Raw genomic sequence first — 130,111 nt, 5'->3', positions numbered from 1 at the left:
TTGTTTTTCCATACAAAGTTGACACTTTGTTTTTACTGTGTATTATATACAGTAACTGTTTTGAAAACTTGGCAAAAAAAAAAGTTTCCCTCCTTTCTTAACTTGGATGGTGCTTAGACAAATAGTGTTTGGATGTGGGTGTTTTTTAGCCTGGCACAGGACAAAATGCATTTGCCACATATCATTTTGGTCGCTATCGGTATCAAACAATTAAGCAACTTGCTTCTCTGTTGCATCATTGTTGTTTACACTTCATGGTTTACGTTCCTCCGAGTCACTGTGTCCCTGTTGAGTTCCTTATAAGTCTTCAAGCTCTCAATCAGTGAACCACAGGTGGCTTAATGAGCACTATATTCGTGCCCAGCACAAGTCGAACGCAAAGCGTGGCGTAACTTTGCGCATGGGTGGAGTACTTCATTACTTCCCTGATACAATTTAGAACTCAACCCCAAATCTTTGTCACAGAAAGCTTATGAGGTTTATGTGAAATGTCTGCAAATCCTAATGAGATCTCAATTCAGTTCAGCAAGTATCAAAGGATTATTCTTTGACCTGTTGTGGCTTTTTTTTGGTACGATTCCTCCATCCATCCATCCATTTTTGGAACCACTTTATCCTCACAAGGGTCGCGGGGCGTGCTGGAGCCTATCCCAGCTGTCTTCGGGCAGTCGGCGGGGGACACCCTGAACCGGTTGCCGGACAATCGCAGGGCACACAGAGACGAACAACCATCCACGCTCACGCTCACACTCACACTCACACTCACACCTAGGGACAATTTAGAGTGCTCAATCAGCCTACCATGCATGTTTTTGCGATGTGGGAGTACCCGGAGAAAACCCACGCAGGCATGGGGAGAACACGACCTCGACACTGTGAGGTCGACGCGCTAACCAGTCGACCACCGGTCGCCCTTTTTTTGAACTACATAGTCCAAAATAAAAAACAGTGCCAATAAGGGATGTTAAGAGAATAGCATTCACCCTAAATTATGTAAAGTAAGCAAAATCATATTTAACGTATATAGAACAAAGTCTAGCTGTCTCCCAATAGCTTTGTCAAGCATGACAACACGTCTCACCACTTATCCAAATTCAGGTTTTGTTACTCATTTACATGTTGCCGGCTTCCTGTACATTTCAACCATGTTTTGATGATGCCTATTTACATGTTCTCTCCACACTGCAACATGTTTTAGTTTTAATCAGTATCCTATAGTGTGCTGAATTGTGGAATTGGATGATCTTCTCAGTGCACAAGAAGAATGACTTCAGGGCGCACTAGACCTTCCAGGTCGGTGTACGCTATTGCCGCACGTCGCACTTTTAAAAGTTCTTTTGACTTCTGGGATGAACTTGCCAACTTGTGGGTTCTGCCGACAAAGCAAAAAGCTCTCCAATTCCACAGCAATTGGCTTATGAATCATGCGGCATCTTAAAGAATTGAAAACTACTTAGGGGATTATATCGTTTATTAAGAGAGAGGAAATTAATTAAAAGTAAAAGGTGTTAAGGGTACCCTGCAGGGAGGGCGGCCCGGTAGTCCAGTGGTTAGCACGTCGACTTCAAAGTGCAGAGGTACCGCGTTCAATTCCAACTGCGGCCTCCCTGTGTTGAGTTTGCATGTTCTCCCCGGGCCTGCGTGGGTTTTCTCTCCGGGTACTCCGGTTTCCTCCCACATTCCAAAAACATGCATGGCAGGCTGATTGAACTCTCTAAAATTGTCCCTAGGTGTGAATGTGAGCGTGGATGGTTGTTTGTCTCTGTGTGCCCTGCGATTGGCTGGCAACCGATTCAGGGTGTCCCCCGCCTACTGCCCGAAGACGGCTGGGATAGGCTCCAGCACCCCCCGCGACCCTAGTGAGGATCAAGCGGTTCGGAAAAGGGATGGATGGATGGTACCCTGCAGGGGATTCAGATGCACATACACTCGAGAAAAGAATCTCTCGGTGCCCCATTAAGATTACATGGGTGTGTCACAGCGCTTGCTTTGCCTACTTGAGCACACATTTACATTATATTCACTATTCACTATTGGTATTTATTTGCCACACTGAGCTCAACATCATTCAAAGTGCATTAAATACTCAAACAAAAGTTCAGTGTATTTGGATTCTATTTGAATACATCCTCACCTATAAACATTATCAGAACCGTGGAGAAGGAATTCCATTGTGGATACTTTTTCCCTGACGAGGCTGCATGGCCTCTGGGCCTTGTCTAGGAATTCCTTAAACACACTAAAACACTTTCATACACACTACTGAAACGCTATCCCACACGCTAATGAAACACTCATGCAGACGACTGAGACAGACAGACTTTCGTGAGATGAACTACTTTGAAGAGACACGTTTTAGTTTGCTAAACCGAAAAAGGCTGAAAGGCTTCTTAGACTCACATGTGAAATCCTTACGTATACACACAAGTGAAGCTCTCTTCCGCGCACTGCTGAAATAATTTTCACTCATGACAGCCCCCTCACAGGCTATGATGAATATCGTACAGCATATTTTAATTGCCCTTATGGTCCGGATCATCACGGCGTTGGAGACTGTGAAACTACAATTGCAGTCCCCTGGCTCCGCCCCTAGTCGTCAACATTGCAGCAATCCATACTCTCCATTGACCCAGCAGTATATTGGGGCAGAAATAACAGTTCCAAACATCCACGGCAGGGACACCACCTCAAAACGGCCTCATTAATAGACAAACAATAGGGTGTATAAAGAGTATTTTCATTTTATTTTTGACAGAGAATGTGAAGGACCTTTGAATAGGACACAAATGAACTGTTTTAAATTTAAGGAAAAAAAATGCACGACATGCATCTTTTGAAAGACTTCAATGCTTTTGCCTTTCCCCGTCTGTCTGTTACTACTACGGGTCTCATTTTTTTGTTTCCCGAGATTTCTGAGCCTCTTCAACGTTCTCTTCTTTGGATTGATGTCAGACGAGGAGGAATTAGTTCTGGCTGTGCCGAACGTGACCGCTGTTTTTCTCTGTTGCAGCACATCACAAATGCGTAACAATTTAAAGGAGGAAGCATCACCAATTATCTTGGTGAGATCGTGGCTGTCCACAATTCCACTAACTTGACGATGTACACATGGACAATCTAAAACTCTAATAGGAAAAGTTGGAAATCTCTACCTGCCTATACTATTTACTAATGAGAGATGTTTCTAATATATTTGTCCCAAAAGCCATTAAAGAAGGGTCTTTAATGTCATGATCCGTATTCGGCAGCAGGTGGCACGCGTTCACTTCTGTCGCCTGCACACCTGCTGCCTATTTGCCAGAGATTGCACCTGCTATATCTAGGCGCTCCGACAGTCAAATCACTGCCGGAGTATTACATGCCGTGCCACTGCTGTTGCCCATGTTTCACAAATTATTCGATACCATTCGCGGTTAGTTACATTTTCGTCGTCCCAAGGGAATTCTTATAGTATCGTGCTTGATCTAGTATTTGTATGAACATACGTTCCTTGCCGGTTTTTTGCAAGCGTTTTCTGTTGTCGTGTTTTCTTATTTTCCTGGTTCTCGTTTTTTACCAGCGTTTTCTGTTGTCGCGTTTTTCCTTTCCTGGCTATCGTCCTTTGACCAGCGTTTTCTGTTGTTTATTAGGCGGGATTTTTGTTTGTAATAAATATTATTGTTTTTACAAAGTCCTTGTCGGAGCCTGCTATTTCGGGGATCCGCTTGTTTTCGTTTTCTCCGTTACGTACGAAGCAGTTCCCTTTTCCTGCTTCGTACGGAACGTGACAGAATACTCCGGCCACCATGGATCCCGCGGACATCGATAAGGTTTTGTCGGCTCTGTCCCGCCAAGAGCAACTTAGGAGTCAGCAGAACCAAACCATTTCCGAGCTCCGCGGCGCGGTCAACATGTTGGCTCACAGGCTCGAGGATTACGAACCTCGCGTAAATTTTTTAGAAGGACGGAGAGCGTTTACCCCGGAGGTACCCGTCCCGTCTCCTACCTTTTGTAGGGAACCGAGGCTTCCACATCCTCCACGCTATGGAGGCGAGCATGGTCAGTGCGGGCATTTCCTCCACCAGTGCTCGCTCATCTTTGACCAGCAGCCTTCCATTTATGTCAGCGATGACGCGAAGGTTGCCTACGTCATGAGCTTATTGACTGGTCGGGCGGCGTCATGGGCAATTGCAGTGCGCGAAGCAAAACCGAACCTTCGGTCTTCCTTCCCCGACTTTGTGGCGGCGTTTCGTCGGGTGTTCCATCATCCCGTGCGGGGAAGAGAGGCTGAGGGTCGACTCCTGGAGCTCCGCCAAGGAAGACAATCCGTGGCGGACTACTCGATCAAGTTTCGCATTTTGGCCACCCAGAGTGGCTATGGCGACCGGGCGCTGTGTGGCTTGTTTCGTCGCGGGCTTGGCCACCCGCGAACTGGCCACCCGCGACAACAGTACAGACCTGGAGGAGTTGATTGATCTTTCTCTGCTCTTGGACAATCGCCTGAGAGAGAGAAGCCGGGAGCGCGGAGGTGGATGGTTCCCGTTCCGGCACACAGCGGACCACGGTGCATCCCCCGAGACAACTCGGACAGCTGGGTCCGGGGAGCACCCCAGCGACCGGAGGGCTGCCGCCAGGGAGGAGTCGATGCAGCTGGGGGGCGGCAATTCCCGACCGGAGGAGAGACGGCGCCAGTTTGAGGACCAGGCTGGTTCAAACCGCGACCTACCGAGACATCGGGCTGCTCCCTGCCCATCGGGACCTCAACCACCTACGACCGTCGAGTACTGTGAGTCACGACCCCGCGCTGAATCTCGAGAACCTCGGAGAGTCGACTCTCGACCGGGACGCACCAGGAGACTGGAACTCGAGGGTGAGATCTATGGGGCGTCTCGTGCGCGTCAGATCTGGGCCCTGATAGACTCCGGTTCCGATGACTGTTTCCTGGACACCGACATTGCCTCGGAGATAGGCTGTTCGAGTGAGGAACTAGCCGAAAAGAAACGTGTTCACGACCTCGACGGACGCCTTCTAGCGGTGGTAACACGGATCACCGAACCGCTTAAACTCGGGTTGTCAGGGAATCACGTAGAACACAGACGGTTTTATTTGATGCATACCCGAGCCGTTCCGGTTATTCTCGGTTTACCCTGGCTCAAGACTCACAACCCAAGCATTTCCTGGAACCGCCCGGCCATAGAACTATGGAGCCCGTTCTGTCACGAGCATTGTTTGCGGTCTGCCGTAGGGGGGCACACGCGTGTCGGTAACGATGCCCCTGAAGACATCTGCCTTGACGGGGTGCCTAGTTACTATCACGATTTGAAACAGGTTTTTAGTAAGGATCGCGCCCGATCTCTACCTCCGCACCGTCCGTACGACTGTGCCATAGACCTGCAGGTGGGCGCCCCGCTGCCGAGCTCTCGATTATATCAAGTGTCTCGACCTGAACAAGAGGCCTTGAGGGACTACATTAATAGCTCGCTCGCTGCAGGTCTCATCAGACCATCACGATCACCGTTAGGTGCCGGGTTCTTCTTCGTTGAGAAGAAGGACAAGTCGTTACGGCCGTGTGTGGATTATCGGGGGCTCAACGACATTACGATCAAAAATAAATACCCTCTGCCGTTGTTAGATTCCGCTTTCGCTCCATTACAATCGGCCACCATTTTCTCAAAATTAGACTTGCGTAGTGCGTACCATCTGGTTCGTGTGCGAGAAGGGGATGAGTGGAAGACGGCTTTTAAGACCCCATTAGGCCATTTCGAATACTTAGTCATGCCTTTCGGTCTGACTAATGCCCCCGCTGTGTTCCAGAGTCTGGTTAACGACGTGTTGAGGGACATGCTGAACGTTTTTTGTTTCGTCTATCTCGATGATATTTTAATTTTCTCCCGGTCGTTACAGGAGCACAAACAGCACGTCAGGCTCGTTTTACAACGGTTATTAGAGAACAGGCTCTTCGTCAAGGCAGAGAAGTGTGAGTTCCACGTACAAGCCATCTCGTTCCTGGGATTTATCATCGAGCAGGGTAAACTGAGAGCCGACCCCGTAAAGACCAAGGCGGTGGTGGAGTGGCCTACACCCACCAGCCGCAAGGAACTGCAACGCTTCTTGGGGTTTGCCAACTTCTACAGACGATTCATTCGTAATTATAGCCAACAGGCTCTACCGTTAACCCGGTTGACTTCCGTTAAGCTCCCGTTTACATGGGACTCGGACGCAGACACAGCGTTCACAAACTTGAAAAGAGCCTTCACCAACCCACCAGTACTGCAGCATCCTGATCCTGACCACCCTTTTGTAGTAGAGGTGGACGCCTCGGATTCAGGAGTGGGGGCAGTTTTGTCTCAACGCTCTCCGGTTGACCAGAAGCTGCACCCCTGCGCCTTTTTCTCTCGTCGTCTCAGTGCCGCCGAGGCGAACTACGACGTGGGAAACCGTGAACTACTAGCTGTGGTGGCGGCACTACAGGAGTGGAGACACTGGCTCGAGGGGACTAAAGAGCCCTTCACAGTTTTCACGGACCATAAGAACCTGGAATACATTCGGTCCGCGAAAAGACTGAATTCGCGACAGGCCCGGTGGGCGCTTCTATTGACACGATTTAATTTCACCTTGACCTATTGTCCCGGATCCAAGAACACCAAGCCTGATGCCCTCTCCCGCCTCCACGATCCTGCGGAAAGGGACCCCACACCAGGAGCCATCCTTCCGGATCATCGCATCCTGGGGGCGTTGAGGTGGGAGATCGAGCGGAGGGTTCAGGGGGTCCAAGATGGGGTCCAAGTCCCGGCTGATTGTCCCGCAGGGAAGCTGTTTGTGCCTCCACCACTGCGCTCGGAGGTGTTGCAGTGGGGGCATGCGTCCAAGGTGGCTTGCCATCCCGGGGTGAACCGGACTTTGCACCTCATCTCCCAGAGGTTCTGGTGGCCGGCGCAACGGAAGGATGTCATGGAGTTCGTCAGCGCCTGCTCCACCTGCGCCTGCGGCAAGGCCTCGCATCGGCCTCCGGCGGGATTGCTCCAACCACTCCCCATACCTCCTCGACCTTGGTCCCACATCTCCCTGGACTTTGTCACGGGTCTTCCCCCCTCCCGTGGGTGGTCCGTCATTCTCACCATCGTGGACCGTTTCTCTAAATCGGCCCACTTCATCCCTCTGTCCAAATTGCCGTCGGCGTTGGAGACCGCCGACCTCCTCGTCAGGCATGTCTTCCGCCTCCATGGCATCCCTCAGGACATTGTATCCGACCGGGGGCCCCAGTTCATGTCCAAGGTGTGGAAGCGTTTCTGCCGGTCCCTGGGGGCCACGGCGAGTTTGACGTCGGGATACCACCCGCAGTCCAATGGGCAGGCGGAGCGCGCTAACCAGGATCTGGGGGCGGCCCTCCGTTGCGTGTGTCTCCACCGTCCCTCGTCCTGGGCTGACCACTTACCTTGGGTGGAGTATGCGCACAACACCCTCGTCTCTTCAGCTACTGGGCGGTCCCCTTTCATGACGGCCTACGGATACCAACCACCGCTGTTCCCGTCCCAGGAGGGTCAGGTGGAGGTTCCGTCGGTGCAGTTCCACCTCAAACGGGCTCATCGCGTGTGGAAGGAGGCCAGGGCCGCATTGTCCCGCACCGCGTCCAGGAACCGGCAGATCGCGGACCGTCGGCGACGCCCGGCGCCGACCTATGTGGTGGGGCAGAAAGTGTGGCTGGCTACGAGGGACCTGCGCCTGGCCGGCACGTCTGCCAAGTTGGGGCCACGGTTCACCGGACCGTTTGTGGTGGACTCCGTCGTCGGCCCCGTCACGGTCAAGCTCCGGTTGCCGGCCTCAATGAAGGTTCACCCCGTGTTCCACGTCTCGCTGATCAAGCCGGTGGCGACCAGTCCCTTGGCTCCGTCTCCCACCCCGCCTCCTCCTCCGCGGGTTGTCGACGGTGACCCCGTGTACACTGTGCGGGCCATCCTGGACTCTCGGCGCAGGGGTAAGGGGTTCCAGTATCTGGTCGACTGGGAGGGCTATGGGCCAGAGGATCGGCAATGGGTCCCCCGCTCCTGGATCCTAGATCCATCCCTGATTCATGACTTCCACGCTTCTCACCCGTCCAAACCGGGTGGGCCGCCGGGAGGCGTCCGTTGAGGGGGGGGTACTGTCATGATCCGTATTCGGCAGCAGGTGGCACGCGTTCACTTCTGTCGCCTGCACACCTGCTGCCTATTTGCCAGAGATTGCACCTGCTATATCTAGGCGCTCCGACAGTCAAATCACTGCCGGAGTATTACATGCCGTGCCACTGCTGTTGCCCATGTTTCACAAATTATTCGATACCATTCGCGGTTAGTTACATTTTCGTCGTCCCAAGGGAATTCTTATAGTATCGTGCTTGATCTAGTATTTGTATGAACATACGTTCCTTGCCGGTTTTTTGCAAGCGTTTTCTGTTGTCGTGTTTTCTTATTTTCCTGGTTCTCGTTTTTTACCAGCGTTTTCTGTTGTCGCGTTTTTCCTTTCCTGGCTATCGTCCTTTGACCAGCGTTTTCTGTTGTTTATTAGGCGGGATTTTTGTTTGTAATAAATATTATTGTTTTTACAAAGTCCTTGTCGGAGCCTGCTATTTCGGGGATCCGCTTGTTTTCGTTTTCTCCGTTACGTACGAAGCAGTTCCCTTTTCCTGCTTCGTACGGAACGTGACATTTAAAACATTTGATTTTCCGTCTGGATTTTCCAACAGTGGCATTTTGAGAGTGCTAGCGACATTTTTTTTTTCACAATAACTCCAGCAGAGCCAGATTTAGAGGCACAGTATGCAGTATCTCTCCACTTTGAAAAAATACCATGCATACAAACAGAAATGGATTCTGATGCACAAATGTTTGGGGGATGTGGCTTGGGCTTGTTTTGATATTCATATTCAGCAGTGAATGCTTGCGGTTTATAAGTGACCCAAATTCCAGCAAAGCTACCAAAGTATTCTATTTGAAGGAAACAGCAGCAGGGAGTCGCATCATTCTTTCATGCACTCACCGGACACTTGATAGGTACTTTTGAAAATCCGACGGGAGGCAAGGGCTTCATATACTGTATATAAAGTCTGCGTCAACAAAAATAATTACATAGTCAAAATATGAGAAAAATCCCCGCAGTTTTCTCTGAATAGATTATACCCTCCTTCAAAAATAGTTGAATGAACACCTTTTTGGTAGAACCTATTCGTATGACATTTAAGTTATTAGTAAGTCTTGTAAAAATCCTTCAAAGACAAACTCATTCAAAGATGTCTGGATGAACTTTGTGTTGTGCACTGGTGAGTTGGAAAAGAACATGGCTTCCCCCAAATTGCTCACAAAGCATCAAATTTACGAAAAAAAATTGTTCCCACCTCTTTTGACCTTAACTTATATATTATACATTTTGTTTCTGCTCACACAATTGTCTTTTTCCTGACAGTTTTACCCACTGAGACTAATTGAAGGGAAAATCATGTCTTACAGTTTTTCTCAGTCACTTTGGTACATATCTCGAAACGTTCTTGACAGTTGCAAAACAATAACTCCATTTCTCACAACAATTTATGCAGATAGCAAACTATCATTGATCATGAACTGATGCCAAGATGTGGGCTGTGAGACAAAACAACAGAAACCGATTACAAACAGAAACAACTTTTTTTTTTCTGGATAAGTGATTGTTTTTATCACATTTATGATGCGCTAAGATCTGCAGGAGTTATACAGCACTTTCATGTAGAGTGCAACTTTCCTCTTCCAGAACACTCCTCACCTCTTGAGCTGCATTTAATGTGTTAAAAGATGCTTCAGTGTGCTAAGGGGGAACATTTTTAGGGGGTGGTGAGCTAAATAAGAGATGGCACAAGGACTGCGATACGAGGAGAAAGTGCCATCAGACTAGTCATGGTTGGACGTTCGAATGCATTGACTGAGATTTTGTTAACTTGCAAGCATTGATTGAATATAGTTGATAAACTCATTCAAATGTGGGGACGTATTACAGTCATCGTCAGACAGGTTCTTCTGGCATGTTATGAAATAGCATGAAATGTTTTTGGGGTTTTTTTGACCGATGAATTGATTGATTCTCAATCGTTAGATAGCTTCGGTTGTGTGTATATTATGGTGGATCAGGCAGGAGTCATATACACCCTCCTATTTTGGGTCAGCACTTAAACCATACAAAATCCCTGAATTCCCCATCATCAAGAAACAGAACAGCACACCCACGCAGAAAACTGAAGATAAAAGTAAACACAGATGCTGGCGGATCTGGCATCAAAAATGTCTGTGTGTCACAGGGAGAGTTCTCGGAATTCACTGGAGCAGAACCAAATGGTGGGCAAGGGGGGTGACCTCGTCGAGGGGGTTGGGCCAGCTAAACCGGGACCCCAAAAGCCACATGAGCAGGCTTCGGCTATAGCCACTCGCTTCGGCTTGCCCCGAACATCAACAACAAAGTTCTTAGCTGCAGCCTCCAGTATACGAAAATGTCCACTGTAGGTGGGGGTGGAAGGATGTTTGATTAAATACATAGTCATAGATAAAAAAAAAAAATAGTTGGCTGACAGCAGGTCCTTGGAGTTTTAGAAATTGTGGAGGCAATGATGTGGCATCTGAATGGGAAGGAAATCACTCATAATATCCCAGAACACAGTTGTTTGAGAAGCCACAATGGTGGAAGAAACTCCCCAGAGACACAGGCAGTCTGGCCGAACACCAGCTCAGCGGATGAAGCCTAAGCGGTCCTCCTTGGGGCAGAAACAAGGTAGAGCATGACCCATGACCAGTGGTCACGCCAGTCGCTGCCCATGAGACGAGCCCTCAGAGCAGCCTTCAGTTCCCACTTTCAGAGTCCAATGCCCAGTGGGTTTAATGTCATAGTGTGATGATTCATCGCTCCCAGGAGCTCAGCAACTGTGATCCAAAGCGCTGGTGTGAATAGACCTCGGTCAGAGGGTGTGCCTGAACGAGCCACTCATCCGGAGCAGTCTCCAGCATCACCATCACTCTGGCCGTCGTTGAGGCATCCAGTCTCCATCTCTCATGTTGTCACGCAACAACATCCTGTGGACCTCGTCTCAATTGGTGCTGCGCTTTGAAGCGGGTCTGGGTTGTATTGTTGTCTTGGCAAGCTGTAGATCGCACTGACATTCACCACTTTGTTCATGTTGAACGGCGCAGGCACTGTCAGGTTGTTGATACTGTTGTCATCGAAGTCACCAATGTGACCTTCTCAACCCTCTTGGCACAGCTCCTTGGTGAATACCTCAATTATGTATTTGAAATCTTGCCCAAAGTCAGCCGAGATAAGCTCCAGCTCACTTGCGACCCTAATGAGGGGAGCATTGTAAAAAATTGATGGGTGCAGATTTTATGATGAAAAATGTTTCTGACCATTCATCCTCTCCGCACTTGACATGTCTCACCCTATACTTTTAGGAGATTGCTGTCATTTTATTTAAAATTCTTGGATGTGAATTTAGGTATATAACTTAATTTTAAAGTAATTATTTTAAGTGTTTTTTTCAAGATCTAATTCTTGAAATGATTTAGCCGGATTTCATAGATTTTGGTGTCCTCACTCTCATTTAAAACTGATTTCAACTTTCAGCCTCAATCTCAACTAGAAAGTTACTTTTATGCTTTTCTCTTCTTAGTTTGTTGTGTGAACCCTCCACGGTTAGGTTCATGTTGGTGTGTGTGAGAGTGATTCCTGTTGACAAGTTCCGCTTATATATGGTGCCATTCTCAGTGGTCCATAACTGTGCTTGGGATGATCAGCGTGCTGCTTGAGTAGCCACGTGCAGCAAGAAGAGGATGATTTCCAATTGTTGAGCCTTGGTGGGCTGCTCGAGGGCTTGTTCCATCTGTGCTATAACGCGAGGGGACTTTCCCCTGCAGGATGCGTGTATCTGTATCTCACAATGCAAGTATGGTGCTTGAAATTCTTCCGACGCTAGCTTCATGCACCGTGCTTGTATGAATTTGCAAAGGCGATTCCGCAGGAATGTGTTTGTGTCGTGACATATTTTGCAGAAATTGAATGAATCGATGAAATAAGAGATGACGTGCACTGGTCAGAGGGATTAAAGATGTCATCAAATTATCTGGTCACTTTCGGAGCTAAGTCTAACTCGGGCCGAAAGGAGGACTACACCCTGAACTGGTCGCCAGCCAATCTTAATTTAAGGCAATGTTGTTGTGTAGAGAGGAAGATTCAGACTCACAATCACACCATCACTGAGTGGGAACTGAACCCATGCTGCCTATAGAGATTCATTCATGATTTTAATCACGCACTTTGCAATATTGAAATAGTGAGGCTAGATGAAACTTTTATCCCAATTAAAACATTCAAAGGCAAAATATGAATATTCAAATGTTACAGCTTTCATCTCGAAACGGGTCAGTGATGCAATTTTTATTAACTTAAAGAAAATCCGAACAAAATTCAGCCCGCTTGCCCTGCTTTGTATTCATGAAGTTGAATGTTTGTATATTAACAAGTGGGCCACGCTCAGCTGCTCTTTTGAGTTCATTGCCTTTAGTGCCTTGTTTTGTCTTAGCTGCATATGCCAATTTAAGGGATCAAATTGGTGAGCCGCTTTCCAAAAGCTTGCTTTTCTCACAACTGGGTCACTTCTACCCGAACCGATAAGGGATTTCAAGCTCTCCTCTACAGAGTAAATGCCAATCCCATGGGTTTATATGTCTGGTTTAAACATGATGGTGAGTGATAACTTCTCAGTGATCCCCCCCAAAGGGCGTGACTCAGATTGGCTGTCTGAGCAGCAGGGCACCTGAGGAGGAATCGTCTTTGAGAAACTCAACTGTTGGAAATTCCCATGAAGAAAGCTGTGATATCAACCTGATCTAATAATCCCTGCAGATGACCATGTCAATGTGACACTTTCAACCATGCCTATTTTTTAAATCAATTTACCTGTTGAAATGTAAATTCTGGCTGGTGTAATATTATCTAATTATATGCTGAGTTTTGATTCACACAACAGCAAGTGCACACGCCATGACATTTGAATATACATCTTGGGCCAATTCCAACCACAATAATAAACATTGTTTCATTAATACGTTGACACTTTCAATCAAAGGTTAGTCTTATTATGTTTAGAAAATCACACATTTCAAGACGGCTTTTGATTTGGATTTCATTCAAAGCAGTTGTCAAAGTTCTTTCGACGGTCATCCTTTTGTGGTGATATTTGCTCATGCCGAAAAATACTTGCAGTAGCCAGCAATTATCTTGCCGAGCACATTTGGAAGGGCGATTTGATGACATGATGACAACTTTAAATCGCTAATATTAAGAAAGGGGCACATGGTCCGATGATGGTACTGTACGTATGTTTGGCAATGACAATGACAATTTTTGTCATTTTGCTTTTGTGGGTTTGAAATTTAAATGAATGTGTTATTCAAAGGTTTTCTCACTCATTCATTGTACAATAGCTCCAATGACTCAGACAGCATGCGATGAAATGGTCTCTCCTGTCGGCTTCGAAAACCCCATGGGGCATAAATGAAAATAAAAGTCTTGTGGAACCCAATATGCAATACGTCAAGTCTGCTTTATTGAAACATTTTTTCATATAATCCTTTCTTTTGTTTAACGGCATCCCGCAGTGTGCCTACTTTACCATCCATCCATCCATTTTCTAATGCGCTTTACCCTTACAAGGGTCGCGGGCGCGCTGGAGCCTATCCCAGCGGTTTCGGGCAGTAGACGGCGCACACTATGAACGGGTTGCCAGCCAATCGCAGAACACACATAGAAAAACAACCAATCATGCTCACACTCACACCTCGGGACAATTTAGAGGGCAGGTTAATGGAATGTGGGAGAAAACCGGAGTACCCCGAGAAAGCCCACACAGGCACGGGGAGAACATGCAAACTCCACACAGGAAGGCCAGAGTGGGAATCGAACCCTGCACCTCTGCACTGTGAGGCAGATGAGCCAACCGGTCGATCACCGTGCCGCCTTTTTTTTTTCTCCAAATATGGAAACTAATTTGAACATCCACATTCAAGATACATGCAGCTCACACTCAACATTTAAATGTCGAGGTTACAGTATGTAGCTTTTGAGTGGTCCTCGTCATCCCACAAACCAATTTCGTGTCACATTCTATGATTCATCATTCTTCTCGGAAATGCACTGGCATATTACCTGATTAAGGATTTTTCCTTGAACTGTCCACTTGAACAAGACACTGTGACGGGATTACGTGATGCGTTATTGGAAGTTGTCAAAGTTCTATGGATGCCCATTAAATTTTCATACTGATTGCTCCAGAAGGACTCTGTAGAGTCTCAAATGCACTCTTGATGCATTTGGGGAGGACGTCCGCCACACAGGTTAACAAGTTCTTGTTATCCTGGCGTTTAGGTTTAGGTTTTCTCAAAACACTCCGACGTCCTTCTCCATTCCAAAAACATGACATGTCCGTGCATGTTAGGTTAATTGAAGAAATCGTTAATAGGTGTGTCTGAATGCGAGTGTGAATATTTTTCCTGCGACCATTTAGGGTTGTACCTTGCCTCTTGGTCAAAGTCAGCTCTGTTAGGCAACAGCCTAAAAACCTGAACAGGATAAAGAAATTGACAACAGATGGATGGGGAAACAGTAGACAATGTATTGTATTTACAGGAAACAAAGTCAGCGTCCTAATCTACTTTCTCTTTCTTGAAAGTGAAATGTGACAAAATGGGCCAACCGTCCAACAAAGATTAGCGAGCGAAATGAAGGGAGGTGCCACAGGAAGCTGCGGGGTGGAAGGTGGAAGACACTGAGAATGAAACGTAACAATGGTAAGGGAGGAGGAAGTCTAGGAGTATGACCCGTGGAAGCTGAGAAAGAATCTGTCAAGATAAATTTGTAAAAGTAACATGCCCTTATAAACTCAAACAGTGGCCTCAGGAGGTCCTAGGACTCCTTGATGGGGTGCCATGGGGTCCTCTCTATACAGTATACAGTATATGGGGCGGTCAGTGTTTGCTTCCAAGTGACAGGGAGAAAGTACCACTGCTAGCCACAATGCCACAAATATTTAGTTTTTGTTACTCCAGGGTATTTGTTTTATGGGGTGATAGTACACTCACCTGATTTTGATACGGGCACCGTGGCTCTAATTCCCACTCAGTGACAGTGTGAATGTACGTGTGAAAACTTGTCCATCTTTATATGTGCCCCGTGATTGAATGGTGACCAGTCCAGGGTGTAGTCAGCCTTGAAAATAACCGGGACATTCCTGTGGACTGGAATTTTTTATGCAACTATAACAAATTGCTAAAATTTGGCCAATAATACATTGGTACATAAACACCATCAGCTGTGTCCTGGTTTGTTTGTCTTGGCATGATGCAAAACCAATTAATGCCAGTCATTAAGTCATGCTGAGCAATTGTGTGTCCAATGAGCCTTACTTAATGATTATTACAGTATGATAAATATACCTGAGCTACAACTAGAAGATAAAAAAATTATATACATGTATATAAGATAACCTTTATTTGTCCAGCTGTTGGCAGTTTGGCAGGTGTTAACCTGGGGGGGGGGGGGGGGGGAACCCCCCAAAGTATTTCATTGCACAAAATCAATGTTTCAGAAAGAACTGTACACAGTTCAATAAATATATATTCAATATATGGAGGGGTGAATGTTTCTCTGACCTCTGTTGAAAAGTTGTGAGAAAGTCTGTCTGTATTTGTGTCGCTGATCCACTTGGGTGTGAAGACGAAGTTTGTTTACGTTCATGCTGCTCTGCTGATATGCCCCATGAAGCCAATAAAAGAGCAGTTATTAGCAGGATTGGATAAACCTTTACACGAGCTTGCAAATACACGCAAAGATAAACACACACATACACACACACACAATCAAAGTGCAACTTAAACTTCTTCAAAATCTCATTCTCCTCAAAGTTGTTTCCTCCCATCCATCTTTCAGCCTCGATTCTGACACAGCTTATCATTAAGAAACAGACTGTGGATCTGTGACGGTGTCTCAGTGTCCCGTTGATGAGCACCCTTATTTAATATACTTTTTTTTCCTAAAAAAGAATGACAGAGTAATTAATCTTTGCGAGAGTTAGGTCTGGGAGACTTTATGCAATTTCTCCAAGTCGTGGCGCCCCACATTAAGTTCTCTCTAAGGCCTGTCTGTCAATCCTCACTTTAATGACACTTTTCTCTCTCTGGTCTCATTTCAACAATATGACAATCCACACATCTACTCAGAAACTGCTGTTATAGCTATGAGGAGACCAACTTTATTCGTAATAGTATTATTTATTGTCCTGTATTTTCATTCCCGCAATTCAGGTTGATGAAACACTGAAATATGACACGCAGTGATGCCAATTACAAATTCAAAATTATTATGATACCAACAGTTGAAGAAAATATGCATTGGGTTATCTGTGATTGCATGCTGCAAGTGCTGACCGCATTTGCCTCACAGTCAAGAGGATCCGCATCTCAATAATTTCAATATCTCAATACTTTGACTTTCTCACACATTGTCACCATTTTGTTTGCGTCATCAATCCAGTTCAACTTTGACCGTGTGTATTTTAGCAGTGTGCACACTTTGGTAGAATGAACACGAATCAGCTAGGTTGAGTCATAGCTGTGTATCTGTTCTTGTGAGCACTAATTGGTGTTAGATAGTGTTATCTACTTGCTTGTAAAATACTGGAAGAACGGCAGTAAAACAGCCTAATTGCCCTTGTTGCTGGACAGAAGAAAAGAGTGCTATTATCACAAAAAAACAACAAACAAAAAGATGGAATTAGGAAAACGATGAATGGAGCTGGGCGGCCCGGTAGTACAGTGGTTAGCACGTCGGCTTCACAGTGCAGAGGTACCGGGTTCAATTCCAGCTCTGGCCTCCCTGTGTGGAGTTTGCATGTTCTCCCCGGGCCTGCGTGGGTTTTCTCCGGGTGCTCCGGTTTCCTCCCACATTCCAAAAGCATGCGTGGCAGGCTGATTGGACGCTCTAAATTGTCCCTAGGTGTGAGTGTGGGCGTGGATGGTTGTTCGTCTCTGTGTGCCCTGCGATTGGCTGGCAACTGATTCAGGGTATCCCCCGCCTACTGCCCGAAGACGGCTGGGATAGGCTCCAGCACCCCCCGCGACCCTAGTGAGGATCAAGCGGTTCGGAAAATGGATGGATGGATGAATGGAGCTACCGTGTTTTCTATTGCAGTCTTAATTTCATTCAGAGAAGCAGAAACCAAATTGTCCAGGACAATTTTTCATTTTCTGCGTTGTAAATAATTAGCAGTCATGGACAGATATACTTGTTGACCCATTTGTCTATGCATGTGCACATTTATAGTGTGGTTTTAGGTATTGTTCGCATGTTGTGTGTTTGACAACGCGTCTGTGAGTGTGTGTACTTCAAAGGTTCCTTGTCATTTGCTCTGTGGCTCTTTCACACAGCAGCTGCCCTGCCCTCAGAGGTTCTATCGCATCCCATTACTCACGCAACCTGTCTGTCTCACATGCTGTAGCTCATCTGGTGTCATTCAGTGAGTCGAGCTCATGTGCTCAAGTCGAGCTCATGTGCTTGGGCTCTAATCTACAAAAGAATCTCCATGGAATTGCACACGACCACCTCCCAGACATCATTACGCCGCATAAGCCTGCATGACCTCTGCATTCTCAACATTTTAATCTCATTCTTCACAAATTCTTGCCAAAGGGAAATTTTCCCCTTCGCGACCCCTTTTCACATTTCGCACAATGGAGACATGTCGGGTGAAGCAATATCTCATTTGACAAATCCCATTTGACATAATGCAAAAATGACTTACAGATACCGATGTCTGTGACTTGACAGCAACTCTGAGCCATTTCTCATCCAGCATGAAAATTAATTTGATTGATGGCATGACTCCAACAGTTTAGTGATTGTGATACCATCCCCATTTATTGATTAGCACTAAAGATTAATGGTTGTGTCATAACTCTGACAAGTATGCTCCAGGGTCATAATCAAACTGATGACCATACGTTAAGTTGAGTTGTATTGCCCATTGCTTGGACAACCCTTCAGAAAAATATGCCTTTCCAGCCCTGAATATATTAATTTGACTAAATTAAGGAAGACTAAAGTGGGGTTAAAGTCCTCTGGTTTCAAGTTTGATCTGTAGAAAGCCTCGACAGAATGTGAAAACTTGGTCAGACCCGTGTATGGACGGAAGGTCCATCACTCCCTGGGTGAGTAACGACGGACCTTCTCAGTCCATCACTGAAGGACTCCCGTTTCGCTTGACGACAGACCGAAACACGTGTCGCGTGTCTCGTGTGTGTTTGTATGCGTGAGGTGAATGCAAGAGGTTTGAGCTGTTCAATCTTTCCATGTACAATGCATTGAGCTCTCTCCACAACCAATTGCTACATTACCTTTACAGTCTTAGCTGCTTGAAAGCTCTTCTGACATTTCAACTCATGCTCTGCAATCTTCTCTGGTCAGATGTTGGGGAAAGTGATTATGAGGAAAATGCTTGGTGCAGAAATCCATTAAAGCATCACTGGTCAGGATAGCAGCTGTATATGGGTGCTGCAGGCTTGCCTTTGTCAACACTCTTTTCACCGTGCCACCAATACCATCGTATCTCGGAATTGTGATTCTGATTCTTGTATGCACTTTTGCCATGACTTGTAGCGAAAAAGTTCCATTCGCCCTCCAATCCAAAGTTCTCTTTATGATAACAAAGATTCAAGAGATAGTTTTGGATTTTGTATTGCCTAGCACATCCGTCTGTAAAATTGTGAATCATACTTGTGAGCTCATTTTACAAGTAAGGGATATCACCACTCAAGAATGCTGGTAGAGTGACAGCATTGTGATGCTTTGTGTCACTCACAAGACACTACTAAGATGCGGAAGGGTTCCTTTCTTCAATCTGCAAAGTGCCACAAAATAATTTCAGGTAGGCTGTTTTTTCTACCAGTGAAAATGTTGGCTCTTTTCTCGTACTTAGGTTCTTAATGAGTCAGAGAGTGGAGATGAAATGTGCCAACATCTTTATATACGATACGAGCAGAAATGAATGCTAAAGAGCTGGAGAGCTGGAAGTGAAAGCGATGGAAAGGACAAGTTCCTCTTTCCCCTATGCTGCAAAACAAAAACAAAAAAATCTTTGCCACTCACTCTCAAGTCCCTTTTATTTTCATTATATAAACCAGTACTTCCTGCTTCTTGTTGTTCGGGGTCTATTTCTGAATATGAATTTCCCGTCCTCTCACTTTAATCTCACTTTTCCCGATGTTTCTGAAAAACTCTTCTCCCCATCTACACTCGTAACCATCCTTCTTCTTTGGATTTTTAATGAGTCTACATTTAGTTGGATAATAGAAAGGTTTTTCTTTTAAAGCTTTTACCTTGAGCTGCATTCACCTGCCGCCTTGTACATTTCACCCCATCTGCGCTGTGCTCGTATTTGATGCATTAGTCTGACGAAACGGAGTCCAATTTGCTGTTCTTCAAATGATAACACTCTTATTCCATTCGGCACCACTTGACTTTTTTTTTGGCAGCATTGAGAAGCATTTCAAGAAATGGTGGGCATTGTGATATTTAGACCATCTATTAATTTTCTACCATTTATCACTTTCAGAGTCACAGGTAAGATGCAGCCTTTCCTCAGTGACAGAAGTCTAGAATGACGACCAGTCATAGGCATCTCGAGACACTTTTGAGAGGTGCTCAAGCACCCCTAAATTAAGAGAGAGAGAGAGAGAGACAGAAACTACCACAAAATAGCAACACCCTATTTTCATTTTATTTTTGCTCCATTTAATCGTAATCACTGTTTATGTTAGAGTTAGCTGATGGGGTTTTTTTCTGGCGAGGAAACATTTCAGGCGGTCAGAGACAGCACCACTCTCCTCTCTTTGAATTTAAATGTGAGAAGATCGCTCCTGCTTCATGTGCAAAGCAGCGCTGCAAAGGTTGCCTTTATCAGTTTCATTTGTCCTCTTTTCCCCCATTCCACACATTATATCAACGATAACTTTGTTAGCAAGTAAATCTACTTCATTTCATGGGGTGAATACAGAGCCAAAATGTGTGCCACATTTTAAGTTCGAAAAATAATACCATGGCACACCACCGAACAAAAATGTAACTTCAGTGCATATCGTGGTAATTATGTACTTCCCCTCTATGAACTGTCAGCTTACCATTGTGGAGGAGTTTGCGTGTCCCAATGATACAAGGAGCTAAATTGTCTGGGCTTTATGCCGCTGGCAGGGTCACCCCTGATAGACCCCTTATAATGTCAAAGAATTTGGACCTCGTTTTCCTTTGCCTGGACATGCCCCCCCGCGCCCCCCCCCCCCCCCTGCCCGCTCTGGAGCCAGGCCTGGAGGTGAGGCTCGCTGGTAAGTGCCCGGGGCCCAACCGGGAACAGCCGGAGAAGACAACATGGGTCTTTCTTCCCAAAGGGTCACCACTGGTGGGAGGGCCAAAAGGGTCAGATGCCCTGTATGCCGGGGGCTGCAAAAGACAGGGACCTTGGCGGTCCGGTCTCAGACTAGAGAAACTCGCTCTCGGGACATGGAATGTCACCTCTGTGGCAAGGAAGGAGCCCTAGCTGTTGTGCAAGCCAGAGAAGTTCCGACTAGATATAAGTCGTGCCCACCTCCAAACACATCTTGACCTCTGGTGTCCTGTCGAGACGGGTTGGACACTCTGGAGTTGCCCACAGTGAGAGGCGCCGAGTTGGTCTACCTACAAATGCGGTAAGCCGAATCTGTCAGAAAAAAGCACTACTTTATTAAAGCTGCTGTTCTGTGTTTCAATGGTATGTGCTCGTGTTTCTCTGCTCGCATGAAGACAGAAAACAATTTCTCTCAAAGTATTTGTACTGCAACAACATGAACCTTCTGAAAATTTATTACAAAGCCATCACTGACCCATGACAAAATGGCTTGACCGAGTCATGGAAAGTATTTGCACCTAAGATAGGGACAAACACATTCGCATACACACGCGAGTGAGTTACAATGGCAGGAAACACATCGGCTGTGCAAAGGAATGGTTGAAGCAAAACAAGCGACGTGGGACCAAACTGCTGAGGTAAGGAGAGAAACACGACACACATGCACACACATTTACAGAGCTTTTTTTCCCCGCCTTTACCTTTTTTGTCTCATGTACGCCCAAACCTTCTTGTCATACCATGAGTACCCCCACACATATGTATTGATAACGCTCCCAAAAGTAAAATGTACAGTTGTGTCACAACAGATTATGAAATGAAAATCCTTGTATTTTGTTTCCCATATTTGAAGATTTCATTCATGGGAATTGCCTTCTTTTTGGCTTGAATTAAACATGAAATAAACAATGTTCCCTTGAAAATAATACACATTTCATAAAAAGACTGCAATAAGATAAACCTGCCTTTGCTATATATGACTCTTATAATATTAGCCACAAAATACTGAGCTCTTTTGCATAAGTGTGTGCGTGTGTGTGTGTGTGTGTGTGTGCGTGTGTGTGTGTGTGTGTGTGTGTGTGTGTGTGTGTGTGTGTGTGTGTGTGTGTGTGTGTGTGTGTGTGTGAAGCTTTTTGCCGTATAATGTAGATACACTAATAGATAGTGCACTCTAGTTTTTCATCTTTTGGATGATGACATGTTTTTCCTGTTTTGTTTTGTTTTTCTTGTGGACTGACAGACTGACGGACCGGTGAAATTTCCAGATGAAAGCGATGACGGAAGCGTGGTAAAAATAACATGACGATTACAGTTTGGTTCGACTTGGAAGAAATGATGGACTGATGATGGTGGATGGGTACACAGGCTGCTGATGGATGATGGATAATGGCAACATTTTGTAAAATGCCCTCCTCTGGTTGAAGGTGATGAGTATATGTGGACATAATGTAGGAATCGGAACACAAAAGAGGAATGCCAGGCCAAACAAGCAGCAAAACTATCAAATACAAGTTGCTTTATTGCACATACAGCTTGCAACTCACTGCAGTTTCTCCACATTTTCAGTTCACTGAGATATGAATCTAATCTTTTGTATAATTAAATTATACTCAATAGCATTCATTATGATGCAGGAGTGACCTACTTTTCTTTCCTCCTCTTAATCCTCTGCAGTCACTTTTACGGTTTTCATGGCTTCCTTTCCTGTTGGCTGAAAGGTGATGAAAGGTCATCACAGACCGAGCTCTTCAGGGGCAGCAGCAGCACACACACACACACACACACACACACACACACACACACACACACACACACACACACACACACACACACACACACCTTTCACCAGGAAAAGGATGGGTTCCTTTAATAATACATCACTGCACTGAGCGTGTGTGTGTGTGTGTGTGTGTGTGTGCGTGTGTGTGCCTGGGTGTGTGTTACCAGGTGGTTAAAAATCTGGGGAACAGAAGCAAGCTATTTAAAGATGTTTTTGAATGTATAGTTGTTAAAATAGCTTTGAAGTGGTGGTGCTTTGCGTGTGAGGGACAAAGACATTTTGTTTGTCACTGATCTGATCCAGTTTCGAAGCTTGTGTTTGAATAATCATGTCATTCAAAACTTTGCTCCCGGTGCATAACGTCACTGACACACGGGTAATATGTACTATACACTGCACTTGGGATCTGGAGTTAAAATGAGCTGGTGGGCTATAATATCAGGCTGGTGGCGCTGGGCGTACTTGGTGGGACAGACAGCAGTGATGAGACTAAAACAAATGATGTGTGCGAAGGACACAAAGGGAGAAAGATGGCCAGCTTGGAGCAGATGACAGAAAGCAGAGGCGCCAATGGCCCCGGTTAAAGGGAGATAAATGCTATAAAAAAAAGTTAATAACAAGCATTGTGGTTCCATAGCATAGAGTGGTGTAGGGTGTAGATGGGAGCAGAAATGAGACAAGAGATTGACTGATTATCTATGTATTGCCTGAAAGCAAGCATGTTTATTTAGTCTCAGAAAAAAAATCTAATTAATGACTTTCCCAGATGCAGAAGCCTTTGAAATTAAAGAGAAGAAGAAAAAAAAGTAATTGAAGTCATCAGTTCAGTGTTCTGTTAACACATTGCATGCCAACGAAATTTTATTCCACATTTTTTAAAGAATCCAGGCATTCAATCCCATGTACATCTTTGTATATTTTTCCCCTTTTTTTCACGTGGCAGGGTTGAGAAGGCTCTGAAAATGGCTGGCACTGAATGAGTTAAGTGACATGGCCTTCAGCTCTCAGTGGCTCGAATGAATTGATATTGCTGTAAATGTAGCTTTTTTTTTTTTAAAGTCCAATTTATGTATTTTCCATCCACTCTGTCCTTTCCTCTTTTGTGTGCTTATTTATAAGATCTTTTTTTCCCCCCCAATCTTTTATGAAGAGCATGAGCTCTTGTCTCATTTTGTGTGTGCCAAGAAGCTGCTCAATGGCCACCCTGCTGCAATACATGAACCCCCTCGGGGTTAATGTCTCAGAGAGAGAGGGAGCGACTGCGGCAGTTATATAAAAGGATATTTAAAAAGAGTACTTGCAATAAAAAGAGCTAAAGGGAAGACTGGACGTGGTGCTCTGAGGATGAGGCTGAGTCTGCCGAGGAACGAGGATATTTAGCCCGTGGAGAAATAGACAGTACCGTATGCGGGCAGTAAAACAACCTTAGGGTTGTCAGGACAACCTGGGAGAACGACATTCTTCCACACAGGTCTTCTTTAGTGCCCGATCATCATGCTTTTTGGAGCAATTTGCTTCGTTTTTCGTTTTTGTTGTTGTCATTACTTTGTTGGAGTTGGTAATGTCATATAGTGAGCAGAAAGGAGATCTGCATCGGTTCCAATCTCCAGAGATCTCCAAATGTGATCTTTGTCTTGGAGAGCTCCCATGTTCCAATTTTGTCCAGACTCCTTGGGTTGTTCATCCCACTCCCTTGCCCTTTTGTCTTTCCTCCTCCAGGTTCCATCCTTTCTCTTTGCCCACAGATCCGCTGTCCTTGACTCCTGCGTCCGCCTATTGCGGAAAATGTAGACTCAGCCTCAGGGGCGGTTCTGGATCAATTTCACTGAGGGGGCCGGGCTGGGGCCAGGGGTTTTGATGGGGGGGCACATTCAACCCAGGGCTAAAAAGACAGATTCGAAATCTTATTTGACTTTTTATTTCTTCAAACTTTGAAATTGTAGTCATAACATTACAGTGATGAGAAAAAAACAGTATTAGGAGGGCTAAAATGTCTGCAAGCGTAACAATACGCCGTGTCCATCTGTTGAGAATATTCAAGCCAGGGGATGATATGGTACCAGCCTGCTGGGGACAAAAATTGCAAATACACTGAAGCTAGATGTTTTACATGCATATAATTATCCAAATTTTAAAAGGCAATGTCTTATATATTGATCCTGTTAAATAAAAATTAAAATAAAAAGGGAGACTAAAAAAGTTACCCACACACACACACACACACACACGCACACGCACACGCACACGCACACGCACGCACGCACGCACACACACACACGCACGTCGTGGTAATTTCCTTCTCTGCGGACTGCTTCTCATTTTCCCGCTCATTTTTAAGTGGTGCAGCGCACTAAAGGGTCCGACGAGAATGTTAAATCACGCACTTAGGTTCCACCTTTCGCGTCGGCGACTTGGCGCGATTGCGTAATCTACGCTCGGAGGGGGGGACACAGGGGGGGGCCAGAATCAGTGCTACAGGGGCACTGGCCCCCGTTGCCCCCCCCCCCCCCAGAACCGCCACTGCTCAGCCTTCCTTTACATGCAACTCCAATTATGTCACACAGCTTTAATATGTTGTCTGCCTGCCTGTGCGACAGATGCTCAGCTGCCAACTTGCATTCTGATCTGGTGGTGATGCCTGTATGTTTCATTTTTTTTCATCCTGGAAATCTTTGGATGTTATTAAAACTTTGCACTTAGCTACCTTAAAATCCTCCATCATAGACAACAGTTGGATTTTGAGTTGTCCCGAAGAACAGAGTTGCGGTAGCATTCCATGCTTTGAAATTTCTGGAGAGCCCTAATTTTTTTCAATCCTCCTCAATCTGAAATCTAACATGTTTTATTTGCTCTCAGTAATCATGCATGATTGTGAATCTTTTTCTGTATGCTTCAGCCTGTGTGCACAGCTTTCATAAACACTGTTTGATAACATCCGCAAATGATGACAGCTCGTGAATAATAAAAAATGGCAGATTAGAGATGTGGTGAAGAACATAATTTTGATGATTAAGCATGAGTATGAGACATAGTTATGAATGTGGCGACTCAGGGAAACACATTTTGTCAACATATGTGTTGACAAAAGAAATTAAAGTCAGTCTAATACGATCTGTAGTCAATAACTGCAGCCCATCAACACGTCTGGCATGTGCGTTCCCTCAGGCTAAAAACATTTGAGTGTAGCAGTTGTGGAACAATCTGGACTCCTGCAGAGTAAACTACTTGAGGCTCATCCAAAATGACATGGCAGAGAGGGGAGGTATTTTATATGTCATTCACGGGACACCATTTCAGTTTCAATTTCAGCAGTATGACAGGCATAATTAATCTTCCGACCGTTTCCCCACAAAACCGGTACCCTTGCTATGGCTGAAAATTCCGAATCAGTATGTGCCCGACAGTGTTCGACTCAGCGCTTGCATCATCCATCCATTCATTTTCCGATCCGCTTATCCTCAAAAGGGTCGCGGGGGGTGCTGGAACCTATCCCAGCCGTCTTCGAGCAGTAGGCGGGGGACACCCTGAACCGGTTGCCAACCAATTGCAGGGCACAGACAGACGAACAACCATCCATGCTCATACCTAGGGACAATTTAGAGTGTTCAATCAGCCTGCCATGCATGTTTTTGGAATGTGGGGGGAAACCGGAGAAAACCCACACAGGCCCAGGGAGAACATGCAAACTCCACACAGGGAGGCTGGAGCTGAAATTGAATATATATATTTATATATATATATGTGTAAAAATCACAAGAACACACACTTTATTGCAATACGCCAATTCATGTTTCGAGACTTTAAGCCCATATCCCACTGAAGGGCAAACATTTACAAGTGTGTTGTCATATTCTGGGATCTTTAAGGATGCTCCAAATTGGCTGGTAGACAATAGGCTGTCTCTTTTTTTTTTTGTGGCAGACATTGAAAGACTTAATTACTTGTAAGAATGACTTTTTCCAGACAAACATTGATTTCTTGTGCTAAAATTATGTTGTTGTTTTTCAAAATAGGCCCGATTAGTCCTTCATTGCAATCACAAAAAATCAATTGTGTAGATAGAGCTCATGCTAATTGCTGCTGAGTGTTGTTTGAAAGAGACGTAGTCTATGATGGTGTCGTGGTACACTTGACTGACGTATGCGAGCAGCACGGGATCAATTCCCACTCAGTGACGGTGTGAATGTGAGTGTGTATGGTTGTTTGTCTTTATGTGTGCCCTGTGATTCACTGGCGACCAGTTTAGGGGGGATAGGCTCCAGCCCTCTTCAGGATAAGCGATGTTGAACCAAGAAGGATGGATGGGTAAAATACACGTGCGCACAATTTTGGGTCGATGAGTGTTGGGATGAATAAGCAGTCATGTGTGAAGAGTATCGACAGTCCTTGTATATATTGAGTAAACCATTAATGTTCAGAAATTATAGCAAGAACAATTCCCTCCCTCCCCCACACGCTTTTCTTCTGTACATAACACAGACGCTATTTACTCCAACAATACTGTCACATTGATAATGACTTCATTCAAGCTGCTTGCAGCACATTGCATCTGAGTGTACGTGCGTGCATTGTCATACGCTGTATTTTCCCAGTGATGGAGTTTAAACCAAAATGAAGCTTGGAATCCCAACTCTGGCCCTTGTATGTGCAGTTTGCATTTCCTACTCTGTGCTTACTTGGGTTTTCGCTGGGTTCTCCACCATTTTCTCATATCCCAAAACATGGCATCAGAGGTTCAGCGAAGACTCAGATTTGTCCAACGGTGTGGGTGCAAACAATCGACTTTTCTTTTTGTGCCTGGTGACCAGTTTGTGAACTGTGCCATGTCATTTTCTGTCTTGATTGTGTTTCAGCTCCAGCTGGAGTGAAGGGCGTTTCCCTCCAGCAGGTGCACCTGTGCCCCGTTTCCTCATCAAACTCAGCCTTGTATTTAAGGCCTCGGACTTCTTCTATCCCTTGATGGATTATTGACCTTGCTGGCTGTTATACTTCAAGTGTGATTTTCAAGATCTCTCGATACCATTCATAGTCGCCCTTGTTTCGTTTATCGATTTTTGTAACTATTTTTGTTACCCGAGTATCTCGAGCTCTTTGTTCTTGTGTGATTGGACTTCTGGAACTTTTGTATGTTTTCAGTGTTCTATTGAATCTTGCCTTTGCAAGCGTTTTGGTTTCATGCATTGTTTTTCCATTTCAGTGTATATTTCAGTGTATACTTTGTCAGTGCAATTTTCTTTCATAAATATTTTTGCAATTGCACTTTGTCTTTAGTCTTAGTCTTGTCTTAGTCTTTAGAATCGTAAAACATTTTTCGGTTTGGTCAGGACTTAACACCCCAAGTCGGTTGGGAGAGTGTTCAACTCCACAGTGAACCAAATGAGGAAAAGCGCAACAGAAACATGGATGGATATTATTATGATCATCACTTTCAGATGTTCTTATTTCTCAGGAAAGCCCTTGCAAGTAGACTTGCTCCTAAAAATAAAACACCATCAATATATTTGTTTTCGCAGTTAGCCAATCTTGTTGATGCGATAGCCAAATAAGAAATAATCATCCTTATGTGACTAAAATGAAAGGATGTGAAAAGAAATATGGGGCATATTCCCAGCTAAATGTGGTTACAGATCACAATGCTCCCTCCCCACTCATACCTTCAAAACCAAAAAGTGAATATTAATACTTATACAGTATATATATATGAACACATGTCCACTCTCACACACTTAAAATGGAATTTCTGTGTTCTGGGATATAGCCGAGGCTAGTTTGCTCTTGTGCTGATGGGATTAAATATGCAGGAATCACCTTGAAATCCAAAGAACATGGTTAATGCATTAGTGCGCCAATTCTATTACTGTGTCTATGTTTAGCAGTACAGAAAGTGTATAGAATTCAGAGAAGTTCTAACTCCAAGTGCTTCTCTTTTTAAACTTCACTAAGCTCTCAACCAGAGATCAACAACGTCGGTCTCCAAGGGCCCCTATTTGCAGTTTTTTCGATGTCTCCCTCCTCCAACACACCTGATTCAAACAGTCAGACTTATGACCATGCGTCTGCAGAAGCATGATGTGTCTCAAATGATATTATTATTATTGGAATAACCAATCAGAACAAGGCACAGACATTCTCCCAAATGTGAATAACTACAAGTGTGTCATTTTGATAATCGCATACTTCTATTTCTTGCCTCAGCGGTGCTGTAAATTGTGAGATGCTAAATTCATTTTCATTCTTCCTCCAACTGTGACAAGCAAGTTCGATTCTATTCTGTAGAAGTCACATCATGTTTGACAAGTAGTGTATGTTTAATTCAACAAAGCATGTGAAATCTAGATATGCATTACCTGTAACGGTGTTTCCACAACCGCAGGGTTAGATGTGTGAATGAGCGAGCTGTGACAGTCCGGATATGAATTGAATAAAAGTCAAAGACGTAAGGGCAAAAAATGATCATGGCACGCAGCAGAAAAGAAACTAAACAGAGAAACATTTTTATCTGTAAATGCGTGTATAGGTCTTCTTCGACAACGCTGCACTCAACAGCAAATTCCAGAGATGACTTTGTGTGTCCTGAAACATACTTTTGACACAAATTGAATTTTTTTTTTTTTTTACTTTTTTCCAAGCACATCAGATTTTTGCATTGGGAAGTAGAGTTAAAATATTATACTGTGAGAATCTAACCGTATGGATGAAATTAGCATATGAGCTTAGTTCTCTTGGGCATTGCTTTGGTAACACGATTTATGTGACACGAAGCAAATCATTCATGAATGCAATAAACGTAAGCCCTTTGAAAGAAACAGTTTTTGTTTTTGTATTCCAATTTTCCAAATTAGTATTTATATCGCTTGGCTTTTTTCCTCCTTTGTTTTCAACTGTGCAGTAATACATTATGTCTTGAAAGCCTCAGCTGAACTCAGCTTGACTTAAAACACCCCCTTGCACTCGTTTTGGATTAAAAAAAAACTGATTCTCATCTCACTCACTGAATCTTGTATACTACAAAGCACCAAGTGACCCACAAATTACATTGCAGAGTCCCTTTATCCCACAAGTGGAACAGCATGCCGCTAGCTACAAAACAGTTAGTCCTGATACGACTGTACTTTTCCAACTCTAAAACCATAAGCATGCTAAATCTAGCTGTTGTAATCACCTCTGACTGTGCCTGCAATGCTTCACATTGGGACATTGCGACTAATCAGAGAGGCGCTGCTTATACTGGCAGAGTACAGTCGTAAATATGCAGGAAGAATGGACAAAATAAAGACATAACCTGGACCGGTCACTGGGCATTTGAATTTTTTTTTGGCCATGCCATATTTTTGCTTGACCACTTGTTGTATTTGGCCTCAAAGGAGAATGAAAACATTGACGTTTCCAGGAATGCCACACTGTCTAGTAAGTTAGACTGAATAACAAACTGGGGACTCATGAAAGCATCCCCCTTATAGATACTATGGGACCCCAGACTCCGCCCACCAGCATACACCTGAGCTCTGCAACACGAGGAAAAAAAAAAACAACAACCAGGAAAAAGCAACCAACCACGTGACATGATTCTGTGACAAGAATGATTTTTGTTTTGTTTTGTTCCCTTTGCTTTAAATGGGGAGGCTTTCGAAATGTATCATCTTGGACACACACATATTCATGTTCACAGGAACCAAGAGATAACCATCTCGATCTTAATTGAAAGATGTAATCTTGCAAATGGAAGCTCTGAAACATTTCAAGTGTGTGTGTGTGTGTGTGTGTGTGTGCACGTATGCACACGTGTTTGTGTGTCAGCCTCAAGAGACTCATTCAGAAACACTTTGGTCTGAATGGATTTTAATTTTTTTTAAAATGGTGACCTGTCTTTTTCCTTCCTTCCTCATATTTCCATATTGCACTTGCTCTTTCCCACCCTTCCAAGAGTCCACTTCCTTTTTTTTTTTTTAAGTGTGCTGACATTTTCCATCACTGCCCCTAAAACAAATATGACAATTCTTTCCCTTTTTATTTCCCCTCGACTGGCTCTCATATAGCCCTTTTCTTGTCCCATCCTTGCCTCCGATGACACTGCTTTCATCCAACACACTTGCCTACTCAATCACTCTAATTCATGCTCCTTCCATTAAACATGATCCTAATAGTTACAAATGCGTCCTTGACTCAGGAGTTTTCATGCTTTTTACTCCAATCTCTTGAGCCAATGGGTCCATCTGACGACATCGGCCATGCCCACATTTTTTTTAGCGCTTTCTCTATATTTAGGTTACTGGGGTATTTGCACAGTAAAATGGTCACAAAAATAAAGTTCATTTATAAGAGTAAACCAGAAATGGTTTATTTTGCTTTTGAATGTGTACTGGATACATGAATAAAAATCTTGCGATTGTATTTACTGGCTACATCATTAAAGAGCCTCAAAAAGATTACTGCACACATACCTTGAACTTTGACACAGGCGTGTCAATCAAACTGGCAAGTATAATCTTTTGTGAAGCTAATTTCTAATTATTGCTCACATGGTGGACCTGAGTAAATTATGGAGGGTGAAGCAAATGAACGGGCCTACGAGCGCGTATGCTAATTATCATCGGTAAACAACTTTTACACAGCCTTAATATGTTTCATTGCATGCGATCGTATTTCTTTGTTTACCAAAGAAATCCCCTTGATTGATAGGAATAAGTAGCGGACATCAAGTTTTTTTATACAATTGATACAATATTGTCAAAACCTCAGTTGATTCTTTTCGATTGGCCATGATGAATTTGATCAGTGTGATATAGCTGTCTGCCCTGTTTTGATGAAATGAAGCGAAGGCTCATGAGGAGGTATACAATGTGTGTTCATCCATTCGGATGCTTCACCCCGCCCTCATAGTGGCCAAGTTACATTACGGTCTATTGAAGTTTGTGCTTGAGATTGATGTCATAACCTTGTCTGCACAGCTTGAGCTGCACATCAAGAACATCCAAGGGAATGATTGAGAGATGCTATTCACACAAACAATCGTTCCTCCAAACACTTCAGGGTGTTTATTTGAAGTGGCAAATTGACTGCTATGATAGGACAGTAGATGCCACGGCATGCAGTATATCAGCACATGCACATGTTGCGGGGAAGTTTGACTCTTTTTTGCTCAGTGGGAACTTGAATGTTACGCTGCTTCAGGTGCGTGGGTGGGGGCAACCATAACAGGCTTGAAAGACGCTGCCTCCACACTTGAAAGGCAATATCTGAAAGGTTACTTCCTAAAATTAAGATGTGGCAAAAGCCTTATTCTACAGTATATGAATTGACTACATTATTTTTGATATATTTCTAACTAATATAATACTTATATATAATAACATAAGCACTTCAGTCACATGATGGCTTAATATATGTTAAGAGAAAGATCACTTTTGCCATCGTCCTGACTTCACAGGGTTGATTGGCTCTTAAGGAAGGGGAATGACATTAGCAATAGGATGTAATGTATTCATAATTGCAGGCCATTAATAAGGTTAACCAGATTATAAAGTGTTGCTTTTAATTGTCTTTCAATGAAGGGCATATAGTGATGAAGTCTTGGTCAATTGTTTGTACACATAGCCCTACTCAACAACTGTCAGCCAGCTTGTTTTCTTCCAGCTCTTAATACATCTTCAAAGATGGCAGATTTATGTCTGAAGAACAAGACATCAGAAAGAAAAAAAAATCTTGGGGGTATGGTGGAGGGGGGGAGGGGTTGAGTCACCTGAGAGAACAGTCAGGAGGAGGAAAGGGCTCTCAAAGGCGACATAAGGAGCAGGAACTCTGCGTTTCATACAGTTGGGATCAATAGAATTGCTCAACAAACCAATTTTGGTGGAAATTATTCTTGGCGATCCGCAGGCAATGTATGATGTATGACTTAACGATGAGAAACATTTAGAGATCAAACCTGGGGGAAGCATCCAAAAAAAAAAAAGTCGTGCCGGCACAAGACATAAATAAATGTTAGTCTAATGAAGCAAGCGACAGGGGAAGGAGCGGGGGAGACGGCTGCGAAGAGACCATCTCCAAATGGGGGCTCATCTTCCGCTCAGCTGTGTGTCTTGGCCGGCTGTGAAAAGGCGCTCTCTTCCTGTCAACACAGGAAGCCAACAGGGCACGTTTGTACTTGACTGAGAAAGAGCAACGTGGACAGCGGGAGCCAAAGACAGCGCTTTGTATCGTTTAGTCCAATTATCGATGAATTTAAGCTTCCGGTTAGTTGCCGATTGTCATTCAAGTCACTTTTAGGTCGCTTTGCTTTCACATATCAGCACCAGACAATGAAGGAGAGACACATTTGTCTTGGTTCAATTGTTATACGGTCAAACTTGAGATAAACAAATGACTAATGGTCAGAGTGAACTCTGAAAGCAACTTCTTATAGTGGTTATAGTTCCCAGCAAATGACATTTGGAAATGTACTGCCACGAGTCTACAGTACAAATTGGTCCTAGTCCAGGACGTTGCCTCGTTCAAACATTTTCACTGATAACAGAAAGTCTTTCATTTCCAGCTGCGCACAGCTGTGGCTGCACTTAGACTACCAAGTCATCATTGTTATCAATCACTTATCTAAACACAGACATCGTCCTAAATTACATTTAAATATCCATCCACCCATCCATGATCTGAGCCTCTTATCCACACAAGAGTTACGGGTTTTCTGGAGACTATCCCAGCTGACTTCAGGCAATAGGCGAGGTACACCCTCAACTGGTTGCCAGTCAAAACAGGACACACGTTGACAAACAACCAATCACACCGGGGGGACAATTTAGAGTTTATATTACCCTACCATGAATGTTTTTGAAATGTAGGAGGAAACCGAAGTACCACGGAGAAAATCCACGCAGGCTTGTGGAAAACATGCAAACCCCACACAGAGAGGCTGGGGCTTGAAATCGAACCTCTGCACAGTGGGGCGGACATACCATATTGTTTCCTCTCCCTTTTGGGCAGTGTCTCCTTCAAGTTCGAGCCCCTCAAGGTTCTGCGCATGATCTTAGAGGTTCCCAGTATTGCACGAAGATGTCAGATGTTGTTCCTGGTATCTGCTGGAGCCATATCCACCCAGCTTTGGGGATAACTGCCCCCAGAGCCCTAATCGCGAGTGCCACCGCTGTTGGTATTGTTGTTACCCTCCACACTGTCATGTCTGTCTGTGTTTGCTTTGTTTTCAGCGCCAGCTGGAGTGAAGGGCATTACCCTCCGATTAGCACATATGTTCCCAATCATCATTGCACTTGTATTTAATTTTATTTAAGGGTTCTGACTTCTGCTACTCATTGTCTGGCTTAGTGACCTTGTTCGCTGTTTTGCTTCAAGTGTTATTTTTTTGATACTATTCCTATCCGCGCCTGTTTTTCATAGATCCTTGTTTGTAGGTATTTTATTTATTTTTGTGCTCATCACATCGTTTGACAGTGAGCTGGAACGAAAACATTTGAGTTGTGGCTTCGCTTGAATCCCGCAGCGTGACATGCCATGACCCTTTAATGCACGTCAACATTATAATCGCATGAAGTGAACAAGCCTGAAATCTTCTGATGGATTCAACTTAAGCCACACTGAACCTTTTTGCGGAACTCCTCTATCGCTTCACTGCTACTCTTTGACCGGCACGATTGGCCGGTTGACAGCGTGACAAAAATGACAACTCTCCTGGCGTTTGACTTATTTTAAAGCATTTCCATCGTCACTGCCCAGCCCATTTTGTGGTACTCACCAACGTTAATTTACCGTGTCACGTGTAAAAATCTTAATTGTGTGTTACTGTAACAAGGCTGTGAAAAGTGTCCGTGCGGTGTTGGCAGCTAAACTACGCACACACGCACATAAACACGTTTCTACATGTAAATCCAGACAGCATACATCCACACGCTACTCCCTGTCACCCTGCATTATCGCTATGATCATTTATTAAATGTGGCTTCCGCCAGAACGAGTGAGACTAAGAGGGAGTGAGCTCAGGGGAAAGAGGGATTGCTTTCTTAATTAAACGAGGAGGGGGGCGGGGTGAAAAAAAAAGCAAAGCAACGTCGCCACTGGCTGAGTTCCTTTGAAGAAACATCATTTATCTCATTCATTGCATTCTCATGCTCTTCTTTCGTCTGTCTCTCTCTCTCTCGCCTCCGAGTTGGCACAGATACTGAGGCACAGCAAAGCACACAGCAGCATTTCATGTCTCATTTACCTGTTTCGCAGGAAACCAGAGTACAAACACAAGCACAGGCTATACAGGTTATACTAAAGTCAATAAAGCAGCAACCACTGCAAGTTTTGTCCACATCGCTTATTTCCCAGCACACAAACAATTACTTTTTTTGCTAGGTGCCAGCACACAGGTAGGTAAAAGTATCCTTTGTTGTGTTCACGGCGCTTCACCTGGAGTTAGCAGAAAACGAACACCATGTATGTCATTCTTCTGTTGACCATGAAGCCACACTGACTCTCGGGGAGTTTTTCTTTGTCCATGGCTGGTAAGAGCCAAACGATTCCGGCAAGGGCTTTGTCGGCAATGGAGAGTAGGATAATTTCTCGGTAGTTGCAGCGTGAGACCTTTTGTGCTTGTTCTTGTCTGACTTGGCTTTGGTTGTCTGCTCGAGGGTCGGGGGTTTGTCAAGCTTGTCCTTGGCTGAAAGTTGAGGAACACGATAAATGGCAGGATCCTGGATGGTGCGGACTGTGCTGGAGGGGGTTAGCGAGTGCCCGGACCGGCGATTTAGGATGTTACGTAGAATCACCCCATAATAAGTAACAACCTAGCCCACTAATCCAATGCAGACAAAGACAAAAACTTTGCCATGTAATTCTCATCAACCTATTTTCAGTTGAATCAAAGAAGCTCTAATCGACATACAAGGAAGCGCCGGTAAATACTGTAAAACAAGAGATGCCCTATACAATGTTGTTTTTATGTATAAAGGTTTGCTCCCCAGACCGCAGGAAATATATCCCAAAGCAAATATTTTCTTGTTGACATCGGCGACTGCTTGGAGCTCGACCGGCTTTCTTACAGTGCGCCTACAGTATGTCTTTAGATGTATTCCCGATTATTGTTCCATCAACTTTGTTACTCAAGTAGAGAATACAAGCTTCTTACAATGCACGCATTAGAGTGATTAGTGACAATCCCATTTCATCAAAGCCATTCATTCAGCGCCTGTATAAAAATGTCATCTTTCAGCAACACATGTGGCCAATTTGTCTTTGCAGAAAATGCTCCCCAGAGCTACGTCTGGAAATTGTGCCAGGGCAAAAGCATCAATACTGCAGCCACTCTTGTCACACGGTTGCCCCTCACCAACTGCTCCTTGCTGATGCTGGCCAACAGGGGAGAGATCAGATGTGGCAGGGCCAAAGGGACCAAGATGGATTGTCCCATTAATTCAGAGGCAAACTTCAGAGGAAGTCTGAGTCCTCAGCCGTGATGCAAATGGAGCCACTACCACCCTGTTCTCGCGATGCCAGGGATTAAACAGCAAGGCATTTGTCTAGTGACAGACCCAGCTGTGATGTGCTGGAGGAGCCACATCAGTGCCAGCAGGATCAATAAACTGATCTACCAGGGCGGAACCACCGTCGGCCTGAATCTGGAGAGAGAGAGAGTGTGGGGAATTCAAGTGCACTCAACAATATTTAGCATTTCAAAGGCACTCTTTCAGCTCTGCTCTCAACTTGTACTATTCACGCCGTGTGTGTGTGTCGTATACCTTTTCATACACTGTATGTGACAGTGTCGATATCGGGGTTTTTTTGTATTGATGGACTACAGATATGATTCCGTGTATGTTTCGATTGATCGGGTGGGCTTCACCAGGGAAGACAAGAGAAAAAAATGCTACATGTTGTTTTCTACGTGAGTTTCTTTATCCTTTTCCGGGCGTGGGAATCTATAAAGCCATTTGGACTTCCCAATGGACACCACATTTCTACCTGAGTCACTTGAATGAAATGAAATGAAGGAAAAGTACATTTTAGTGGAACACCATTGAATAGAATAAATACAGTAATGATTCAAAAATGTAAACAAATTATTCCTCATTTTATTCCATCTATCGATTCTGTACAATGGTTATCCTGTTCAGGGCCATGGAGAGTTGGATGCTGCCCCAGCTGAAATTTGAACATGGGTATGGAAACATTTTAAATTTTAGAGAGAGATGACATTTCACACTGGTATTCCAGTGAGTTGGAACTAACCCATGCTGCCTGCACAGGAGTCAGGGAAGTGAACATCTATACCATCCGATTCAGTAGTGTGTACAGCATGCATAATTTGTAGATAATATAAAAAAGTTTGACGTTTTTGCCTAATTCCTTTTAACATGATATAATGAACTTCAGTGAAGGACTCACCTTTAAACTCATCTAAAAATAGCGTGGGCCATTTCCTCTTTGTGTAAATTATTTATGAGGATAAATAGTTGTGTTACTCATTCATATGCCCACACACACAGTTCTGCTAACAAAGGTCAGGAAAGATTAGTGACGTCTTCCACAGCTCACAGGCAACACTGACTGAACAGCAGACAACGGCAATGAAGCTGGCTGGGAAAATGGATGGGCAGTGATGCTGCATCAAAATGTGAAATTCTGGAAAAGTGAAACGTAAAGTAAAATCATAAGGATTTAGGAAAGGAAAATGCTGGAATAAATAATGGGAAGAGAATGGAGACAGCAGCATGTGAAAATAGAGGATGGGGACCACTGACTGATGGTTGGCATTTAACTCCCTGCTGGCTCTAATTAAGCACAGTTGGATATGGTTGCACTTCTATCTTAATGAGGATTTTTTTTATATATATACAGTATATGAAGCTGCACGTGACAGAGGAGAGTCAATCATTTTTTTCAAAAATAATCACAGCATTTCCAATTCAGAGTCTTGCAACCCAAATGTAAAATGGGAAAATGCTCAGTTCTACACTTTAACAGTTGAAGCTTCTCCAGAAAATTCACAAAAATCCGAGAATACTTGACCCAATTGAATACATTTAAATTAAATGCCATATCAGCAACTTGGCTTGACAATGAATAAACAAATGACATGAACCTGTACAAGATACAAATTGCTTGCAACAAATGGGAAAAAACAAAGGGGTCGGGGGGTTGCAATATATGTAGACAAAGTTTTTAGATGTAGTCAAATCCAGCTTGACAAACACCATGGAGAATATGATGGAATGTTTAACTATTGAAATACTTTTTTTTTTTTTTTAAACATCAAATGTCACTCAAATCTACAAGTCTTTCTAATTGCCATCGACAAACTTTTTTGAAGTGACTCCATGTAGAGAATGTATTGACCCTGCAGGCAAATAATGACTGAATCGGGCTGGTTGCCAAAATGATTCAATGCCACACTGGTTCCCTGTTGGATGGTGATTACGCTGCGATACAATGCTTCCACCTTGGCTAAATCCTCAGCCAAGGTTCCAGCAATGCACACTTAGTTCAGATGATGTCTCACAAATTGTAAACAGCAGCTTCTCCGCAGGCATACAGATGCCTGTCCACAGCCTCGATCACGTTAGGCTCATGCACGCACGGCCATACACATGAGGTCCCGGTACAAGTGCAAGTGTGCTTTTCTAATATCCGCCAACGTCATAGGGTGCAGGTGGTATACAGATGATGTAGATGATGAAGGCATTTTCTCTAGCCTTCGTTATCATTCGGGTTACAGGTGAGCTTGTACACCATGGGCGATGGATGCAGGCACCCTGAAAGATATATGACAATTAAAATATCTAAAAAGGTACGCATCATGATACTAGTCGATTTACGGAGGGGACCAACTGGTTCATCAGCTGACTGACCTTGGCTATGGATCAAAAGGGTTGATATCAGGGATTGCCTGAACAAACTCTCTGCCGCGTTTCTGTGTCAGCTTCTCAGCAAGCCTGCCAGGCGGAGAGTTCAACATCTGTGAGTTCAGATGTTTGGTAATGAAATACGCTAATGGTGCTGGAGGGAAACAAGCACAGAGGCTAATGCAGCAGTTGAAAACGTCTGCCGGGATCCATCTTTCTGTCGGCGTCACATCAGGATGAGGATTAGAAAGTCTCCCTCCTACAGCACCCATTTTTGCTTTCTCATGGAAAGGTTTCATGGAGGGTAATCCCCCCCCCCCCCCCCCATCGGTATCTGTCCATTGTAATGTATTCTCCTTCGTGTTTGGTCAGCACTTAAAAAAACAAAAGAAAAACCCATCAGTATCCTTCTACCCACTCATAATGAATAATGTTGTCATTGTACATGCATGAGTACAGAGCAAAAAATTAAAATCACTCGAAATTACCAAGGATCTTTTCAAATGGCACATTCTAATGGTTTTCTCACAACTTTTACCTCCAGGTCATGGACTTGAACCCAACATTAAAATGATTGGCATTTGTATCAAACAGTCTTTTGACATTTTTGTGTGTTACTCTTTTTAGCCATAAAGTAATTTTCATTTTCGCAGTTAACTCAAATTTGGTCTGGTAGGAATGATTTTGCCCTCAGTTTACACCATGAGAAAAACACACAACGCAATCCAGCCATCCAATCAATAAAATCAGCTCAAAATCATAAGAGCTGTAGAACTGCTGGTGTGTGTTATGACTTCACTTTTCACCAGCTGTTATTGACTCTCAATGATTCTTACCTTACTGAGAGTAATGCGATGAGTCCCCAGCTGCAACATCACACTTTTGCACCATCAATTGATTTGTATCTGCTAATGTTCTTTTTCTTCTCTCTAGATACTTAAAAACCTCTGTAATTGTAAGGAGGCATAGAAGTGAACAAAAGACAAATAAGACAGACATTAGCAAAAAAATAGAGAGGGTGCGAAAAGGAGTAAAATAGATGTTTTGTAGCAGGAAAAAGAGAAAAGATGGAATTTTACTTGATGCGGTCTTTCAAGGCATAGGCTTAGTAGATGGGGGGGGGGGGAGATAATGGTGATGACAGGAAAAAGAGAGGATCACTGGGTACACTACTATTACTTCAGTGATGGATTGTAGGTGATGCAGAAAAAGCTACAGTATGGGGAGGGATGGAAATACATTTAATTGGACACGTTATAGGGGAGACGGCTCAAATGGATGATAAGGCAGTAGTGATATGGAGACGAGTGGGAATGGGAAGGACATTCAGATTGATGAGTCATCACACAGGCGGGAAAGAGAAGCAGAATTGTCAAGATAAATGAGAACCTACAGATGAGAGTGGTGGGCCAGACTGTTATTTTGGTCGCCTTTCCAGCAGGACAGGTACCAGAGCCCAAGCCATGTGTGGATGCAAGTCTGGCGAAATCAAATCAGAACTTCATTACCTCGCATACCAGCTCGGGCTTTCTTCCCTGCCAGAGAGGTGATATTGCACGTCTCTAGAGCCAAATTCTGCACCCGTGGATCAGACTGCCAAGGTCCGTAACTTTGGCCGTGGCCCAGCTCACTACGCAACCGAAGCTGTTGGCCCCTCCCACAGGTGATGAGCCTATGGGATCCTAAATCCATGTTGTCATTTCGGGCTTAGCCCAACCTGGCCTGATGGGTGCAGGCCACCAGATGATCGCCTTTGAGTCACACCTATAGGCATGACTCCAGAGGGAGGCCCGGTAACCCGCCTCTGGGCAAGGGAACACTTCACAAGGGGTCTCTAAGTTGTCCTTGGTCTTGTCCCTTACATAGGACCTGTTTGCCATGGGTGACCTTGCCAGGGGCCATAAAGCCCCAGAAAACGTTTCTCCTTGGATCAGTGGGACACTCAAACCCCTCCGCCACGATAAGGTGATGACTCATGGAGGGGAACGTAAGAACCTAGCTTATCTATGAGCGATTATTTTTACTTTGTATACAATTGGAGAGCAAAAGCGATGAGCAAGAGGCATAGATAGAGAGATGACAGACAAAGGGAGAAGAAGATAGTAGAACGGATTCTGCACATTCGCGGCATCGCTATTGTCTTTATGCAAGAATGGAACAAAGAGGCTCAATCAGAGACGCCTGCCGCCACGCCGGCTTGATGCTGTGAAAATAAATTATACGTGGAGGAAAAAAAAACACTGATACAAACCTCTAAATCCATTAACTAATTAAGCAGAGCACAAAATAGCTAAATTTGTCATCTCACCAAGAGATTTGGGGATCTGAATATAAATGTTTTTACAGCGTGACTGTGTTCCAATGCACAAAGAAAAGCCCATAAAGACTTGGACGAACTTTAAGTTCTTGGATGAAGAGTGAAACTGTTATTGCTCTAAAGCACGGGTGTCAAACTCAAGGCCCAGGGGCCAGCTCTGGCCCACCACATCATTCTATGTGGCCCGCGAAAGCAAATCAAGCATGTCAACTTCCATGATGCTTGCTAAAGTCCGAACCAAAATTTCAAATTGTCATATGTAATCTATAAGAACGTGAAGGTATTGCAAGTATATTCTCGTTTCCAGACCCCTTTTTACATTAACGTAAACATTGTTTAAACAAGTCATTATTCTTGATTTCTGATTTCAAAATTAGATGTCCATCAATTTGTTGTGTGCTGTGTATGTAAACCCGTTTTCAATTACACTAGACATTCCAATACCCCTGAAGCATCCAGTCAACATGTGTCAAAATAAACAAACACGTATTCTCACAAAGGAGAGAACCCTAGGTTTTAGACTAGAATTTCTAACAAGGCTAATACCAAGGCTTGGAAATAAGCACAGATAAGCAACAACAGAAATGCTTCTGTGATCCATCTATCCATTTTCTATACTGCTTATCTTGTTCAGGGTTACAGGGGGCTGCTGACTTTGGGAAAGAGTTCCTCCACTCTACAGTCTGAACTGGGGGGCCAGTCAATCAGAGACCACTTACATTCACAGCAATACTGAATTGGAAGTGAAGCAATGCTGTCTGACAAGTGAGACACTCACGAGTCGATCAATGACTTGCTGCTGTGATTTTAATGCTTTTAATGTATCCTTTCAATATTCATTTCAAATATTGCCTTTTGTGGAGAGCTAGAATTAGATGGGGAATAGAAGTATAGGTATGTTTTATTTGCAACAAGTGGGTGGTAAACAAATACCACAATTTTATTTTATTACTGTTAAGTTTTTGTTTAGGTCACATTTTGTTTTGTTCCTTCATGTGCCCTTTTTGTCTCCACCTTTTCTTGTCGTCCTCGTCCGTTGTGTTGAAACAATCAGCTCCCTCAACCCTCTGTGTCTTGTCCAGGTGTCTCGTCACTTAGCTTGTATTTAGTTGCCTGGGTTCTGTCAGTCTTTGTTGGGTCATTGTGAGTTTGTGTGTGCCTGTGTCATGTTTTGTTTTTGTCATAGTTTTTTTTTGTTTGTTTGTTTGTTACTTTCAGGACGTTGAGTTAGATTCTCCAGTGTACCCTGCGTTCGTGGTCCAGCGGAACTGTAAGGCGCACAGTGAGCAAAAAGCTCCCCCAAGCAATATCCAGATAAAAGGTAATACTTTTTGACTCCTCTACCGCATTGTTGATTTACACTCAATATGGTTTGAGCTTCAACACAAAGCAAACAACAGTGTGTCAATTATCATAGGCTGCAAGACTGTGCTGATGGGTCTTTATTACCAAGGTGTTATATTGACTGTGAACCACATAATCGACTTGGGTCAATTTGCTAGGCAGAGAGAACGAATTCCTGGCAGGCAATACGCTTGGATTGCATTTAAACAGCTTGGACATACAATGAATATACAGCATGTCCATCAAACACAAACACATATTGTAAACTTCTATCCTAATGATTCACATTAAAATAAATGTGTACCGTAACATAATGTCCTCATTAGATTATGGTGTTTTTGTACAGCGATTGCAAATAGTTTGTATTTTATAAGTGTCACTACTTTTAGCAGTTGTTACTTTGAAGTGTTCCCCAAATGAAAAGAACAACACTTGCTCTGTTTAGATGCCTGCTAGCTTAAGTAAAGCTATTTTCACCAAAACATTTCAAAATGATATGCATTACTAACGTGTCCTGGGATTCTGATCGATTTGCAGCATTTGAAAAGCTATGATAAATTGAGAAGTGGTTGTTGCCCCCCAACTTCATTGCGAATGCAAAAGGATTTGGAATGCTGTTTAAGTTGTCCTCAGCACCTTTGTGAATGCAACGTACCCAACGTGCAGTGCAAACATTCACTGCTTAATTGATTCATTGATTGATTTGGAAGTGTTTAGTAGAATACGTCTGGACTCCTTGAGCTGTGAGAAACTACTTGTCTTTCTCTATGTCAGCCTGATGCACAGTTGGGTTTCAGCACCATGGACAGTTCATGTCTATGTTAAAAGTATGCGGCATCGTTGCAGGTTATTACTCTTTCCAAAACAAAACGTGCGCACGCGCACCAAAGTCTTTAGTTGGAAAATAATGGATATAATAATACCGGACTACGTGTTTGAGGCACATCTATGGGGCTTTATTAATTCGAACGTTGGGACTGTTGTAAGGTGTTTCTTCGGAACAGTGACTGACAGGTGCTCTTATGAAAGTATTTTCAATATTTCGCCCACCCCCCGCTCAGACTCCTTAATTCCCATGTATTGTACTTGTACTGATGCTCACCTTAGTCCAGGGGTGTCAAACTCATTTTTGTCACGGGCCACTTTGGAGTGGAGTCTTCCCTCGGCGGGCCGTTAAGACAGTGAAACCAAAATAATGTTTAACCATCACATCGCATTATTACTTGTACACACACAAAAAAAAAAGATGACTCACTAGTTCTGAAGTCAGTCAAGTATTTGTTCAATTATTGCTTAAGTGAGTGTAAACCGGGTGACAGAATTATTGCAAAATGTCACTGTTAGTCCTTACATAGGACAATTTGAGAGTTCGGAACAGATTTCAGCAAGGATCATGGAAGTTGACACAGACGATTTGCTTTCGCGGGCCACGTGAAATGATGTGGAGGGCCGGATCTGGCCCCCGGGCCTTGACTTTGACACAAGTGCCTTAGTCATTTCCATCACCGAAGCAACCGCACAAGCAAGCACTGTTCACAGGACAATGTTTATAACATAATCTCTTGTTGATGCATTTTATTCAAATTCCTTTTTCTGCGGGCATATGTTTGCTCTCGTCGTTTTTTTTCCCCCTCTGGGTTTTTTTTTTTTTTTTTTTTTTCGTGCAGGCTGAACTAAACCTAGGACAGACACGTGAGGCTACTTTGGACCAATGCGTCAGGATGGATTGCATTTGACGCAGGAGGAATCCTTCATTCCAACTTCTAAAGGGAAACAAGCTAACGTTTCTTTTCCCCTCTGACTCGCCAAACGAAAATAACACACACCGAGACATTTCACATCAGATACGCGACTCATGCCAAAGATTATAAACGTGTAAGAAAGTGCGCAAATGAGCGCCCAATCACAAGCATGCAGTTTACACGGGGAAGGCGAAAGTATACCATGTAGAAAGAGTGCGTGAGAGCGAGTGAGACTGAAAGAGGGAGAGAGAGCGCGAGGGAGGAGGTGGCGCGCATGTCCAGTTGCTCCATGCAGTCTGCTCTCCAAGCTCGCCAATCTTGCAACGACTTTCTTCACTCCTTCTGCCCGCCTCTGTCTATCCATGTGCATCGGACACACAGCTCTCCCCTGAGCGGACCGTGCATGCGGAGGGGAAGAACCGCTAAAAGCCCACCATGGAATAGGAATACTATCCAGGACAAAACGTACAGTACACGGAGAAAACCTTCCTCTTTTTTTTTTTTTGCTGCCGTCTTCCCCCCCCCCCCCCCCCCCCCTTCCTCCCTGTCAATGTATCGCAACACTTTTTGAAGGAACCCAAGTGAAGAAAGATGAGGATTAATATTTTCTCTTGGCACTTTCTGGGCTTGTGTTCTGTCTGGTGGGGGCTGTCGACTGGAGCGTTCCCCAGCTCAGTGCAGATTGGTGAGTTGGAGAGATTTTTTTTTTTTTTTAATACGGATGTGCATTTCAAAGTCTCCAAGAAAAAGCATCTGAAAAAAAAAAGAAACCAAAATCGTTGCATGGAAACATTTTGAGCAAGGTTCTTTTTTTTTTCAACTCATTCTCAAAGTCAAAAAAATAAAAGACATACAAAGTGTTTGATTTTGTCTGTGTGTGAAAATTTAAAAAGCTTTTTCCTTCTTCAGTCTCATCTCTCTTGAGACACTGCAGTATTTCTCTCTCTCTCTGTCTCACTCTCTCACCCTCGAGCTCTCCTTGCTTCTACTTATTGTGACCGCAGTAGCAATTCCTTCGCAAAGCACATGAACCAAGTGATAAAGTTTGCAAAATACAGATCACCATTGCAGATGACGTTGCACGTGCATGGGAGCTTGTTGGGCGCGCACACACCACAGGCACGCGGGCAAATGTGGGATAATGAATTCGATGCATCAGTCCTTGTGGGGTGGGGGGGGGCAGTTGGAACTTGGGAGGTCCTATAATGGGATTCATTTCCTTGACTCTGTACTTACGGCTGCCAATAAACTTGGTATGCGGAATATTTTTGAAAATTGGCATCCCATACACGTCTGCATTGCTTTCTGAACACATACCATATCAAATGTGCGATGTGGAGTGTCCTCACACAGCCAAGGGTACTTTAGGCTGAAAGGCGGCTGGTGGGTGATTATTGAGGGTCATAACTAACGGGGGGGGGGGGGGGCCTTCAATCCACATTAGAGTATTACATGGTTCATGCTGCTTCGAATAATGTATTTTTTTGTGTGTGTTGTCATTGCACTGCACGTTCATGCACGTGGCATGTATACAAACGCCAGTTCATGTGTGAGACGTTGCTGAGAGGAGGGAAAGGTTGTGGGCACACATATGTGACCTTTTCGTTTGCCTGTTGAGCCAATCGCGTGGAGACATGAATCTGCAGTGTAGTTTCACAGAAAGCTTTGCACTGCGTTTTTCACATTGAGACTCGGCAAAACGTAAATCATAGTTGAGAGAACTGTCATACAATGAAACCTCAGAAGTCGAACGCAGGCTCGTCTACTAGCTGGATTTGTATGCCTGCCATTTTGGGGGGGGGGGGGGGGGTCCCGTTTGGTGTGTTGCAACTTTCAAATTGTCCTATCAAGGGTTGCCTTAGTGAGTCAATTTATTTTTAATCGGGGTTTAGGACCATCCATGGCTGGCTATTAAGACACTGAACAGGAATTGAACCGACGCCATCTGCAAGAATGGCAGCAGTATGTACCACTACACTACCAGTGCAAAATCCTATAATGTTTGAAGAGTAGAAATTCCATCCCCAGTTATAACTCATCCAAAAGTAACGTTTAACATCCTTTTCATTCATTCGTCATACAAGACTGAGTCTACCACTGTAAAACTTACCATTCCATCTTAACTTTGTCACTAACAGACAATGTGTACCCTGGACAAAAAAATAAAAAAATAAAAAAGAGGTGGTGTGGGTTTATTGCCTCACAAAGCCTCCTTCTCTTCTCAGGTTATTCCCCGTATTTTGGAACAAGTCTGTCAAAAGCCACAGTAAAGCAAAGAAAAAGGAAAGAGTCAAGCCTTTGATGGCGGGTGAACAGAGATTTCTTGACATGGCGTCGGGCAGGACGACCATCCACCTTTTGGAATAAATGCTGCAAAAAGCCAAGGACAAAGCAAAACAAATGCAGAGAGTTAAATCTACTGGATGATGGTGATTTGTTTGAATCACGTTTGAATCCAGAACAGACTGCAATTCAGAAACAGAACGCTTCCAAACCCCAGGAGTTCATGTTCGCATAATCATTATGCGATTACACTGCATCACATTTCTTGCCAGTCCGTTTATATTTCCGGTGAACATGCGAGCGCCCAGTCTTATTTTAATGATCACGTTTTGATAATTGTGAGTTAATGATCTCGGATGAACTTAGAAAAATAAGACAAAGACACACTCAGGCAAAGGTAGATGGCACATTGTCGTAATATTGGCTGCGTTCATGATGTGCTGCCTGCTGACTCCTCCCTTATCATCTTTTCTTGTCCTCTCCCATCTCCTTCGCTCTTTTGCTGTTAAAAGTCAACTCAATCACTTTGTTTCCTAATCAGTTCAGCCCTTGAAGCACTGACCAAATCACAGAGGTTGATGTAAGGGGGGGGGGGGGGGGAGAGAGAGTTTAAATGCATGGACAAAGGTATTGGGACGTTGCACTAGCCCCATTAGTTGCTCCTGAATCATGGTGGGAACAGTTTGGGGAATGCCCAGTTCTGTTTCAAGGTCACACTGAAGGAAAAAAAAATAATAATAATCACAATTACAGTTACAGCTACAGTTGGATATTTTGCAGAAAAAAAACCTAATATACAGTATAGAACGTTCCTATATACAGTTCTCACCATAATCAACATCACTGGTTGATAATCCTGATTAGTTGTTGCTCCAACACAGACACAGTTGTGCCTGATATTCTTTACTTTACCCAGAAAATTACAACTTTATTCGCATGTGCAGAAGCAATATAGACAATAAAATCTGTTGATTATATAACAGAGAAACCTATTGGTTGTTTATTCTAAAGTGGTTATATCCTTTACCTGAACATACAATCATTTTATAGAATTTTCATTAGGATACTTGAATACTGAAAAATACATTGGCTGCAGCCCTCCATTCAACCGCCCCGTTACATTGTCATATTATTATTGTTGAGTAATACCCTTGCTTCGGGTGCAGAGGATTAACTGTTAAAAAAAAGGCTCTTCAAAATTAGTAATTTGCTCAACAATGAAGTAATTTATTTGCAAAATTGCTCGTCAAGAAAATGTTTTATTTTGTCACGATTAACAGGGCTTTTGTACAAGCAACAATGTTTGTTGATTTTCTGTTCTGTGTGCATGCGTTTATTCTCCTATTGAATTTGTACTAACGATACAAGTCCTATTCTATTCATTTTCACTTCATTAGCATAGTTTCTGGGGTTAGTCTGATTACAATGTCTCCGGCTTTGTTCATAAAAGGAGCCCCTCCGGGACTCCTTGGGAATTTGTCAAAGCTTTTCTTTGCATGGAACCCAGAGTATGCGGCGTTCTGCCTTCCACGCTCAAATGTTTCTTCTCTCCCACCCATCTTTGTGCTCCTTTTTAATAGTTTGATTTTGTCTCATTTCTTTTATCTTTGATCACATTCTCATTTGGTCCCATCGGATACGAGTCTCTCATAAAAGGTCAACTGACACTTTGTATCCTTTTTTTGTGCGTGGCCTCTGCTCTTCTTTTATGTGGCTGGCATTTTGTGATCTGGCCTTCTTGTGTTATCTGCTCCCTCCTCTCCAACTCATTTTTTTTTTGTCCACTGACTTCTGACAAGATAGTTGTTTCTATTTTTTTCCTTCCCTTACATCTCACTCCCTTTTTTTGATTTCATCAATGAAATTGCACCGCACTGGTATCCATGAATTTTCTTTCACGGGTATGTGTGTGTGTGCTTAAAAACCAAGTGGCATTTTTCTTGGAGATATAAATGAAGATCTTACTTTTATTTTCTCTCTCTCTCTCCCTTTTTGGCATCCACCCTCTCTCCTCATCAATCTTTCTTGGCGCGCATCCCTCTTTCTCCTCTCCATCACCTTTTCCCTTGTCTCACTCTCTAGGCGGCTTGTTCATTAGGAATACTGATCAAGAGTACACAGCGTTTCGACTAGCTATCTTCCTTCACAACACCAGCCCGAATGCTACGGAAGCCCCCTTCAACCTGGTCCCACATGTCGACAATATAGAGACAGCCAACAGTTTTGCAGTCACCAATGCATGTAAGTATTTCAGCCTTCGCTACATTCTGGAATGTCTTTGCGGAATATTAGTCAGTATTTGGAACTTCAGTGGTGTAAACAGGTCTATCCAGTGCTGTCTCCGAGTTGGCGTACATGGACTTCTTTTGTTTTTGTTTTTGTTTTTTTGCATTGCCTATTTTTTGTTTAACACAGTGGTGTGATTCAATTGTGAATTTTTTACGTAGGGTGAAATACTTCTTGAAGGCCTCGAGAAACGATTGCAAAACAATAATATGATCAAAAAGTACATTACATCAAAGCAAAGAAAAAAAGTAAAGACAATGTATCAATCCATCTAGCCATATCCTTATCTACTCTCCTTCAAAACAGCCTGGTTTCCGTTCTTATGCTTCACGTATTCCGCCCTGCAGAAGTTATATTCATCTAGATTTTAGTTTCTGCTGCCTAGTTAACATTTCATTTCAGTAGTTACATTTTATGATGAATCTTAAATGATTTGTGGTTTGTGCGATTCATACCGTGTCTTCTCTTCAGCGCTTAGAATATAAGAAAAAAAACCACTTCAAACAGTAATTGTGAGTACAGAGGTCCTACAAGTGGTCGGTTCCCCGCCAGTCTGTCCTCTAAAAAAATGGTCTTTGATAGCCAGAATGTAAACTAGCATGCCATAAACTATTGACTCAATTCCACAAAACTTTCAACAGGGCTGGAGCACAGTCCAAAAAAAAAGAAGGAAAAAAAAGAAAAACACCTGCACACTATCGGGCAAATCTGCAGCATTCTTCTCGCTCTGTCAGTTTGACCTTCTCAGAGGTCTCTGCTCTCTTAATAGTGTTTTTTTTTTTTTTTTTATAAATCCCGAATGCAAAAGGCTATTGTTGTATAGTCCTTTAAAAGATCTTTTTTGTTGGTGTAATATTGATGGAATGTAACTTGAATGTGCTAAAACAAAACTCTTGTTTTGTACCACTGGTTCTAACATTACAGCAATGCCACATACTTTATGCCATCATAAAAGAAGTCTTTGCGGCTTGCCAGAAACTTCTCTATGTATTGATTTCCGCCCAGGTTATTTCATCTTTTGACCGGGTGCTTGAAATGATCTCGGCCCGGACACCAAGTTGTGGTACTTGGAATGGCCAGTCAACAATTTCTTGGGGTCAGGTGTGGCAAGTGTCTGTGTCCAAAAGCATTAGTTTGTGATGGGTTAGTCTTGTGTGAAGATCCCTCGCTTTGTGAGATAATGAGTCAGGGAAGCTGTTGTTGTTAACGGCAAAATTCACAAGAGGCGTTTGATCCTTGAATGGACCAATAAATGTCTCGGTTCATTTCGATCTGGTGTTTAAACTGTCGTCCTCATCATCAATAGTGCTCAAAGTCTGAAACAAAGAATAGCAACTGATTCATGATGCGATATGAATACTGTCACTCCAGACAAAAACATGTGAAAACTCCCAATGCAAGTCCATTCATCCATCCATCCATTTTCTGAACCGCTTTATCCTCACAAGGGTCGCGGGGGTGCTGGAGCCTATCCCAGCCGTCTTCGGGCAGTAGGCGGGGGACACCCTGAACCGGTTCCCAGCCAATCGCAGGGCACACAAAGACGAACAACCATCCACACTCACACGAGGGACAATTTAGAGCGTTCAATCAGCCTGCCATGCATGTTTTTGGAACGTGGGAGGTAACCGGAGTACCCGGAGAAAACCCACGCAGGCACGGGGAGAACATGCAAACTCCACACAGGAAGGCCGGAGCTGGAATTAAACGTCTGCGCTGTGAGGTCGATGCGCTAACCACTGGACCACCCGGGCGCCCCAATGCAAGTCATGAATATATAAATCAATACTGTGCGGCGTGCCCTTGACTAAACGTGTGTCATTTACTCATGACAAGAATTTTGTAGTTAAAACAGCCAAGAACATTTCGATAATTAATTGTCCATTTATTTCCTCCATCCCGCAAGAATGTCTTACCCGGTTTCAGCGAGCATGTGTGCGTGGGAAGGAACACAGTGAATACATATCAGATTGCATCCTATTGTATAATGGGGACGCAGGAATTGCTGTTGCATTAAATGGATGTGAAGCGTTTGGAGAGAGCAGAAGAATCCAACTGGCGTTTTACGATGCATCTGTGCACCACCATGACAGTTCATGCATAAAATGAGCAGCCAGCTCTTCTCTCCTTGTACTGTACTTACAATTGCATCCGCATTAAGTCCTCAAGTAATGACTAACTTCTAATGCTACAAAAGCAAACGAGGTCTAAAGCCGCAGAAATATTTTATTGGGTTCAAAGAAACACCAGTGGCTGTCAAGAACCCCCTTTTTTTGGTTTGATTTCAAGAAGTGTACGCAATCATAAGAATAAAAAATACAAACGGAGCTCTGCTGGCTTGTTTCAGTATTCTTCATCCCTTTGCTTTACTGAGGAGGTATGAAAGATAACACTGAATAAAATGTGAGGTCAGAATATTTCAATACATTTGGCCAGAGAAGAAATTGAGAGTTAAATAATATGAAGAACAGTGTCTATTCTACCACTTTTGAAATCAATTACTGACAACCTTTTGCGCTGGATGAATCTGCCTTTATCCCTCATTGGCCAACTAGCAACAGTCTAAATGTCCATCCTTCCAAAAATAAAATACTTCAAGTCCACATTTCCATCGAACAGACGTCCACCCTGACAAACAAGGTCGATCTCCCTGTGAACTGGAACTCACTACTGAATGTCTTAGAACATTCACCTTCTTACTGTCCGCTCCTTTGTCACTGTCCATTGCTTGTGTGCCCGCCCCTTTTTTCAGCAAACCGTCCTCCAAATTCACATACAATAGACATACTCACCTATATATGCAAATGCACTATCTGAAACAAATATTCACTGTACCTTCTCGTTTCTTCATTCATTCATTTCTCATCGTTCATCACGACTGAAGCCGTCCCTATAAGAGGTCGGCAATGGTCAGCAACACTACAACCTCGAAGTCGACGCAGACAAGCAAACATCCCAAGCGTCAATCTGATCCCAATGTTCCAGATTTAATGGAGAGTCATCAGGTCCGTGACATGTAGCAAGCTCATATTGTCTAGCACTGGTGAGCTTGTGGGAATTGTAGTATCAATTTCCTGGTCTTTTGCTCACCGTAGCGATAGCAGATATTAGCCCTTCTTCGATTTTATCCCCCTGTAGTAACAAACTGTTATTTTGATTCATTGTCACTTTTCTATCATCTCCAACCTGTCAATTCAGTCTCTTCTTTGACCTCTACAACCACCCCCCCCCCCCCCGCCTCCCTCAGAAGAGCTGCATTCTCACTGCATATATTACTTTCAATCAACTATCTTCGACAAAATTCTGCACACATTCCACACAAGTAAATCATTCCACTTTGGTTACTAAAAGGAGATATTATACATTTTTGGTCAAAGTTTTAAGTCGTTTCCAGTATTCAGCCAGGACTCATTCGATCCTACAACTGTGCCTGTGCTGAGTCTGGCCTTTTGCAACGCCCGGGGCTGGGCGACAGAGGCTCCATTTTGCCGATAAGTGCAGGCATTTCCGTACATTTCCGGTGCTTGCTTTGTCAAATTCTCTGTCAGACGCACTCACACGCCCCACACTCACACACACATACCCGCGCGCACACGCCCACTGCTGCCAGTTAGCCATACGGCGAGGAGTGTCTGTAAACTGAAGCTCTTCTAAATGAAGCAACTGACACTCAACAAGCAGAAAACGCTTCTGCTGTGTCTTGGTTTCAAGTCTCTCATTCTATTCCTCCTCCCCGCTTTTGTCCTTCCCTTTTCCACCTCATTTCTTTCTCTGTTTTTCTGCACGTTTCGTCCTCATCACGTTTCGCCGCCTCTCCCTCAGCACGGGCGTGGTGAATGGATCTCTAAATTAATCCATGGCTCTTGCTCCGGGTGGTGAGCAATGCCTCTGAATTAGAAGAGGGAATTCTCCCTCTGACCTTGACCAGGTCCTTTTTTTTGGGGGGTGGGGGGGGGGGGTATTCAGGGAGCGTGCGGAGATCATTTTGAATAAACCATATTTCCTGCTAGCATTGTCACACGTTCACACTGTGTATTTTCTGCTGCTGCTGGTCTATCTTTTCGTCTTATTTGCAGATGAATACATACAGTGTCCTATCCTAGGAAATCACAGTAGTTTCACCCAAAGGTGTGGTTGAGGTGAAGTTCTTCTCTTCCTCTCAAAAATGTTTTTATAGACCTTGTTTTGTGCATTTGTGCAACATATCGGAAAAACAGCCTTTCCCAAATTGTTCCCACAAAATTGGATCCATACTTACATACACTCTCATGAAGATGAATCATTTAGATTCATGCAGAATCATTCATTCACCATTAAGAAGTGTGTCTGTATAATGTCTGCCGATGTAATGTATAACATTGGATATTTGCCTTCTTTAAAATCTGTTTGTTCACTTTATTATATTTTACAGTTTGTGGCACTGTGAGTTTTGGGCTTCAGCTCCCCAGTTTTGAAAATGGATGGACAGATGTCATGCCTAAACCAACACTATACAGTCAAACCTCTGTTTTTAAACGTCTCTGTTATTGACAAAATCGGGTTTCGACCAGAAAATTCGAGTTTTTTACGCACCGGATTACGACTGAAAACCGGTTTTCGACCAAACTGAGCAAACCCGAATTCGCCACTCGACTCCTCTCGGCTTTGGTCGTCTAGTATCTCAACAAGGTGCCAGTTTTAAATTCACCCCGTTCCTTTCATCTGTGATAACTTAAACACTCTTTTGCGCTCACTGGTGGTGTGTTAACTGCCAGTGTTCCTAAGTGTGCTAAGTGCTAAGTGTTCCTTTGTCAAATCATGTTATTGTAGCCTCAGCACAATCGAGCAACTAGGAAGTAATATTATTCGAACAAGCCTTGTGCTGCAATGGAGCCGGACATTTCTTGTTTATCTGATTTCATTTAGCAGACCAATAAAAAAGAAGAGACGTTCTTTATTTGACTGAACTCTTTCATTAGAAGGTCTACTGGCAGGAAAGGATACAAAACATGCACAGTGAAAAAGGTTGTTTGACAGTGAATAATACAATGCACAAAAGACCGGCAGTTGCCATATACCGGCTGCATTATGATCTACTGTTTTCCTGACACCTGTAGGGGCAAGGGCCCAACCGTGATGAGGCGCCACATTCACTAAATGCATGAAACAACTGGCAAAATGCAGGTTAAAACGATGTAAGTGTCAAAACTTGTGGACTGACTCCAATCTGAGGATAATCAATTCAATGCTGTTTTTTTTCCTCTTTACACCGCCATGACACATACTCAGAGGCGTATTAGTCAAGGCAGGCAATTGCTTGGGGCTCCCAAGCCAGCTGGGGCCCCCAGAGGGTCAACGGCTTTGGCACAAACCGCATGTCGTTCACATTAGCGGTGCCGAGGTGCAATGACAATTGTTGACAATTTGAGTTGTTTATGACTGTGTGACTGCGTACTGCTTTAAAGGTCAGACACCAACGTTTTTCTTGAGACCCCTACGACCCCTTTATTTTCAGGCAATAGTTGGATCATATAAGTATCCCATTTTTGATTGAATTGTTTGCATCTACTTCTATCTCCGCTGTGCTGTTAATTAAAGTGGGAACATTGTCCGTCGACCTGAAATAGAGCACTCAGCCCAGAGAATGTCAGGCATGATTGATGATGGGATGGTATTTTGCACTGACATCACATATTCAGTATGAGATTGTAAGATGAAGCTATAATGGCCAAAACACTTTGTAGCATACTTAGGAAATGATTCCCGTGCTCACACAGACACAAGTGGGGCAGAGGGGGAGGAATTCTGGCCCAGTACAACGCTATGTTGCCTGTTTGTCCAAGATTTGTTTGTAATGAAGAGTGAATAATGTCATTACAGCATGCGCCCACTGAGTAGATGTTGCCTTCAGGAAATCTGACTTCATTGGGGTAATAAGCAAACTGGGTCTCTTTCACCTATAACCATACACACGCACGCACACACACACACACACGCACACATAGTTCAAACGTAAACATAATGTGCAGCATTTTTTTTTTGTTTTTACACTCTCGTTTAGGCAAGATAAAAAGCATAATGAGAAATGTCAGTGGATTTTAAGTGTTACACGCCGCCTCAGTCAGAACGTAGGTTGAGACCGAATAGAGTCATGTTCACTGTAATTGCCTACAACATCATTGTGTTGTCCCTCACTTGCCGCTCTTGTTTTCATGTTCTAATCAAAGCATTTGCATGTACTGACTTTCCTCTTGTCACTTTTATTCTTCCAACTTTGCGTCTTGACGCTGAGAGGCATAAACATTCACGAGTGTGTAATCGCAAACGCAAGTGTTGCATATTTCTGCATTTTACCGCTTCTCATTTTCCTCCTTGATTGTATCCTGTTTTGATAAACTAGCTGCGGTCCTATTGAACATTTGCGGCCGACAAAACACTCGCATTACTTTGCAATGCCATTATTTTCATACAGTATTTGAAATTACAAAATGATTCCTTATGAATTGAGCAAACAACAGTTCAGCTATTCAACTCGCTCAAGGACACTCAATCGTAAGTCCGAGCGTGAAAACGCAAACCTTCCTTTTGTTGTCTCACTCTCACTGGATTCATTAAACCTTAGGATCCAACAGATGTCAATATACATTGTCAAGTCTTGTCAGCAGCCACAATACTAGAAACGGTCATAAACACTTTATTGGAAAAAGCATACACATTTGACCGCTACATATAATTATATATGCAGGATAAACAATAATCATCCTGAATGACAAACCGCAGCAGTGTGCAGCTTTCCAGATCAAATACGAAAGCCGCATCATTTTTTCGAAGCAAAGATAACATTGCTCACTTTTTATGAGCACTGTAGAGCTATTTTTGCTCAGCTGGAATGTGTTCCTAACCAAGCGTCTGTGTGTTTGTATTTCTTTCCATAGGTTTAGAAGGTGGAATAAAAGTAAGGGCATTAGTTAATATTGCTAAGTGTCACATGGAGCCACATCTTTAAAGATGAGAAGATTGACCTTTACCAAACACAAAGGCACGCATGAGCGCACACGCGCACGCACGCACACACACCCCCACACACACACAATTTGTGACACAGTTGTATTTACATTTTACATTCTGTTTTCAGGACATGCACAGACTTACAAGAACACACCACAACACTGCAACGTGTACTCATTGATAGCATGACAACACAACCCTCAAAGGCAGAGTAAGCCTTAAAGCATTGCATCCCTAATAGCCCATTGCTATTCTGCAACGGTAATAGATTCTTTGGGTAACCACTCGGTAATTCATCATACTTACAAACACGCAGAGACAGACTACGAAGCAAAAAGCTATTAAATCTATCAGAGAAGGACCAGTGCTTTTCCGAAGAGACGGATGCCTTCATGGAAATAGAAAGAAAACAATTAATTATGCAATCTCTGGTGATTATCACAGGGGGCAGATGCCTAGAGAGGCAAGGAGGGAATGAGTGCACATGAGCAAAGATGCATGTACTTGTCTTTTCATGTGTAAGCGAGGCAGAGAGCCGGCTGGCGAGCCGCTATGGACAAGTTTGTGTGTTTTCTCATAGGTCAGCGTCGATTGGACAGCATTGGTATTTATCTCTTTAAACCTGCCGCTTCACCTGTCTGTACATCACATTTTTCCCCACTCACACTCTAACTTCTTTTCGCTTTGGAAGTGGAGTGCGTGTGCCACATACACGTGAATGCACGCGCAATAATCAATTGGGCCTTTCAGGCAGTGATGGATGGACACTGCTTCGTTTCTATTTTTACCCATCAGCTCAGCTTGTGCCTGCCTTCTTATCTTCACAAGAAACATATATTTTGTATTTTGAGTATACTTTGTGCAAACCACATACTGCGGGAGCCTTTCCTGACCTATCTGGCGGATATTTATGGTTGGATACATTCCTGATACATTTGAATAATTGATGACTAGTGTGTGTTTTTGCCTTGGCAGCAGCCCAGTAGGTTTCCCTCGGCAGCAGTAACGCACAGCACCACGTTACAAATGGTAGCCCCGCAAGGAGACTCCAAGCTCTTTTTCTAATCGTTCTGAAACGTGTCAAGACAAAACAAGATCAAATATGAAAATAAATAGTGTCAACTCCCCTGAATGTGTCTTATTGGGCCTCTACTTTAGCTTGACTTGGTGTCCAAGGACATGCTTAAAAAAGAGAGAAAAATGAAGGAAGATATTTGGTTAAGTTGATGAATCGTGGAGAATAATATTCATCTATAGTCAAACTTCTGTGCACTTCGTCAACAAGCAAAACATTTATAGCTCACAGGCTTTTATACATGCCCACTCAAACCAGTTACTGACATCAACCAATGAGAGCAGGAGAGCGGGATGGATTTACCCCATGAGAGGATTGGCTGCGCATCATCACCAGTCTGTTGACTGTCTCGCATACCGTTTCTTAGTGTCGTGTTCACGATAACTTTTCTTGTTTAGTTAAGCTGCGCTCCACACATTGCTTTGACTGCGGCAGCAGTATATTTTCAAAATATTTTTGAGGGGGTGCTTGGGAGTTCCAGATTCTGCCCCAATTTCCCTTTTGTGGGTGGGGGGCTATAGGCTTATATACAATCCGTCTTTTTGGACTCTTCATATTACATATGACTACAGAAGTTGATCTGGGGTTGTCATGGCAGTGATAACGATACAATCCTTATTATAAGCCAGTGTGCCATCGGTATGATGTATAAGGCCTTATTTTAGGGTTACACGAGTTTGCATTGCATTAAAACACCTTTGTGTCTGCCTATCTGATAGTTTGGGAGGGTATGGGAGGCCTGTCTCAGCCCTCCATTTAGAGAGGCCCTAAGTTGGTAAATGAAAACTAGCTGAGCATCCACATTACCTCTTGGCAGTGTGGAAATAGTTCAAAACAAGGTCAAATTTCATCCCATCTGGGGCCCTTTTAGTTGGAGGAGTCACCAGAGGCTGCTCACTAAATGGGTTCACCAAGTGCCTAAAGGAACCCACTGCTGTTGTTTTTCATGCAGCCTCTAATTTTCTCCAACTGACACAGAGGTCACTGATTGTAGTTTTCATGAAAAAAAAAAGTACTTGCAAGACTTCTATTTTCAGCCCGTGTGTGTCCATATGTCTGGCAGCAAATTTTCTTCCTCTCGATATTGTATTTCAAAAAGCCCTCAATTAGCAGCAATTAAACATTGTTAAATGGGCGCTCCACTCTGAAAAGATTCTTTGTAAGTAGAGAAAAATGAGAAAAAAATGGAAATCATTACATTGCATTAGACACGACTGAAACACTGAATGAGACCCAGTACAAGACATTAATTACACATTACATCTTGACAAAGATGATGATGTTTAGTTGTGAAATACACAATCAAAAAGGAATTTACAATATGTTCATTACTTATGATGTCCCAGTAGTGTGGTCGCCCTTATCAGGAATCTGAAATCACCGACCAATTATGAATGCCCCTCAGTATGATGCAGTGTCGTTTGTCAACAAAGTATTCTAATTGGCAGTACCTCAGACCAGGACAAAGGTTTACATTCCAAAAAGTCAACGACCCTTAGCACACAGCCAGGACAACGGAGTGGCTTCAGGAGAACTCTGTGAATGTCACGAGTTGTCCAACCAGAGCCCCGACTTCTCGAGAGAGAGATCTGAAAATGGCTGTTCAATGCTCTCTAGCAAAGGCTGTGAATACCGAAGTACATTAGATGACGAATTTACAGTCAATACCTTGTTCCAACTGAAGTGAGCGCGACACACTTCGCTTTCCATTTAATTATTGTTGTAAAAATTGCGCCTACATAAAATGGCACTTTTATTGACTCTCTGTCATCTATTCTGCTACCTGGTGGGAAAGTTAGCAATCTTTAATCCAACATAAACCTTATTGGTGTCTGGGTGATAATTGAGTTATGTACAGTTTTGTCCAACATGGTTGATTGTGTTTCCGAGAGTGGCAGCTTCTCTTTCATTCATCATCATGCAAACTGATGGAAATGATTACAGTGTCTTATCATGGCCATATTACGGTGAATTAGAATCATACACACACAGTTAAATTCTCCGTGACTCACGCACTCAATCACACACCTATTGACACATGCGTTGTCTAGTTCCCTCACCCATCGGCCCACAGGCTTGCTCCCTCGCACACATGGTCACATGCCGGAGGGGATGATGGGATGATAGTACAGATGGCTTACTAGAGTAATATTCTCCATATGGAGAAGGTAATAGCATCAGAACAGTCATCTGGGGAGGGAGAGTTGCTGATTAGATCCGGAGAGGACAGACGCTACATGATTTGACTGGACTGCATTTAGTCGCATGGGTCAGGATTTTATTTATAGTAACAAATAAGTGTTTGAAACAAAAGAGAGAATGTGTCCATGTATGACTTCAGATGTTCTAAAATACAGGATATACTGTGTCGTAATTACTATGTACAAGCAAAACAAATATCCTGGTTCAACTGACAAATAGTTTATATGTGTATGATTATATTTAACTATTAATGAATATTTAAATCCTCCCTACACTTGTTTTTGGTTTTCCTAGGCTGGTTTCTTACCACATTCCCAAAACCTGCAGAGTTGGTAAACTGACGACTCTCCTTGGTATCCCAAAAGTCAATCCCAGTCCCTTTTTTTTCTGTTTGGTTTCTGGTATCATTTCAACAATCATGAGGCCATCAATATTTGACATCTCATGCTTTTTTTTCTTAGACATCACCAACAGACATCGTAGCAACATTGCAAAATTGTCATCTGGCAAGAAGTCACCGACTGGACTTCAGCATGAGGTTGAGAAGATTTACGGCCATCAAGACTGCTCTGTACACATATAGTACATGTGATAGATACTCAACAACTTGAAGTCGGTGGTGCCCCAGTGTTTGGTGCCGGGGGGCAATTTTACAATGCTGCTCCAATATCAGAAGGGAAAGACATGATTACAAAAATCGCAAAGCCAGACACTCACTAATAGATGACTCCATTAAAAACCATTTTCAATCACTATCTAAACAAACGATAACATTTTTTTAGTAATTTCCACTTACAACATTTCAACATTTCAACGATAGACCACTGGGTAAAGACTGCAATCTCATTTTTAATGGTATTTAGTTTAAAAAAAAAAAAAGTACCGGTAGGTAGAATGGCCAGTTGTGTGCTTCAGGGAGTGTTTGCTGTGGATGCTTGATACAAAGCTTTAGCTGAGAGAAAATGGAAAATGGGAGAAACGACATTTGATATACCTGTACACTGTACAGAAAACACATGTCTCTCTTTTGATTAATTGTACCAAATAATTGTACTTTCGTTCAGTGTATAGACAGCAGTGCAGTGGATCATTGCGTGTCTCAGCGTGAATCTGTCTACAAGCATCTATCAAATAATTTAACATCCTGCATGGCTTTTCTGCAGTTTTCACCGTCGTTTTTTTTTTTTTTTTTTTTTTCCTGATGACCGAAGCAATAAATCATTGAGTGCCGTGTTCAAGGACATCTCAAAAGTGGCTCTTCTATAGCGAAGTTCAGTCAGAATACAACCGGTACTGATTGCATTCCCAGCCCACAGTCACTCTAGCTGCTTTGTGTAATCATAGTCAGGTCTAATGCTGCTCTTATAACATGCTCCCATCGTTTATGGCCTACTGAATATTTAAATGTGTTGCAAAAGCTAATTCAGGACTGTAACTGCAAGGAAGTTAGGTTCCAGACCCAACCGCAAAAGGAGAAAATCTGCAATATAGAAATCCATCCAAGCATTTTCTACCACTGGTCCGTTTAGACCAGAGTTCCCTCTCCCGAGCTACTTCGTCCAACTGTTCTGGGGGGAAGTCCAAGATGTTCCCAGACTAGTCAGGAGACATAGTCTCTCCAGTGTGTCCTGGAGCATCCCCAGGGCCTCCTCCCAGTGGGACATGTCCAGAACACCTCACCAGGGAGGTCAGGAGGCATCCTGTCCAGATGCCCGAGCCACCTAGTCTGGCTCCTCTCAAGAAGCCGCTCGACTCTGAGCTCCTCCCGGGTCACCAAGTTTCTCATCTGACCTCGAGGGGAGTACCCGGACACCTGCGGAGGAAACTCATTTTGACCGCTTGGATCCGGGATCTCGTTTTTTCCCTTTGGAAATGCAGCCCATGTTTCACCCTAAATGTACACTACTGCCAGCTGCATTTCAAATAAAAAATGATTTTCAATGACCTAGGAATCGATGTCATGGATTCAAAATTAAAGGAATACCAGTGAGACAACGGTGTGATATCAAATACACACAGAATTTGGAAATGATACAAATATAAGGGTGACTTTATGGTCGAGGCTACAATCATCTCAAAAACACAGTGCTAAGTATAGACTGTGAATCCATAGTAGCCGACAGAGTTATCCCTGTGGAAAATAATTTGCTTCTTTCTTTTTTTAATGAATAAAGACTGATTGCAATATGAAGATGCTGCGTGTGTAAGCAATGCTGTGAGTGAACAGTTAATGGATCTGTGTGATCAAAATGGGATTCCCAGTGCGTATGTTTGTATTAAGCCAAACTGAGAGGATTGCACTTTCATCTGGAATTGCACCTGACTGTATTAGTTGGCAAGAATTAATTGGAATGTAATTAGAATCCAGCAGCACTGGTTGAATCTGCGCTTGGGGACAAGTACAGCCTGTTCAATGCACTGCTGCACTGCTGCACTGCTGCCCTGCAGCGTGTGTGTGTGTGTGTGTGTGTGTGTGTGTGTGTGTGTGTGTGTGTGTGTGTGTGTGTGTGTGTGTGTGTGTGTGTGTGTGTGTGTGTGTGTGCGCGCGCGCTGATTTCCGAGAGCGCAGAAAGTTTAACTACTCTTCCTGGAGTAGCGAGTGGAGAAGTTGCCTTTTCACAGATATCCTACAGTAGCTCCCTTGTCAAACCCTGAGATTACCAACCAACCCCCAGATGGTACGTTACCAGATCATGGGGCCACTTGTACAATTTCACTCCAATTGATTGAGAGTAAATCATGCATTTTCTATTGGTGTTGTGCAGACATTTGCCATGTCATTTTTAGTAGACACTCAAAGCTAGTTCAGATCGCAGTTTGAGCACCCTATATCAAAAGAGGACATACTTAGAGACACAAATGTCAAAAATGTTACACTTGAAGAGAGACAGAACAGGCACTTCCCAACTAGATGAGACTGAATCTAGAGCACCACAGCCCGGAGCAGCCTATAATACACACACTTTTAATGAGAATTATTATCATCATCATCATCATCATTGTTATTCATCATCATCATCGTCATCATTATCCATATCCATCCATCCATTTTCCGAACCGCTTGATCCTCACTAGGGTCGCGGGGGGTGCTGGAGCCTATCCCAGCCGTCTTCGGGCAGTAGGCGGGGGACACCCTGAATCAGTTGCCAGCCAATCGCAGGGCACACAGAGACGAACAACCATCCACGCCCACACTCACACCTAGGGACAATTTAGAGCGTCCAATCAACCTGCCATGCATGTTTTTGGAATGTGGGAGGAAACCGGAGCACCCGGAGAAAACCCACGCAGGCCCGGGGAGAACATGCAAACTCCACACAGGGAGGCCGGAGCTGGAATCGAACCAGTTACCTCTGCACTGTGAAGCCGACGTGCTAACCACTGGACTACCGGGCCGCCCATTATCCATATATCCATCTATTTTCTGATCCGCTTTATCCGCACAAGGGTCGCGGGGCACGCTGGAGCCTATCCCAGCTGTCTTTGGGCATTAGGTGGGGGACACCCATTCGCACTCACACTCACACCTAGGGACAATTCGGAGCGTTCAATCAGCCTGCATATTTTTGGAACGTGGGAGGAAACCGGAGTACCCGGAGAAAACCCACACCGGCACGGGGTGAACATCCAAACTCAACACAGGAAGGCCAGAGCTGGAATCAAACCTGAAACATCTGCACTGTGAAGTCATCGCACTAACCACTGGATCACTGGGCAGCCCATCATTATTATTATTATTATTATTGTTATTATGATTTCTAGTTCTTAGATATCAGGCGTGTGTCACTCATGTATTGTGAGAATTGTTTTAAAAACGATGAGGAAATTCCATTTGAAAATATTCTTGTAGCCTATCGGTTACAAGATGCAAAGGGCAGCATGCACAGACAAACCACACGCTCACGCAGTCGAGTGTTAGGTTTCGATGTACGGATATATACTCTCTCATAGCTTCCAAATTTTGTTGAAACATGACTGCTTTACGGAGCTAGTCAAAGCAGTCACCTTGAGTCTCTCTGAATCACGTCTTTGATTTTCAGTGAGCCGAGTGTGATCAACTGAGCTACTTTGTTTTCCCATCAAAGGGGCACCAGCTGCACCACCACCTCTGGTAACAGACACTCAGCCAAGCCCTCACTGCTGCATTCAAATCTGAAATTACCCTAGGTGAAAAGTGACCAAATTTGCAGCGCCCTTGTTTGATCGTTTGTCACACGTACATCAAAAAAAGGCACTGAAACAAATCACATAGTCTCTAGGAGACATTGGCATTGAAGCCGTACTTTGCTTGAACATTATGCTCATGCACCCATTTCAAAAAATACATGCAGATGAATGAGGATGTTACAAAAACCTTGAAAAGGCTTGGTGTCCCTGAGGTGATCAGGCAAAGTGTCGTTGACAAGTTGAGCATACTTAAAAGGTTTATGCAAGATGACAAAATTGCTGGCTAAATAAAAAAAAAGCAAAAAGCACGCCACAGGAGAGGCTCGCTTGCCAAGTCCACCACGTCAGTGTGAAAGTGTGATTGTCCCTACATACTGTATTACCTACATACTGCATGAGTCTTGTGGGCACCTTACTCTCCTTACTCCCCATCTACCTGCCTGCAATGACAAATGGTTTCGATATCATCAGGGCATGTGTTTGTGACGAATGACTGCTCATCCAGGAAAGGGCCACTCCATGCGAGTTACTGTTAGTAGCGCTTAAAGTTGACCGGGTTACAAGGATAAAAACTTATGTGTCACATTAGGGTTCCCCGCCGCTGTTTCACACACACGCACGCACCCACACACACATACACATACATATACATATACACACACACACACACAGATTTTGATACACTTTCCTGTTGGTAATAATTAAAAAAAAACATTCATTCAACAATTCTTTTTCAATGTTACGTCCTTGTCTCATTAATTTTCTCCCTTGACTTTTTGTAAAATTAGCAAGTAATTGATTCGATTTCCATACATTTGTTAAATTGCAGGTTACAAACACTTAAAAGGGCGGATGGTAATTAAACAGATTAGTGGAACACCACAATGTATTAAGAAATAATGAATTCGAATAATATTACACTGCAAAATGTGGGGATTGTGTTAGGACTATTTGGCTGTCGGCATTTAAACAATAACTGAACAATAAAATTATAAAATAGGATGAAGATTTCAGGATGAGATCCATGTAAAATACCACAAACTGCTTTTTCATCAACAATTAATATTCACTCGTTGCTCAGAGACAGCAGAACTTCCAATCAAAACACCTTTTTTGTTTGCATGTTTTGCTCATGATTCTTAATCCATATTCATTGTTGACTAATTATAAGAACTCCCCCCAAGTAACTTGGTAAGACAGCAGGATATTAAAAGCGGAAGAATGGATTTTTTTTTTTTTGCAAAATGTCAATTTTAAAGTCTGCCACTTGCCATTTGTTATTTGCAAAAACAACTATATATTCTGTACCATTCATCCTTTTACATACCCCCCTCACATGCACCCTAAAAAATAGACCAGTTGCCGATTGAAGGTGAATTTGTCAAATTAAGGATCACAACAAAGGACGCTTGAAAGCCTGGCCATGTATTGGATCACTGGAGGGAAACTGGACACAATACATATTCTACACAGAAAGTATTTCTGTGTACACCAGAGGGACTTTCTCCCATCTGGGTCATTTGCATGTGTGCCATGGCTAGAAATGTCACTCCACCAAGACGTGCTATCCCACACAGTCATTTTCATCAGTCATTATGGTTCATTTTTGTAAGGCATGCCAGTTTTTGAATTGCCATTTTCCAAGTCTCAAGGGGAGCAAAAGCGAATCACTCTTTTCTTTTCTTTTCTTTTTTTGGTACTAATCACAGTAGTAAAGTACCTAAAGTATGAAGCAAGACACAGCTCAGTCCATTGATTGGTTGACAAATTGTCTCACACCGCACTTGCTTGTTTTCTATCATTTCCATGCTGGAAACTCACAAATGCTTTGGCGGTTGAACACATTGTCAAGGAATATGCACTCCAATAGGTGAACGAGAATCCAGCACGTGGTGTATGACATAACAACATAATTACAAAAAATAAGATAAGATATCCTTTATTTGTCTCACACTGGGGAAATTTACAGTCTACATCAGCAAGATTGTGGGTAGAAAGAAGAAAAAACAAAGTTTTTGCATTCACAGATAAAGATAAGGTGGCTGTGCTATTTACCAATGTTTGTCACATCATTTCATTTTTTATTCAGCAGCCTGACAGCAGTCGGTCGGAACGTGGAAAATCCTCAATAGAACTGTGGCTGGTAAATCATATTATTTTATTATGACCAAAAGAGGCTGGTGAACATTTAATATTACCGGTAATTACTAGTAACTCAGTTACTTGTATAATCTGATTCTTTTTTTTCCCCCATGGCCTCATGGAAATGTTCAAAAATTAGACGGTCAAGCAAATTGCTGGAAGAGATAGTGTTTCGGTTCTGAGGGTCCCCAAGATCTGCTTACTATTTTCATGAAAGTCATAACCATTGGAATAACCATGTCCTTTCCTATTTTGAACTGTCCCTGGGACCACATTGGGGAAATGGCCTTATGTCAGGAACTATTAGCACATTCAGGAACTGCGACAACACTTAAGACTATAAAGATAGCATCTTGGGTACCGGCTCTCATTTTCCCCAATCAGTACTTCTATTCTTAGACTGTGTATTCCATGCTGCCAGGGGGAGCACGCCTGCAGATGACGGTAGCGGGGAAGGGAGCATGAAGGATCAGGTGCAGGGGAAAGAAAAGATATCACTGTGAAAGTTTTACCCAAGAGGTTTTTCTCTAGCCATCCCTCACCTCGCTGACCTCCCATTCAGCACTTCATTTGGACACACAGACTCAACTAAAGAACAAATCAGAGTGGCCTTTGTTGAAACATGTCTTCTGATGTATGGTTGCATGTGCGTGTTTAAAATTTGAGGACTATTCATTATTTTAGCCTCATAATTCAAAGGTCCCCAAACTTTTTTTGTACCACGGACAAGTACCGTACATGCTTTTTGCGGACGAGCCACCATTTGCCATTTGTCATTTTTTGTAACTCATCAATACAGATTTTTTTCTTTCATTCATTTCAAAAATGATTTTTTCAACATTACAACAAATACGGAACTGTATATATTACACAATCAACTACCAAAAAATGACCGCAGTGAAGATTCCAACCATCTTCTGTACTGCTTTGCCTGTTCAGGGTGCCAGAGTGCTGAAGCCCATCCCAGCTGACGTCAGGCAAAATGAAGATAACACCCAGGATCGGTCACCAGTCAATCACAGTGCAGATACAGTACATAGAAGCAGATCGATATTCACATTCACTCTGCTTGCATTTAAGTCGGGAAAGTGAACCTCTGCACTATTCGAGAAAATATATGTGTGTTACAGCAGATGGGTCCATTCATGACCATCATGCACACTGGTTATCTGAATATTTCTAACTTAAAAAGGAATATTCAGGAACACTGGAAAAACACATGGAAAAATCAAAAAAGTCCAGATTTTCGTCACTTTTCATTCCCTTTCAACAGTATATTCTCGAAAACAAATTTGCTCTCTGGCAAGTCTCAAAGCCTCCGAGAGCTGATGGCAACTATAAAACCCAAGAGAGAAAAACAGTCATTGCTACGCGAGTACTGTACAGCCTACTACACCAATAAAATCTCTGGGAGGTGGAGTGCTCACAATTCTTCCTCATTAAATGCTAAATAAAATAATGCTACCCAGAAAGTTAGGCCGGCAAGAGAGTCGTGGATTAATTCTGAAAATGTCCATGGCCAACTTTATGGCAACGCACTTAGAAAATAATACTGCCAGAGATGGAAGTGTGTGGGCGCTGAATGCCAGTTGCTTTAGCATCATCATTTTAAAGCTTCTGTTGCCTCACTGGAGGACTCTGACCTTGCACAATGTGCATCATATCAATCTTAATTTCATTGTTAATCACAATCCGCAGTTTGAGATTGCCCCACTGCCATTTTAACTTTTACTCCAATTATACAGTAATTGTATTTCCCCTGCAGTTGGCTGGCACCTGGTCCAGGGCAGATATCAGATGGAATGGGCTCCCGTGACCCAAATAAGGACAAGTGGTATCAGAGCTGGCAATTCCAGGTCCAGATTGTAAAAACCCTGCCAAAACTTAGCTTTAGTCACAGGTACGTCTAGTCAAGCATCAGTTAAACACGCTCCCGGGGACATCAGCACCTGTCCTTGGATACGCCAATTCGAAGTTGCCTTACATATCACACACGGATGCAAGCACAACAGGATTGGGTGCGGTGTTGTACCAGGAGCAGGAGGGAACGCTACGAGTGATTGCTGATGCTAGTCGTGGATTATCGCTGAGTGAAATGAGGTCCCTGGCCCACAAATTGGAGTTTTTGGCCTTGACGTGGAGTGTGAGCGAATATTTTCATGCTTATGTATAGAGACAATTTTACAGATTGCAATCCTCTCACCTATGTGCTCACTTCAGCCAAGCGAGACGCTGCAAATGTTTGGCAGCTCTGTCGACGTACTCTTTCAGACTGCAATATTGTGCTCGTCGATGAAATTCGGATGCTGATGCCCTTTCGAGGTGTTCTCAGAGTAGCCTCCCCGATAAGAATTTGGATCCATTTCACCACATGACAAAGTAGTTGTGCGAGCCCGTTGAGTTGGAAGAAGTGTGTCCTGAACTTGTAGAAACCATTTGCCAGAGTGGTTTAGACCGAATGTGCCAGTCAGACTTAAGTCAAGCTACCATTGCCCTGGTTGTGTCTCTATCAGCTTCTGTCAGTTCCATGCCTTATGGTCTTTCATGCCTGATCCACTTACATCCCAAGTGAAGTCAGGGACTTCTGTGCACGTCCCGCTGAAGGCCATCTTATGGAACCCATTTCGCTAGAACCTGTGCAGTCAACGGTGGAGGATGGAAGTGATGACATACCCACAGATGAGCCTGACCAACACTCAGATATGAGTGAGGCATGCAAAATCAGCTGTCAGCTCAACTGCAACCCTAATGAGGACAAGCTCAATATGAAAAATTCAAATATTGTTTCTCAATAATACCCTTATCTGCTTTAGCTGCACAAATGAACTCTTGTTATATACTTGACTTATGTTGTAGTCATCTGCTTATTATTATTCACATGAAACAATGTACCAGACATTGCTTTATAATTTTACTTTGTGCAGTAAATTTTTATTCGGTGGCAGCTGCCGCTTGTGGGTTTGCACATGACATATCAGTGCACATCTTGTCTGTTGCCACACTGTCGTCGCAGGTACAGTAAATAATTATGAGTGTTATTTCATTTACTGTTAAACAAATTGTAATTATTCGCCTGAGCTGTTAAAACATGGATTTCTGAATCAACAAAAAGGGCTGTGTGTTGCAGAGCAACGGCTGCAGAAGCAGAGATAGCTGCAGTCTATTTCAAGGCTCACTATACCATACGGTCCATGGAAGAGAGACTTAGCTGATACAATGAAAAAGACAAATGATGGCTCAAAGACATGACAACAAGACAAAAAAAATTACACAAATGCTTCTGTCGAGGAAGAACCAGTGAGATCCAGGGACACCTATTGTGTCCGACGTGTTAGCTGTGGTGCTGAGGCACCAGCACAAGGTCCCCTCCTCTCATTAAAGCTTATGAGGCAAGGTTGGTGCATGTTTTATTGCAATGAGGCCTCTGTGTGGCACGTTGCAGGTTTAGAGCCTTGTGCTACAAGCGCGACAATGCCGATTTTGCGTCTGAGGGGAAGCAAGGGACTGCAGCATCATTGAGCAAAGACAGGTGATGTCAGACTGAGTCATGCTGAGAGTTTGAAACATTTCAGCTATACAGGTGCTCATCTTTTGAGACTGTAATGTATCAGTCTGTGTGAATGAATGTATGAATTACACAAGTTTCACTTTTTGAAAAGTGAATACTGAAATAAACTTTTTTATGATATTCTAATCATTTGATGAGCACCTGTATGTGTGCTTGTTAATTTAAAATGTCTCTATTTCTGTGCGAATTGGGTTTTATAATGTTTTGTGTCAAGGCAAACATTTCCTTTGACTTGAATTGATAGAAACCCTTGAAGGGTGAGGAAAAATAGAATATGAAAGCCCATGTAGGCCAATAGCTTTTGTAAAATTGTAAAAATCCATCAAATGTCATAATCTGTTTTGGGAGCTGTATTCAGAGAGAGACTCACTTTATATATATATATATATATATATATATATATATATTTTTTTTTTTTTGTGGTTCAAATGTTTCAACCAAAAAAAATAAAAAATCACAAACAAACAAACCAAAAAAAAAACAATCTAAATTCATCTGAGATCATGGAAATGTCATTTTCCACAACCAAGCTTTCAAAGAAATGCGATTGTATGTGGCTCCGCGATTGCCCATGGCGTGTAAGGCCATCATTTCTCTCAGCCGAGAAACAACTTTTATCAACCAAAAGCCTTCAAAATTAATGGCAGGCATTTTCGTTGCAGGTTTCTGTCAAATATGAATATTCGGTACTTACAACCAGACTGTCTGCTTGCTGACAATATAATGTACTTTATAAGAATATAAAGTACATATCGTACTGTACTTGATTTAGAGGACACCATGACTCCGCTGGTGCTGAATGACTAATTCCTAGAACATTATATGCAAGTTGTCTAAAATGCAGACATTCAGCTTGTGCCACTTATAATCAAAGATGAAATCCCCGCCTTATCGCCTGCTGGGTGCAAAGGTCTCAGCTTTGTCTAATTGCCACAAGACGAAGCGTCAAAGCTGCATGTCCCTCACTATTTACCCCCACTGAGGCTTAGAGCTGATAATGGAATTACTCTTGGGTCCTAGGAGGAGGGAGCGAAGGGGGGAACCAAAGAAGAGGGGGCGAGCGTGGAGCGACATTCAGGGTGCAAACAGACAAATAGAGGCTGTATGAATCTTAAGGATATGAAGCTATAAACGCGTGGCATTATTTGACTACAACCTGCAAAGAATAATTACAAGCAATGGCTGCTACTTTATTGGCTAGTAATTTCCGTCTGTTAGATATTTATAAATATATATTTTTAGAAAGGCTGGCCTTCCCCTACCTATATGCATGGTAGCGGATTATACTCTCCAGCCGTTTTATGTGTAAACAGTTTTAGATTCGACATAATCAAAAAACTGCAGATTTTTTTCTTTTGGGGGGGAGGGTTATTTCCCTTCAAATGATGCCTCATATGGAAAGGTCAATCATTTGTGTGGTGAGCAACAATTGAGTCTTTGTGCGTGCACCCATATGAAATGTGCACAGGCACTGCCTATGCCAAACAGCTGATTTTCTGCTGTTGCTATTGACATTAATTTGATGTTTGGAAACTTGATCAATCAGTTGAAACAAATACAAATTGAAACTTGAGACACCTGTTTATTCTAAAGGTATGTCATTGGTTGGCTGAAAGGGTTGTTAGATCTATTGGCAGATGGAAGTTCATGTAAATATACAGTGGTACATTGCCTCATAGCCATGTACCGGTCTGCTCTTTGGTTGCTTTACAAAAAGAAAATATGTGTGTGTAAATTCAATGTTTCAGATCACCTTTCCCTTCTTGTTTCATCTGCATGCTTCAATCACCTTTCATCTACTTTCTCAATCCTCCATTCTTCAACCCCCTTCACAGTCTGTTCCCAGTATTCAAGGGGAGTCTTCGCCATATTCGGCCTTTATGACAAACGCTCAGTCAACACGCTGACGTCATTCTGCGGGGCCCTGCACATCAGCCTGGTAACACCCAGCTTCCCCACCGAAGGAGAGGCCCAGTTCACCCTGCAGCTGCGGCCATCCATCAGAGGGGCTTTGCTGTCCCTTTTGGACCACTATGACTGGAGCCGATTTGTCTTTCTCTATGATACGGATAGAGGTAAAAAGCCACAAACACACCAATTGCATACAAATACAGCGGTGCCTTGAGATACGAGTTTAATTTGTACATCGCAGATCGTCTTTCAGCATTGAAATGGATGGCAATGCCATCGATCCATCCGAGCCTCCCCCCCAAAATATTCAGTTTATGTTTTTCAATAAGGACAACCTTCACTGTCTAATATTGTACATCTTGGAGATCATAAATTAAATAGAACGTAAAGAAGCAAACAGTTTGTGCATTATGATTTAATGCTGCAATCCAATTAATTGCGCTGCTCTTTTATACTAATACTCCAGAGTCATGCGGACAAAAAGAATAGACTTCTTTTGCTGCTCTCCACCTTATAACCAGTTAGTAGTTCGGATTCAGACAGCTTTTTCACCTGTTTGTACTCAGGCTCACTATATTGACATGGCCCTTATGTAGCCATCACATTATGCAAATGTGCAAAGCATTCTCAATCTATCTCAAAGAACTGAAGCAATTCCCAAAACACAGAGAGGAAATAAAGGTCAGACGTGATCCACCGGCCCATGGTATACATCCCTCGTGCGAGTACACTCGTTTCTATGCGTTGTGTGTGTTTTTTGCTCGTTTGGTCCAGGCTATCTGGGTTCGTACCCTTACTGATGATTGATGAAAGTGAAGAGAGAGGCAGAACACAAGAGTCACTCGAGTTAGCTCGGCAGCCAGAAAGAGTGGAAGCGTGAAGGACAGGTGTGAGATGAGGGAGGCAGGGGACAAACAAGTTGATAGGAAAGGGACAGCTACGATCATTCATCGAAAATGCAAGAGAGTGGTGGGTGGGCCGTGGTCGCCGGTTTGATTACAGTGACTGGAAGAAAGGCAGGGGTGGGGGGGGGGGAGATTGGAATGGCAAGAAGGAGAACAAGAAGCGAAATAAGGGGAAATGCAGCATAGGATGGATGTGTAGACTTTTTGCTGTGTTCACTTGGCCAAGGAAGGGTCCCACATTATAAGCTCCCATTAGGCTCTGTGTCTGGTAATGTGGTGGAAAATGGGCAGGAACACAGTGCTCTGTTTTACACTCACTACTGTGCTCGACAGATGTGTGTACAGTATATATATACTGTATCTATACAGTATATAATATCCATACATACCGGTATATTATATATACAGTCGGTGAATACACTGGACTCTTATCGCAGTGCACCTGCTCAACCTAAAGAGAGCCAAGACTGCCTTTTTGAAAACAGCTCTTAATATAGCATATGGACGAAGACAACTACAATGTATCCCATATTCTATAAAAGTTCTTGAACTGCAACATATTGAGAGGTGTTTTCACAATCCGCATATGGGTATCTTGCAGTTCCTTATAAACATACCTTGCGCATGCATAGAAACAATAGAGGTTTATATCATTTATTTGTGACGTTTGCGATGTAAGAGGAATCGATAAACAGAACGGCCAGGCACGCAAACAAACAATTCCTAGTAACGGTAATAGAAATACTGGGACCTGTTTTTGATTCCCATCCTGATATGTAGTTACAAAGCTCTTGTGGACTTTTTTTTTTTAATCAACTCAACATTCAACATTTGATTCATTGATGCCACTGAGCAAATGTCATGTCTCAAATTATGCAATTTGTTCGACCTTTTCTTAATTTACTGTATTCAAATTCAGAGGGTTCCACATTGTGCCAAATGAATTGCATCCCCAACAAGAAACGTCCATTGAAACTTAGCGTTGACTCACAGTCGTCGAATAGTGTTTGGCACATCATCTCCTGATGTAGTGATGTGTTGGTCAAGAGCAGATTGTTGCGAGGGATGACACAGTAAGTGCTTTACCCTCTCCCTTGGAAGACAAGACATTAGGGTATTGCTTCGGTAAATGAGATGGGTTGATGAGTCTGCTGGATTTTAATGCACACCTGCAAGCACTTTGCTGATATTGCCAATATGTGCTCACTGTCTTGTAATTGTGATGAAATCAAACATTTTCTGAACACTGAAGGGAAGATTAAGCATGAACATTTTTGTGTAAAAACAGCAAAACATAATTGCTTCACATTTTGAGCAGGTCTCATGTTGTCCATGCTTCCATTTTCCCGTCTCCATTTTCTCACTTGTCTAGGTTATGCGATTCTGCAGGCAATCATGGAGAGAGCGGGGCAAAACGGCTGGCAGGTAAGTAGACGCACACACACACACACACGCACACACACAATTCTGGAAGCAGCCCAAAATAAACACACATATCATGCAGCGTGTAAAAAAAGAGGTTTGCATGACCCTGCAGTCATCTACACTTCTGTTATTTGCTATGCAATGTCGTGATCCGATTTATGTCTGCCTACTTAATTTGTATGCAATATTATCTCAGGTGAGTGCGATTTGTGTGGAGAGTTTCAACGAGGCTGGATATCGCCGACTTTTAGAAGACCTGGACCGACGACAAGAGAGGAAGTTTGTCATTGACCTGGAGCCAGAGAGACTACAGAGCATGCTAGAACAGGTGCTGTCAATATACACTCTTTACATGATTTGAACATGATTAATTTCAGTCATTAATGAAGGAATGGCACTTTTCCATTTTGATGTTTTCATTGCATCGCTGCTGTCTGCCAGCTAATTGTCAGCTTCGGGCAACTTTGGGCAGCATGCAAAACATTCATTTCCTCTGTGAAATTAATGGAAAAATATGAGTTTGAGTTGCATACAAACATCACAGGTCCATTTCCGCTGTCAGCCCCAACGGAAACGGTCAGGCCAGTGAGCATGAACCAGATGTGTTGGAAAGAGGTTTTTAAAGTGTGACATTGATGCTGTCGAACCCTTATTTAAAATGTGTGCGACGAGAATCTATTTTTTTTTAAACTTTTTTTTTTCTTTTTGTTTTTGTTTTACTTTGGTAGTTATAATTCATGCGTGGTGGGCAGGGGGCCTTGTTCTTTTACTTGGCTTAGTGAGAGATAATGTGGCAGAAAAATTTGCAAAACCAAGGCTGCAAAAACACAATACAATAGTGTGTGTGTGTGCATGTTTGTGCGTTCATCTGTGCCCGTGTGCGTGGGCGAGCGCGCGTCGCTTGACTGTTTCCTTTCCAATGTCCTTTTAATTCCGTCGCCTAACGTCACATCTGATCCATTCTTAGTACTTGTCACACACTTGAACAACAGTGATACGAATCTGACATCGAGCTCTGACGCATGCATCCATCATGAATGCAGATATCGAGAATACACGTAGTCTATGTGAATCGTGAGAAGAAAATAAACAAACACATTTGTGTTTAAACCTGCGCCACTGTTGAACTACACATTCTCCATGTCCCAGACAGACAGATTGTTTTTTAATTGGACTCTATGGTGAGTGAACAGACAGACGGAGAGACACACAAACGCACACTAGTGTTTACAACGGACTCAAACTCGTGTCACAATGGGCCCGACAGTGTGTGTGTTGGCGAGCGTCCCTGCTCGGAGACGCACTTCTCTGTTTGCATGTGTGTGTGGGTGTGTGTGTGTGTGTGTAAAAAAAAATACAAAATAACAAATGAAACAAGTCGTGATCGAATATAATCCTGCATTCCTTGTTCAGAGGATTGTATCCAAAGTGTGCATAAGAGTGTATTTATATCCAGTTCATTGCAAAGTTTAACAACAATTTTTTTTTTCAACCAATGTCATTTGTGCCTATTATGGCCAACCTTGGAGTTCTTCATTTTAATGTTGCACTCTGTCAATGTTTCTGCAGGCAGTCAGTGTGGGAAAACACGTAAAAGGCTACCACTACATCGTAGCAAACCTGGTAAGACAATTTTAGCTTGTTGCTGGTGTTATACTTGCACCATGTTTTGCCGTTGCTAGACATGGAAAAAAAAACCAAACAAACAGATCAGATGCCTGAGTTGCGTTGTTGTCAGAGTCTTCCAATGGCAATATTGATTCATAATATGCTGCATTTTGTTGCTTGGATCAAGAAGTTACAGATGTAGAAATCGGATTTCGAAGAGTCTATATAGCAATGCCTCATCTTTAATCTCTCGGTTACTTGAGCTGAGGCCGTAAAGGAGAGGGCTGGAAGATGAGGTCAAGTAAGAAAAAGCTCACGGTGCTTTTAGCAATTACTTTTCATCAATTCAGGATCAGGCTCACATGTGGTCTACCTTGTACTTTACCTCTTCTCTAAATGAATCACCCTACTACAGAGAGATGCCCTGCATGAAATCTTATCAAGTAGCAGAAGCGACACCATATTCATTAGGGATAAATAGTGTTGATAATCTGTGTGAGTACGATAAGTGTCATTATTTGGCAGGAGAGCTCTTATACTCTTGATAAATAGGAATTGGAGCATAACGGTCTTTTTTTTTTTTCCTTCCAGGGGTTTAAAGACATTTCTCTGGAAAGGTTCATGCACGGTGGCGCCAATGTGACTGGTTTCCAGCTCGTGGACTTCAGCAAGCCTATCGTCATTAAACTGATGCAGCGTTGGAACAAACTCGATCAAAGGGAATATCCTGGATCAGAGAGCCCACCCAAGGTATATACGAGCGATCTTACAACCTAAGAAATGAAGTTTGGATGATACTAGCAGAAAGGGTTTACAAAGTCTTTGATATTTCCCAAACAAATCTTCGTCTTGGCAAGCTTCTTCCGAGAACAATGACGTATAAGTTTTTTTTTTTTTTTTTTTTTAATGAGTACACTCACTCTACCTAATTATTAGCATCCGCTCCATGGCTGAGTCTTGGTCCTGGTATACCTGCAGGAAGAAAAAGTTCAGTCCCCTATTTTGTTGCCTCGAACAGTGCCCACTCTTCTGGAATGATTTTGTACAAGATGATATCATGGACTTTGTTGAATTTTTGCCCACTCATCTATAAAATTTGTGAGCTTACTGATGTTAGACTTGAGAGAGGCTGGAAGCTTACAAGCATCCAAAAGGCGTTTGGAAGATGAAGAATCAGGACTCAAAAAGAATTAATGGGTCGTTTAGAAGCCTTGCTTGATTGCTCAATTGATAGAGAAATACGTTTCTGTCCTTTCGTTCTTCTATTGTAGAAACACCCACATTGCGCGATCTTGCTTTTTCTTCAAATAAGCCAGGTCCTTTCAAGGTGATCCTCTACATTTTCAGTGTTAGTGCAAGTTCTTTTTCCAAACGTTGCAGCTGTAAGAGCAATATACTGCTTGATCAAACAAAGGTATCAATGTCAACATGGAGGTTCCGCTGCAGATTTTCTATCCCTGCACTGGGATTTTCATGCGATTACACAGTCGGATCCCTTATATGTATAAGAATAACAATATGTCTAGTGTGTATTCCACAATATACAGTAACTCACCTCTCTGTATTTGCACTCAACCATTTACTCTCCTCACAGTAGTGCTCTACTCTCTCTACTTTTCTGTTCAATAATTGTCCTTTCAATAATTATCACTTCACACTTTCAATGTCCTATTAATTTAATGACAGCCAGTTCTGTTTTTTTACTTCCATGTATTAACTGCAGATGTGCCCACTTATCCATATAATATACAGTATATACAAATCCTAAGTAAAGGAGGTATCTTAACCACCCTGGCTAGCATACAAATAATTTTGTAGTCGGGATGAAAATAAAGACACACACACACACAGACACAACGCAATGGCTCTAATGAGATATGGTTGAATATTTTTGACTTTTGTCCATATTGATGATGATCTTCTTTATTCTTGGCATGTCATTCGTTCACCCAAACGCTAGCGTTAATTGGTTCATCCGCATCCTCACTTTCTGCGGATGAATCCTTATTAGCCGCATTAATTTTCCTCAACAGTTTACACAACATTTAGTATCTTAATGACGGCATCATTTTTCATGTTTATAATAAATAGACAGTCTGTGTGTGGAGATGCACAACTGCTGGCATTCTGTGTAAAAGTAGGTGTCACCCACCATGCAATCGGTACATCATTAAAAAAGCTGTCTTTTCTCAAGGCTTTTAAAAAAATTATTATGATGAAAGCACATATATTTTTAATTGTACAAAGTGTGCCTTCACTCATGCAACACGAGGTCGGTGAAAATCTAACAAATTAATTAAATTGTCTATGGTGAGGTCTGAATATATCCATCCATCCATCCATCTATTCATTTTCCGAAAGCGCTTCATCCTCACAAGGGTCACGGGGCGTGCTGGAGCCTATCCCAGCTGTCTTTTGGCAGTAGGCGGGGGACACCCTGAACCGGTTGCCAGCCAATCATAGGGCGAATCATAGAGACGAACAACGTGCCGCGTTCACACTCACACCTCGGGACAATTTTGAGAGTTCAATCAGCCTGCCATGCATGTTCTTGGAATGTGGGAGGAAACCAGAGTACCCGGAGAAAACCCATGCAAACTCCACGCAGGAAGGCTGGAGCTGGAATCGAACTCGGTACCTCTGCACTGTGAGGTTAAAGTGCTAACGAGTCGACCACCGAGCCGCCGGTCTGAAGGGCAAACATTTATAAGTGTTGGCCAGGATGCGAGCTACAAGCTAACTCAAACACAAACATTGCAGAATTCTGATGACTTTTTCCAGTCATCGTGAACACACCGTCACAAAAGCGACCAAATCTCGTGAATCTGTCAATTATGTACAGGGTTGACAGCAACATTATGGAATATGCTCAGCTAGCAAATTCAGAAGACAAGTGAGCCGTGATAGGTTGCGACCTGAGCCTTGAGCAACTGTGATGTTATTTTCAGTCTGAGATGGATAAAAAGGGAATATGAATCAGAAAACCATGGTTAGACATTGTATTGAAAATTCTAGAATTTACTTGGCTTTTAATATTCTTTTTCCATTGGGTTGTTGGCCGCGTTCAACAGTCTGGAGCCTAATTTTAGCGCTAGCTCTCATCCTTGGGAACATACTGTAGCTCTGTGTTGGCTCTGTGTCATTGTCAAGCTGAATTGGGGTTTGAAGGTCCATAAATTGAAACACGCAGTGGAAGGCTTTTATGCTACTCAACAAGAACCTCTATAGATGACATTCAAGGTTCATACTCCAAACAGACTTCCAGCTTTATCTCTTCTGAATGTCTATATAAAACGGGATGTATTGTATTGCTCTGAAGAAGTTATAGTGGTCCATGTACCGTACTTAGAGGTACTTGGACAGCGAGTGACTGCGGAGAGGTTAGGTCTCGGTTGTGGAGGATTACGGGAAAACTCCCCGCTCACTTAGCCTTGGGCGAGTCACGCAATATTTTCGTTTGATAATGGGCCCTGTGAAATGCACGATAATAGAAATTGCCCCTTTTACATAAGCAGTAGATTTTGAGCTAACTGCTTTCAGCCATCACTCAAAATGTCTTTACCCAGTAATTTTATGCCGGTGTGCCCTGAAATAAGTCCCGATGCGCCTTGAGATTTTCTGAAAATGTAATAAAAATGTTCATTTAACCTGTTAAAGTCATGTTTTGATCTGAGGTAGAATTATTTAAATGTCATACGCCTGCACAAGTACAAAGCTTTTTCTTCTTTTTTTTCCTTTTTTTTAAACAATAGTCCTTTTCACATTATTTTTGCTTTGCATAACACCATGTTTGGTAATTATCATCATCATCATCATCATAGTCAGTTCATACTCACTTTACAACAAGAATTAAGAGATACAGGATAGAAACGCACAGTATAAAGCTTAATACAGTATACACGAGTTTTAAAACGAACAAATGTCACGAAAAGAAAAACAAAGCAAAAATTGAGAAGCAAAGATTAAAAGGGGTTGCGGAACAGGTGAGTTTTGAAGGATGGGAGGTCAGTACAGTCTCGGATGTGTTGAGGTAGAGATTTCCATAGGGCGGGGGCGGCGACAGAGAAGACTCGGTCCCCAGGGGATTTGTGCTTGGTCATGAGGATGCCGAGGATTTTTGCATTTGAGGAGCGGAGGGTCGGGAAGGAGTGCATGGGTGCGGAAAGTCAGAGTGGTAAGAGGGGGCCCAATTGTGAAGGGCTTTATAGGTGAGTAGGAAGAGTTTGAATTGAATACGCTGGGGAATGGGGAGCCATTGGAGGTTTTTAAGGATGGGGTTGATGAGGTCACGGGAGCGGGTGTCGGTGAGAAGGTGGGCAGTGGCGTTCTGATTGTTTTGCAGTTTATTGAGGAGTTTGGAGGTTGTATCGTAGAGGATGCTATTGCAGGTGATGAAGGCGTGGATGTGGGTTTTGGCAGCAGTGAAAGAAAGTATGCAAAAAACACAGAAGTCAGGAAGGGAGCGAATACTTATTTCACAACAGCATGTTTGCCTGGAACAGCTTGAGTATGATTTTTTTATCGCGGGAGCTCCTTTGCCAGGTCAGATTAGAGGTTGAAACGTGGAGTTTGGGAGCACCCTGGTGGCGCCGGGCCCTAGGTGAGCACTTATGTCACTTATTGGGAAGGCTGGCGACTATTTAGCTGGAAACTAAGACCAAAAATGTGATGAATGTAACCATATTTCATATATCTGAACAAATGTGACAATATTTTTGTGCTTTTTTTGGAATGACAAAATTGATCTCCATCTAAAAGTAGTTTTTAGCATAGTCATGCAGCCAAAGGCTTTTTATCCGTCTCACGTTGAGGAATGAAAAGATGATGAGTTGGTTGCGCGGGCTCCTGCTGTACTCTTGAAGGCATACAAATAATCAAGGCATGTCAGCAAGGAGGAACCTACCTGTTTAGGTGTGAAGCACATCCGCTGACTTTGTCATTTCACTCGTCTCAATACTCCCATCACCACGACGCCGGTCGTTTCTCCTGTGAAGTGAAAGCTGCCTGCTGTGTGTTTGAGTGCCCCCAACCGAGTGTCGGCGTGAGGCCTGGCATGTGGTGCCGCAACTGGATGAGTGTAATGATGTTCCCTGCTGAGGCGTGAGTTACTTTTAATGAATTTGGAAAAAAAAAAAACCACCATCAATACTTTTCAAACAGACCACATATTGAACATCTCTGAATTTTTTTTATTCTTTCTTCAGTTTCGAAATCTTAAATGCCATGGCAGGTTTAGGTTTTTGAATGACAGGATAGGAGAAACTCCCAAGGGAGTGTATTTGAAAGCAATCTTTATGTTTGGACCTGTGACTTCTCGATTGTGGCAATATACCAGTCGGTGTGATGAGTTGCACTAAAACACTTGAGACAATGAAAGAGTTGAGTGCTCATGAGTCAAAATAGAGCTGTAGGTCATTTTTGTTCCATTTTTCCACTTTTATTTTTCTGGCTATTTGCACACACTGGATAAATGGTGCATGAACTGCATGTGCTTTCGATGCAGTGTACACAAAGAATTCTAATTCTAATATATAGACTTCCCTCTGTTTTTTTTCTCCTTCTCTCTTCAGTATACGTCATCCTTAACTTATGACGGTGTTCTTGTGATGGCTGAAGCCTTTCGCACTCTTCGTCGTCAGAAAATTGACATAAGTCGACGGGGAAATGCCGGAGACTGCTTGGCCAATCCCGCTGCTCCCTGGAATCAAGGAATAGACATGGAACGAGCACTCAAGCAGGTACTTATTTAAATTGGGTTTTTCATTGATTGAAAGTCTACTTTGGGTTTTTCCCTGCTTGTACTTGTTAAATTTTATTTCAAGAGTCATCCGTACAGACATTCACAACATTAACGCCGTTACACCTGAGAACCGTTTAAACATTTGTCTCTTGACTTGAATTGTCTCGAATTGTTGTTATAAATCCAGGTGCGCATTCAGGGCCTGACTGGCAACATCCAATTTGATCACTTTGGTCGGAGAATCAATTACACAATGGATGTGTTTGAACTGAGGAGCAACGGACCACGCAAGGTGGGCTTTTTTTGTTGTTTTTGTGTGCGTTTGAATCAGTAGCAAGATAAACATTTCAGAATGATGTATTTTTCAGAGATCACAGATTGATAGTGTAAGATGGAATGTTGCTTTGAAGGAAAGAGAAACCAAATAGCAAAGGCTGTCAGAAAGCTTGAAAAATGTTGATTTATCCTTCGACTCCAGTCACAATTCAAAAAGCTGCGAAGCAGAAACCACAAGGTCACACTCGGCAAACATCAGGAACAGAGAAACGTAGGCTGTGGCGACAAGTACTATTTGTGTGTCTGTGGTTGCTCCCTCGGGTGTCTAAACCCTGACATTTAACACAATCCGAAGTGGAACGTTATTCTGTAACTGTTACTCCGGTTCATAGGTCTGAAAATTTTCGGGACGGGCACCAAACCAACACTGCAAATATTGGGGGCGATACGGCCAAATTGTATTGTTTTAATTTCCGTTTTCGATTGCCTTCTAACATTAAAAAAAAAAAAGATTCCCAATTTTAACTGATTCCCCCCCCCCCCCCCCCCTCCATTTTAATCAAAACAAAAAGCAAATTATGATGACATTATTCAAGCAGCTTCACTGACCAAGATGCCGACAAAATCTTAATTCAGTCCCCGGACGCTACATGTTGGCCATCCAGTTTGCAAGTTAAATGCGGAGATCAAAATTAGCTGTACATTGTTACATTGTTACATTGTGACAGTACCTTCACCTTGAACTCATGTGCTTCCCCTTTCCAATGCTCGCGGAAATGTTGTGTTGTGCATAATGCTGCGAGCGAACCAACCAATGTAAGAACATTCTTCCTCCCTGAGAAAAGTCCCACTGAACAAACAATGACTAATAGTCAGGCAAGCAGTCGAAGAGACGCAGAAAAATTCTCGAACACACCAGCCATAAAACAAAAATCTGTGACGGGGGTGAAGAAACAATTCATCATGATGAGCTAAGGATCTTCAAATATTTTCTGACTCGGGGAAACATATTCTTACAATAAAGACAAAAAAATCAAAGGGCGTCTTATTTCAGCTCCTTTGACAGCGTAGTGCACGTTATTGAAAGTTCTGAGCTCACACTCAATATCGTCAGTTCCAGGGGGAAATTTGTGGCTGCGCTCATTCTGTTTGTTGGCTTTTACTTTTTGTTCTAGGTAGTCTTGTTTGTTTTATTCATGTTTATTTCCCTTGTCTTTACTGCAATTGGGTTTTCAGTTGAGCTATAAAAGAGACTAATCGGATGATTTCTTTTTTTTTTTGTTTTTGTCCCTCCTCTGCTCACGTGTTCGGGTCAGATCGGTTACTGGAATGACATCGACAAACTTGTCTTGGTCCAGAATGAAAATTCCTTGTCCAATGACAGCTCAGCGATGGAGAACCGGACAGTAATTGTGACGACTATCATGGTAATGTTCCAACTGACTGCTTTGTTTTCTGTATAATTCCGGTGCCATTTAAGAGGTGGGCAGCTATTGTGTTTTTAGTGCTGAATCCCATCAAATCACGATCATATCCGATTTCCAGCACATGACACGAAATACAATATACTGTAAATGCAATGGAATGTCTGTTTAGATGGCTGGATTTACACTGCAATGACCTAATCCCAATTTAGAGCCCGCGTCCAATTTTTGCGACAATCGACACAAACGCAGTCGTTCTGTATTTTCATCCGCTGATCTCATCAAACTGAGCTGCATGCACAGACACCCCAAATGCACGCAATCAGAACCCGGGAGGTCCACATCCACACATCCATCCAAATGATACATAATAATTAAAAAGGTTGAATTTTCTTTGGTTGGCCTGAGATGATTCTTCTTGCTAATTGGTTTCCTCACCGTTACTCCGCTGGCCATCGTCTGCAGTTATTTTTCTTCGAGAATGATCTATGTACCTCTGTGTCGCTAATGTGTTTGTTAATGTGCCTGTTTGTGTTGTTTAGGCGGAGTGGGGATGGCATGGGTATATATCAGCTAACAGTGTGTTTGGATCAGACTTGCATTGACAGGGTATATGTACTGAATCTGATTTGTCCACTTGCACTGCTGTCACATTGATGGAAACAAGTGGCCTGGTTTGTTTTGGGGGGGGTTCCCCTCCCTTCTTTCTGCTGGCATGGTCCATCAGAATTGTGTCACTTGAACCACGTAGTGTAAATCCAGCCTAATAGAGGGAGACGAGAGTGAGTGTCCTGCAGCAAATTTGTATTCATGCCTCAGAAAACTCCGAACAAGTTTTAGCAATCCCTCGGAGCGTGGCCCCAAAGGAGTGGCACTTGATTAGACTAATGTCTCATTAATAGGCAAATCTAAAACTGACCTCGGATCACCATTCGAACGTGACCTCAGTCTGGACTCTTCTAATGACTTTCGCATGCCAGCCCACTGTCAATTAAATAAGCATGGCACGGTGTCAATCCAAGAAAAAAGGAGGGTTGAGCGTGTTTGTGTTCGGGATTTGACATCATCCATCTGTGGCCGATTTGTGGTAGGCCAGCTCCTTTTTCCACTAGATGGGTTCTGTTCAATTTGGCAGACAAGGTCTCATTTCAGCGCCTCCTGTATGGCAGATCTTAGAGCTGACGCGCATTCCCACATGCAGTCCTGGCAAAAAAAAAAGTTTTTAGATTGACATGGCCAAAGACGCAACAACTTATTATCGTAATTGTAGTTAACAGTCATAAAGAATTGCACTGGAGTGATGCCCAATATTTTGGTGACCTTATTTAAAGAGTGAGTGATTCAGGGTGGAAAGCACGTACACGCACATTCAGCTCTTGAGATGGTTACAACAGACTAGGTGTGTGTACCTACAAATTTGTGTGTGAACTGTGAACTTCAAATCATTTGTCTCGGGTCTTTCAAAATGCGGTTTGCGGTGGGGATGGGGAGTGAGCGGGGGTCAGGCGGCAGCGCGTTACTGTACACGTCTTTTCGATGTGTCTTGCCACTTTCTCCCCAAACACGTCTGTCCTCTTCCTCTCCCATGAATCCGTCTGCTCCACTGTTTCTCTGGTCACGCCTCCTTCATACCTCTCTGTGGATGGATACCTCAGCAGACCTTGGCTAACGTTAGCTCAGCCGCCTCCTCCTCTTTGCAGCCTCTGATGAAGAAGAAGCCTCTGCTGCGACACTGAAGAAACAAGCGTCTCACTGCATCTCAACTGAGTCCCGGCTTGGAGAAAGAGACAAAGGGGCGTCTCCAAAACCTCTACATTCAAACGTGTATTTTCCTTTTGGATTTTTTTTTATTGGCATGTGTGTGGCCAATGATTGTTGAGCAACGTCTTACACATCCATATCCAGAATCTAGCTATTCATTCGTGACGATGTAACTGTGTGTGTGGTAGTCCAGTATGAGCTTTGTTGCTTTTGATTTTTATTTTTTTTTCACAGCAATCATTTTGACTTTGGAAAAAAGTAAACACTGTGAGAGAAACAATTGACATTTTGTTGAGGATTCAGACACAGTTTGGTAACAAGAGTACCGTTGTTGGAGGCGTGAGCTCTACAGAATGGCATTCAAAGCATGTCGCCATTGCATCAACCGACCAATGAAATGAGTACATTATGGGAACAATCCTTGATGAAATTTGCAGCAATTCCAATTTCAGGTGGGAACCCCTATTTAACATGTCTAGATGCGAGGTTATTTGCATTTGCCTGCATTAGCTTTTGTCCATCTGATGTCAATTTGAATTTCAGTCCAGCAATCGTTAATATCCAATCTGCATCATATCTCACTTCATTTTGTGTTGTTTGCAGTGCAGAGAGACACGGGTCCACCCACACATTTCACTCACCGTGGAAATACAAACTCATCATTGAAAACAACCATGATTACTGCTAACAAGAGAACTGCTACTTTTATTGTGCTTTTTGTCATTTTGTCCTGACTCATACTTAGTTTACTGCTTTGTGCCTTTGTGGCTGAGCCCGCTTTAAGGTACCCGAGGGTTATGTAACGACATCCTTACTGGAAACGAACAATAACAGTAAATAATGTTTAACAAGGGCAGAACAGGGGAAAAGTTGCCAGCACAGTTATAGTTTCAAATTTCAGCGCTTGTGTCGGGTTTGCATTTTCTCCCCGTGCTTGCCGTAGGTTTGCTCCGGCTACTGCTGCTTCTCCCATGACTGGAAAATGTGCACGTTCGATTGAGTTAAATTGTCCATCGGTGCGTCCGGCATGTATGAGGCCGAATTAGCTCACTTGTGACCTTCATGGGAAAAAAAAAACATGATGGGACTTGAGTGGATGGATGTTCTAAATTAATCGCTGGCAGACACCACATTCGGTGGAAGATCAGGAACCCAGAGGAGACACTTTGGCCTTTAAAATATAATGCCAAATGCGAGCTTTGCCTAATACCGTAGCCCTCCTCTCATCAGGTCTAATTGTGACTGTAATTGACAAAAGCAGAAACACAGAACGTCCCATCATTTGTTCATTTGACAGAGGCCTCGCGTTTCAATTTTATTCATCCTTAATCTTCATCGCTGAACTCCATCTTTTTTATAAATCTACTGTCATGCCTGCAGGGTCAACTTGCCTCCAATGTATTTCACTTCTTCAGGGAGGAAGCGTGAAGGTCTAGCCATTAAGTCAAAGCCAAAATTCCTTCTTTGCCCACTAAACAGAATTAAATTTTGATTTACTTCAGTGTTACTTCCAAAAAAAAAAAAAATCCTTTACTTTTTCACCTGAAATTATGTCAACGCGCTACTTTATTTGTTATTCTGCACCATCAATGAAACACTGACAATGGCAAACAACACACCTGAAAAATTCTGTAGCATATTTGCCCATTTACACAGTTTAGCCTGACCCTCCCAAGTCGATGATTCATGCATGCGTGCCCTTAAGCCACCACAGAATAAAAATCAAACACTGCTCGGAGAGGAAAAGTGCGCTTCAGTAGTGATCAATTGTTCAGTCGCAGGGCGCTTCCCATCGCGCTTAGCATGCGATTGTTGTTTGTAATAAAAATACATTGTAATGTCTTATTAATGTTGTTTTCCTGCCCTTGGTTTTATGCTCATAAAAAAAAAAAAAAAGCTGTTCGGGGGGTTTTGGGTGTTTGAAATTGAATATTTGATAACATTTGATGAAACAATGAAATTCCACTTTATGATACAACAAACAAGAGTTGGATTACTGCAGTCATATTTTGTGCTTTGTTGAAGAAAGTTCAGGAGAAATTAACAGCAGGTGTTATAGGAAAGTGTACACAGTCGCGACCTATAGAGCGGAATCCCACTGTATATCAAGCTAAAGCATTATACTGCAATATACGCACTCAGCCAGCAACTTTAATCTTTTTTTTTTTTTTTTTTTTATGATGGGTTCTTGGAATCTTTCAATTCCTACACAAACAGGTTGCTTTCCCAGTGATAAGGAGAATGCGTACTTGGCCCTCTTGCAGAGAATTGCAGTTGACTTGACCAAGCGACACAAAGACTGAGGAGCTAAATGTTGAGGTGTTTTGCTCTTTTTATGTCGAGATAGCTCAGAGACAATCATGCTGACTCACTTGGCCAATACATCAGTGAGTGCATGATTATGTGCTGTAATTTGACTAATTGGGGCACGAATGGACCGGTTGTCCTTCTGACAGACTGAAATAGGCTGTGACCGCTTGGCTCGGCCCTCTGGCTGTCGCAACGGATGGCTCACGGGCATATTTTATGCCTCGGCCGTCGGTTATTCATTTAGCCACAGTCTAGCGTATTGTAATGATGAACTGATTGTTTGAATGCGAGTGGACTTTTCACTGTCCAGCTGTTTTCTCGATGGAGCAAATTGGCTCAAACAGCAAGTCTGTTTGGCACATATCAGGAACCTTTCATGCCTTATCAGCCCCAAACATTTGCTCCTACGAAGCTCTATTTCAACCCACTATGTTTTTGTACCGCATAGCCATTTGGATCATTTGTTGTCAATTATTTTGTTGCTCCCTCCTTTCCTTTTGTACCTTTCTGCACATTTGTTTAGGTTTGTTTTTCAACGTTTCCATCTTTCAGTCTCTGTTTGGACTGATCCGGCTTTGCTTGTATGGTTCAGAGTAAAGAGAAAAAAAAGAAACTCCCGGATTCAGGTATCCTCGGATTAGAATTGAGTTTCTTTCAAGTGTGTATCTGAATTTTACATAAATTAGAGGTCATAGATCACAACGCAGTGAATCAGATCAGTGGACTGTTTATGCTGTCAATGTGAGCCCGACATCACTGAAATATGCAAACTGATGACGGATGGCAAACAACACGCCCGGATTGAATGAAATAAAACAGCCGAGGTCAATCAAGCATGAACTCAAGCATCATTGACACATGAGATATTCCTGTAGATCATTAGATAAAGAAAACATTTAGCATCGGCGGTTAGCTCCATGTAAACCTGCGAGCAAATAATCTGGCATTCAGTATTATCTATTTAATAACTTCAGTGTTGTCGCAAACAAATCTCTCTAGAGTCATTTATTCTTTTGATTATTTCATCCAATAGTCGCATATACCCCACCGTTGGAAAAAGGTCAGACAGCACAACTGCAAAATAAACACGCTTCTGCAAATAACAGAGCCAAAGTTAATGTATTAACATTATACTCGTTTCAAAGTAAATATTTTCATCGAAGTTGCAGTCTCGTTGGCCCTCATAGCCGTTAAGTGGCTGCTCCGATGGCCAGCCTGGGAAGTGGCGGCGAAAAGGACTTCTAAACTCATATCGGCTGCTCGTGTCCGTGTTCTCGTTCTTTTGATCGCGACCCACAGCTCATGACCATAAGTGAGGGTGGGAACGAAGATCGACAGGCAAATCGAGAGCTTCACTGCAGCTGCTTCAAATATCTTTGGGTCTTTATTCACGCCAGATCTCTTTTGAAGTAATTACATCGCATTTTACTTTCATCCTTGTTGAATTTTAAGTGTCTCCAAACCTTGGGCATCGTTTGTCTTTCTCCGCATTCTTTACCAGCCAATATAAAAGTAGTCCCGTAGATTCACTGCGTGTGTTTGCAACAAATGTTTGTGTGGTAAACATGGACGCTGGCCAAACATGGTCGCGGGCTGCACAAGAATTGTTTTATTCTGATTCCTCTTTTATTATTCTTACTGCTTACAGTCTTGAGGCAGACATTTTTTGTCCAACAGTTTTTGAGGTTGACTTTGTATAGTTAGCAGATTTTATTTCCCCCCTTTCGGCCCTAATACAGGTAAATAAACAGTCAACGGGAACTGAAATCACGTTAGGGAACAGCCAGCACATCACTTTTTCATCTTCAGATTCACATTTTGCACTTATTTGTCCCCATCTCCACATTTTTTACCCTATTCCTTGCCCCGGTACAACTCAAACAAGCATGATATTGTCCCCAAGTAACAAACGCGCAGGCACACACACACATACACAACCTTCACGCTGAGACAAAGGCATCTGGCACAAACTAATAAAAGCCATTAACGAGACTATGAAATGAAAACGTTCCGACCCGTGTGCACGTGTTTGCCCGTGTGCGCCTGCATTGCTTCCTTCATATTATCTCCGCAGAGTGGGCTTATCACATTTTCACCACTTAACCTTCTAACATGATGAACTTGAATTTGAAGAGGAGACAAGGGGAATGATGAAGTTCCCCTTGTTGGCGCAGATAAAGTAAACGATTCAATCGGTGAAGAGCAGGACTACAATTACGGCAACCCTCGGGGGGGATTGTCGTGCAATTGATTGTGTATTCAAAGAAATATTGATAGTTATTGTCGTAATATGCTAACTTCCATGCAAATTATAGGATGTGAAATTAGTCTGTGTTCTACTGTTCTTGTTTTGCACACTTGATATATAATTAAACAACTTGGAACGGGATCATCATGTTCCTTTAACATTGTTATAACTTCCAAATAAAACAATTACAATCGATTTGATGGCAGTTAATTTCGAGTAAACAGCAAATGAGATAAAATTGCGAATGACTTCAATATGATGTCAAGCTCTCATTTGGGTGATATTCCAAGTCAGCGAGCAGCTTAGATTGCTGTTTTGATCTATTAGAGGGTGCACGCCTGTGTGTTCATTAATTTTATGATTCATGTTGAGTCGATGGAATGAGCGCCCAGAGACCTGCTAATGTTTCTACTGATGTCATTGGAGGAGGAATGTTTTTTTTGTACGTTCCGACACAACGGGGCAATATGTTCATGTGACGGTTATGTTAAAGCTGGTTAAAAGTGTAAAATGTAATGTCGTAACTAAACTAAGAAAACAATGTGATTATCTTTGGAGTAGAGAACTTCCACAATGTTTTATAGGTACTGGACTGGTCTTTCAAATGTGAGATTTTGGACAGGGAAGAATGAAAAACTGAAGGCAGTGTGGGCATGCTAGAAGCATTGGGGCACATCCATTTCATGGGAAGTACCTGTAAAATGGAATGAAATAGCGTTAGACCCCACCCCCCCCACCCCACTTTGTAGCTATAACTTTCACTCCTCTGGTAAGACTCGCTACAAGATGTTGGAGGGTGTCAGATTTTCATCCAGAGCAACATTTGAAAAATCAGGGGTGATGTTGGACCTGAAATCCTGCTTGTTCTTGGTAATCCCAAAGGTCAAATTCTTCCACACCCCCAAAAATAAATAACTAAATAAATCTAAGCATATCTTTATGTTTGGTGTACTACGGCATTGTCACGCTGGAACAGAAAAACATCCCTTCCTCAAACGTGTGTATTGTTTATTTGTTTTTTGTTTTGTAGGTTTAATTGTTTTAGGGTCCTGATTTAATGATGCTGATCAAGTTTGAATTTTGAAAAAAAAATGTTTTAATCAAATGTATTTTTTTTTTGTATCAAATGGTTCAATGAATACTGTGTTTGATATATGGATGTTCTCGTCTTGAATGAGCAGATTAATTTATATTGTCTTCCTTCATTTTGGGGACATAAAAATGAAATACATACACCCATGAATTAGAAACAAAAAGCCGACACAATGAAAAAAAAAACACTTGAATCAAAATGTCCCCATGTTATTATGAAAGAAGACGTTTTTTCATTGGCGGAGCTGGAGTTCTCCTCCCATTTTGCCAGCGTTAATGAGTAACAATAGTTATCATATTAAGTGTTTTATTTCTTTCTTTTCACTCATTTCTATATTGTAATATATTGATTTTTAACCACGCATTGGTAAAAATAATAATAAGTATAACTGGACCAGATTAATTGTATTTCCAGTGATTACAAGGGCAAGCATTAGCTCAATTTCTGAACATTGCGAACGGCGCATTGAACCAATTCATTTCGTGATTTGAGGTTCCATTGTATCTAAAAACGATTATGCTTTCGTAAAGCCCCCGTCTCCATCCTACTAATTGTAATGCTGTTTCAATTAATTCATTTGCAAATTTCATTGCACTGCTCATTTGAACATTTCAAGGTTAAAATTTGCCATTTTCCACCGAACTGAAAAAAGCCTACCTGATTAATTGGAGGAGATTTGTGTTTGATTAAAAGAGCCCAATAGCATGTTAATAGGCTTGGTTCAGTTGGATTACAAGGGCAGCAGCCTCAGGCATAATGCAATAATTCACCACTACCATCAATCTGCGCAGGTGTGTGTGTGTGTGTGTGTGCGTGTGTGCGCGCATCTGTGTCTGATTTTGAATTCTAAAAACGCACCCACCAAAGTCTCAGAAACACGCTTTGCTTTCATCTGGCAAACTGTACGCTCAAAAAGTCATTTTGCCTTTGACAAGGCGCCTTCAAAGCAGCAGCGTTCATTCCTCGCCTGTATTTCCCTTCTGTTGAACATCTCTCCTCCCTTAACATCGGCAACACCGCGGCACTGAGGCGGGTGCACGCCCCAGCGGAGTCACGTCAAGGCTGATAAAGATAAGACATAACGCACGACAAGTCAGAATACTTCACATATATAAGGCTTCCAGAAATATGTGAAAAGAACTGATGTAATCATTTATCCTCAGTTTTATCATACCATTGACACTGGAGCGGTGTTTTCCCAAAAGAGAGAAATCGTGTGTCCCTCTCTTCCATCTTTCTGTTTGCCGCTTGTGCCGTTGTCTCTCGTGAGTGATTGTTGATTGTTAAAAAAAAAAAGTATGTTACAAATCAGTGGTTGGCAAACTTTTAGACAAAATGTCATGTTGTGAAGATGGACAATTTCCACCAGCTATATAAATAAATAGAAGTATTAAGATCTGTTTGCAGAAATTAAGTCACTCAAATCAGACATATTCCTTGTATTGTTGTTGTTGTTTTTTAATACGGAAATAAACATGCTTGACACTACTTGTATTCCCATCTTTTTTCCCTATTTAGCACAACTTTTTTTGTTCTTTCACATCAATCGCCAATCTCCAAATGGTGTCTGTCTTGCCTTGTGCCGCTTTTGTAGGAGGGCCCCTACGTGATGCTGAAAAAGAATTGGGAGCTATATGAAGGCAATGACCAGTATGAGGGCTACTGTGTGGATCTGGCCTCAGAGATCGCCAAACACATTGGAATCAAATACAAGATCTCCATTGTACCTGATGGGAAATACGGAGCCAGAGATCCCGAGACGAAGATCTGGAACGGGATGGTGGGCGAGCTCGTTTATGGGGTAAGTGTGGATGGATGATATTAGATTAGTACAGTGCAATGCAAAAGCCTTGGGCCACCATTTTCAATTGTTTTTGTTGGGTCGCTATAACCATGCACGAATGTTGGGATACAGACTAACAAATTATGTGCGTTTTGATCCAAATCTATACACAGATGGCCCAATTGGTATCTTCTAATGACAATATTCAGACTACTGATTATGCTACAACCACAGATGTAAGAAAAAGAAAAAAAAAACAAGATAAAACTTCATCATCTTCACAAAGTCAGCACAGAAGGTATTGCAGTTCCACTTGGACGGTCGCGTATCCCGCCAGTGTGGCCCCACTTTGGGCCCTGACACTCTGCTACAGGGACGTGCTTATCAGAAGCCTTGCACGCATGTTTCCTGCGGCCAAGCTTGGTCTTGAACAGTTCGATAAGTGCAGGAGAATTTAACACGGGGACCACTTATGCGGTCGACACCACGCACATTACATTGTGAGAGAGCTCAGACTGAGAAGACAATGTCAGTCGTCGCTTTGAGAAAGTGTGGAAGCGGAGATTGTCACAGAGCGGTAACAGAAATAATTGGCCTGCACAATTCCTGATGGAAGGTGATTCTGAGGAAACGGCACGTTGACTAATCAGGTTTGATTTGTGCCGAGTGCTCGCTGTGCTCCCAGATGAGGCATTCAAAGGGAAACACATTTAAAAGGTCTATCTTCTCATACACCCTTTTTAATCTTTTTGTGTTCCTGCCTGTTTGTGCTCTCTCACTTCCTCTCAACTGTGTGCACATCACGACCAGGTTATTCGAATCAGTCTTCAATGTACTGTAAATTCCCTCCATCTTTATGTTCCCTATGCGCTGATTCAGCTCTTCCTTTTCCCCCGCCTCAAACTCCACTGAACTAACGACGCTACTTGCCCATTCAATTGTCCTTGCTCTTGACATGATCAGCCCCCTTTGATGCTCCCCTTTTGCATAAGTGGAGACGACAGATAAAGGCACAAGCTTGGAAATCAATGGCATTGAAACACCAAAGAAATCCAATCCCTTTCTTTTCTTTGCAGAAAGCGGAAATCGCAGTGGCCCCACTTACCATCACTTTGGTTCGAGAAGAAGTGATCGACTTCTCAAAGCCGTTCATGTCTCTGGGAATTTCCATCATGATTAAGAAGCCTCAGAAGTCCAAACCAGGTGTTTTCTCTTTCCTGGACCCGTTGGCCTACGAAATTTGGATGTGCATCGTGTTTGCGTACATCGGAGTCAGCGTGGTGCTGTTTTTGGTGAGTGTTGGGGAAGTCATGCTCGATTGTCTGGGTGTCACAAAGTAAACGGATATGTTCCTTATTTTTGCCCGGCATTGGTACGAAAAATATTGTTTTCTTGTGTCATCACAGGTGAGTCGCTTCAGTCCATACGAGTGGCATGCTGAGGAACCAGAGGAGGGCACCACAGAGCAGGGCCCCAACGACCAACCTCCAAATGAGTTTGGCATCTTCAACTCCCTCTGGTTTTCACTGGGAGCCTTCATGCAACAAGGCTGTGACATCTCACCGCGGTGAGTGTACAAGATGTGGTATGTGACACTGAGTGGGCATGTGTGTGTGGATCCAGTGGAGCAACGCATCCAGGTTGCTCCACTGGATCCTTTGTTAAAATTTCACGTGTATTTTAGGCAAGATCCGCAACCGGCTGCATGTAAAAGGCTTCGGCCTCTTTGGGCATTGAACTCACACAGTATGATGCTTCCAGTTTCATAATCATGAGCACTCTTGTACTGCCACCAGGCCTCCAGTTTATGGTGAATTGTACCTACGACAATCAGATATATTGCTCACTAGCATACGTGTGGTTTTCATTTGTGAGATTTATATTGCAGATTTGTGGTTTGTCCTTGCCTTTTCGGTTCTTGTTTTACGAGTGCAAGTTTGAAACTTCAAACGTCAATCAATCAAAAAGAATTCACCTTCAAAAGATAACTTTTGTTTTTTTAACTGCAGCATCACCAGAGACAGGCAATAATACACACAGCCGCATCAAAATGGTCCCAGGTAGTGAGTCATCCGGGCAGAGCAGTGACAGGATGTGTTCTCAGGTCGACTGAGACAGACCGTTTCCAAAGCCAAACACTTTGCTCATTTTAGCACCTGACCTGAGCTCCTGCCCCGTGACATGGTGTGAATCTGGGCAAATCAAATATACACACTAACACCATAAACGGAAGTCTAAAAAGGAAACATGGGCACATGGTCCCTCGTCCTCGTCTATATGGGGGAGCAAGGGTGGGAGATTTCACAGTTTGCTCGGTGTCCGTAAATGTTTAATGAACCACAGAAGAGGCAGAGTCCAGCTGTATTTTTAGAATATTTATATGAAAATGGCATTCTATTATTGATAACCTGAGAATGCAGTTTATTGAAATATTCATGGACATCATGGACCTTCAGAGAGCAAACCTGAGGAAAGAAGGAGCATCGGGGAAAGTTGAGGACAGGCTCAAATGTCCTAAAAGAGTGAGACGGTGACGGGTTCGATGTCTGCTCATCCTTCGAAGGAAATAAAATGTGGGTGATTTTATCACGTGTATTTTGCAATAATTCATGCTCATTTTACAAATAGGTCCAAAATCCTATTCGTGTAACTGGTGTTCAATGGGACAGCAGGACACTCGCTTGCCATGTCTGGCACAGTTTTTACACGAAAGGCAGCAGCATGCACCACCTTTACCCCTCTCAACCCCCCCCCCTTCCCATTCATCCCCCCCTTATTACATGTTATGTCTTGTGACTTGTTGTAACTGTCATATGCTTATTTCTGTGTTAGGGTCTTTTTTTTATCCTGGACTTAAATTATCCTCGGAAGAGGATAGTTCGAGCGTGTTTTTTTTTCCCTCTCCCTACCCAGCGTTTTTTCCTTTCTGAATTCTGACTGTAATTTCCCCATTACGGGACAAATAAAGGATATCTTATCTTATCTTATGTATTGCAAGAGCAGGGCATTTAACGTTTCTTCAATATGAAAAAATATATCATCTATTGCCATGGAAACCCAGGGTTGCTTCTTCTTAGTGGTCTGTGCCTGGCACATAGTCAGGAAACTCACTCGTGTCGGTTTTCTTTTTTTGGATCCAAATCAAAAAAGAAATCTGAAAAAAAGCAATTTTAATCATTTCATATGATAACAATGTGGAATGAGTCAGTGGGTCTGGATTTGAAACTCCATCGGAATATTTTGGATAATAACAACCTTCTCATTATCTGGCATATGTGCCCTGCAATTGACCGCCAATCACACCGCAATCACTCACACTCACATTCATACCTATGGACGAATGTAGTCTTCAGTGAACCTATCACAAGTTTTTGGACCGTGGGCGGATCAGAAGCTGGAGTACCCAAACAAAACATACAAGCATGGTGGAAAACATGCAAAAGGGCAAAGCATTCAAACAACATTCAAATCGCACACCTCAGACCCACTCGGCCACTGCGCTGCCCACATCTTACATGCATCCACATTTTGAGTAAAAAATCCAGATCAGTAATATTCTACACAGCCCCCCCCCCCCAAAAAAAATTCTTAAGAATCAAATGAAAAAGCAATTCTGACCCGTTTGCCCCTTGTTCAGATTTGTGTGCGTTATTTGTCGGGATGGCTGGGAACTAGTACGCGGCATGCTGAAGTAAATGAGACACTGTTTAGTCTTCATCTCTGAGTCATTTGGATCGACATAAGAAACCCAATCATAGATTTAAACAGATGCATATCAAGAGTTTTCCTGCCTGAAGACAAACCCCTTCTTCACTCAACATTACTAGCCGCACTACAACAAACCCTAAAAAAAAAAAAAAAAAAATTCTGAAAGGCCTTCTGTCTTTGCAAACTTTTTCAGCTCCAAGATTTTTTATTGCCTTCTCTGCTGTGCTTTCACACCTGGTTTAACAGCCACAGCCGTATTTCATATTTGAGCAATGAACAAAGGTTGGCTCTGCGATGACCCTTCCAGCCTTCTCTTTTGCTCTCCTCCTCACTTTTCTTCCTTGTCTCCCATTCCTCGCTCACCAACAGCTGTCTTCTCCCACTCCCACTTTGTGCAAATAACAAGTCGATTCCAATAACAATGCTAAAAGAAAAAAAATATGCGTGTGCCATCTGCATGCAGTGACATTCCCACTCAAACATGAAGAGCGCCTGACAACACGGGGTGCACGCCACGCACCAGCCGCACACATGCGCACATGAATAGCTTTTGTGCAATTGCACAACAATCCCCGTCCCCACCAAAAAAACTCTCATCGCTCTTAGCTCGAGTGCGCGCGTGTCTGTGTGTGCAGCTGTCCTTGCGATGATGCGATACTTAACATGACGTTGGTGTTCATCATCGAAATAGCCCAGCCTTGTCACCTCCAATACAGCACGACCGCTATAAAAACCAGGATTACTGCGCTTATAAATGCCTGATTATAATCGTTACAAAGAGAAGGCTGTCACGGGTGTACTTTTAAAAGATTTTTCTACCTCATCCTGTGTCATCCGCCAGATGCGTATGGGGGGCAAAATGAAGAATAACAGCACAAAGAGTAAAACAAGAAAGCATATATTCAAAATGTTGTTTTCAAGGTTGAAAAAAATATTTATATCTTTGTGGTCAGAGGGGTACGGCTGGGCAATTCATGTGGTTAATCGATAGATTCGAGTTTATTTGGGGAGCGTCTGTAGTTTAAAGCGTTTGCGCACTGCTTGCACAAACAGCATGGTTGCGAACAACGAGGAGGTCGTTTGCAAAAGCAGTTACTGTTGCCGCATTAGAGACTTTGTCACGCCACCGTCCTGGAAGAAGAAAAAAAAAACTAAAACATAATACCAGCCTCGTTTCTTCGCTTTCTTCTTCATTTGATATGTTCATATGTTTGGACAAATATAACGACAACAACAAAAACAGCTCATGAGGGTTCCATGATTTTCTTGATAAGAAGCAAAATATTTTCAGTTCTTACATCGATATCTATGGGCCTCTAGAGGCACTCCATGTTTTCTTTTCTGTTTCGGAGTCACATGACACATCTTTCTTGGTGCCAGGCATTAAAATCAACGAGGAATTGAAGGAAACAAGGAGATCAAATAATTTCCATGACTGGAGTTAGTTTGTAGCGGTTTTTGCATTCGACATGTGCAACTGTCATTAGGATATTGATATCTGAACTAATATGAAAACGGTTGTTCAACTGGTTAAGAAGGACATTATCGGTTTATGGTGAACTTTGTTCATCCCTCTGTCTCTCTCCTCGTTGGCAACGTAGGAGGTGTTAAAATGCAATTTGTCTGTCTACTCCAATTGCTGCCAGAAAGCCGACAAGTAAAACTGCGACAAAACCCCCTCCAAAATTGCACCGGTTATTTTGAAGCATTCGTCAAAATAATCTAATCATCTTGATCCGGGTCTGTATAAAAAGGCAGCTGGCATCTCCGGTATTGACAATTTCAGGGTTACCAAGTTTATCAAAATTAGATTCGGTTAAATCTGACTTTGGAAAACCTTACTTGCAACGAGTCAAACGTGTCACGACTGCCCACTCGATTTCATGGTTGCTAAGCGACAGGAGCAGTGCAACAACTGCGGGTGCCGGATTGTCTGTGATGAACTTCCTGTTTCGAAGGGTAGACTGACTGTCTCGGGCTGCAAGTAATGATGATCTCAATAACTGAATCATCTGTTGCTGAACTGGTCAATCAGATTTAAAAAGTTGTCATTTCCATCCCTTTATTCAAAAACAGCACAACATTTCAAATGGACTTGGTGGAAAATGCGCAAAAGAATTAATTATGATTGATACGTTTTTTTTTTTATTATCTGTAAGATGACGGAAAAGAGACAAAATGTTGCTCATTCTTTTCCAAAGTAAAAGGGAATCTTTTATTTTGATTCAACACAAAGATAGTCAGTCTGCTTTTGTGGAGGACGAGAGAGATCGGAATAATTACTGTTGAAAAGCTGAAATCTGAGGATGTGGACAGTTTAAAATTTCAAGGGTTCGGTTGTCAAAAAGCAAATCCCCATTAATTAGATGTCGATTAATCGATTTGAAAATGAATTTGTAAATGTGTCAATTAAAAATGAAACAATCGCCCAATACAAATTTGTGCATGTGATGCTATTCAACCCCACGCCTTGGCCTCTCCGGAACATTTCGGAACCCGTTGAATACTATTTGTATTAACGCTGCAAATACATGCACAATCAAAAACAAACATGACCTAACACATGACCTCTGAACAAGTAGTGGCATGTCGGCCATTTGCATCCATTCCACTGTCCAGCTCATGTACAAGCATGTCAGAGGGGAGCGAATAAGAACTTTTTTCCAAGTTTGCCATGACGACCACTCTCAGGTTTGATCCTCTCCATCACCATTGTGACACTTAATCTGGCAGGTCGGCGGAGATCAGCATATTCAGGCCGCCATTTATGATGGAGCTTTAAATCAAATACGGTGATGGTTTTCATTGCTTGAATGCAAACATCATCAGCTATTCCTTATTCAATGAGACGTCTCGTGCCTGCTCAGCTATTTCCTGACCTTCTGGTGTACATTCTCAAACAGAGCGCATTTCTTTCTCGTAACCTTCTCGAGCATCTTCGGGGAAACAATCTGTGACACGTGTTGTTTGAATATATGCGCGCCGGCGCGTGAGCGAGCGTCCGCGTGTGTTGCGTATCGAGTTGCCATGATTGGTATGCGGCTTGCGTCCCTCGCTCCCTGCCGCTGCAGTCATCTCTGCAGTCAGAGTATTACACTCCTATTCAGGTCTTTTACGCTCACTCTATAGCCCGCGCCATCTATATTCATCTATCTTTGGGAATGATCTCACCTTTCCAATTTTACATTCCATCGCATCCAATCTCTCCATAAGACTTCCTTATCTTCTTTCGTCTGATCTTTTCAGGGCTGCTCACGCTGATCCGTTGTCTAATCCTTGACTTAATGAATTGACTTCCCATGACAAGAACTGTCTGTGTTTTGGCACATAATGCACACTGCTGCGCCTTTGCGTCCACATGCACAGCGGTGAGTGGCAGGATACATGAAAGCATTAACACACAATGGCCCGTATTGTCAGAGTGACCTTGATAAGACATTTACATCACCCGCCTGTCATCTTTGGGTTGGGACTTGTCGGGTGTTAATGTCACTGATTGGCAAGGTCACTGCGGAAGAGGTGCGGCGAAAACGATGATGGGCAGTTGAGTGATGGGACCGCAATTGTTAGCATAAATTGCAGGAAAGTGATGCTGATGAGGAGGAGGGTCGAGGCGGAGTGCAGCGGAGTGAAGTAAACCGATCAGAAGAAAACATCTCGGAGGAATTGGATGTCTTTGTCAATAAACATCTGAAATTACAGCTCTCCTCTGTGCTGGCTGCTGCCGGCGGCTGCTGCTACAGTTCAGGCTGTGTGTGTGTGTGTGTGTGTGTGTGTGTGTGTGTGTGTGTGTGTGTGTGTGTGTGTGTGTGTGTGTGTGTGTGTGTGTGTGTGTGTGTGTGTGTAATGTATTGAGTAAATGGCCCCAGGTGGCCAGAATACTTAATGATTGCAACAGATCCATCTAATGGAATGACTCACCAACTACAGTGGTGCACTGAAGCTTCCCAACTCAGATTGGTCACAAGGTCACTAATTAAAATCCACTTGTACAGACTGTATTTCACAGCAGTTCACAAACAAAAGGGGGGTTTTTTTGTTTGTTTTTTGGGGGGGTTGGTGGGGGGTTCATCTTAGCGGCCGTCACACAATTAATGGCAACCCATCTGGAAATGTAGCTGTCTGACTACATGCTCTGCTAATTTGTGAGATTTTCAGAAGCGCTTGTTTGCATTCTGGAGAATTTGGTGACGGTTTGGATTTGGATTTTTTTTTTTAGATATTAACCAGAAAGTAATTCAGGTAATCGATTGATAAGAGAAAAAAAATACTTTTTGGGTCCCCGAACACAATAGAGATATGAATTGCAGGCAGAATATTTGCCTTTTTTCACAACACTTTGATACATTGTCGTTCGGTATTTTTTTAACTTTTCAACAGAGAGAAAAATTGGCAAAAATCAAATGTTTGCTCTTTTTGAGGAGTCGGGGTATTGCACATTATGACTGTCGTATTTTGTAATGTGTTGATGTGTTGGGGGGAAAAAAAAGCAAATAATCGACAGATTTTTGCCGACTTAATATCGCCCGATTCAATGGACAGTACGATTAGTCGGACAGGCCTACAGAGAAGATCTACATTCAGTTTTGTTTCGTTTTTAATGCTTCTTTAGACCCAAACCCGATAGCCTGTACACGTCCCGTGTGTGTCTGACTTTATTAGGCACCGATAACACATGTACCGCATACAACCCAAATTTCGGTATTTTCTGCTTAAATAGCTGGAAATGTTCATACTACAATATTCTACGCATATTCTTTCATTAATCAGGTATTGTTTATTGGCATATTGATATCCGTGGATGGAAGAGTAGGCATACATCTTCAAGTCCATCCATCCATCCATTTTCTGAACCACTTTATCCTCACAAGGGTCGCTGGTCGTGCTGGAGCCTATCCCAGCCGTCTTCGGGCAGTAGGCGGGGGATACCCTGAACCGGTTGCCAGCCAATATATCTTCAAATCATTCCCTCTTGTTGCTCGTTACAAAGATGCCGTACGTCTGTGGTGGTTAGTTTGAGCACAGACTTTTGAAATGCATTGATAGACAGATAAATACGCCGCTGTTGGAAAATAATATAAACAAAATGGAAGGAATCACAGTGGCCATGCAGGCAGTACATAAATTGAAATTGTTTGGTTGACGTTGAGTGAAAATACTGTTGCGTTGCATGCAAAGAAACAACGATCCCTCGAAAAGTGTCATATGCAGGAAAATATGTGAGAATAACAACAACAAAAATGAAAGAAAGAAAGATGGAGTACCATTAATCTTTCACACACGGCGATTGGGAAGGCAACTGTTGGCTATCATAGATGATACATGACCCGCCGTTGAATAAATTGCGTGTTGCATACCAACGCGGACTTTCACGGCGTCAGATAAATGTGTTCAAACTCGTGTCACATGAGGAATCAAGGACTTCACTCAGTCTGCTCACCCAGCAACACACACACACACACACACACACACACACACACAGACGCTCGATCCCATGTATCCAAGCATACGCTCCATCACAGCCTTATCTGAATGACGCACTCTTCATCGACCTCCAGGAGGTACACATCATCTCTAACTTGGTGCAAGGCCAAATAGTGTTTAATAACCACCTCTTTTTTCATGTTCTCCTCCTCTCCGACAGCACACACAAACAAGTCAAGGGCAATGCATTCGTTGCTAAACAAGACATTTATCTGTTTTCCGAAAGGATATTTTTACTGTCCCAATATAGAGGAGCATTTTTAAATGTTAGGATTGTAAGTCTAAGCGTCCATTTCTGATGTTGGCCCCAAGTGGGGAACCTTCTGGATGCCTGAGGATTTTTTTGTCACCAAATGTGTTCTGGTCTTTGAAGGACTTGACAAGTAAAGACAGTTTCTGCAGGTCTGTAGTGGCTGAATCCTCTTTGGAAGCTGTCGGAGCTTTATGTAACTCTGACACAATCACAGATTAATTCATGAAGGTTTTATTCACCTGCTGACAGAGACAGTATAACATCTGTCATGTAAGGGGCTCTTCTGAACAGTTTCCGGAGTTCAAAGCAAGTCCCTGCTGATGTTGACACAATACGATGAATATAGACGAGCGGGTTTGCAAAAGCACAGTCACTGTTGCCAATTTAGCAATTTGGTTGACCTTAGCAACATTTCCAACTGCTGATGCAACTATTTTCCAAAAAAGGTACTTGTTAGTTGAATTCCCAGCAAGAAACTGACACAACTGAACATTGTCAAAAGGATGGTCTATTCATATGTTGAAAAAAAAATAGATGGTTGTCACCACATTGGAAATTTGTATGTACTTTTAACCTGCAAATATTTTTGCGCAGTTGCCCTGCTTCACCTGTGCAATTCTACATCAGAAAACACTGCTAATGCTCGAGTGTGTTGAGTGTTATTTTTAGACAAAAAACATAGTCAAGTTGAGCAATGCGTGCATTGTTGTATGCTACACTCATATTTTTAAATGTACATGTATCAAGGATATTGTTGGGGGTTTTTTTTATGAAAAAAGGACAATTTCTAAGAGGAAGCACTTATGTCTGTATCGAAACAAAACATATTATTTGTGTGGAAATGCAAATCAATCATAGGAGGAGAAAATTTGAAAGCTTGTTTGGTGTTATTGGAAGCAAATACCAGATTGGGGGGGGGGGGGGAAGCAAAATTTGCAAATGGAGAAACATTTTTTGCTAAAATCCGAAATCATTTTTTTTGTGAAAAAATAAAACTTGAGATTTTATTTGAATTCCATATTTCCCATAATTATGTGAAAGTCATCCAACTGCGAACACTGCAACCTGCATATCAGGATATCCATCGTTAACCTAAATGTTTGTAGCCGGCTCTTTTGTATTCTGGGATGCAGCAGCCGTTACCCCTTTGGGTGCCCTAAATTGAAAAGTCAGATGGTGCCCGGCCAAAAATATTTTTTAAACTGGCTAAACTTTGGAATAAGCAATGAAATTAATGATGCGTGTTTCCTTGTTTGCTGCTTCCATGGTCGAGAGACCCTCAGAGAGTAGACCGCTTGTGAAGGTTACAAGTTTTACAGAGGCCTTTCATGGGCACAATTCCAAGGCCTTTAAATGAAAGAAACTTGGGTTTGTTCAGTGTTCACTCCTCCCTCTCTCCCCTTACACAGAAAAAAAATGTTTCATGCAAACAAAAAGAGAATTACCACTTAGGTTCATGTACTTGCTCTCAATTGAGAGCTCGAGAGCGTAAACATGGAGGAAGAGAAAAGGGAGAGTGTGTGGGTTCGAAGAGGACTGAGATTACAATCAGTTGCATGACGTCTTTATTATGGTGCATACTGATCTGGTTGTGGAGATGAAAGAGGTTTTCCTGGCAATAATGTTGCGCCCACAGTCATGCATGCAGAGTTGGTGAAAATGTTTTGGAAAAATAAAGTAATAATTAAGCCTTTCTGTTTTTTCCTCTGCTAATCCCCATCGCTCTTGTTCTCTTTTTTTTTTGTTGTGGTTGTTTTTTTTTTATTATCCTCTTCACCTTCACACTTCCTTGGTCCTTCATCATCTGCTTGCTAACATCCATCTCAACCCAAACATCCATCTCAACCTCCCCCCCCCCACCGATAATCTTTTCCTTCTGTTGCGCCCATCCTCCTCTTGCTCACCCTTCCCACTCCATTTCCTTTGCGCCACACTTCCTTTCTCTCTTTCCCTCCTCCACCTCCATCTGTCTTCTCTCCAGGTCTCTGTCTGGACGTATTGTGGGAGGTGTGTGGTGGTTCTTTACCCTGATCATCATCTCCTCTTACACAGCCAACCTCGCTGCTTTCCTGACTGTGGAGAGGATGGTTTCCCCCATTGAGAGTGCAGAGGACTTGGCCAAACAGACAGAGATAGCCTATGGGACACTGGACTCAGGTTCTACTAAAGAGTTCTTCAGGGTACGGTCTTAAAGCAGTTGATCGTTGACATTTCAATGTGATTCCAAAACACAATTCAGTATTCTATTTTGAAAACACCAAGTACCATATTTTTCGGATTATACGTCGCTCCGGATTATAAATCGCACCAGCCAAAAAATGCATGATTAAGAAGGAAAAAACATATAAGTCACACTGGAGTATAAATCGCATTTTGGGGGGAAATGTATTTGATAAAATTCAACACCAAAAACATTCATGTCATCTTGAAAGGCAATTTAAAATAAAAATAAAATAGATAACAACAGGCTGAATAAGTGTACGGTATACAAACGTTACATGACTGACATGCCTGGTCATGTCAGTAATGACGTAACATATTAAGAGTTATTCAGATGACTCTAGCATTAAGAACATGCTAACAAGTTTACCAAACTATCAGTTTCACTAGTACAAATCACTAAATCCAATGATATCTTCATCCTCGGTGTCACTTTTAAACAACTCCCCGAACTCGGGAGGTAGACAATGCGCCGCTTCTTCTTCTACGACGCTTACGTCAGACTAATCGTCGATTTATCAACACAGTCCGAGAGCGCCCTCTTGTGGTTTGATGTGAAAATAACGTGAAATGACATAATCATGTTAATAATTTCACACATAAATCGCTCCAGAGTATAAATCACACCCCCGGCCAAACTATGAAAAAAAACGCGACTTGTAGTCCGGAAAATACGGTCTGTTGTCTTGTGTTTGCCACATTCATCCAAATAAGCAACACAGCGGTGTTCTTTCTTTCCTATTTTGAAATATTGTTATGGTTTTCTGACCAGTCTTCGGCTGGCAGCGTGTCTAACTACACGCTACAGTGTACCCCAACAAATGTATACCAAAAGAAAACAAGGCTATGTGATGATGCCAAGCAAGATTTTATTTCAAACACACTACTCAACGGCAGCATTGGAGAAAGCAGCAGCAGTAGACATGGTACCTGTACAGAGAGCTCAGTCCAGACTTTGCAGTGTCGTGCACAAAGCAGAGCAAAAGTATTCAGCTCTGACTGCAGGCAGGACGATAACAAATGAGCGTATAAACGGATTTATTCCACTCCTGGTGTGTGCTGCAAAGAATACATCGATGGCCATTTCCAGAATTCTCAGTGGGGGGGAAGCTTTTCTGAAATGGTCCTGAAGTGTGCCTAGCTTGGAGCTAAATTGATGCTAAAGTGTCAATGAAACCGTCTGCTTCTTTCTGATTATCGACAAACCACCGTGGCCTTATTTACTACGGCTCTTATCGATAAAACCTTGTATGCCTCGACTCGTGGAGGGAACTTCGAGGAAGTATTATGAGTGCTACCTGGAAAGTAAAAAAGTTTTATTTCCTCAAATCGACACATCCAGGATCAGGTAACGGGTAGAAACTCTGATGTCTGGTTTGACTGACAAACAAGTCACCCTGATCGTGGCAAGGATTGGAAAATTAAGTAGCACAACACAGACGCGGGAAGCACACCACCATGCCAGTTAGTGTACAGTAATGAAGTAAAAAGTGGAGAGTGACATCACATTGACGGATGACGCAAAAAAAACAAACAAACACCTGTAGACATTTTCATACGGCACCAGTATCAAATGCATGTGCACCAAAAGCCCATTCTTATGGCCTTATCCAAAAGAAAGTTGATGTATGTTAGTTAGACTCATCTTGGCATACATTTTGTTTGACTATTAGACTCACGGGAGTAAAGTACACTTAGTTTGTGAAACTGCACCAATATCTACATCATGAGGGTCTGGCACGCTTCCTCATTCAAAGATTTCCATTTTGAAATCCTATTTGAAAAGGACTTCTCTCTAAAAGGCTGTTGTCATGTAAATGAGTGACCAAAACGACACACTTTTGATTTCATAATTTTTTATTTTTCAATTCACGCAAATAGTCCCCCGAACTGTATGCGTGAGAAAGGGAACAGGAAGCAGCAATGTACTGAGACATCTGCGACCACATTTAACAGAAAGGTAAGTTGGGAACGGCTCCAGCTCATGAGTCACCCTGAATGATAAGCTGTAGAAAATTAAAGACACTTGACTGAATAGAGCCTGGTTTTACATTTGAACAGTTACAGTGGACAACTGGTTAGCACGTTTGCCTCACAGTGCAGAGTGCAGGGTTCGACTCCAGCTGCGGCCTTCCTGTGTAGAGTTCGCATGTTGTCCCCGTGCCTGCGCGGGTTTTCTCCAGGTACTCTGGTTTCCTCCCACGTTCCAAAAACATGCACGGCAGGCTGATTGAACTCTCTAAATTGTCCCTAGGTGTGATTGTGAGCGCGGATGGTTGTTCGTCCTTGTGTGCCCTGCGATTGGCTGGCAACCGGTTCAGGGTGTACTCTGCTTACTACCCGAAGGCAGCTGGGATAAACTCCAGCACGCTCGCAACCCTTGTGAAGATAAGCGGATTAGGAAAATGGATAGATGGATGGATGTTGCTTGGCCCACGCCCAAACCTCCACAAAATTCAGTGGAAATATGTGAAGCACACAGTCAAAAGTCATAAAATTGTGGGCAAGTGCACTTGGCACTTTACCCTTTGTGGAGAAATGATAAGAGTGGACAGGGCGTGGTAGAGAGTGGCGGCATGAAGTTGAAGGACTGAGCAAATCCCAAGTTTGGTTTCACTCACTCACAGCTTGCTGGCAATGATCATTTTAGCTAACTGTGTTCTGTCACATGTGCTCATGCTCTGTAGTATTCCAAAGAATCTTGCGCTCATTGTGTGCGCTTATACACCAAATAATAGATTTAAAAGATATGAGCTGTAGTGAGGATGCTGGGTATCTGCTTGGATGTGTGGGGATTGGCGGGGTGCTATCAGAGCAGACAGTTTGTGCTTCCTTGAACAGCTCTGGCATCATCAACATAACGAGCAGGCTGAAATCTGTGGAGGGTGAAAAAGCAATTTACTCCCCCACAGCTGAGAGGGATTCACCACCACCATTAATTATCTGTCTGTTTGTGTGACTACATGTGTGTGTATGAATGAGTGCACATGAGCATATTCATAGGCCTATGGGTGCATGTGAGTGTATGTGCATGAGCATCATCCCCTCCTCTGAGCCCATTTGTGTGTCAGTGTGTAATTAAATGTTTTTCAAAGTGCGGATGCTTGAAGGTGAATTCCAGCATCCATTTCCTCCTTCACCGCCTCACTCATTGTTCAAGAATCTGGAATGAGACACACCACATTGTCACACATCTTCCCCTTCCTGGCTTCAATTTATTTGCACAGTCATCATCGCCGCATCAACTTCACCGACACACATTACTGTATATCATTTGCACGTGTAATCCGATACAATATAAATGTGGTATCAAATTTGTGGTGACTTTTGGGTACTCCCTGAAGTGGTTGCCAGCCAATCGCAGGGCTTACAATCATACCTAGGGACAATTTAAAGTGTTCCATTAACCTGCCGTGCATCTTTTTGGAATCTCGGAGTAAACCGGAGCACCTGGAGAAAACCCATGCAGGCACACGGGGAGAACATGCAAACTCCATAGAGGAAGGCCGGAGCAAGAATCGAACCCTCTGCACTGTGCACTGTGAGACGGACGTGCTTAGCAGTCGACCACCGTTGAACCGTCTCGCATATCCCAAAGTTGTAAAAGAATTACAGTACTGACAAGTTCAAGAATATTCTAGAAAGAGAGAGAGTATGAAGCATGATTGCGTCCGAAATGTTAACTTTAAATCTACTGTTGCTAATTCCAATCGTTCTCTTCTGTAAAACATTGAGCAAATTGACACAACTCGCTCTATCATTAAATATTCAATTGTTGTCAACATGAATTAATTGCCATTGTGTTTTCCCCCATCTCTCTTCTACCCAGAGGTCCAAAATAGCCGTATATGAGAAGATGTGGTCATACATGAAGTCAGCCGAGCCAACTGTCTTCACCAAAACCACCGCGGAAGGCGTGGCGAGGGTGCGCAAGTCCAAAGGGAAATACGCCTTCCTCTTGGAGTCCACCATGAATGAGTACACGGAGCAACGCAAGCCTTGTGACACCATGAAAGTCGGGGGCAACCTGGACTCCAAAGGATACGGAATTGCTACACCCAAAGGCTCACAGTTAAGGTAGGTGGAATAGTGTAACAATAGGAAACAGTAACAAGAATGGTACTGTGCTATTGCTGCGATATTCCACCTACCCTGCTGTGCCTTTTATACAATAATTTCTGTCATTGCTGCCCGGTGGAAACTTCTTATCCACAAATAAAAGAAGAATTTAGTGACCATTGATTTTTTTAAAACTCAACATCCTTTGGATGCCACAAATCAACACAATGCCACTATTTCTCCCCCAAAAAAATAAATAAATAAAATTTTAAAATAATAATAATAATAATAATAAGTTTTCACCCAGCAGCAATTACTGTGACATGTGTTAAATGTGTAGACATCATCATATCTCCTCTTGATCACCTTGAGCCTTAATTTCTTAGTTTGTCTCATTGTGTGTTTCTCTTTGTCACTTATATTTTTGGCCATCGTTATGTCCCGTGTCACTTTATGTTGCTCCTCCTTTACACTCGTTTCTTCACAGGGTCACCTTCCAGGTAACACTGTCCATGTGTCTGCTGTCTTGCGTCTGTGTTACTTTGAAGCAGAGGCATTTGTAGTGATGATCGTTATAATGATGACGAAGCAGATCGGTGACATAACTGTGAGGAGGGGCAATCACCTCAGGCTACAGACACTGCATCCACACCCACAAGGGGAAATTATAGGAAACAACAATAAAAGGCGCTGAGCAGAGGGGCCTGACTAATGGGGGACTTAAACTTGACCAAACAAAAATGCTTAACCCTTCTTTCCTTGCAGTGTGGATACATATTACAGCGATTGACTTCTTAGGAAATTCAAGTCATAAATGTGTGAGGGTTTGTTTTTTTGTTTATTTGACACATATTATTGCAGTGCTTTCCCAGTGTGATAGTTGTCTGCTGAGGGGGAAATAACGAATCAGACAATTCCATTTCTCTCTTTCAAATCTTTTCCTCAATTTGTACAAAAAGCAAGGCAACATGCCCGTCCTAGAACTTTCCCCATGAGTGGTGTAAAGAAGTCCCTCAAATACCAGTGGCGAGGGTTAATAATATTCTCTGAATGTGAGGCTGCCTCTCCTCATAGTGTCATATCGGTGAGGAAAAATGTTCTCTGATGATTATAATCATTGCATTTTGAAGTTTAGCTTTAAATAATGATATGTGACTGTTTATGACCTGTTTTTCATCCATTGCTCTAATCATCTAAGCCGGTGGTTCTTAACCTTCTTGGAGATACCGAACCCAACCAAGTTAATATGCGCATTCATCGAACCCTTACTGAAAAATTCAAGATATTAAAAAAAAACGCATTTATTAAAAGCAGAAAAGAGTAAATAAAGTATAATAAGTATAATTTCTTTTTTTTTTTTCTTTTTTTAATTGTACGACGTATTATCCCAACAGTCACACGTTGAATACTAGGCGAACTAAATTTCCCACAGCACTGATTGGACATGCAATGTCATGTGATCATCTGCGGCCAGTGATGGCCAAGCGGGCGTGTTATAACTAATTGACATATTGAGTCACGTGCGTCTTACCCTCCATGGCAGAGGCTCCGTCGAACCCCTGAGACCGATTCACCGAACCCCTAGGGTTCGATCGAACCCAGGTTAAGAACCACTGATCTCATCATAGCTTGTAGATTAGATCACCCCAGAGAACACTGTCTTGATCAATATCTCTGAACTCTCTTTACTTGTGCAAAATTCTCCCCTCCAAATAAACACAATAATTATGCCATTAAAAAAAAAAATCGAATTATGAATGGGTATTTTTACCAAGTGTTGCCCATTGCATCTTCTCACTTAAGGTGATGAGCTCCAGTTTGACAGATATCCAAAATTCACATAGCAATCCCTCCAAGCAGTGTTCTAGCTATACAGCACTGTAACTGCAGAGAAAGGCTCAAGATGAGATTTGAACTCAGAACTTCTGGCTGTGATTCAGACATGGTAGTCACGTGCTCCACTATAGGACTGCCAAAAGTGGTGAAAAAGAAAAGTGACAATGACTCTAAGGACCCATGCCTGACAGGCCCAAGCAAATAGTATTTTCAATTTGCAGTAGAGGTCATGGGTGTTTTTGTAGGGGCCCCCAAATCCTTGGGGTCGCTCCTGCTCCACCGTGCGGCACGCAAAGCAATTCCGAAACGTTAGCAGTTGTGACTAGTATCAGATGGACAAATGGTTTGTTCTGATCTCCACCCACCCCCCACAAGATTTTTGTTCTCAGCCACTTCACTCCTTACTTTCAACATACAATGGTTAGTTAATAGAATGTTTCTTGCCACTCCCGCTGAGAGAATTGCATGTAGATTTAATGCAACCTCATAGCTTTGCCTTACGACAGATTGTTTCGCCCAAAGTCAACAAAGAATGCAAACTGCCCCTCAGCCAAAGGCATGGATGCCAGTAAGAGCCGCATTGAATGAATTTTAATTCACAAACAGTTTAATTCTTGACATTTTTATTTAATTATGAAATAAAAGCAGGAAGGTTTTTGTTTGCATTTTTTTGTATAAAGGTTCTCATAGGTATGAAAAGGCTGTTAGAATGACTTCTGTGTACGTGCAAAATGACTGCAAATATACTGTATGCATGCAAGACCAATGAGAGTCAATACCACTTTGTAAAGAATACGTGCCAGCCTTTGCGCACACACAAAGGTTAATCATTTGACATAATGAAATCATGCAATGTTATCAGACATATAAGTAGTGTAATTAAATGTACCGGATCACTTAATTGGACTAGTATTGTAGGCAGAAATGTTACAACAGCATTGTTGAGTTGTCTCATTTGGATCATCCATTCACGTCTCTTCAGTCTACGATGTTCAGTACTTGAAGATAACAACAGAGTACTTTTCAAAAACTTCCACTCTGAGACCCATTTTTAAATCCCAAACTCAGCCTATGTCCCTGAATTTTGTTTGGAGGTCACAATCCCTTCAGGGGTGTGATAGGAAGCTTGCGGGGAAGTGGATTTACACACACACACACACACACACACACACACACACATTGAGACTAGCTGGAGGGCAGTGAAGCTGCACAATGGGACAAGGAGCTCCATCAGCAGGCTACAGCCCTGGTTAACACTGTACATCGGCAATTTGGCACTGTGTGAAACCTCTTGTACAGTTTATCAAGATAGCATTTGCAAAAAAAAAACATTTTTGGGAAGAGAGTAAAAGAGGTAAAGAGATTTTTTTTTCTGGGGTGCTTTCCATCTTCCTTCCACCACCTCTTAGTTGTCCTCCCTTTGCTCCCATATCCCTCACCTTCTTCCACCAGGCACTGCTGCCCTTCCAGCTTGACTGTCTTTCCTTCTATCTTTTGCTCTGACCAAACTATCTTATGTCCCCCCCTCCCACCCCCCTCCTCCTTTTTTTTACTTTAAAGAAATGCGGTCAACCTGGCCGTGCTAAAGCTCAACGAGCAGGGCCTGTTGGACAAATTGAAAAACAAGTGGTGGTATGACAAAGGAGAATGTGGCAGCGGGGGAGGGGATTCCAAGGTTAGCCCTCTCTGTCTGCCCTCCCACCATGAGGGTACGGGGGTCAATCGCCGGCTGGGGAGCCTAAGATGGCCCCCCATCCTGCAGTAATGCAAGCATCTACCCTGGTGAAGAGTGTTGGCAAAGGGAAAAAGTTATGTTGAAAACCTCCTGAGAAAACCTTCTGCTTTGAATGTAGACTCGAGGCTGCAGCTGTTGTCAACAGCGTGCCCCTTTTCCACATGAAAAGGTTCAAAGCCTTTGACACCGGTACACCACTTGAGCACATTAAAAGATAAACATTTCTCTCAAAATACACTTTATCAGATGGCTAGAAAATTTAACCGATTGTACCAACACCTACAGATTTGACACTTGTTTCTGAAAGTAAAGAGCCAAGGTGGTGCGGAGGTTCTGTATTGAATAGATTTAAGAGAACAATCTCCAAAGACTGGAAAGGCAGGAATGTTCGCCCCCTAGTGGAGCTCTGGGGAGAGACAAAGGCAGGAATGTTTTCATCCATCCATTTTCCGATCCGCTTTCTCCTCACAAGGGTCGCGGGGGGTGCTGGAGCCAATCCCAGCTGTCTTCGGGCAGTAGGCGGGGGACACCCCGAACCGGTTGCCAAACAATCGCAGGGCAGGAATGTTTCTGTGGCATAGTTGCCACCTAAAAAGGAGCTACCGAATATCTTTTCTAACAGACTGACCCAGTCAGATCAAGTTATTGCCATACTGTTGAGAAAATACAAATAAAATATATCAGATCTATGGGGAATAAATGCTTACAATCATGCAAGGTAAAAAAAAAAAAAAAAAAGCAAATTTATTGTTAAATGCCACAATGGAGTAAAAAGACTTGCAAGTAAAAGCGTGGCAAGCTGGACGTTCCAGTATCACGGTCTTTCCCAGCCATAGCAGAGAGCTACCAATGCCTCTGGGGGTCAATATTCCTGTCCGGACAGTATTTGCAAAAAAAAAAAAAAAAAAAAAAAAACATCTGGGGTAGTATGGTTGCCTTATGTGAAGTGACAAAGGTGGGTCCCACTCATATGTCTGTAGCTCGCAGAGCTCCTCTCCCCCAGCCCCTCCTCAACGAGCATACACACATGTACTCAGTGGGATCCGCGCTAGGTCACTTGATGAAGTATTTGCTGAGCTGTACAATGCATATGTGAAAGACTTTTAATAACATAAAATAACATGACCTATGATGTTATTTATGTTATTTTTACACGCAAAGAATCCCGGTAAACCTTGCCGTTTTGAAACTGAGCGAAGCGGGCGTCTTAGACAAACTGAAAAACAAATGGTGGTATGACAAGGGAGAATGTGGACCCAAGGACTCTGGAAGTAAGGTCAGTCTCACGCTGTCACAGCCTAAAACGAATGCTAGCCTAAAACTTTCATCCTCAACATGCTCCAGATTACTGCAACTACTGTCATATAGCAACATTTTTATATCTGTGTGTGTGTGTGTGTGTGTGTGTGTGTGTGTGTGTGTGTGTGTGTGTGTGTGTGTGTGTGTGTGTGTGTGTGGTGTGTGTGGTGCTTGCATCAGGGGAAAAAAAAGATACATTTTTGAATGTCATTGTATATGATGGCGAGTCACATTGAACGAAACGCATCAAATTTCTCAAAACAGATACCGGTAATCACTTTCTCTTCAGTTTCTGTAGCAATCTGTGGCAAACTCATTTCCATTGCATTTGGCTTCAGAGATACAACGGTGACTGCACCACCGATTATTATTAGACTATGGTCACGTTCATGTCATTGTCATATTTGGAAAGGTAAAACTTGACAGGTTATTTCCCGTATAAACACAGTCAATTGTGTTCCAATGTTTAAATTAGAAGTGAAACAAATACTGTACATGTACATCTAAAAGAGGACTCCTAAAATCCGATTTGAAAAATTAATGGCTTATAAACCAGCAACCAAAATGACAATTGCTCAGATTATTATTTTTTTGTATGTATGTAAACAATTTGATGCTTTAAACGATTTCTTAAATATCACTGTCAACCCAAAATGTTTGTTTCCTCGAGGAGATTTGGGCAAATTGATTGATCCAAAGGATAGAATATGAGCATATCATACATAAAGATAACATTCCACTGAGCTAAACCATAAAAGATGCAAGCTGCTTTGATTGTTTTTGCGAGTGAAGAGAAATTTCTTCATTGACAACACTGATCCATTTGAAAGGCTGTTCATTTCAGATGTTCTGACACAATGACACATTGGATGTGTTCAAGTATACACTGTAGAAGTGGTCGGATCAGTGAAAGTATTCACGGTCATTGTAGACATAGAATGGAGTTAGAATTCGTCATGATTCAGCAAATTGTGCACAATCATTCCAGATGCATGACTTGATGATGCCATATTGACCCAATCGCAATGAAATAAACTGAAATCAATCACTATTGAATGTGTCTAACCCCCTGTATCCTCTTGTCTCTCTTCTCCCCGCCGGTGTTCTCCTCTTCATTTTTTTTTGTTACTCTCTCCATCTCACCTTGATTCTCTTCACTCACTTGTATTGTTTTTTCCTTCTTTGACTTTCTTGCATTCTGATAACCATCGACAACATTCCCCGTTGGCTTCTGCCTCACCCCCTTGCCCAACACAACCCCGCCGCCTCCCTGCCCCCACCCCCCAACTCCCTGCGCTCCACAGGACAAGTCGTCTCAGGCCCTGAGCCTGTCTAACGTGGCCGGGGTCTTCTACATCCTCGTGGGCGGCCTGGGCCTCGCCATGCTTGTGGCGCTGGTCGAATTCTGCTACAAGTCGCGGGCCGAAGCCAAACGCATGAAGGTGGACCTTAGTCCCCCCCACTGCCCCAGCCCCTCCCCAAGCACCCAGAATCTAGCCACTTATAGGGAGGGGTACAACGTGTACGGCTCCGAGGGGGTCAAGATCTAGGGGTAGGATTTAGAGGTTGCCGTCCGTCTAGATGGGGTCATCATGGTGATGCTGGAGTTTGTTGTTTATGTTCATGCTCATGAGTACGTACGGTCAAGCATTGTGGAATCAAAGGTGATTTATTTTTGCTTGTTTTTAATGAAACCTTGTTTTGGCCATTTATTTATTACCGGCCTACAATTTTAGGTACATTTCTTTTGTTGTTATCCTTCTGCTAGATTTGGTTCCACCATCTTTGGCTGCAAGACTATTAAGGATGGATATATGATAACATGCCAGTGATGGTGATGCTCATAGCTAATGACATAACTAGACAACTGCATTGTACTCTTCGGAAAAAAAGAAAAAAAAACAATGGAGCAGGGATGCACAGCTCCATCCACACATGCTGTTTTGTGTGAACAACAAAATTATTGAGGATGATCGTCTTGTACAATGGAAGGGGATGTTTTTATTTCACAGCAAGGGCAAGGAACCAAAATAAAGTTGAAATTGACTCTAAACACACCACTAGATGGCAGTAGAATCATGATATTTCTTCCAAGCGGTCAGTGAAGAAATGTAGTGATTATCATGGAAAAAAAATGCATGTAAATATATACCTAACGACAAATAAAAGAAAATTAGATGACACAAGTATGTCACACTGATAGATCATTTGGTGTCTTCAGTTAACGTGCCGTGACACTGTATTGTTTCGATACGCAACATGTTAAAGGTGTTGGACGGATCTGAACTGTTTCACACAGATTTTCTCATTCAAATATGACAGCTTCCAGCTACAAATTAATTATGTTCAGCGTCGACACCAGCTTTCATCAGTTATATTCTCACTTCCAGCAGTAATGTGATAGACATCACACCAAGGAAGTCCATGTGAGAGATCCTTCACATTCAAAACAATTCCACACGATCCACGAGTTTCACAATGTGAAAACCTTAAAACTACCTGAGAACAACCAAGTCAGAAGGGGAATGTTTACGCATCATGACAACATACAGGAGTTGTGATCCGCATTCAACCAAACCTTCAAATGCTCAGGTTCGGCGTTCATATTGTGTAGTGGGGCTGTGCATCGCTGTTGCGGATGGACTTGAGAGGTGCTTTCGCCAAATCGGGGCCTGACAACGTCAAAGTGACCCAGCGTCGCTGGGGGGGGGGGGGAAACTGATCAACAAACACTTCATGTAGCACAGCTACTCAATGATGTTGAAAAAGGCCAATTAAATGGCGTCAAATGAATCTAAAAATAAATACGCTGATTTAATCAATCTAAGCTGCCTAATTTGAAACATAGCATATGCAAAAACATCATGGAGTGGCCTGTCCGTGTGAAGTGTGCCCCCCTACTCCGAGCAGTATAGTCACTTACTCCCTCTCTATAAATCTGAATCCTCAACACAAAACAAAATGTCATTTTCCTGTTTTCCCTTGATGTTTCTCAAATCCTCACCTACCCAAAAATGATCCCTTTTAAATTATATTCTGCCCAGCTATGGAATCACTTCAACCCCCCCTCCTCCCCCACCTCACCCCAAAAAAGCATGGTCACTCTAAAATGCAGATGTCTACAATATAAATCTTGCGTTTGTTGATTCGTTGCCTGCTTTTTCCTTTTGCCCGTGTGAGCATTTAATGTTGTGATTGACCTTCTGTGTGATCCATGGTTTGTGGGTGCATTCACACCAGGAATTCTGATTTTTTTTAACCCCCCCGCCCCCCAAATGCTTTACGAAGCTCGATGCTTTTCAAATACAAAATAATCCCTCTCAATAATTATCACTACAAATGAGTCCACATTTGATTTCAAACACCAGAAAAAAACATTTTGGAAATATTTTTAGGACAGGATTGAATGTGAGCGAGGATGGAGGACACAGCAGTCCATTGAATGACTTCAACGTCAGGACTGCTTTAGCACTCTTAAATCCAAAATAACTATCACACACACTAAGGCATATGAAGTCAAACCGTGTTTATCCGAGGCGACTTGTTGTGACTGCACCTTCCCAACTTTTGTGCGTTCCACGTACCGGTAATACGTGTGAAGGCCCATGCATGATTATGTCAAATGCATGCATACATGTTTTGAAAGAAATGGTGCATTTATGGTACAGTTTTTTCCCCCATGCATACATAATTTGACCAACCTCTTTCCTGTTCTTCCTCTAGCTGTCTTTTTCTGAAGCCATGCGAAACAAGGCCCGTCTGTCCATCACAGGAAGTGTGGGGGAAAACGGCCGCGTTCTAACGCCAGACTGCCCTAAAGCTGTGCACACTGGCCACGCCACCCTCCGACACCCTGGCCTTGCAGTGGTCTCCTCCGGACTGCCCTGAAAACCAAAAAAGATCCGCTGTGCCTTAGTGACACACCAACATGCAGACTCACATTCAAGGATCACGTCCATATTCATCACTTTATCTTCAGACGCCGTACATTTTTACATCTTTTCCCGCTGCCTCTGACTTATTTTACTTCAGAAAATGGATTACGTCGTGTAGAGAACGTTGCTACGGTTGGCTGCAGCAACTTTTTTTTTTCTTTTTCTTTATTTTTTGTTTAGGTTTTGGAAGATTCATCCAAACGAACTGAGGCTAAAATACTGAGCTATAACCACGATCATGATGATATAGAAAAAAAATCTCTCATCTTGTTTTCATTGGACAGTCTCGGCCAATAAACGGCAGCCCTCAACAACGCCTTACAAAGACAAACATTTATGTTGATTACGCTGTCATTGCTCTCGTCATCTTGCCTGCAAAGTGCCAGGTGTATCCTCTTAGAAGACCACAAAACTGTAAGCCTGATTGTTTTGGGGGACAATACAGACTTTGCCATGGAAATTTAAATACGAAAGACAAAACTTTCTTACTTTTCAAGCAAAATGAATTCTTGCCCCACGCAGCAGGGCAGACAGCCACAATGGAGCAGACAAAACCTCCACATTGCTGTCAACGTGGCTTATACGACGGGCCCGAGAATACAAATTTGACCATGTTCTGTTATGACCAAGCCTTCTTAGACAAGTGGCTTGGGGACAGTAGAGTGTGACCAGAACTCGACAAGTCTTCTGGGCAGAAACTTAGCGGCCAGTGGAATGTATGTATGTCCAGTTCAGTGGCTACGTTCTTCAAGAGAACCCAGCCTAAGACGTCTGCGTGAGGCAGTGCATTCAGAGGCAGAGTGGCCCTCGTGAAATTGCATCGCATGTTCTTACACTTAGCCTTATGGTCATGATACTTAAGTGACATGTTGCCATAGCCACCGACAAGTAAGTTAACCGAGAGTTTCACATACCGGTACCTCGTGTTGTACTAAAATTGGCGTTTCACTCTTCCTCTGTACTTTGTACCACCTTGGTGAAATAAGTTTCAGGGTGTAAACAATTTTCAAGTATGGGTGGTCGCAGAGAAGATAGCATTGTAAGGAGCTAACATTTGATCCGCATTAAAGGAGCCTTGGCCCGTTTTGACTTTGGTGGCATTCAAATGATAGATAAAGACACAGAAAAAACACCGGCAAGGACGACAGCCAACCAGCGAACACGAGGCTAAATCAATCGCAATGATTGTGAAGGGACTACCGACAGAGTGCTTAAGTGTGTGATTTATATGAATACATCAGAAAGTTATGCTAGTTAAATATACAAATCAATCTTTGCACATTTCTAAACAGCTGAGTGTCCCAATGTAGTCGCCCAGGTTGCAAATTATTCATCCATAATGTGAAAGCTTTGATTAATCCGAACCGTATCAACATGTAGTCGAAATCTTTTTTCTCTCGGGTAATAAAAAGACAGTTCAAGGTACGATGAGAGCTTATTGTCAGAAAGTTTGCTTTTTAAAACTGCTGTAAATAAGGTGTAGCGAAACTCACACTGTCTTTTTTTAAAGAAATGTTAGATAATAAATCATTGCAATAATGAGGACAAACTAAACTTGCCACTACTTGTAGTTAAAATCAAATCGTTTTTATCAATCTACATATTATATATGTAAATACATAGCTATATAAAAACAACTGAATATATGAATATACAGTATGTATATATATATATATCTATATATATATATATATATACAGTATAGCATACACTCTGTTTTATGGCCTTTTTTTTTTTTTTGATAACTTGACAATATTAAAATGCCACAGTCTTTGTGTGTACCACCCAACACTGAAAGCCCATTTGGCACATACACACAAACATACACATACAGAAACACAGGGTTGTTGATTGCCCGGGCACAGCAAAATGGGTTTCCTTGTGAAAAATGGAAACTCAAAAAGTTTCAACAGTGAGAGCACGGAGAGAATGAACAACGTGATGAGTGTGTAGCGTTTGGGGCATGTAGCATTTGTGTTCATCTAATGTTGCCTCAGAGTGAGGTCAGGTGTAAACCTGATGCCGAGACAAGCTCACCCTGAAGGATTTATTGGCTGTGGATGTTTTGACCCAAATTTGCATTGGCCCATGTTGACCGGCTGATGTGTATTAACTTTGATTTCATAAATTCACATGACACCACTTGTGCTCATTGGAATAATAGTGTGACAAATCTGAAAAATAAAAATGGGTCACATTTATTTTGTCATGAATTAACATTTGAGTTTCTCTCTCACGTCGGGCAAATAAAGGTTTATTGTACGCCATAGTGATTTTGGTGGTTCTGGACAGAAACGTGGGCCATACGGACACCATTCACAGTATCACAAGGCTTTTTGGCATCCTTGCTGGAAGCGGGACTGGTAGCAAATACTAGGGCATTGGCATTTCACAGAATTTCAATGGATGTGAGCACTCTCTCACTCATTGTTCTGACCTCTTGATTCCATGATTTGACGCCGGTGTCCACGAGAATAGCAATACTCGGTGGAGGAGTTGCCAACTTCCCGTAGCCATTGTTGCATTTCTTAAAACAGCTGAGAGCCTGAACGACTGCAGTCCATTTCGCATCAATCGCCAATTTCCACACAATCTGACAAAATATCTTAATAATCAATTATTATTGATTCTTATGCACATCGCTATAGAATATGATAGTTAGGTGAATACACCCAAAAGACTTCCGAATGCACACGCAAGGACACATTGGGTGGCGCCATATACTGAACTCTCCACAAATGTTCTCCATTCCATATTTGCTGGCCTTCTTCTTGCATCACTGTGACACAACTCCTCTCTCCCCAATTACCCACACACAACACTTGAAAAGTGACGAGTAACTCCATGAGCACTAATTAAGAGCATACAAGTAAATTGATCTTTTACGGGCAATTCAAGTTCCTTCTCCCCCTTTGCTCTGGTGCCTCCCGATTAACCACATTTAGTAATTCACTGAACGACTGGCGTTCGCTTCTTTAACTGGTATGTCACAGTGTAGCAATCCTATATGAAATACATATGAGCAGAATTCAGTCAGGCACAGATGGAAGTGATTCTAAAAAAAACGATGGTGTTTACATGTAATGAACGGGGCTGCAGATATTTTCAGGCTGAAATTGTACTGTATGTATGCGAGAAAGAGAATTTTACAATAGATGTTCTATATATTGATACTAGATCAATTAACAAATTCATTTCAGGCTTAAACCACAAAAAAAGGTATCTGCTGGGCTGACATGTCAGCATGGCAGTTCTTTAGTTTTTGCTTTTACTTTTTTTTTTATAGTAAACATTACAGCTGAACATCTCTGTGTGTTTATTTATCTGCTGCACTCCAGTCAGCCTGCGGGGACACGTTCACACAGCACAGAAGGGGTGATGCTGAACTCAGTAGATTGACACTTGAAACAGCAGATTCCTTTGTACCAGATTTCCTGTAAAACTAACACCTTTTGAAGCACCATGAAAAGAAGCAATTCAAAGTGGGGTAAAAAGTAAACACAATGTGTGAGTGTAGACAGAGGGAGATTTCATTTTATTTTTACCGGTAATTGTTTTTTTCGTCTTTCGCAATGACTGGTTAGCACGTCGGCCTCACAGTACAGAGGTCGAGGGTTCAATTCTTTAATTTACTGTGTAGAGTTTTCATGTTCTCCCCATGCCTGGGTGTACTCCAGTTTCCTCCCACATGGCAAAAAAGATATATATACAGTACTGTATATATATATATATATATATATATATATATATATATATATATATAGTATATACCTGTATATATAATTCTCAGTCCCTTAAAATATTGCTTGCATGTCGATCTTGCCAAATGGTGTGACCAAATGCCCTTTAAAACCATTGATAGATTATAATGTTGATTTTTTTTTTCCTGCTGTAACAGCCGAAATGTCTTATTCATCCATCCATTTTCCGAACTGCTTGATCCTCACTAGGGTCGCGGGGGGTGCTGGAGCCCATCCCAGCCGTCTTCGGGCAGTAGGCGGGGACACCCTGAATCAGTTGCCAGCCAATCGCAGGGCACACAGAGACGAACAACCATTCACGCCCACACTCACACCTAGGGACAATTTAGAGCGTCCAATCAGCCTGCCATGCATGTTTTTGGAATGTGGGAGGAAACCGGAGCACCCGGAGAAAACACACGCAGGCCCGGGGAGAACATGCAAACTCCACACAGGGAGGCCGGAGCTGGAATTGAACCCGGTACCTCTGCACTGTGAAGCCGACGTGCTAACCACTGGACTACCCGGCCGCCCTGTTTCTTAATGTATATGTTCTTATCTCTGTTCTGAAATGAGTTTCCAAAAGGAAAAAAAAACCCAGATCTTGAATGCTTGTTTTTTATTAAAATATAATACAGTACATCATCACATGGTGAAAAGAAACATGCGCGAGACAACAAAATACGTCTAATTTCCTTGAAAAAGTCTCTGCGCTTCGTCTCATGTCTAAAAACTAATTCACTAAGGAGACTACGTATGCAGTTTACTAAGTGAGTGAATGGCTATACATCAAATGCAGACATTGATCACCTAACTACTACTATTATATCTGACTGATAACTCAGATAACACCTTAATTACTCTTATTAGTCTGCCAGAAATGATCCTTTGGATTATTGTACTGTAATTGTTTTCTTTTCTCTTACAGTACGTCAGTTGGTATCAAATTTTAACGGATCTTAAAATATCCAAGTTTTTTTAACTAGCAACTGAAAGCATCTTTAATGGTGCCCAGTTTTGGTGTCTCTAATTGGTCAATCGGCCCAGCGTCTCTTATGACATCATCATATCTCGCCGTGCTCTTCCGGGAACGTGCGGAGTCCGTAGCTAAAATGTAAACAAATCGCCTACTACTGTACTTTACGTTACAATGCCATTGAAAAGCGCGTCGCTTTGCTCCGCTAAGAGATATCGGCGATAACTAAATTATTACTCTCAGAAAGCACAATGCGTCTCTCTCTAGCACGCAATGCTAACGTTAGCAAGGTGACAAATTCTGACGTTCATAACTCGTGGTCAAGGAGCCAAGATGTCAGAGGCTGACGACCGAATGGGTTCTATTCGTTGGGCTTTTCGCTGCGGGTCGTGGACTCCTGCCAGGGCTGACTGGCTGTTTGCTGCTCGCTGCGTTCAGCCGGAGGAGAAAGACAGAATAGGAGCGTTTGTTTTCGCGAAAGATGCCAAATCAGCCATGGTGAGCTGTGCTGAACAAATTGGCCTATCACAATTTTTCACTGAGATTCGGTTGTCTAATAAACGCGTTCATGTGTCAGGCTGGCAGGTTGCTGCTTAGGAGGTTCGTGTGCGAGAGGATGAACATTCCCTGGGCACATATCTGCCTGAAACGATCTCCGAGAGGGAAGCCTTACCTAGCTGCACCACTTCAAGTTCGTGATGATTACTTTAACAATATGCATGGGACGGATATCATCATTTGTTTCGCAGGAATATAGTGCACGTGCCTCTAAGACACCTTCTCTTTAATACATGGGCCTCTGTTATAGTCATGAGAGGCAGGCGTACTTAGGGACGGCATCGATGTTCAATGTGGATTTGTCCAGGTCAGCCCAGATTCGGGAGCGGAACCTCAGACCTGGAGCTTTAACATCTCTCACCAGGGGGACTATGCGGTGCTTGCTGCTGAGAAAGGCATTCAAGTTGGCGTTGACATCATGAAGACAGTCATGCCAGGTCAGTGATGAACCCAGCAGTTAAATTTGGACCAGTGCTCATAATTTGACGTCTGCTCTAAAAACCTTCCAGAACTCTGCACAATTTACAACGCATGATAATTCTAAAACATACTGTAGTTAGAGTAGTGTACAATGTTAGTGCATTGCGCATGTTTTCAATTTTGACTACTAGGTGTCACTGTTTTACTATCGAGGGGGAAAAAAAATACTGGGAACATCTTTGCATGCGCGAGATGGCGCTAGAGTACAGTAATGATGTTTGTCTACCTCTTCACAGCTGATACAAGTCATCATTCATTTTTGTCGGTTTTTTCCCCCCTGTCGTTTTTGGTTCCATCTCTCTTTCCCTCCATCTCTACCTCTCTTCAGGTAGCAACACAGTGCCCGAGTTCTTCCGCATCATGACTCGTCAATTCACGCCGTACGAGTGGCGCGTCATCAAGTCAGCTGACTCCGAGCAGCATCAGCTCGCTATGTTCTACCGCCACTGGGTAACCAGGCGACCATACGACCTTATATCGCTGCTATGTCCTACAGGGACTTTTAGGTGTATGCGTTTGTGAGAAAGAAGCATTATATTGATAATGCTTCTTTCCCTTTCCCTTATTCACACACACACAGATCCATATGTACAGAAATAATCAATATACACTGTTTAGCTTGTGCATTTTTATTGATTACCATCTGTTCATGTGCATAATGACATTGTTAATCATCGTCACCATCAATATAGGTTATTTAAGTTTTTTGTCCCTCAACAAGAAATTAAGTGTACCCTCTGCTGGATTTATCAGTGCTTGTTTTTCGTGAGCATGCAAGTAGCGATGTCAAAGTGATGGAATGTACAAAATTAGCAATCATCTTACTCCAACTTTCCTTGATCTCACTGGGATTTTTTTGTCCTTCTCAAGGCCCTGAAGGAGAGTTTCCTCAAGGCCATTGGCACAGGACTGGGTTTCAATCTCCAAAGATTGGAGTTTCATCTGTCCTCTGAAGCTCTCACACAGGCCCGTGTTCTCTGCCAGACCAGAATGCATCTGGATGAAGAGGCCGAGGAGAGCTGGCTGTTTCAAGTGAGTATATGTATCGGAGCTATTGTGTTGGGTAAGACCCAGATGAAGATGACTTTTTAGACATAGTAACTTTTGAACTGTTTTCTTATTATAACAAAAAAAAAATGGAGCACAAAATCCCTGCGGCTGCATATGTCCCTTGTGCAGAGGCATGAAAAAACTAGGAACTGTCATGTTCATATCTGGATGTGAAGCTGACAGTTTATTCAAATGTTTGCTCGTGGAAGGTCATAACTACAGAGCCGCCAATTATGGATTGTCCATAGTTTGTTGCGTGTGTGGCTTGTAACGAGTACTGTGTTGCACTTGCTGGTTTACTCGTGGTAGGGTGCCCGTGTACGTGGGGAAAACCCACGCAAGTAAACATTCAAAATCCACAGGTCTGAGAGGCAGACGTGCTAGTCACTTGTAATCGCCGTGCTTGGTTTCCCACTACATCTTAATAAGAACACGTTGCGTAAGAGTGCCATCTGTGTACAAAAGATATTTGTCGTTTGTTTCAGTTTAGACCTCCAACAGTATTTACAAGCACTTAAAAAGGTCCTGGATGAAATCAGATTGTTACAAACACGGCGGAGGAGCAACCAATTAGATGCAGTATAATGCCTGCAATGAATGAGTGTAAAGGCAGGTCAATGCCAACACCTGCCCCTCAGTGGATTTCCTAATGGAAACATCCACTCTGTGAATCCCAGGTGGTCTCACACTGCTGAGATTGAGAGCGAGGTCCAAGGGGTGCTCCATCAAGGCAGAGGAAACGTCATCTTCCCTCTCGTCCCTTTGCTGTCCTCCTCCGGCGTTGCCCTCAGTCTGGTGTTATCTTTTGCCCTCCTCTCTCTCCTCCTCGCCGACATGCACATCGGCAGAAGATTTAGCATGTGACCGCTAAAGGTTACCAACAGTCTAAAGTGAGCGAGCGCGTCTCTCTCTCGTCACGTACTTACCCTTGAGAGGTACCCGATGCTCAATGCAGTTCCAGTGTCAAGGTTTTCTCATAAGGGAGTAGCAGCTCACTCACATTGATAATGGTGGAGTGTACCTTTTTTCAACCTTGATTTTTGTTGTTGTTGTTGTCGTTATCACTGTACCATACTCCCATCACAAAACTGGTCTTGGTTTTAGACCTGCAACCTCTGACCAGTATAAATGTTTTGGAATGGCAGTGCTCACACCCATTTCAGACTGGCTGCTAACTATCAAGGTCATTTTGAGAAAGGTATAGTGACGTGTGAGATTGAGCGCTGACCGTAAGTCGCCATTAGATTAGTTGTTTCGATAGACGGACAGGCAATCTTCATAAACTGTCTTCATGTTATGACACCATTTTTATGATGTGTGCACGCAGGAGAGTTTACTTGACGCTGATCATCATGTTGCTGTAGCATTGGGACACTCGACAGTAAGTATTGTGAATTGCCTCTGTCTTAGTTATTTTGGATGAGCAGTTGCCAAATTGTAACCTTTGCCGCATTATATTATGCGAGCGGTCATCATGCCATGCACATCATTTGTCTTGTTCCCTTTCAGAATCCTCCCTCATCACTTCCTCCACCCACCGCTTTCACACTGCTGACGTTCCCTGACCTCATCGCGTCAGCCTCACCTCTGACAGAGGAAGACCCCGCCTACTGGGAAAGCTTCCAAACGAAAGCCGAAGCACCTGTGAGACAAAGATGACATACAATGCAGTCCCCGTTCACTTTTGACACATTTTTCTGACATTCAGAGCATAATATTGTCACGTTTGACCAGTTACAGTCTTCCCAAGGACCGCTTACCAATGCTGACAAACAAACGTACACACTGAAATTCACAATTGCAGGCATTTTGGTGCCCTGTAACGGAACCATTTTAAATCTGCTCGATGCTATAAGGTACGCTCTTTGAAATATAACTTAGCCGTTGCAAATATGCTCTTTTAAGAATGTCAACACGGACCTTTTCTTACTTACTAGCACACACCAGGCACTTCATGAAGGATTTGTGCCTGAACGCTTTCAGAACGTTTTTAATTATTCATGGCATTGAACACAATATGCGCTGCCACGTTCAAGAAATGACATAATATTTTAATATTTCAACTTCATGACATGTGAGGTATCTTTGAAGAAGCACTGGAGGCTCCTCCAGTCTGCCCCTCATGGAACGGTAGTGGACGTCAGCACCATCGATTCATGGGTCCAGCTGAAATAAATTTGAACCTTAGCACAATGTCACTGCGCAAAAGGAGACTTCCATCACATTTTCAACGCTTATACTCCAGTTTTACGCAAGCAGATTTGAATTGTGTTTCCTGCTCTTTGCTGACATGAGCAGCATCAATGGCCTTTTGCTGCCCATCCAGCTGGTGCAATTCCCTCTTGTCGGCAAACTCATCACCGTCTGAGATGAGCCCCAGATGTGGGCGGTGCCCCCAATGGAATTGGCGTTTGTAACAAAAATAATAACTTCCATTTCTGCCTGCGCGGTTCAAACGCAGATCCCCTCTTTGCAGCATCCCTTCCTTATGGGGTGGCATCATGCACAAAAAGAAAAACAAAACACTTTTTGCCACTGCGAAAGCTCGCTTAGTCAAAGTCTCTGGAGATTCCTGGTAGTTGTGGAACGTGGGGGTTCGCTGTATCACTTCCTTGGGTTTGCAGCTACTGCAATCATTAAGGTCCAGGATGATGGCCCCGAAATCTCCCAACACTCAAAAAGGGGAAAGTCTACTTCTTGACCCTTTTCTGCTTCCATGTTCGGACACTCTTTCAGGTCAAAGGCTGTCAGATTATAGGCATGGCCCGGAAATCGTCCGTGTCTGCAGACGGATAATTGTGTTTCTATTTATACATGAGTGCGAGTGGCTAAGAATGTAAATGCACCCCCTTTTACTGCCCTGAAAGAAATAGAAATAGAGGTTGAAAACACACACACACACACACATGCTTGCAGTCAATGCCTCCAGCTGGCCTGAATTACTTTGCCTCTTGGCCATTTTAAATCTTGCACTGAGGTCAGACTGGAGTCACATTTGAAAGCGGGCATATTTAGTAGCCTCGGGTTTACAAGGCTTATCAGACCACAGCAATCTTTTTTTCTCTTTCTATATGATGACAAGAGTTCATTGGAGAGGGGGAAACATTCCATCCAAGCGTAGCAGGAGCACATAGTGTGCTCTCTGACAGTTTCTGAATGTTCACTTATCGTCGTAACAGTGATCACTGATAAAACAACATCATTGAAAAGAAGACCTCTATTTGGATCCGGCAACAGCCGGTTTCCATATTGGTTGTTGTTCCAGTTCATTTTACAGTCCCAGAGTCGATGGATCGGCCGACCTCGGCTATTTAAAAGTTATTCACGTTTAGTTTTTGGTGGCTAATATTCCGCCCCACAGCGTCACACCTAGTTTAGTTTTGGTTGTAAAGTGTCCTAGAGTGTCTTGAAAGACGCTTATAAATGAAATGTATTATTATTATTATTATTATAAGAAATTTCAGGGGTTATTTTTACTGACCATTCATTGTTCGTGACATGTACAAATGTTTGTTTTCCTAACACACTGTCCATTCTTGTTTTCTTACAGTTCTTACAGCCGCTGTGAGACCTAACGGCCTAACATCTTGGGCCTCAAACCAGGAAATTGATGTCACAATTAAAAGATGGCTACATCTGGCTCCTGATCGGGATGGTGACAGGAAGGAGAGCATGAGAAGAAAAGAGGACATGGAGAGCGCAACAATTTGATGGACAGAAAAATACCGTTCAAGAGTACCGGTAAGCTGCATCCCAATTTGGATTTTGTGCATTTTTCCAGTGTATGTGGAGTTATACAGTATGTGAGGTTCACAAATTATGACAATAAACATATTTTTATAACAGTCATTTTTGAGACTTTTTTTTAAAAATGTGGGTCAAATATGGCTCATGAAAGATGTGGCTTGGTTGAGGTTGAATTCAGGCTGATATCAGGAACCTGTTCTGGCCCAGCGTCGGGCCGGAGTAGGACCAGATATGGTTTTACAATGCGGCTCAGATCTGGGCCAAATGCGGCCCACATCATGGATGCCAGACGTGGGCCACTGCAGGACCGTCATTCATTGAGGTATGAGGGCCGAGTGTACGTGCCGTGTCTGCCCCAGAGCTGGGCCAGACCAATTTTGCTGACTGGGTGGTGAGGATACAGAAAATGAATGATGGAAAATAGGGGATCGGAATGTTCAGCCTGTCTATTCTGGTTCCATCCTTTTTATCACTCCCCTTTGCACAAACTCATCCCTGTACACAGTGGTGCACCCCCCCCCCCACACACACACACAAAATGCTTTCATGCTGCACAAGATTGGAAACTTGAAATTTAAATATGCTCAAACAGTAAACATTCCCCTGACCTGTTTGCCTTCTGACTTTTGTGAACTCGCACTATTTGTCTTCCTCTTTCAGCTGCAAAAACAATCTAATGGCATTTTGTTCATTTGTGTGTGTCTATGTGATAGCACTGTACTGATGTTTTGGTAATTTTTCAACCTTTTGCGGTAAGTAAATGGGAAAATGTGTTTTGTGTCTTTTCAGGCAGCAAATGGTTTGTCTACATAAAGAACATTTGCCTGCACAGAGGCACAGTGTCATGTTTTGACAACCACTGGCCTGACAAATCAATGGAAACATGACATTAAAGCAGTAAAAAAAATTAATGCTTCCAATTAGAGGACTTCCTGATGAGGTTTACAAAGACAAACAACATGATACCATGTGCAATATTTCCCATCACTGTAATAAGTCACATTGCTTGTGTAGAACCTTTTGAGTATGGCCAAACCTTGACGATAACGTTTCAAGGACTGAAAACACGTGAACTGTTTCAATGAGTCAACTTTGTAGCGTTGTGCGATGTCTCCACTTGTGAATTGTTCTGTTTTTCTAAGACTTGCTGGCCGTGTGCGTTGGAGTACAAAAGGCCGGCTTTTTTTGAAGGTTCAAAGAAGCTCTTGCAGAATTCCACCAAATCCAAGTAGCATCTAACTTCTCAGGATTTATTGGTCCTCCTGCTGCCAGAAGTCCAATTAAGAGCACAGGCAGTTTTCAGTATCATGATTACCAGTATCGTTTTTTTCTTTTCTTGTAGCTTCAGCCAGGTGGTACTGAACAGCCATGACAGCGATGCGTTCACCATTTTGTTCACCTTTGTCGCAATGAGTTACATTTCAGCTTCGATGCTCACTAACATATTTCCCTCTGTGCTCGATCCCTGTTACTCCAGCCAGAAAAAGCTAAAGGGTTTATCCCGTACATGCTCACCAAACTGAGGCTACAGTATCTCCTCTTTCCTAAGTGAATGTTTTCCTCACTGTGGTGTTGCATTCGCTCCCACAGGTCAAAGCAAATCAATGAGGCACAGTGATGGATAGCCATTTAATAATGGATCAGTGTGTATCGATGTTCGTGTAGGGAAGGCGCTTGTGCGTCTCCATGCACTTATGAAAATTGGAACAGAAACTGCACAAGAGAAGGCGGTATATTTTTTTACATTGGTAATTATGTGCAATAGCTCTAAAAATTAAAACGTGGGATTGCCTTTAAAATGTCAAGCTCTTGATCAAGCTTGACATTGAGGCAAGTCCCAAGGCTTTTGGTTTTGTATCCATTTCAATTCAGTATATCTTTTGAAAAAATAAAATAAATTACCATAGCATTTCAAGGGGAATCCAATGCTCTGCAGTTTACTTGCAATCAAAACTACACTACATCATGACAACCTCGACACGAGTCAAGACGCCAGCGAGTAGCTCCCCAACAATTATTCGCCCGGTTTCTTTTTTCGTCTACCCATTTTAATTAATGGATAATAGTAAAGAGACATCTGGCCATGATCTATTTTTGACTGCGAGTTTTTGATTATAAACTAGGCGTGTATACTGTATGTGGGATGTAGATTAGGTCAAGGTTGTGCTTTGGATGGTTGACATCACACCCAAACACATGCACATGCGTCAACCAGTAAGAATGATGATTCAAGAGAAAATAAAGTCTGGTCCAATTTTGTCGCCCTTTTTATATCTCGGCATGTGAGCCATGTTTGTTTTTATTTATTGTTCTCAAATATTTCCTTTTTTTTTTCGCCTAATCCTCAAAGTATTTGATTCTTGTGTGACTCTCCATTTTGCCCTTTCCCACCCTATCCCTCCATCCTGTCTTTGTGATGCATCCTTCTGCCTCTGCTGGCAGCATTGGATTACCTCAGTGCACACGCGCACACATAAGCGCACACGCACGTGGTCCCTGTCACACACTCATAATTTTTTCTTTTGCATTAGTGCAGCTGGCTGGATGTAGCTGTCCCAGTTTCAGATGGAAAAACAGTCCATGGTTTGTATCAAGCTGTGCATGTGTTTGTCTTAAGGGGGCTCGCATTGCACATGGATTGGCGCAAATGTCACTTCTTGCTTTTTCACCTTTTCATCTGTTTTTTTTTTTTGTTTTGTTTTTTAGAAATTTCACGATAGGCTTCATTTTTGCTACAGTCAGCATAGATCTGATGTGACTTGCTCCAAAGCTTTGTGGCTTGGCAATATGGATTCTGGTAGATTCAGAAATGTGCAACAATTTTTCTGGGTATTGAGCCTTAAATGTTTGGTAAAACGTTTGTGGTCATGTCTTAGAGGTCAAGTCCACCTGACTAAGGCCATTTTCGCTGGAACTTAACGACTAAAAATGTCAAGAGTGAAGCACTGAGCTCCATCGCAGTGGAGGTTGTGGGTTTACCGAATACAAAAACCAAAAAAAAAAAAAGAAACCGGACACATTTAAGTCAGTATAATTCACTTTTGATTGAACTGTACAGAACTTTTTCCATTTATACTAATTACAGCTCCAGTGAAATGGAAATTTTGTGAACATGTGGCTCTATTTCCACTAATATCATCGCAGTGTGCGTGTTTTGATTATGCCAAATGTGGCGTGACATTCTAATCGCCGCACGCCGCAATTTTTCAGAAGCACAAGAAACAAATGGTGATGGCTGATCGCACCCACATGCACATAAACATTCAGGAAGAGTCGGCCTGAATAATGAAGCCGAGCTGCATATTGGATGATTGTCCTTCTAATTGTGTTATGTTGGGAAACTCGTATTACATTACAAGGATACCGGCCAGGGCTTCAGTGTTACACACGAGCCCACTGAGATGGCTGCAGTGCATTAAATGGAACTGGGCCACAGTTAATCGAGTAAACGGGATGGGGAAACACCTGTTCAACTAAAAATAGCTCCACTAGTTAGTATACGTATTGGTTTGGCTTCATATTGAACAGCAGCTACACAGGCAAAGGAATGTTGAATTGAGTTTCCTTAAAATACAGAATTTTTTTTTATCCTGAGTGAAGTGAATTGTTGTCCATTACGTCATTGGAACGACATATGACGGCATAATGTGACGTGCAAAGGTCACATCGAGAGATGTAAAATGTGGTATGATTCAGTGGGATTATTCCCGTATTCATTTTGTTCTTATTGCTTGTTCACTTTGACTTGAGGCAACCCCCGATCAAATTGTAATCAGCTACTGAGGGAAACACAGAAATCCGCCGGTGCTGACAATGATAACACGTTCCTCACTAAAAATTAAATTCTGTTTATTTTCATATTCAGTCTTACAAATACAAAACAACGTTTTTTTCAACGTCAGATTTTGTTTTTGAATTGAGGTACTAAGTTTTAAATTAACTTTATGGTCAAGTATGAAGTATCCGGTTTGTATTGCAGCAAACGGAATCAAAATTAATTTCATTGTATTTCAGAGCAGAAAGGGTTCTTTTTGGCAGCACCTCTGACTGTACAGTCACCTACAATTTCACAAGTGATGTGTCGGTCGAGAACGAGCCGGTACAAAGAGCCGGGCTCTTTGAAGCGAACGATGAGTCGTTTTCAGCCGAAAAAAACGACCATGTATAGTAAGGCGTTTTTAGACAAAAAAAGCGACCATGTGTAGTAAGGCGTTTTTCGACAAAATAAAACGACCATGAATAGTAAGGCGTTTTTAGCCGAAAAAAACGACCATGTATAGTGAGGCGTTTTTAGCCCAAAAAAAAACGAACATGTATAGTAAGGCGTTTTTAGACGAAAAAAACGACCATGTGTAGTAAGGCGTTT

The 130,111-nt window shown here is 42.7% G+C and overlaps 2 protein-coding genes across 6 annotated transcripts; both read left to right on the top strand.

Moving 5' to 3' along the window:
- The first annotated feature begins 43,729 nt into the window (after positions 1 to 43,729).
- Positions 43,730 to 117,461, top strand: gria4a (glutamate receptor, ionotropic, AMPA 4a). 5 transcript variants are annotated; one of them, XM_086124853.1, is made up of 18 exons: positions 43,730 to 44,156; positions 47,837 to 47,995; positions 70,017 to 70,256; positions 72,370 to 72,422; positions 72,619 to 72,750; positions 73,992 to 74,045; positions 74,622 to 74,780; positions 79,601 to 79,768; positions 79,958 to 80,062; positions 81,363 to 81,473; positions 90,477 to 90,683; positions 91,742 to 91,957; positions 92,072 to 92,232; positions 102,092 to 102,290; positions 106,160 to 106,407; positions 111,122 to 111,236; positions 112,564 to 112,701; positions 114,983 to 117,461. In XM_086124853.1, exons 1-18 carry the CDS (start codon positions 44,063 to 44,065, stop codon positions 115,145 to 115,147), a joined length of 2,724 nt encoding a protein of 907 aa, XP_085980979.1. In that variant the 5' UTR covers positions 43,730 to 44,062; the 3' UTR covers positions 115,148 to 117,461. The 5 variants fall into 5 exon arrangements, 4 of the variants coding, with proteins under 4 accessions (XP_085980979.1, XP_085980978.1, XP_085980981.1 ...); XM_086124852.1 differs by lacking the exon at positions 111,122 to 111,236 and adding an exon at positions 109,786 to 109,900; XM_086124855.1 differs by having other exon boundaries at positions 112,564 to 112,811; positions 114,983 to 115,132.
- Positions 117,462 to 119,990: 2,529 nt separating this feature from the next.
- On the top strand, positions 119,991 to 125,847 carry aasdhppt (aminoadipate-semialdehyde dehydrogenase-phosphopantetheinyl transferase). Its single transcript, XM_086126348.1, has 8 exons — positions 119,991 to 120,408; positions 120,488 to 120,601; positions 120,776 to 120,905; positions 121,277 to 121,398; positions 121,819 to 121,980; positions 123,326 to 123,379; positions 123,508 to 123,642; positions 125,549 to 125,847. The coding sequence occupies exons 1-8, from the start codon at positions 120,244 to 120,246 to the stop codon at positions 125,564 to 125,566; spliced, it is 900 nt and encodes a 299-aa protein (XP_085982474.1). The 5' UTR covers positions 119,991 to 120,243; the 3' UTR covers positions 125,567 to 125,847.
- Positions 125,848 to 130,111: the final 4,264 nt, after the last annotated feature.

Source organism: Hippocampus guttulatus, chromosome 12, assembly GCF_054856545.1.
Source record: "Hippocampus guttulatus isolate MCC_2025c chromosome 12, RoL_Hgut_1.0, whole genome shotgun sequence".
Taxonomy (NCBI): Eukaryota; Metazoa; Chordata; class Actinopteri; order Syngnathiformes; family Syngnathidae; genus Hippocampus; species Hippocampus guttulatus.
The sequence above is the reverse complement of the archived record's forward strand: the minus strand, read 5'-3'. Positions and strand labels throughout refer to the sequence as shown.

Coding starts and splice junctions, on each gene's coding strand:
- aasdhppt (XM_086126348.1), top strand. CDS start 120,244: ATGTCAGAGGCTGACGACCGAATGGGTTCTATTCGTTGGGCTTTTCGC. Junction 121,399..121,818: donor CTATGTTCTACCGCCACTGG/GTAACCAGGCGA, acceptor GTCCTTCTCAAG/GCCCTGAAGGAGAGTTTCCT. Junction 121,981..123,325: donor AGGAGAGCTGGCTGTTTCAA/GTGAGTATATGT, acceptor GTGTGCACGCAG/GAGAGTTTACTTGACGCTGA.
- gria4a (XM_086124853.1), top strand. CDS start 44,063: ATGAGGATTAATATTTTCTCTTGGCACTTTCTGGGCTTGTGTTCTGTC. Junction 79,769..79,957: donor TGGAACGAGCACTCAAGCAG/GTACTTATTTAA, acceptor TTATAAATCCAG/GTGCGCATTCAGGGCCTGAC. Junction 91,958..92,071: donor TCAGCGTGGTGCTGTTTTTG/GTGAGTGTTGGG, acceptor GTGTCATCACAG/GTGAGTCGCTTCAGTCCATA.